Source organism: Platichthys flesus, chromosome 12 (assembly GCF_949316205.1).
Source record: "Platichthys flesus chromosome 12, fPlaFle2.1, whole genome shotgun sequence".
Taxonomy (NCBI): domain Eukaryota; kingdom Metazoa; phylum Chordata; class Actinopteri; order Pleuronectiformes; family Pleuronectidae; genus Platichthys; species Platichthys flesus.
Window position 1 is genome coordinate 10943169 of NC_084956.1, and position 142268 is coordinate 11085436.

Genomic DNA, 142268 nt, shown 5'->3' on the forward strand with positions numbered 1-142268 from the left:
ACCCAGACGTCTCCGTGCCAGCAGCCACTAAGTGAATACGATATTGTTTAATCAACAAGGCCCTTGAGAAAAAGATTCTTGTTACAATAGGCCCATCGGAAACTCATTGTGTAATTGCTGCCCAGGAGCCCTGAGAGAACGCTCTGTCAATAGATGTGTATCTTAAAAAGTGCAGCCAAGCGTGGGTTAGGTGAGGACTGTCATTCCTGTGTTGCTCGAAAGTAGCTCGGCCCCACCCTCGGCACATTCCTCCCAGCTGAGAAATCGGCAGCGACATAAAACACAAAAGCAAATTACATGTTACCAGTGCCGTTAATAAGTCCCTTTTAAATCTGCCATTTGAGGTCACGGAAGCTGTTGCCGATAATTGTTCAATGACGCAGACGAACATGTTCTCCTGCACGTCTGTCCTCCTCCTTTTTATTCTCTTATGAGCCCATTCATGGCGAGGCACATAAATAAAGCCCAACTCAAAGTGTTTACATACTTGAACTTTAGTATTTATACGTACAGTAATGCTCGATGGCTCCGAGGCCTACTGGCTGGAGCACATTCCTCACGAGAAGGCAGTTGAAGAAGTGGCACTGGCTGTGACCTCAGAGGGATTCAGTGATGATGGAGCAACGGATAGGGAATTCAGGTTTCACATTTTATGGTATGTTTCCATTGCTGAGATTGTTTTATCGATAACTGGAGCGAGACAATAACAACCAAGTTCCAACGTTGCTGAACTTAAAGCAGCAGGACAAAGTGGGTGTTTGAGTCACTGCCTGGTTCAATCACTCGTCACTGGAATGGAACCGGTGTTTTCTGGACACATGGGGCAAACATGTAAGCATGCTAACATGCTAATGTTAAGCTGGTGAATTGTCCATGTTGCTTTACTAATTTTGCTAAAGAGTTGTATGTTTTTCTATTTTTTCTATATACTGTATTTATACATTCTACTTATATTTCTTTAGTAGAATGTTTTCTTATTCTTCTACATTGGTCCACAGTCGATATTTTTTCTACATTCTATATTTTTCTATTTTTGGGGGGGGGGGGGTTTAAGGATTTATTAGCTTGGAGTTAAGTGTGACAGGGGAGAGAGTGCACCGGATTATGCTGATATGTTATGGCTGTTGAGACATGTTGAATTCATGAAGGCACAGTGAGAGCAGATCCTCAAAATATCCATCCAATAGATGTTGAGATATTTCCGTCTGGACTGAAGTGGTGGTGCCACGGGGCGGGGGGGGACGTGCTATAAAAAAGTCAGTTTTTACAACTTTGACCTGAGATACTTGATGACATGCATAAACAGTTTATCTAAGCTGTTAGCATTTTTTCTAACTTCTGTGATTGTTTGACTGCTCGTCTTTCGTCCCCATGAGCCTTTCTTGTGGCACTGTTACAACTGCAATTATGTTAATATGTAATAACATCAAAACAGATCTAATTTGTTATAAGTCAAAGGGCTGGTCTGGATGAAGTCTTTAAAGGCATCATGGTCATCCTGGGATTTGTCTCGGTCACCTTTCCTTTACATTCTTTTATTGGGAAACTGTGTGTGTTTGGCGCCACAGACGGGCTTCAGGCAAATAAGATACTCAACCGTTCACCAGCACAGTGTGTATACTCGGAGCTCATAGAAAGTGACCTACTTCACTGCCACATCTCTAACCTTTGTGTTGCAGAATCTCAGCTGAAAAGCAAATACACTGTGAAAACAAAAAGATAATTAGTTACCTAACTGTACCTTGCTGACTTAAAGTCAAAAAGAGAAGAGTGTTGTTTCTCATGCCCAGGAACCTGTTGGACACAGTGCCAACCACTTACAGTAGGGAGAGCTTGAAGTGGTGTTTTGATGCGAGAGATAGCCGAGGTTTGGGTCGGTGCCAGTGTTTGGTGCAGGGCGATCCTGTCCTGTGGCCCAAGGTAGCTTGTGGTGGGAACCGGGAAGTTGAAGCACCCATTTTAGATCTTATTTCTCCGGTGTCACAGCCTCTTGACTGAATTCATTTTTTATTTATAATATTTTCTGGACTTACAAAGACATACCTGCCTATCTGTCGACAAATACTTGCAAACATCTTGTACAAGATGACACAAAGGGATATCGCTTAACTTGTGGCACAAGTATACAATAGGTATTTTGTCTTGTGATTCCTGCCCACATTCGGAACGTCTTTTAAGTTCAGTCAAACCAACCTGACTGTCACGTGGAATCAGTTAAGAACTCCTCCAAAGAACTAGTCACGTTCATGTTTTTATTTTCACAGCAAGTGGCGCTATTGATTGTATCACTTTGGGATGAGGGTGCAGTCTTTTCAGTACGGATGATTAATGTGTGCTGTCTTGCGCAGCCCTGGACTCATGGTGCAACATCTCCACGGTCTATTGGCCCTCTATGAGTCATGCAGCACACAGGCCTATGCAGGACACACATAAAACACTTTTTTTTTTTTTACAATAACAAATGTTCTGCTTCTAAATATCATTTGGAGGAGCCAGTTACTTTTTTTATTATAAAACCAGTAAATGCCTAAATCAGTTTGCTGTTGTGTGCTTTTCTTCACATGCCACTGTTGGTATGACGTGTCCCTTTGCACCCGCACACATTTTGAAAGAGCGTACAGCGAGTTATTTTTTCATGCTGTCTCTGCACAACCTGTTGCTGCTTAATCTGTTGCTTTAGCATTGTGTGGAAAATAATTCACACACAGACGTTCTCTCCAGAATGGTCATAAACCTCCTGTAAAGAGAGTGTTCTCACAGGTGTTGCATTGAGACTAATGATCAATAAAGACGTCCCATAAATAACATGGATACCTACTAAAAATGTCACCGTGCTCGTCATACTTCTCACACTTCCAGAGAGGCTGCTTTCCCCTGTTGGGTTTGTATAAATTCAGGATTCCTTTCTGCTCGGTCTGGTCTCTTAAAATGGACTGTGACAGTGACGGAGGAGAAGGAAAGAGCAACTTACAGAATAGCTGATTTAAACGTGATCTGATTCACTGTATTTACTGATAAACTTTCTGAATAATTGAAATAGCATTTCAACTGTATTTCATTTCTATTTGGATTAATTGGGCTGCTGAATTCAAAGCATGATTTTGGTCAAGTGCATTTTAACTGTACGATATCATTTAGAATTTAATAATTATTCCCACTTCTCCTCGGAGTTCAATCTTTTATATTTTGTATTTTATTTAAAGCATTTCTGGGGGAATGCTACCATGAGTGTGAGGTGATCAAAACTCTGCTATACCAGCAATGTCTGGCTGCCCTACACTAAGTAGCAGAAAGACCTATGAAGCCTGGTCTTTGCCTTTCTGACACCCCCACAGGATCAGACAGAAAGAAAGCTGAAAGTTAAAACTCATGAAAACACTTAAATCTTGGTGTATCATTCAGAGATTTCCTCATGCAGATATGATCTAGTTGACAGTCTCAAGACAGCTGTGCTACTTGTCTTGTTCACAGCAGGGTAAAGTTTGCCATACGACCTTTGTTTTTAATGTCCAATAATAAAAACTTTTGTTCTCTCTCAGAATATCTGACTTTAAAGCCATGGTGAGAAACATTCTATAAATCCTGAACGCTTGACGAATATCTGTTTTTTTTTGTTAAAGAACATGGCTACAGGTATAGGAGAGGCGGTGGTCTAGTGGCAGAAACTTGGACCATGGGCAGAGAAGGTCTCTGGTTCGACTCCACGGAGAGACAACAAAAGATGAACCTGGATTGATCTGTCCAAAAATCCAGGAGTCTCCCTACCCTGTCTAGTGCCCCTGAGCAAGGCACCTACTCTACCTGTACCTATCTGCTCCCTGGGCCCCGTACATGGTCGCTCACTGCTCTGTGTGTCCTGCACCAGATGGGTCAAAAGCAGAGGTTACATTTCCCTACCTGCATGAGTGTGCCTTTGCATGTCTTGCATGTGTTTGGGACTAATAAATGCATCGTAATCTTAAGACATAAACATTATTCATGATCGGAAATCATTTATATTTCGGGGGAAAATCAATATTATTTGATCAAAAACCTCCGTAGTGTTGCACCCTGTATTAACTGAACAAAAAGCTGCCCACAGCTTCTAAAAAGTCAGAAGTCTTAGATTTGAAGCGATGCATGCTGAAGTCCAAAGTAAAGAACAAGCCTCAGATCATCATCCCCCTACAGGACATGCTGTTCATGCTCCAGGGCTGGCTGTAGTACTGCAGGTAGGGGTAGTACTGGTGGGCCTGGTACAGTGGCACAGTCACTGGGATGTGTACTCCATTCACATGGTGGTACTGGTTAAGATTGTCCCTCATCAGCACTTTCACAGCCACATTCTTTGGTGAGCTGCAAGCCGCCAGTTCGGCCGCCATCTGGCGCCGTTTGGTTTTATATCTCCGGTTCTGGAACCAGATTTTCACCTGGGTCTCAGTGAGTCTCAGAGCCGAAGCCAGGTCGCCCCGCTCGGGACCGGAGAGGTACCGCTGCGCGTTGAAGCGCCGCTCCAGCTCGTAAACCTGTGCGTGAGAGAAGGCCGCCCTGGAGCGCTTCTTTGTGCCGGGCCGGCACTGCCGCTCGTCGGATGAACTGCTGACCGTCACCTCGCTGTGGTGACATCCCTCCTCTTCTGCCTCCGCCTCTTCACTGCGCCGCTCCTCCAGGTCCACGGAGCAGGGCTGCTGGCGCGTAAAGCCTAGAAAAGATGACAAAAACATGTGACGACACAAAGGGTTTTGGCTCAGCCAAGGTCATCCGCTGCTGAAAGTCACTTCAACAAATGCAATAATTTCCTCGTTCATTCATTTCACTCGGGGGACAACGTGAATTAAACAAAAGAGCCGACGGTTAGAAACTTTAACAACAGTGACCATGACTTTAGTCTCTGATCAAAAAATGTTTCTAAATATTTTTAGATTTTTTCCCAAAGATTAAAATTACATATCCCTGTTAATACCTCTGAAAATATCTCATCATTTAGTTTGTCTTTTCTGGATTAAAACCAGATTAAATCTTTACAGTCCTATTCTGCCAAACGGAATAAAACTCCTCACCTTCTGTGAGCTCACTTTCCTCTCCCGTGGTCTCTTCCCTGTCGGTATCAGCTCGGAGGTTTCCAGAAGGCAGCCTGAGTTCAGGAGGAAGTCTCCCCGGCAGGATGCGGCTCTCCTCAGCGTCTTGGCGACACAGATCGGGGACTCTGGTGCCATTTGGCGCGCTGCAGATGTTGCGCTTTGCTCCGCACTGCTCCTCTGCGCTCCCGGTCCCGAGCGTTCCCCGAGAGTTACGTCCGCTGAGGATTGCTTTGATGGAGAAGGACGAAAAATCTAATGTCATGGTTGAAACAAGAGCACGGATAGTCCCTCACGCTCGGATGCGTTTTAAATGGAAGCATCAAGAGAACAGCCTCTGGAAAGCACGCTTCCTTACTGGTCTGATCTTTTCGCTGCTCTCTTTAATTCTAATTTAATTGTGGTGGACAAAGTTTTTGGTCTGCTAATGATCAGCCCACATCAGGACCTGTCAGGTCTATTACAATATTCTCAGCAGCAGCACCTCCAGTGTGCTCTTGATAGGCTGTTTTCTCTGCCTGGTCCCTCCTTCGCAACGCCCAGCTTCACCCTGTGATATGCGCTTCTAACTGAGGACGAGGGTCAGGGATTCGGTCGAAGCAGTTTTGTGTTTGACCTCAGAGAGCAGATTGTTTGTAGGAACAGAAGGAATTGTTTTTTAAAATGAGGTAATAGCTCAGTGCAGCTACACCTGTCAGAACTTGTTAGAAATATGGAGATGAGGCGTGTTAAGCAAAGCATAATACTGAGACTATTTTACTTGAATCGGGACCTACAGTGGAAGCTGTCAAGTCGTTTTGCTAAACTGAGCTGTTTGTGAAACTGTGTGTTTACCACATACCCGAGTGTAAACTGCTGTGAGAAAACCTTATGCACAAAGTTCCCAAACCGCGGGTAAAATTGGTGTTCTTTCAATTTTGGAATAACAAAGTACTAATTACATTAGTTAATTACTTTGATTTATGCTCAATTTGACTTCTACACTTCTCTGTGGAAACGCACTGACTTAAGATTTTCTTTACTTCTAATTCTTAAACGAATTTAACATGCCATCTATTCTTCTATTTTATGCGTAATATTATGCATGTTTGTGGCTTAAACGATTTTGGAGACCATGATGCCATAAAGTGTGTGAACAAAACTCACAGCAGAATTTTCACTGAATGATTAGACTAGAGTATTTTATTAAGGAAAGGTACCTCCAGCCTTGTTGCTGACATGACAGGAGAGTAGCGCCGCCGTGCGGTCATGATTTTGGTGCGTTAAGTAAAGAGACAAGACGATGACTATACACACACACATCCGCTCCTCTCTCACTCATACACCAGCCCGGGCATTACGCAATCAGCAGGCCTATCTCCGGAGAGGAGACGTGATGACAGACGCGATGATCTGCCTCCGCTGGGTTGTTTTGTTTTCTTCCTCTGACAAAACAGAGAAATCTCTCTGACTGCCACGGAGCTCAACGCAGCACACAGTGTAAGAACAATATGAAGCACGAGAGTTTGGCACATTTACACGACCTGACATTTTAGTTCTTTAAAATAACATACTCATAATAAATTCTGTTATTGTTGAATTAAGAAACCCTTCCTTCACCTCCATTAGATGCCTGAGTTATAATCTGAGAATAAAAAAAAATATTTCCACTATCCCTTTCTCTCCCGCGAGGTGGTTTCCTCCTGAACGCGCACGGGATCAGTTCGTCTCAACTTATCCTGACTCTGCATGTGCGTCCTCTAAGTCGCTACAGTCAGCAAATTACTAAAAATGTTTTCTACGGGACTGAAGTCATGCGCAAAGGGAAATGGTTTCTATTACGCACAAAAGAAAAAACTAGTTTCAATCTTGGTTTTGAGTTGTTCTCCGTCTGCAGAACTAAATGTATTTACTTCTAATCAGACAGCTCTCCTTCACTTAATTATTTTTTAATTCTTACTAGACCACATTTACATAACATTCTGATGTCATACTATTCAAGGTAACATTTTGGTATAAATGTAACTGCAGCTCTGCACAACTTTTTTAATTTCCATTGGATGGCATGTTGGCTGCCGGGACGTTCCTCGGAGGGCCACCACCGAGCTCCAGCTCCTCTGGCTTCTCAACACAGGTTTTCTTCTATATTTGGGCCCTGGCTCTTTTGTGGGCTACTTGAGTGGTTTCCCTTGGAGACTTTGTTTTGGGAGCTCCACGCCTCGCGCAGTGATGAGCCGAGCTGCTATCTTTGGAAGGATGCGAGATAGTGATCGCAGCGCCTGTCAGAGCAGCAGTGGCCAGGCCGCGCGTCCTCAGGCATCGCCGTCCTGTCGCCAGCTCTATTTACACTTGTGACTCTGCAGCACTTAGGGCTGACAACAGGTATGTCCTACCGGCAGCGCAGTAGCCAGGGGAAGTGGCCGGCGAGGCGACCAGAGGAGACAGACACTCGCCTTACGTTGCCATTCATCTCCATTAATAGTGTCTGCGTATTCGACCATGTCTGGGTGGCGAAGGTGTTTGATTACGTTCATCTCGCGTGTGTGTGTCTGTGTGTTTTTACGCGCACAGTAATATTACAATATAATTAAAGTTATCACATCCTGAGATTATACCGATTAAATTGTTATTTGATATATATATATAGTGGTAGTATTATTGTTATCATTGTTGTGTAGATGGTTATAATGTTATATATTTAGATATATAACAGATATATATTTAGAATTAGGGTTTATATATTTCCGGGGGCTACATCAGTCAAGAGAACATTTTCCAACAATATTTATCATCCAAATCTCTAAGTTTATTCGCTCTGTGGGTCCCGAGGATCTTGGCTGTCTGGTTAATGTCCGTCTGTGAATCCTGACCGGACATTAGGTCGCCTCCGAGTTTCTGGTTCTTGTCTCAGACCAAAGTCTATCTCAAGTTTTTCTCACAAGCAGAGAAAAAAAACACTTTCATGGCTTGACAAACAATTTGAGACGATGAGAAACTACATGCATTGGGAACTCAGCCGCTATTTATTTGAGTTTTCTATTCCCATGCACATGAATGTGGAACATTAACGTAACGTGCATCCTACAGTATCATATGCGTTCGGGAATGGGCACTTTATAAAAATGTGTACTGCATGGTTTTAAATACGACAATATAAGAGTGCTTGCACACACACACACACACACACACACACACGAAGCACACACACACACGAAGCACACGAAGCACAGTGCAAAACTGTCAATTGCATCATTTAATTTCATCATCATTGATCATTTTCAAAAAAGAAAAGCTGATTCAGACAAAAACAAAGGCTGCTGTTCAAACACTATCACACCGTCACAAATAGAAACATAATACTTTATACGACTGCATCGTTATGGTGCATGTTGATAATCCCGATGCATTTGGGGTTACAATTCAATGAGCCAGGCAGTCAATTCATAATGGGCTGATTATTGTGTGCATAATACATGTATGTTTTTTAAAAATTTCCAAACGGTCCATTTTCTGTTGCACGTTTTAAGCAACAGGACACATACGCACAGTCTTTGTTAAACGACTACATTCAATCATACAATCAAATATTCAACAGCAGGTTTAAAAACGTCTTGTATACTTTGTGGCTCAGAGAAAAAGGCGCATTTTCTGTCTCTCAGTCTGTGGGTCAGGGTTTCCTCACTATTTGTACTTTCTGTAGCGTGTGAAAGTTGTGGATTGTGCCATCCTTGCATCAGTTGATCCGATTTGTGTGCGTGAAGCCTGAAACATGCTTCTGCGTTTTCACGGGCCCGTAAGCGCAAGAGCCCTTCCGGGTCCCTTACGTGCTTATGTATCCCTCCTTACGTGCTGACGGGTGTCGACCCCCTTTTCTAAAATTTACGGCAAAGCTCCGCAAGCTCACTCAGCCCGCAAGGCTGTGATTGGTCTGCTCTACATCCCTTCTGGAGCTGCATTTCCGGTTTCATGCCCCATAATACCGGCAGAAATCACGGAAGATTTAGAAGAACGAATATGGACCAAATAGAAGAGCACTTGGCAGAAGATATCCGATAGTATGATCACTTGTATAACCTGTCACTGACTGGCGGATTTGTCCGCCAGAAAAAGGCTACGAGGAGCCGCAGTGGCTATGTAAATAAACAATCGACGAAGAAGAAAGAAGGCGTCTCTAAGGTCGTCTCGACAAAAAGCATTACTCCGCCTAGTGTTCTGGGCTGGGTTCAGGCTTAAAGCCTGAAACATGCTTCTGCGACTGCGTCTGCGTCTTTTCACGCCGCTGTGGCGCAAGACTCGTTTTCATTCATGCTTCCCCAACCGTTGCGCGTCTTACAAAGCAATTCCGCGCCAGAACACTAGGCGGAGTAATGCTTTTTGTCGAGACGACCTTAGAGACGCCTTCTTTCTTCTTCGTCGATTGTTTATTTACATAGCCACTGCGGCTCCTCGTAGCCTTTTTCTGGCGGACAAATCCGCCAGTCAGTGAGAGGTTATACAAGTGATCATACTATCGGATATATTCTAACAAGTGCTCTTCTATTTGGTCCATATTCGTTCTTCTAAATCTTCCGTGATTTCTGCCGGTATTATGGGGCATGAAACCGAAAATGCAGCTCCAGAAGGGATGTAGAGCAGACCAATCACAGCCTTGCGGGCTGAGTGAGCTTGCGGAGCTTTGCCGTAAATTTTAGAAAAGGGGGTCGACACCCGTCAGCACGTAAGGAGGGATACATAAGCACGTAAGGGACCCGGAAGGGCTCTTGCGCTTACGGGCCCGTGAAAACGCAGAAGCATGTTTCAGGCTTAAGTCCTATATTCAGCCATCCCGGAGGAGCCTGCCCCAGTCCTGATTGCGCACAGATACTGCGCTACCATGCCCGTATGCCCTGCAGAGTTCCTTGACAGGGTGTGACCACTGGCCCTTGGGGAGCCTGGCCTTGCGTCTGTGCGCCAAGGTTTCCCAAATTCATGTTCATGAAAGCATTGGCAGAGGTGGTACTGGGCGGCAGAGCAGGTAAACTGGAGTAAGTACAAGAGTAAGTGTTGGTGTACACCGAGCTGTTGTAGCTGTAGGCTGGGTAACTGTAGCTGTACGGGTTCGGAGCTCCCACTGTGTAGGACGAGTTATAGTTCTGGGATCCGCTGAGACAAGGCCTTCCGTCCCGGACCAGCACCGGCACAGCCACCCTCCTGGGCGGCGGTGGATGATGGTGGTGGTGGTGGTGGTGACCTGCCATCTCCAGAGTCTTGTCCTGCCGCTGCCTCTTGCATTTGTACCTCCGGTTCTGGAACCAGATCTTGACCTGGGTGGAGGTGAGCTTCAGGGAGCTGGCCAGGTGCTCTCTCTCCGGTGCGGACAGGTACCGCTGCTGCTTGAAGCGCCGCTCCAGCTCGAACACCTGAGCCTGGGAGAAGAGGACGCGCGGTTTCCTCCGGGTCCTCTGCTGCTTGGTGGCGGGTTTCTCGGAATCTGCATCCTCGCACTCGTCCCGCAACACACCGCAGCTGTCTGCATGGAGAATGGAAAAATGTATATTAATACCTGAACACCAAAATTTAACAACACATGGTAATTATTAAGTTATTTTAAATATTTATCCAACACTCAATTACTTCCTAATTTCCTTACACCGTGCTACATCAATTCATTTATATATTTCAAAATATATTTTTTTCTGAAATTGTTGAAGCATATAACTTATTTTGTAATGGGTATTTACAATATTCCCTAGTATCTGCAATATTTTCCCACACTATTGTTTATACAACATTATGTAGATATTTAAAGTATGTGGCCTGAGTAATTTGAAATATATAAACTGGAAACGTAGCACATGGGTTGCAAATTCTCTTACCAACATTTTTGCTCATATTTATTTGGAATTAAACCGACATCCATGACTTCACTGAAAGAATAAATTACTATTACATTTTCAAGTATTACCTGAAGGTAAACAAAACACAAATATTAACATGCGTATGTTAACATAAACATATTATATATTGAGATTTTATGTAAAATAAAATAATTAGTCTATCTTTGAATCTGTGATTAGAACTGATTTTTACTTCATATTTTTCTTGTTTCGATTATTTAAAGTACACTGATCAGTGTACACATATAAGCACTTAAAATAACCTCAAGGTCCATGTAAAGCAATTACATTTATTGATTCTAATGAACAGCATGAAAACCATTTTATGGGTTATTATTGCACAAGGTGTGGCACATGATATGTATATATATATATATATTTAAATATATTTGTATAACTATATATAAGGTGGTTTTAGTTGTCATTACAGAAAATAATAACCAATTAAACAGGGTTATTCAATTGAATATTAAATTCATTTAATATGAGCCTATTGATTAAAATCAGCTCAGATTTTTTATTCGACTTGTTTCTCCTCTGTTCATTTGGACCTCAGTTAAAACCACTTCTTTACCTTGTTATACAGTAAATCAACACATGGCCGCCATGTTGTCTATCAAAGTCAGTTTAAAAAACTGCCTGTAATTATTTAGCAAGAGAGATGATTACTTTTATGTCTGTGAACTTGTTGATCAGATTTGTATTCCTTTATTGGTAAATATGCAGTAACGACAACTTCATCCCCTCCTCGCTCGCTTGAGGATCACAGTGGGTTATAATACGCGTCTGTACTCACTGCTGTCTTGGTCCTCCTGCTCGGTCTCCAGCCGGAGCTCTGCAGAGTGGCTCTGCTCCGGAATGCCGAACATCTCGACGGGCAGACCGGATCCTACCAGCCGGTCCGGCACCGTCAGGGTGTTGAGGTACGACATCCTGTCCTCGCTCTCCGACAGGCCGGAGCTGATGGGGCTGGGACTGTCTCTGCCGGCCAGCATGCAGGAGGGCGGCGAGTGGGAGCGCAGGGGTTTGTTTGGGCCCAGCTGCTGTGACAGCGCACCAGGAAGACCGAAGCACGAGATCAACTGGAGCTGGTGCTGCTGGGTTTGTTGCTGCAACTCTAATTTGAGAATATCCTTCACAGAAAAAGGCGTGGTGGAAGAAGTTATGGCCGGACTGGGAAGCATTATCACCAGGAGCAGAGATATGACAGACAAACGGTCAGTAGTGGGTCCGAAATTGGACCAATTTGTCTACGGAGAGCGCGTAAAAGAAGAAAGTAGCCCGTGCGTAATGGTGAAGAATGGTCGCCCTGCGCTTGTTTGTCATGCAGACCGAGGAGGAGGACTGGCTTTCCTTCAGCTGTGACATCCCTCTCTTCTGGCTGATGTGTGTCTATGGCGAGAGAGGGAGGGAGAGAGAGAGAGCACGAGAGAGCGAGAGGTCGATCCTGTTTGGTTGGCTGAATTCAGACAGAGCTGTATCAGCAAAGACGCTGCCCTCTCCCTTTCAGTGACGTCCTGAAGCGAGGGAGGGATTGATTCTCTCTCTCTCTCTCTCTCTATCTCTCTCTCTCTCCCTCCCTCTCTCTCTCTCTCTCTCTCTCTCTCTCTCTCTCTCTCTCTCTCTCTTTCTCTCTCTTACTCTCTGGGAAATAATAAATACAATATATTAGAACCATTTACCCCCCCCCTCCATTTTAAAGTTATGTTATTTTTCACTGCAGAAAACAGAAGAAGCACCACTGAAGTCTTTGCATTTTCTATACGTCTTAATGTAATGCAGCGCTTTTTTTTATATATATGTATATATATTCGCTGAGTGGAAAAGCATTACATCCATTTTCCCCTTGTCTCTGCCGAATGGTCCCAAGACATAACAGCTCTTCCCATCATCACTGCGGTGGTTTTAAGATTACGCATATCTTCGTTTCCTGTCCTCGCATCCAATGGTTAAGATAATGTGCCAAGACTGTGGGAAATGAGATAAAATTGGCAACACACAAGAAGCCCGAAGAATATGAATGCAGTGTTTCTTTTGGTTATTTATGGTTCCCTGATTTGAGAAAGTTGTGCAGGATATTTTTCACAACCCAAATTTGGCCACTGCGATGTTTTCCCTTGACATTAGGTCAGTGTTGTGGAAAAAATGCCCTGAGTAAAATATTAAGAGAAGTGTGCTTAATTAAAATGATTAATGTGCGGCATGTAATAAAGTAATTATATAAAGTATCCTAATATTAATTAATAGTATAAGGAACAATATTTATGCGTACAAAACTAAAGAAGAGTAACGAGATGTTGAAATCCTCTGCAAAATATAGCAATAATGGTAATAATGATAACAATAACAATAACAATAATGCCTGCTCAGGAAATTTGACATCAACGATTATTATTAATTAAATCAGAAAACGTCCTTAACGTTTGGCGTAGGCCTGGGACATCACCAGAATAATTTATGTAGGTGTCCAATAAATAAAGGAAAAAAATATAAACATGTGAAACTGCTTTTTAATTTTACCTTCGCGCCAAAGGGCGAGTCTTGTGAAACGGGACACCTCTGCGATGGTCGCCAATCTGTGGCCAAGTGCAGGCGCCAGGGTCTAAAGGCCCATTGCGCGTAAACCGTGTGGAAAGAAAAGGAGAACATGCCGACATAATCTCATCCGCTCCCCATCAACATGGCGCTATTTAGATTAGGACAGAGACCCCCCCCCCCCCACACACACACACACATACACTACGGACACACACACATTACCACCTCCACCACCCACCCACCTCCTCTTTTAGATCTTGGTCTTTTAAAATTCTTCCCTTAAGTGGAGTGTGAAAGCATGGAGGAGGAATTAGGTCTGTGGAGAAAATGGGCATTTTTTCAACACAAAGACTTCAGCGATTCCAGAAAAAGTTAAACGGAGATTTTGCACCATGACACAACGCTGAAACAGCCCATTACTATAGTAGATCTTGATGGTTATTCAAAGGAAAAACTGCTATAGCTTTCTCACGGAAGAAGATTTTGCACAAGTTCTTTGCGTAAAAATGCAATAATCTGATCTATTCGTTTCCCCAAATATTTACAAAGCAATTTTTGTTTATTGAGTGCAGTGTTTCAAAACAAACAGTGATCAATACTAATGACTTTGGCACATTAAGTATTTAGGTCCAAATTGTTACAGATAAAAAGTGAAAAGTGGTTTAAAGTTTGTTTGGTTTATTTGAGGCTCTTTCTGTGTCCGTCTTGAAATCCGCTCCTTCCATTCATGTCAGTTCACGGGTCACAGACACAGCTCACTAATGGCACAATTAGCTCCTCAGCCCCAAAACGCGCACTCACGCGCGTGTGCAGCCTCCATTGACCATCATCGGTGGTCTTCGCGTGCCACCGGTGGCCCGAAGGTGGCCAGGCAGAGACTCGGTGTTTACGCAGCGGAAGAGTCTGTTTCCTGCCTGTAACAAAACCCAGACTCCCAGTCAGTGTCAAGGAGCTGCCCGGTGCTCAATGTGACTCGCTCAATACATCATCTCCCACGTTTTCAGAATCATCGCGATAAGCTGGGAGAGGTCAGGCCCACCACTCGGCTCTGGCTGCGGCGGCTCAGCCCTGCATGAATATGAGGGGTGGATATAGGGCGCATTCCTCTCCACTTCACTTTCTGGTGCATCTCTTTAAAGTTGGTGACTTGCCAGGGAGCGCTCAACATGTTTCTTCTTGTTTGTCTCCTTCTCTCTCTTCTTAGCTGTGGCAGGCTCACCTCCAAGCAGTGTCTCCTCTGCAGAGTGGCAGGTGTACAGTCACAGGCAGCAGTGGTTTCAGCAGAACCATGCACGCCTCCTGTGGGAAATGTTAAATGTTCCGGAGGTTTGATGACTTGGTAATGAGTTTTCCCCTGGGGTCTCTCATGCTTCCTTAAAGCCAAGAGTCGATTGGCATATGTGTGCACTCAAGCATCAATATCTCTTGTGTCTGTGGCTGCACTGTTCAGGCCTCATGTGTGTGTATGTGTGTGTTTGTGTGTGTGTTATGACATGACAAAGCTTTGTGGAGTAGCACTTAACATCTTGCTACAAAGCAGATGGTTGTTTACAGGTGCTACAGCCTGGACGTGTGATGAGGAACTGAAGTATGATGACCCATTTGTCCTACACAGCTCTGGGTAGACTGATAACAGCAATAGATTGTTTCAATGGGAAAATAGATCAGCTCAAGTGTGTCTGCACAATCTTTATTCCGTGTTGCAATGCGGAAGTGATGAGGCCCTAACGATTAGAAGACCTTTAAAATATAAAGCACAATCGCATGCAGAGTGTGTTTGCCGGACTTTCCTTCTTCCTCTTTATTTCACGGTCATCCGTTGGACCAAACTGTTGTGTGTGTCGGTAATGGCTCAATTCTTGGGTCCCGGAAGGTGAGTCTTATCAGCAGCGCATGCGACGGTGTCAGTAGCCAAGACCCAGACCCTGCTATTGTGCCGCTGCCTGAGCCGGAGTGACGGATGACAGCGTCTTCTCACTGGAGGAAGTGAGGAGGCCAGGGGCGAGCCCGGGGCCAGATTTTTTACCAAAAACCAGGCTCTCAGCCACTTACCTTCGGCTCCAAGAGTGCCAAATATTCCACGAAGGGCGGAGCCAAGGCGGTAGCTATAGTTGCATGTTGCAACAGCTCCCCAAAGGGCTCATTGGGTTGATGAGTTTACAGGAAAAAAAGATACTCTAATCAGGTAAGTTGTTTGAAAGATTGTGAGAGGGTGACGGCGTTTGAGAATCAGGCATCGACCGTGGAGACCATGAGAGGAGGAAGTGAGTTCAGGCCAGTCTGGGTCTCCTGCCCTTTGGCCTCCCCTGGGTCTCATAAATTAGCCCGCTGTAATTCTCCCCCAGACGGCCTTGCCCCAGCAGGTGTGTGTTTGTATACATGAGGGCTAACAGGGGATGTAAGGGCTGTAATGTCCATGATCTACGGTGTTGGGAATGTTGTTCAGGAGGAAACATGCAACCTAAATATGCTTATCCTCTCGGCTGCCACGCCGGCCGTGCAGATAAAGACTCTGTGGGGAGGCGGGCTCTCTCTGAGTAGGATGTGTGGGCCGTGGACGTTCCCTCTCGCTGACTCTATGTTGGCCGGAACGGGTGAACAAAATATTCATAATATCAAAAGGTTGAATCAAGTTCATCTTGCTTCTGCAGGGACTTGGTCGGACTCGCTCCGGCCATAATGACTCTCTTGGGGAAGACGATGTTGCTAAAGTAAAAGCATCCTGGCTTCAAGAGGTAAACATCCTTGAGAGTTAATGCTACAATCTCCCCGGTAGCCACAGCCGCGTCTTTATCACTGTGACAGTTTGTTTTGGCAAAACTTGTCCTCCTTATGAACTAAGTTTGATTTTTGTAAATAGTCGCTGTGTAAAATACCAAGCAATGCAGTTTCAGTGGCCTGCATTGCTGTTGTGTTGATAACAACAATGGCCGTTGCTAATGCTGCAGTTCAGATTGAACGTCCAAGACGACTTGGGTCCCAGCCCCAGTGTTTGCAGGCATCCGCTCTCATACAGATACTCAGCCCCACTGCTCTGTAGCTGACCTCTGACCTCTCTGTGACTAGAAGAAGTAAATCAGAAAACCTCCCTTTGTGGATTCATTCAATATCACAGGGCTCATGTCAGCTACCTATTTTGTGGCAGTTTGCTTTATGCAGACAAAAACAGACCAGTCAGCTATAGGGTGAACAAATTTCAGACTTGAGTGTTCCGCTTCCTGTCTTTGTTCTTCTGTTCGTTCTTAGCTTAAAGCTGTGGTCTGGAGAGTCGGCCAAAAGACGGCATCAATCAATTAGAATAGCTCCACTGTACAGACTCTGTGTTGGAGGTTCCACCCAGCCTCATGAGGTGAAGGACAAAACGTGGACTCTTTCATAGCCATCCTCTTTCATTGTCATCCTTCTCAAAAAGATGACCAAAGACAAGTCGTAGCAGTAATATCTGAAAGGAAACACACATTCTACTGTTTCTTTAATATTAATTTAACATGCGTTTTCCTCAGCTGTGCGTTTGTTTGTTTGTCAACAGAATTACACAGATAACTACGGCTTGTACTCACACGAAACTGGGTGAGAGGATGGGATACGGGCCGAACCAAGAGAGAACCAGGGAAATTATGGAACCAGACAGGTTCTTCAACAAGGTGTTGTATTTTCGGATAACAATTTCTGAGGGAATGAGTCACGGATCCTTGTGTACTTTGGTGCAGATCCAAATACAAATCAGTTTCTAGTGGATTTGTGTGGGGTTTGTTAAGAGGGAATGTTTTTTTAAGTTGTTGAAACAAACATGTATCTATCAATCATGTAGCTGAGATCATGTGGATTCAGAAGTGAATCAACAGTTCTTCTGTATCTCTAATAATCTCATAATTAGGTCTAAATGAACGTGACAGCTTTGGTGCCCCAAATTTTTATTGTTTAAGAAGCTATTGAGTAAAATGCCATCTGTGTGTCTGTAGGAAACAGAAAGTCTGGCTCAGTCCCAGGTGCAGAGCCACCAAGCAGCACGTCCAACACTGACTAATTATCACAGCACAGTGTTTTAAAGTTAACTTCTTGTATGGATTAAACAGATTAGTGAGTTTAAGAGATGCTGGTTAATTTAGTTGCATTCGGACAGAGCTACTGTCTGGTCTTTCTTTATCGTAATCTAACCAGCTAAGGTGTACAGTTCCATATTTATCGTACAGATGCGAGTGCAAACATGAGAGGGATGTCGATCATCTCAAAGTCAGAACACAAAGAAGCTCATTTGCCACAATGTTGAGCTGTTCCTTGATTCTCCATGAGCGACACGTGTGGTGACACTGACAGGATTCCTCTGACATCTGAAAAAACCTTTTCAGAACACGTGTTTTGACAAAGCATGAGTCTAGACAAACATACAGCGTTAGGCTTTTTCAACAATGGAAACAGTGTGGTTCCAACTGAGCACTCAGCACACTTTGCACATCTAAAATGCAAATAGCCAAGGGTGTTTTTCTAAATGGATTTCGGGGGAATTTGCATTTTCCAAAGAAAGTCTAAGTGTTCCCTGACAGGTTGAATTTGTGTTCCATTTGAACAGCCTAATCCAAACAACTTCTTAATCTCACATGTCGAGATATCATATTTACTCATGCAGATGATAAGGCTTTAGGTTTCCCTCTATGTGATGCAGTATAGACAGTAAACGATCCTGTTATAATATCCCTTGGCGCACACACAGGTACGTATACAGATTCACACTTGCAAAGGCATACAAGTACGAATACACTGGTCGGAATGCAGACAGACGCACACAGGGCCCGTGTGTGTTATTGAATGCATGCTCCATCAGTCATTGCACTACACAAGGAGCAACAGGGAGGTCCTGTAGCACACTGTTGTTGCTGTGTCTAGTCCCTTGTTAGAGAATTGATGACACTGTCTTTGGAAAACAAACACGGCGGGAAGCTAAAAAGGTGGTCACTCACCACAGCTCTCTGACCCAGAGAAACAGAGGCCATCGTAACATGTGAGCAACGCTGCAGCGTCCCCCTTGGAATGTGCTCCAGTGTGTGTGTGTGTGTGTGTGTGTGCGCACACGCTCTTGTTTGTGTTTCTGTGATACCACAGCTGGAATGTGACTGTCTTGTGCCTGAATATGTGCCTTTGTGTGTCTCGGTGTCAGCGTTCTGCAGCAGCAGTGAAAACCAGAATGCAATATGAAAACACTTTGATAATAGAAACCTTGTTGGCACAACCTTTTTTGTGGTGATATTTGCCTTCGACTGCTAGATGCCAAAATAAATGTTCAACATATCAACGTCAAGGAAATAAAGAGACAGTTCCTGTGAATGCTCTGTGAAGGTTTGGCTGAGTAATGCATTCATCTCCATGTGACATACTCTCCCTCTGGGCACTGTCTTGCCAAGGGCTACTGCTGTCAGTCCCCGCTCTGACTCACACTTCACATCACAGTGCAGACCGGGGCCCCCGGGGCATCCTGGTATCGAACACACCAAAACCCTCCTCTGGGCCCCCGAGCCTTGTTCTGGGAGCTCAAATCCCATAATTGCAGGGCCTGACAGTTATAGCTAACATACAAGAAACCCTCACCTGGTCGGAAAGAATGAAAACATCTACTGTCAAAGTGAAGCGATGAGATGAGGGGGGGTGGTACCCGCTGTGGGGAAAGTGAGTAACCTTTGGGACACAACAGAGAGAGAAAACAGTAACCTGATGTTCTGTGATAACTGGGTTTAGGATTAACTGTATCACCTTTGTGAAGTCAACTTTATATGGGATTAGTTGTAAATGATGCTTTAATAGTCGGTGTTGATTGATGGTTTATCTATCAGGCACAAGACAGTATAGTTTATAACAGATTTTTCCCATCCTAGATTTTTTACCTCAGTAACTTCCTGTATTATAAAGCATTAACTGATCATTTTAATGATTTATAGTTTATTCATGAATTCCGCTATCACTGAGTGTAAAGCAATACTTTTGTTCCAGTTGAGTCAGTGGAACTAGCTTTAAACACAACACTGGTTTATCTCTGTATGAACTGTAGTAACAGGTCCCTAGTGGTAAGACTTAATTAGTCTTACCACTACATAATTGTAGTGGTAAGACTAATTCAAGACAGTGACGTTGTAAAACCTGTAAAACTCTAAACCATAACCTGAAAGTCACCAGAAGACTCCATAAACTGCAGAGAACTGCAGCATTGGATGATTGATCACAATGAGACGTGACATGTTTCACATTGCATGACATTATTTGACTGACTGTGAGCAAGAAATATGAATTACTGTTTAAGTAACGTAACTAAACAAACTTGGTCGGGGTCATGCAATGGCCTTGTTTGACAGAAACAGTAGGAGCAATCACAGTCTTAAAATAGATACATAAACTACTAAAGAGCTCCTCGAGTCATGGTTTAAAACCCATAAAGATATTATGCTTGGAATAATCATTTGTGGCTGATACAGTTTTCCAGTTTATTTACCCAGTTATAAATCTAAAAACATATATTTTCTAAAGCCGGTGAAGATGTACATTCTGCCCGTTTTAGAGGTTTAACTGCTGGACACAATATGTCTCCTGTTGACTGGAGGCCGTGAACAAGACGTATGTGTACACGTGTAACACTGAGGTTTAACGGGAGAACAGAGAAACTTTGCCCCTTCACAAGATGAATGTGAAAAAAAGAAACCTTCCAGTGTCAAAGTGCACATTAATCATTCTGCTCAGTGAAAGTCAAACACACACAAACAAAAGAACACTGCAGGGATCCATTTATTTTTTTGAGGTGTCATTTTTAGTAAGTATTAAACATCATTAAAGGTGTTACCTACAACTCATAAATCCTATAATAAACATGCTTTCATTTATGAAATGAATAAGCTTTAATGCATTCCACCACATGTAAACCTTTAGATATTCAACAAAGTCAAAAATGCAACAGCTTCATTACTGATTAAGTCTAATTAAGAGTAAATAGTAACTTACTTTTAAAGAGAAAAACTGCCCATTTCATTTCATTTTATTTTTTATTTTAGATTAAAGAAGTTTATTGTTACTGCCTAATTAGTTTATAATACATATTTTACTGTTGTATCTAGATAAATTGCGATAATTGTAACTAATTTATACTCTGTTGCTGCAATGCATGTATTATAATGTGACCATATGTCTGTGCTTAAACTGTGACTCAGTAACTATTGCAAGAGTAACTACGGCTCCTAGATGTATGTGGTGCAGTGAAAGTTGCATTTTCGTGGAAAATGTAGTGGAGCTGCAAAGCTGCATAAAATGGAAAAATCCAAGTCAAGTACCTCAGAAGTATTATTAAGTAAATAAAGTACTGCACTGGGTAAATTTACTTGATCAAATGTTACCAGCTCCCTGAAAGCCAACGTTTATAAACCATTTTGATCCCTTATTAGAAGTTGAGACTGAGTTAATGTACCCCTCCATTTCTCTGTTTAACCACATGACTAGTTTGAGCCCTGCAACCGCCGCTTCTTCTTCACCAGACAGAAACATCCAGAGTGATCACTGAGGCCTCAAACACACTGAGCTCTGCCTCCAGTGCAGCTGAAAAGCTTTCTAACTAGCTCTAGCTCCTGGTGGATGGCGAGCAGGTTGAAGTGGCCTTCATTTATCAACTAGCCCTGCTCCTGCTGACAGCTGCAGGGGAAGGAACAGAGGAGCCGGAGGATTACAGATACGGCTCAGCCAAAGCCCTCCAAACAGAACAGATAAAGATCCTTGCATTAATTTATCCACATAGCTTTACACAGAGAGTTAGATAGTGTGGGGGCCAGGCTTAGTGACTGTTCAGGCAGTGTTCAAACATGGTCATACTTGGTGGGATGTGCAGCCACACCTTCTGAAACAGAGCTTCCACTGTTAAAGATGAAACCATGCCAGATGATCATTCTGTCTGTGAGTAACTTCACATCAATTATTTAACATAAATGATTATTCATATTGTTTTATATAAACAATTGTTTATATATAATGTAATGTAAGTACAACGTAATATAGTACAATGTAGTATCAAGTCATATGATGTTATATAGTAAAAAAACTAATGTAATGCAATATAATATAGTGTTATATAATATAAAGTAATACAATGTTATATAGTCATATAATGTAATATAGTATCATATAGTTTAGTTGATACAGTAAAATGTAATATAATATAATATAAATCAAAATCAAATCGAAATCAAATCAACCCAAATTGTTTATTGTCACATGCACCAAATAACTTATTTCTTATGACCTGACAGGAAACATCTACGCAGTAGACGGGCAATACAAGATAAAAAAAACATAGCATATAACATAAACATTTAACATATAACATATAACATTGTACAACAATTTAAATTTAAATGAAGGGCTAGCAGCAGTTTACAGTGTGAAGGAGTGAGGCATATTAAATTAAATAATATGCATATATGTGTGATGAATTATATTATATAAAATAATATAATTCAGTATAATTTAACATATTGTAATAAAGTATGATGTAGTATAATGTTATGTTATATAATGAATTAAAATAATATAAATTAATGAGATGTAATTCGACGTTTGGAAGACAGAAAACTAAAGAAACTTCGTTAGCAGGGTTGGGGCACCATCTTGTGGCAAAACATTTTATTGCACTGAAATCCCCACCCACCGGCTTTTATTCGTGAGACTGTCAGTCAAGCTCTTCGTGACGTCATTGGTCGAACGCTCCTGCACGTGCGTTTTTTTTTTTTTACTTTGGCCTGACCGGGAGCAGCCCGGTGATTGGCCGAATACACAAATCTGCATCTCTATTGGTGGATCCGCTCACGCCCAGTTTACCTCCTCTCAAACCCTCCCTGGAGGAGCAGCTCCTCTCATCCCGTCCTCTGTCCCGGTCACTGCTCCTCCTCTGTCCCGGTCACTGCTCCTCTTCTGTCCGCTGTCCCGTCCACAGCCTCCAGTGAAACCAGCTCCAGTCATGTCGGTGTTCGGCGAGGTTCCTCAAGCCGCCCCCGTGGCCGTGTTCAAGCTTTCGCAGGATTTCAACAACGACCAGAGTCCGGACAAGGTGAACCTGGGAGTGGGAGGTGAGTGTGTGAACTCGGTCCACAGTCAGAGAACTTGAAGGGGGACCAACTTCAGTGTAACACCTCTAACGGAGCATTTCCCATATTGTGGATAAGAAGAGTGTAAAATGTTTTCTATGTATCACTTGCAGTCGCACACATGTTATTAACTGACAGGGGAGATTGTGACCTGAACCATTAACTAGTTCATCAGACCCTATCGATTGTTAATCAAATGGATCTGCCCATTTAAACCAGACCATTGACTTGTTGTTAATGTTTGATTGTTATGTAACAGTGTAATACACCCAGTGCACTCCTCTCTGATCCTCGCTGGTTTCCTCTCTCTCCCCCCTCTGCACTGTAATGACCTGTTCTGTGTGGACCAGGGAGTCGATTGGATTACTGCTCCCTCACTGGAGCCAGAACGAGCTTCTGACAGGAGTTTAAATATGTGTGGATTAGTCCTGCTTCCCTTCCAAAGCAGGCAAATGACATATTTCAGACCTCAGATTGACACATTGCTCTGTTAGTCTCATTGGAAGAGGTAATCCCTGTTGCTTACATTGCAAAGGAACAGCCAGGCAGGACGAGGCTACCTGAGTCCCATGATTAGTTTGGTAGGCTGAAGCCTGCTAATCCCCTTCTCACTGTACAGTACTCTGCACTGCAGATGGTCGGCGGCTCAGGGGAAACTGGGAAATGTAGGCCGCTCAATATCTAGAGCTACATCTGTCATATATGCTGAAGTGGTGGCTCACCATTAAATAACAAAGGCAGGAAAAGTCCTATCTAGAGTTTAAATCGCCTTTTACCGATAATTAGGTTTATCGAAAATTAATCAGATCTTATTTAGCTGCTTTGCTAATTGTGGAAATACTTTAAATGTACTTCTAATAATCCTTTTAGGTTTTATCAGGATTTTTCGCTTTTAATTTCCCTTTTATACATAACAGTGGATTGGTAAATACTTGAGGACATGAGGATTTATAATATTGTGATCTGTACAATAGATGACAAATAAAGTCACTGTGCCTGGGATCCATTGGTGAGGTGGTCTTTGTTCTTAGGGTATAAAGGTTATTGAGCTCGACAGTCATTATCTGGTGTTGACTAGAGTTCAACTGGTTAACACATACAGGTGAAAATTCATGTGTGTTACGATATCAGTACCAGGCTCAGAGTTACACATGTGAGAGGCCTCTTAAAATGTAAAAAGAGCACTGATGGCTACACTGCTTAAAATATACAGTATATGCATCTTAAATATGAACCTTCATTTTTCCTTCAGCCTACCGGACCGATGAGTGCAAGCCATGGGTTTTACCAGTGGTGAAAAAAGTGGAAAACATCATAGTGCAGGATGCAAACCTGAACCACGAGTACCTCCCCATCTTGGGCCTCCCTGAGTTCAGATCTGCAGCCTCCAAGATTGCACTGGGAGACGACAGTCCTGCCATCCAGGAGAACAGGGTTAGTGTGCTGAGAGACCATAAGATGTTATAGATTTTGATATATATTCACATTGAAACTGACTGTCTGTGTCCGTCACTGCCAGGTGGGAGCTGTCCAGTGTCTGGGCGGCACAGGTGCCCTGAAAATGGGTGCTGAGTTTCTCAGGCGTTTCCACAATGGAAACAACAACACCAAAACACCCGTCTACGTGTCGGCACCTACCTGGGGTACAACCGCGCAAACACAAACACACACTGATTCAAGGACTTTGATCTTTAAACTCAGACTTTAGATTTAACGTGTCAGCTATCAAACCAGATTTAGTTTGATAGTGGACATGGATTTTTTAATCAGTTCAGATGTCAGAAACACTAACAAAACAATCTTCAGCCTTGTATTCAGAGCAAATATAAACAGACAAGTGAGAACGTTGTGATCATTGTTTCAGAAAATCATAATGCTGTGTTTGCCAACGCCGGCTTTGAGGACATCCGTCCGTACAAGTACTGGGATGCAGAGAAGAGGGGCCTGGATTTGTCCGGTTTCCTCGGAGACTTAGAGGTAAGAGGAGTGTGATAAGGACTCATGTAATTCTCTGCGGTCGAAAGGAGTTCACAGCACCTCTTCATTTTGTCTGTCTCCTGCAGAGTTGTCCACAGCACTCTGTCTTTGTCCTGCATGCCTGTGCCCATAATCCAACTGGCACAGACCCCACACAGGAGCAGTGGATGCAGATCGCTGAAGTTATGATGGTACAGCACACACACACACACACACACACACACACACACACACACAAACAATGTCTGCGCTCTTGTCTCACTACTCACTCAAGTGTCAGTTTAAGCACACTCAGTGCTGATCACAGGCAGATGATCGATTAATCTTTCATCGTGTTATTTTTTTTCCAGAGGAGGAAGCTGTTTGTGTTCTTTGACTCAGCCTATCAGGGATTCGCCTCCGGCAGCCTGGAGAAAGATGCCTGGGCGATTCGCTACTTCGTCTCCATGGGCTTTGAAATGTTCTGCGCTCAGTCGTTCTCCAAGAACTTTGGCCTCTACAGTGAGTGACCCGTGTTGACCTGTGTTGTGCATCACGTGCTTGTAAAAGTTTGATCAAGAGTGACATTCATTTTAGCGTTGTTAAACAGAATGACAGCAATGAAGTGCTTTATATAGCTTCATTTTAACATCAGGATAAAGGATACACCTGGAATTCAGATTGTGGTGCAAAGAAAATACCAGAAAACTACCGTTTAGATGTTATTTCATGGTTGACCTTGAGCACAGATGCCACAAGATAATGCTTGTTTGGCCAACAGAAATAATTTACAGAGAAGGAATCTTTGAATTTCAGATTTAAAAGTTGTGGATTGTCCAGAGGGGGCGCTGTTCAGTCACTGCAGTTTTACACAGGTAAAGTACGTGCTACACCATTGTTTTAAATGTGATGTGTTTGTCCCATCAGATGAGCGCGTGGGCAACCTGACCATCGTGGCTCACGATGCAGACAACCTGAAGCGAGTTCTGTCCCAGATGGAGAAGATCGTCAGGACCACGTGGTCCAACCCACCGTCTCAGGGAGCACGCATCGTGGCTGTCACATTAAACTCACCTGAGCTCTTCACTGAATGGTCAGCACAATGTATCACTAAAGAAATAACAAGTGTTAATGTAAAGTGTTTTCTGACTGGCACTGACTGGTTTCTGTGCCTTTGACTCCAGGAAGGACAATGTGAAGACCATGGCCGACAGGGTCTTGTTGATGAGGGCTCAGCTGAAAGCTAAGCTCCAGGCTCTGGGGACACCAGGGACGTGGGACCACATCACAGAGCAGATTGGCATGTTCAGCTTCACAGGCCTCAACAGTGAGTGCAAAGACCATTAAGACAGAAAATGTTTTTTTCTCTCACGCAAAATCGGCATGCACGCACACACACACACACACACACACACACACAAACACACACCTCGGCTGCAGCCCTTTTGGGAAAAAGTCTAGTCCCTATAAATGTTGTTTAACTGTCAGTGGATGTGAAAAGGTTATAAACGAATAACCCACATATTGTACATCTCAGAATTTGTATAGATTCATTTTGCACTTGCAGGAATTTTAGTATTAGTTCATAATGCAACACAAGATATTTTATACACACAGAGATCTCAAAAGGGTCTGTAAACTATCCCATTAATTATTTTTTTAAATCTGGGTTTATAAATCTGTTTCTTTATGTTTTTCCCTGCAGCCAAACAAGTGGAATATATGGTGAAGGAGAGACACGTGTACTTAATGGCCAGCGGTCGCATCAACATGTGTGGTTTGACCAGCAAGAACATCAACTACGTGGCCGAGTCCATCCACAAGGCCGTCACTAAGGTCCAGTAGAAGACCAACACTTCCCACATTCCCCAGCATTCGGTCCCGAGCCGTCCTGATGCCAGGGACTGTGTTTGTGTCTGGCAGATTTCCTGCAGCAAACATCTCATTTGCACAAATATACAGACAGCTCATTGGCTCCGTAGCCCTCTTCGCTTCATCGTTTGTGCTAAGCTAGGCTAAACACACCCGGGACCTATGTCTCTGCTGAAAACAGAGAAGGTGGTTTAAATATTGATCCTCTCATCTATAAAAATATGGGAACTATTCCTTTAAATGATTATGTTCATAATTGCCCCCCCAGTTTCCTATGTGTGTGTGCTTGTCACTTACTCACAGTGTGTGTTTTTTTTGTCCAGCCTGCTCGGTTAGCGATGTGTCATTACTAGGACCTTCTGGAGGGTCAGTACGTCTGTGGCTGTGTTATGATTATATCAGTGCTGACTCACCTGTCTAAAAATGTTGAATGTCATACTGTTGATTCATCCATTCCAAGTGTTTACCACACGTTTCAAATCAGCATGCACAAATACCGTGCTCAAGTATAATAGTATAATAGCCATGAGCTGTTGGCATGACCAAACTGACACGATGTAGCTGTGATCAGGAAGCGTTTACCGACTCTGTCAGGAATGAAGTAGCTGTAGTACGTTTGTTGCTCGATGAAATGTGAATAAGAGATGCTCAGGAAGATATTTTAACTTGAACTATGCCATTTATTAATTATACTGTCCTCGACCCAAAGGGACAACGCTAATTACCTCACTTCCAATCGTTAAATAATGCAGTGTTTGTATTCAGTGAACCGCAGTGAACCGCCCTGAAAGTCATCTCAGTGTCTTCTGCTGCCGGTTGAACGTTGAGTCGTTGTTAGTTTGCACAGTGATCGTCTGAACTCTTGCGTAAGACTCAGGGCAATCGCACAAACACACTAATGATCAACCTGTTTGCTATTATAGCACTGTGCACAGTGCACAATCTGCAGCAGTCAGTCTGTTTAGAAAGTGACCTGAATCATTTGCCATTTTAACTACTCTAATAAAAACTGTTAATAGCGTCTGTGTTGTTCTCATATATTTTGGAGTTGACGTGAATTCAAGGATATGGTTTGTATTCATGCAGCAGCTCCCACAAGCCTCTGAACAAATAATGTGAGTGACCCTAAAAATAGACAAATATAAACAACAGTAACAAAAGGGACACAAACAGTAGTTAATTTAATTTATTAATAATTAATTTGTCCCTTGTGCCGGGCATATACTCTCCCTCTTCATATCTTTAGGCGACTTATATAATTTTTATATTACAAAATGTGACATTGACGGTTTATCCTGTACAAACAGTCCTTGCAGCTATGAATATAAATCTGTGTAAACCAACCCAAAAAAATCTGTGAAAGCTGCGACCGTTTCTAAATCACACAAATCCTCCTGGCTCTGAGTCAGTGGTCACATCAGAGGACCTCCGCCTGTGTGTTCAGTGTATACAGACAGATCAATGTGAATAGCTTAGCAGTGCAGTCTCCTTTGTACTTCCACAGGCAGAATGAATTATATCGCTGAATGTCCCCAAACACCGCCCCTGTGCGTGTGTGTGTGTGTTTGAAAAGAGGTGGTGGCTTGACGTCAGCGTGCGTCATATTGCTTTCCTCTTTCAAACATACTTCTGTCGGCTCCCTGGAGCAGAGAACCTGCCAAGGTTTCACAACGCAGATAAGCACAGTCCAACCTGTGCCTGTACACTCCCCCGGCTAGAAACAATCAAGTTATCTCTTCATTATAAAAGATCTAACCAATCAGATTATTATTGCACTAGTTCTTTTCTATTAGAATGGCTTTAAAGTTTCCCTCAGTGAACAGCGTTCATGGCCTCCTCCGCCCTCCTCAGTTCGGACGGTACCTTTCACCTCACTTCCCTCTAAAAACCCATAGCATGGACTGTATATAGAGATAGAAGGGATGACCGCTCCCCAAAGTGAAGCCAGAGTCTGCAGAGTCGGTAGTATAGGTCAAAACCCCCTGCCTCCTCCGTGTTAGTGGATGGGACATGGACCTGATGAAGAAGTCCAAGTACAGGTCAAATACATTTTTCTCATTGTGTAAGATTTCACTATGTCACACACTGCACCTCTGTGGGGAGACGTCAATGCAGATCGGTATCATCCTATTCATGCATCCTCTTACGTAAGCATGCACAAGGGAAAATATGGCTTTCTACAGGGAGAATATCCTAAGGTAAGAAGCAGCAGTAAAAAACATGCAAGTATAGCAACTACTCTTCCACATTGTTTTGCACCCAAGTCCCAACTACCCCCCCCCAAAAAAAACCCCTAGCTTATTTTTAATAGTGTACACAGCTCAATAACTGACCCTGTGAGAGACGAACTGTACACAGAAAAGTGGCTAATGCGTTAGCTAGTGGTAAGAAATTAAATTCTCTATCGGTGTGATGATGTGCCATTAAAAGAGAGGCTAAGGATTTCTTTGAATTGTGGTAAGATAGAGAAAATGGTGGAGACGTGAACACTGAGGCTGTGTCTATGAAGCTACATCTGAAGAGAGAAAGGTGAGTTTTAAAGTGACGACAGCCAGAAAAAAGAAAGTAAATAATAAAGCATGCAGTAAAGTTAAGAGAGATTCGTGTTAGTCGTGATCTGTCTCTACAGGGACTTCTAAAGTGATTCTTTGGACTTTCAGACTAACCCTTATTATTTCCTGTTTCATTTTGATTTCTTTTGTCTTGTGTGATAATTGGGTGTTTAACTTCCTGTCTTTGTCTATTTTCTCTCTCTTCAGATCCTCAGCCCCACCTGTGCCCAATTACCCCGTCCTCCCCCGTGGGTTTGAGCCTCAGCGCTCCGAGTCCTCGTTGTCAGTTTGTCTTTTCCGTTTTCCCCGGTGTTCCCTTGTGCTCCTCTTGTGCTCCTGTTGGACCAGCTCCCTGCTCTGAGTTATTTTAGTCTATTCCAGCCCTTGTTGTCTTCCAGGCGTCTCATCTGTGTGCAAGAGTGTCTGCAGTTGGGTCCTGAAAACGTTAGTATGTGGTATTGCGGTGATGAGTTCAAGCATTTTAAAGTCTACATTGACTTATATTATTTATATATATATATATATTGCTATCTGAAATATTACTTTTAGTAATTCTGGCACTTGTATAAGAAATCAATTAAGAAATTGTTTTTGTTTCAGGATTGTGCATTCCTCTCAACACTTGGTCAGTGCACAACAAGGAAGTCTTTCAAGATTAATTAATTTATGGCTTTTTAAGAATAACTGTGTTCTTTTAATTGGGTGTAAAAAATTGTGCTCTTGTCGGGAGGCTGATGTGTTTTTCGGGCTGTGTTGGCAGTGGCAGCCTCGTGGCAGCGTTGGAACAGTTCCCTGTGCAAACAACATTTTCAGTATTTGGGAACCTCCCTGCAGTGACACATTATTAATACTTGTCAATTCATTGTTCAAGTAAAATCTTTAAACCCCATGATGAGCTCGATCTCCTTAAATTAAATTGCCATATATGAATCAGTTTCAGGAACACATGGGTCTTGACAGGAGATGATTGAATGTGAACGTAATGAACAGAACAACCATTGAAAAGGTAACATGGACACTGTTTGCCCCAATCAACTACAAAACATTGGAGTAAAACCTGCTAGGATGCGTGCAGTCCAGAGTAAGGCTGGATAAATCCAGGGTGAGACGTCAGGCAGAGGTGGGACAGGGCGTGGGTCGGTGGGGACCTGAGAATTATCGGTGTCTACAGCAGGGAGGATAAGGATGGCTCAGTCTCCTGAGAGTCGCGGAGGGAGTCTCGGGAGGAGCGGTTATTTACTGAGGTGGACGACGAGGAGGAAGATGTGGCCTTTGTCCCTCTTCCTCTGTGCCGCTGTGCTAGCTCGTCACCGGCGGTTTCTCCAAGCCCTCCTCCAAACTATAATCTCCTTCCCGAGACTTTTTCCTCCTTTTGTTACCTAGAAACGGAGAACAAGCTGTAATTCAGGTCAGGCACAGGTTCAAATAGCTGCATGAAACGAAAGCCAATCAGTTTTCTTCTCTTTATATTTGCTCCACTCTGAACTAAAGCCACTTTTTCCAAACTACTAGTCCGCTGCACTAAATCTCCTCAGACGAATGAATAGAAACACATTAGTCACACCGTCTCTGAGCCAGCAAGGACAGATGCTTCTGGAGAATCAGCTCTGCAGGCCGAGGGACGCGACACATAACCGGTTGCCAAGATACACCTGCTGCTGTTGCTATGCCTGACAGAAAAGTTTGGGCACATCTGACGGCATGTGTGTGTGTGTGTGTGTGGGCGGCAGCAGCGCGCCGGCAGTGCGTCAGCGTTGCGACAAATGCCTCACTCACTGAGTTTACGCAAGAGTTTCTTTCCGATCGTCTCCTCGGAGCTGGACAGAGACAGAGAGCTGATGACAGGAGAGGTGGACTGCTGAGACTCAGTGGGGACATCTGAAAAGAGATGAGACCTATAGTGAAGTAGGTATACATTTCACTGCAGGTGAGAAGTTGTCACAGCAATATTTATACTAAAAAAAATATTGGATTACTTATTAGTATTCTAATATATTTTCTGTCTTTTGTCTTTTTTTCAATGTCGGGACTCAGCACTCACCATCCTCTCCATAACTTTCTGGTCTGTCCTCGTGAATGTATGGAATCTCGTCCATGCGGAAGAACACGGAATCGTTGGGACTCTTCTGCCCGTCAGATTTACTGCCTGTGAAGAGAGAATAAGACCAAATCTGCTGTAATCCAGCTGCAGAAGCAACAAAACAACAGCCGGTTTGTAGCTCTGCCTGAAGAGGGAGGTAGAGAGCTGACTGTTTATCAGTCCGTGTGAAATATTTCAGTGGTGAACACTGATGGGTTAAAAATACAAGGTTTAACATCCAATTAACGCTGGACTACAACCAATGGAGGAGGCTCAGCAGGTCAATTGGGAAAAGGAAGCCCCTTGAAGCCCCTTGAAGCCCCTTGAAGCCCCCAGAAGCCCCTTGTCAACCCCTTTTCAGATTTGATGCACCCTGATTCATTGCACTGCACCTCACATGTCACAGACACACCAGGTCACGTTTTTATGAATCTCTGTTTTTGCTTTTTCCCGATGATTCTCTGAAAGTATCCAATATTTTTCGGTTGTAGACTTTTCCAATGTTTTAATGGACAACGGGGGAAGAACACAACCTTTCTGATGATCCTCTTTCTAACTCTGACTTGACTCTGTATGTAGATGGGTCCTCTTCACGTGACCCTGTCTCTGGTACTAACTGTGTTGGTTTTACTGTTTGTTCAGATAACGGTGGTCTCCTCTCGAGTTCTCTTCGTCATCACCTCACAGTCAGCATGGAGGTTTGCAAATTGGCTACTGGTAAAACATTCAGTCTACACTAACTCCAGATATGCATTCGCAAATTTCAACGACAATAACCTGACACGTTTCCATCAACAACCAACAGAGACATCTGTCCAATGATTGTCCTTAATGTCCCTAACACAAACGTAAACAAAGTGGGTTGCATGTTACAAACAGTGTAAGACAGATTGTGTGTAGGAAATCCATTAAGCCTCGAAACCAGTACTGATCGGTTGATGCCACATTTGCACCAGTATTGTGTGAGTGAGCCATCGACTGTGTTCAAGTTATAGATTCTTCCTTAAATTTAAGCAGAAATCTTAAATATAGTTTAAAAACTATGAAACTGCTATTTGTCTTCGGCTATTTTTAACTTCTGTGCTATTTGTTATCCTATTTAATTATGTATACAAGAGCTAATCTTTGAACAGTGACCTGAGGGACATCAACGTGTGTGAACTTTGATTAATTATTCAACATCTTCTTTTATTTACTCATGATTTTAATCTTCTGTTTTGAAAAGGTTGGTATAAGTCCTTGGTTCGTTGGCCCTGAGAGCTCAAAGCACTGCAACTCAAGAAAACACAAACAAAACAAAACACTTCACTTCTAATATGAGTATTTGGCAGTGTTGTTAGTATTTGGTAGTAATGTAAGTATTTGACTGTTTTGCGAGCATTCACAAGGGTTGTGTTTGTTTTGCTGGTATTTGCTTGTGTTGTGAATGTTTGGTTGTATATTGAGTATTTGGCTGTGTTGACAGTTTTGTGTATATTTTGGTTGGTGTGTTGCGGTATTTGCATTTTCCTTATGTCTCTAATTTTTTGACAAATTGAAGATGTTTTCTCCATTCGCCCTAATTTGAGCTCTCAGGGCCACCTAACTCTGGTGTACAGTTTTTTTCTTAAACTTTTACGTTATTTGGCGATCTTACAATAAGTGCATGGACACACTACACCAGCTATTGGACACACTACGGCATGCAGATGGGGAAGACTGAGGATCGAGCCGCCGAACTTCTAGTTGGAGGACGACCACTCTACCCCTCAGCCAGTCCGCTGCCCAACTTGTCATCAGATCATAATTGTTCATGTTGGTGCAGAGTATCATATCTTTAGATCAATCATGTATTGGTCCTTTCAGACAGGTTCTTGGCCAATGAATCTCTCCAATCAGTGTGTTTGATTCTTTGAGCTACCTTTCTTCCTCTTCAAAACAAAACCTCTACCAGCTTGAATCCTAAAATTCTAATTGAGCCTCATGGAGCTGGATTATCATCTACATTTCGGGGAGCTTGCAGGTTAAGTGCTGTACTGTTCCATAACCAAAGGGCTTATGGAAATATGGAAAGAATATTTTGAAGGATGATGCCTCCGGCTGTTGATGAGCATTATTTTGTGTCAGTTTCTATCAGTAATTATTAAATCCTACTAAGAGAAAACAGTTGACATTTCCATGGCGTAGTTTATACCAATCACCACACTGTTATTAAGCTTCTCTACTTACGCACGATACGGTTTCTCTCATTGAGCCGGGACGTGTTGCACAGGGTGCCGTGGGGATGGAGATGTGCCAGGCGAGCCAGCCCCATCCGAGTGTGCGTGTTTGTGAGGGGGAGGGCGATGCTGTGCGAGCGAGCCTCTGGGCCCGGGGGCCTCCCTTTGGCATCAGGATCCAATGGGTCCGGTGTCTGAGGGGAGCCGTCCATCCTGGAGGCCATCAGGGCGTTCTGGTAGTGGGTCCTGGTGATCTGTGGCGACACAGAAAGCAAATCTTCATCATCAGCATCTGATCTGCACGTGCACGGCTGAACCACAGTACACAATCGCAGTGGGCGTGGACGAGGAGGAAACCTGGACTCTAATAGTGAGAGGGGAGGCGATGTGAAGAGAGAGGGCACATCCGTCATTTGAGGCTAGAATATTCATGGTTCAAATGGAGCACAATTACCCGCAGTGATTAGAGGAAAGAGGGAGAGTGGAGGGAGAGAGAGAGAGAGAGAGAGAGACAGGATGTCTGCGTTCAGTCAGAAACTGCGATTGAGACATTTCAAAGGGAAACGCTGCAGCAGAGGAAGAGTTAGCATTCAGGGGATTTTTGAAGATTCAACTGTGAGAGCTGCAATTGTTTTTATTTGTGCTCTCAAATGTTCCCTTCAGCAAGCAGGAAATGATGCATTTAATTGTAGTGAGATTACCTCCACCAAGGTGGTCATGTAATAATATGCATTAAGGGTTTGGTTTAGTTGTTTGTTTGTTTGCAGGATTACGCAAAAATTACAATTACATTTATGATATTTATGAGTGTGTGCAATTTGGTGCAGATCCAAATAAGAACCCTGATCCAGGGAATTGAAATGTGGTTTCATGTGGAGACTGTTGGGCCTCGGTGGAGACAACCACTGTACTGAGCGTCATTACAGTTATATACACAATGGCATGAAGCCTTATCTGTGTGTGACCTTGATGATCTGCAGGTCTGTGAGCTGTCGAACGGAGTAGTCTGGTAAATAGATCCCTCCTCCTGTAGTGAGCTGACCCACGCTGCTTCCACTCAGTAATGAATCTGATTGGTTCAGACCACTGCAGCGGGAACTGTACCTGTGACCTGGACAGAGCAGAAGAAGACACGAGTCAGTAGTTTGCAGTTTGGTCATTCATGCATCATCACTAATGCAACATGCTCTTCAATTTTCTTTTTTTAGTTACATTTTTCAGCTTACTATTAAAAAAACTCAAAGGCATATTTCACATCTCGAGATACGTTTCCACCACAGTATAGAAAGTATCTTTCTCTCTACTTTCCCTTTTGATTCACACTAAAATGTCCTATTTCAACACCAGCCGCTTATTGACAGACCCTCTCTCACATTGTTCACAATATAATCTTTCTGTATAGAATGGTGCTTTTAGATGGCGGAGGGAAAACTCTCAAATTCAGAGGCAACTATAGATTTCCAGCGAACATACGTACAATTATTATCGACTAAGTTGAGTGATGATGTTAGACACACAGGACTTTCCATTCACCGAGCACCAGCAGCTTATTGGGAAGCCACGACTCAGAGAGAGAGATTTTTTTTAAAACAGTACGAAATGCTGCTGAGGAGTAAATTCAGTATCCTGTAATGACACATCAAGGGATATTTAATGGGGTCTTCCAAAAGCTTTATGTTCCCCCTCCCCCCCGAACATCACACATGAGTTGCGGAGAGAGAGAGAGAGAGAGAGAGAGAGAGAGAGAGAGAGAGAGAGAGAGAGAGAGAGAGAGAGAGAGAGAGAGAGACTTTCTGCTTGCGCTGCAGTCTTAGCTGGATTTCATGTAATCCTGTGCAGGTCATGTCCTTCCACTGGGAAATCACTTCTTTTAATTACTTACTTCCCACGGCTGCTGCTGCAGAGTGATGCTGCACAAACACAGGCTGGGATTCAGACTGTAAAAACACGTGCAGCACCTGCCCTGCGTTCGCTCTATGAGCAGATCTCTCCCTGTTACTGTCGTCATCATCACCACCATGCTCAATGTGAGTGCCCCAGAGTGATTGAGTCATATTGCTTCATGTGCACGCTGACTTACCGAGAGGCAGTGGGATGAGTGCTGGCATGCCGTAATATGAAAAAACTCCATTTTCAAAGCGGAGGGCCTCCTTTCCGATCTCCACCTCCACCCGCCCCTGCAACATTGACAAGGCCGTTTACACATGAAGGTCTGGGCCTCATGGTGTGAGTTCTGAATTGATTTCTCGTCCAGTGGACACATAATAATTATAACAATGCCAAACACAGCTTCACACCCTTTTTGTCGGTTTACCTGCAGGATGAGGACGAAGTAGTCGACGGGTTTGTTTCTCTGGAAGAGGTAGTGTTGAGGAGCGTGCTTGTTCTTGGGGTCGAACTTGAGCTCCTGCACAACGCTGGGATGTTTAATGAGACGCAGCAAGATCTTCTCTGACAGGTGACACGGCCTAAAGGGCTCCACCTCTGCAGGACGGATTCAAGTAGACACACGAGTGCACACGCTCAAAAACAAGAGTCAGAGAAAGAACACTGAGGTCCCTGTTATGGCTCCTTATCCCTGTTCTATCCTGTGATCCAATGTTCACAAATAATCTGAACACAATACACACACACACGCGCATGAACACACACATGAAATTACCTGTGGCCAAGAAGCGGTGGGTTGCGAGCAGCAGCTGCGGCGAGACCTTCACCTTCAGCTCATTTTCTGCCAGTTTGAAGATGGAGAAATCCTGTGGTTTCCTCTCCTGGGTGGACACTCGTCTCTTGTTCCGATTATCAGCTGTGAACACACAAACAGCCGACTGAGGGAGAAGTGCTTCTCTTTCATTCATTCGCTTTGTGAGATAATCCAGATAAATCCAGTACCTCTCATGCACTACAAGGATTGAGCGTTGACTTTGACGTCTCACTGACCTTATTAGCTGATGCAGCGTTTTATGCGTCATGCTAACTGACACCACAGATGGGAAAGGATTTCTCTCGGTAATTTGATTTACGGATACAGATCGCGTGAGATTATCCTGCTCACTGCAAACACACCTCTCATTGATAAACAGACTTATTCTCCACAGATGAAAAGCATTAATACATGATATTAAATGCATCAACGCTGCAGCCGGAACAGCTGGTGCTTTAAATGCCTGAAGTGCAAAGTCTGGAGAGATGAGCTCCCACTTTGCTCTAAATACATATATACACGCACATAATTATGCACGTGCAGACACACACACACACACACAATAGAAGGGTTTGTGCAACCACACACCTGCATGTATGACAGAGGCCGCTCCGCACCATCTGCATGTAATTAAGACTACACAATAGAACTATACGTCCCTTTCCTCTGGGAGCAGGTTTTATTTTAGAAGCATATAACTCAAAGTTAATAAAAAGCATATTATAGAAGTTTTTTCCCACAATGTAAATAGTGAAACTCAAAGTGTGGAGCAGATGTGAAATGATATTGGCATTTGAGTTCCGCCCTGTGGAGGCAGAGCCTTTCCTGCCAGCCAATTAAAGATGAGCGGATTATGGTGATTATCTGTGAGGCCGGGACATTTATTCCCATGATTTAATTATGCATTCGGAAGGAACAGCAGGGGTGGGATGGAGGGATCAATAGTTTAATTAAGAACAGAAGAGAAGAAAGACTTTAAACTCCAATGTACTAATTCTACTCTAACGTCCCTTATAATGACCCTGTAAATATTCTGTTGAATTGAACGTTTCCCCCGTGACGTTTGGGACCCAGCGCTGAACAAACTCAATCAGCGGCTGTGACGAACCCAGGGGAAATCCATTCAGCATGGGAGCTGGAAAAAAAATAAATTGATTCATGGCTAATGCAACGGTGGCTTCTAAAAACCCCAGAGCTTCACGATCAGCATGTTTACACTTTGTTACGTACTGTACAGGTCCGTCTCGTCCACGATCTCAGACTTGATGATCTCCTCGATGACGTCCTCCAGCGTGACGATGCCGATCATCTCGTAGAAGGGGTCGCCCTCGCCCTCGCTGTTCACCCTCTGCACCACGGCCAGGTGGGATTTACCTGCGGGACAAAGCAGAGAGGGGTGAGCTCGAGTGCTTTCAAAATGCCAGCCCGGTGCTACTCACCGGGTGGAGACGCAGAGGGGACGTCAGAGGATTAATACAAAATAATACGACTCAACAGCCTCCAACCGGAACTGAAGATGAAAATCAGCATTAATACTCCAACAGGAGCTGACGAGCTGAAAACACAGGAGAGGTCTGTCTCTGGGCTTGAATATGTCATTATTTTCCATGTGTGTGTGTGTGTGTGTTTGTGAGAGACTCAGACGAAAAAGTAAGTGGACATTGGGGGATTAGTCTGGAGACACTTTGACAGTTTGGGAGTCTTGGCCCATTATGTAAATGCTGCGATTACACAATCAGTCTGGGGGATGCCTGCATCTGCTGACTACACTGCCCGGGCTGCTGCCGGCTCCGCAACGACACACACTGTACACACATGCCACACAAACACACGCACACCGCCCTCTACACATCCATGAGCTGACCCTGTTCCCACTCAAGTCAGCGTTAGGGGGGAGCATGACGAGCCTGCCAGCTGCGGTGACACACAACTCGCCAGCAGCGTCGGTGGAACGAGACGATAAAGCAGTTGTGACAGGAAATCAACGACGCCACCAAACACCGCAGGAAAACCGGGACAATGGCCGAAACCTTTTCACTCTCTGACGCCGGAACTGGCTGCGTTGCATATAGAGGTTTTTATTTTCAGCCCATAGAATTTTTTTTTGGCAATTCTATTTTGCATTGAGATATGTTCGATTAAACTCTTGCTTTGTTATCATAGCGCGGCTTTCCTTTGCGTCACTACCTCCACGACCAAATAAGTTATCTAACCAAATGTATGACGTCACCAGGACGCAGACTTCAACAGAAACACATAAACCGTCTCTGTCCGTCGCACAAAGTCAGCGGCTCACATGAGATCGCCCGATTTAGGGTGGGGGGGGGATCACTGCCAAGGGATAAAATGGATCAAATGCTTTAATCCACTGCAACAAGGGGAGGGGGTAGGGGTGGGGGGGGATCCTGATTGACTGACCGAAAGGCAGCCGTCTCCAAACATGAGAGTGTGGCTGTGGGAGAGGGGCTGAGCTGGACCAGGCTTTTCCTCGGGTCAGCTTGTCTGAAGAGCTCAGGTGAGTCAGAGGTGGACCTGCCCTCAGCTGCCACTGTGCCCGGGCACTGCATTACATCATTTGTATGTTACATAACACTCTTCCAGAAGAGGACACACACACACGCACTCACACACACACACACACACAACGGACTCAGACACAGACACACGCACACTCACTTAACACGACTCACACATGCAGACACACAGGCCCGGGGCGAAAGTGGGTCGGCCATGGATGTTCCTTTTTCAAATGTCTCCGCTCCCCCACTTTCCCAGGGTCCTCCAGTGCATGTTTGAGCTCCATGTGTTGGTTTTAGATCAGTCACAATATACGTGCATATGATTGTGTTTATTTGCCGTCTGAGTTTTCTGCTATGTGCAGCCACATCGTACATACAGTACCCTGCACTGGACTCATGCATTGTTTATATCACTGCAGCAGCTCTCTTCATGCACATATTAAGTCTGTAAAATGATAATAGCTGTAACATATGATGTGTATAAAAGTATTGGATTTGTGTATTTCTCAATGCACCAATTTTTTTTAAGCAGAGTTGTATGTTTTGAGGTTATGAGAGATACTTCTTTTACTTTTTCACCAGTTTCTGGGAGAATAGTTCATGGATCCTGATGCTATACTTAGGGCGATGATATCTATATGTGTTAGCATGTGTGTGTAATTGAAGGGGATTGTCGGCCCAGGGCAGAGGTATGTGCTGAAGAGCCATTCCAGTGTTTTCATGGGCGTTTTGTTTGTTAGTTAGCTGGACTATGCAAAAACCACTCAACTGATTTCCATGAAACTTTGTGCAGGGTTGGGGTTTGAACCAAGAAAGAACTCCAGGCTACTTTTTTTCCACTTTCTTTAAGATCGTGAGATTGGGTGCTGGCTTTTGTTTGCTGGTTGGTTTGTTTCTTTGGTAGTTAGCAGGATTACACAAAAGCTACTGGACGATTTTCCACAAAACCGGATGGCAGGAAGTGTTATGGATAAGAAAAGAGCCCATGTCACTTTGGTGTGTTTCTGGATCAAGGGGGCGGACGCAGGAAGTGTGTTTTATCACTTTGGGTTATCAGTTTGTCTAATTTGGTGCAGATTGATTGAATTTAACACAACTTTGGGGTGTTGGTGGACGTGAGTCATTCTAGTAAATAATTCTTCAAATAAATTTAACCAAGCTTGACTTTTACTTGTATTGGAGTGTATTTGTAGTGGTGTATTACTTTAACCACTTTAACTTATAAAATTATGGAATGTCTAAAATTTGGCACCAGATTTAATTTACTCATAAAACATCAAAGCATAAGTGCATAAATTAGAGCGCATAGCTTGCCATATTGATTTCCCCTCTGCACAGCATGTTCACAGTTACTGGTGACATTCTCCTCCTCTGCTCTTACACTGACCTCACCCCTGGCCCTCAGCCTTCTCAGTGAGGCATCCTCACAGCTTCCAGCCATGGCTTCCTGGGCAGCAGGAGCCTGTAATCCATGAGAGCCAAGTGGAGAGCAAGGGAAAAAGGTCGGAGCTGAATTTTTTATGGATCTCTCTGCAGGCTTGGATGGCAGCGACCCACAGAGAGGGGGGATGTTCAAAGTTCCCGCAGGGTGACAATTAGGTGCCCACAAATAATCTAAAGGTGAAGGCGGACGCGACCTTTCACCCCTTTATTTTCAAAACCTGAGCTCATGGACCGCAGAGCTATCAGTCACAATGCTGGACAATTTGATGAGCTGTGAGTGGTAATCCAACTCAGGATCCAGCCTCATGTGTGCCACCCCCCACTCTGCCTGGAGAAAACGCGGAAATGTATCAGGCCTCCTTTGTCAATGAAACAGATTTACATCTTAATCCCCCACAGCATCGACCAACGTCAATGAAATCTTTACGTGACCTTTGATCCAGCAGCTTCAGCGTGTCTCCACTTTACCACATGGAGCCGTCAGAGGAGCAGTTTGAGCTGTTGGCTTCATACAGAGCACGAATTCAGAATCCCACTCAATGTTATCATGCCCGACTGAATGCAGTCCCTGGAGAGAGCGACACACTTTCTGCTCAGTAGTGAACAGATGCTATCATGGGTATGAGAGACACTTATCAGCAGCGATGCTTATCACAGTAAAGCAGTGGTGTTCTCCGACTGCTGAAGGCAAACTCAGCCGGTGGAATGAGGAAAGGGGTGATGGGGGTGAGATGAAGTTCACAGAGTTGTTGTCCTGGGAAAATTACTTTCACTACATAAATTCTTGAGCTGGCCTAACCCCATCCTGCTCCTTGGCAGCCTCTAACCTCGGCTTGAACCACGCTCACTGTGTGACACTATATCAGATTTCACACATGGTTCTCAGAGGTTTAGGCCCGCTGTGTGTCAATGGAGGGATGGCTTCTCCCCTGAAGTCTTCAATAGACTATGAGGAGGAAACTTTGGGCCTGTGCGGTATCCCGTGACACCTCATTGACTCGGTTTATCAGAGGTCAAGAATGGAAAGGGACTCACCTCTTTTGAATTCCTCCAGCATCACATCCAGCTTGGTGTCGTTGAACACGCAGTGCATGGGGTGCTTGTAGAACTGGTTGATGGTTTTCAGAGGGGTGCAGTCGTCGGGGTCCACGAAGGCCAAGTCTTTCACAAACAGGATGTCCACGATGTTGGACCTGTCGTTCTCGTAGACCGGGATCCGCGTGAAGCCGCTCTGCATCACGTCCGACATGGTGCAGAAGTCCAGCACGGCGTCCGAAGACAGCATGTAGCAGTCGGACAGCGGCGTCAGCACGTCCTCCACCGTCTTGGTCCTCAGCTCAAGCGCTCCCTGGATGATGTTGAGCTCCTCCTTGACCAGGTCGTGGTACGGGTCCGTGACGCGCAGCATGGCCACCAGCTTCTCCCTGGTGTAGAAGCTGCTGATCTCTTGGTGCAGCATGATGTCCAGGAGCTTGGAGACCGGGTAGGCGATGGGGAAGAACAGCAGCATCAGCAGACGCGTCGCGCAGAGGGTCTTGGAGGCGATGGCGAGGCTGTGCCTGGACGCTAAGGAGTGAGGTAAAATCTCACCAATGAAGAAGATCCCCAAAGTGCAGAAGGTAGTTGAGAGAACAGTCATTCCTAAAATCTGGCACATCCACACCACAAAGCACGTGTTTGTGAGCACGTTGCCCAGCACCACAGTGCAAAGGATGTAGTTACCATGTTTACGCACTGACTCTATTTTCCGCGCGTATTTCTGCTCCTTCTCTGTGCCACTGTTCTGCAGGACCCGCAGCTCCACGGGGTCCAGAGCCAGCATGCTGATGTTCAGACCGCTGCAGAGTGCCGACAGCGCCAACAGGAGCACCGACACACCCGCCTGGAGCCAAACATCTGCATCTGGAGGTCTCTCCACCACCGCCAACCAGAAGTCTCTGGTCCTGAAATGTTCCCATTTCACTCCATCGAAGGCGCACATGGAGTAGTATTTGATCACCTCGCCTCTGCGCAGGTCTTTCGCGAGCAGCTCCACCAAAACTGAGTTGTGACTTGATGTGGATCTGAAGGAACCCAGCAGCTCGATATCCGAGCTCCGGGCATTCTCCTCCACACACGGGTTCCCCCTGGGGCGAAGCTTCCCCTCCGCGTCCGCGCTGCTGTCCCCGCCTGGCTCCTCGATAAACGCGATCCACGGAGCGGATGGTGCGCGGTCGGGTCTGCCGGTGAGGTTCAGGCTGTTGGGATGCTCCGCGGATGCTGCAGAGTAGTAAACCCTCAGCATGAAGCGGGTGCCCTCGGTCGCCCTCAGCATCCCGTCCTGCACGGACAGCGCTCCGATCTGGGTGTCCTCCGGCCGGACGCCGAGCAGCGCTTGCGTCGGGGCCGGCGCAGAGGACAGGGTGACGGCGAGGAAGAAGATGGAGAGACGGCGCGGATGCAGGATGCGGCGGAGAGCATCCGCAGCATCCGCAGCCATCATGCTGAATGAACCAGTGAAGGACGCGGGAGAAGTGGGTCACGTGGTCTGCGGATGGGATAGATGGAGCAGCTGGGTGGCCATATCCATGAAGAAGAGTGGGTAAGATACAGAGAGAGATAGAGATAGAGAGAGAGAGAGAGAGAGAGAGAGAGAGAGAGAGAGAGAGAGAGAGAGAGAGAGAGAGAGAGAGAGAGAGACAGAGAGTGAGAAGAGAGGGTGGGGGGTATCAGAGTCTTTAAAAAAAACATTAGTGACGTAGCTCTCTTGTTTGCTTTATGCCACTCTCTAAAAATAGAAAGCAGGAAATGCAATCATAAATGATTAATGTGATACATCCGGGATTAAACCCTCAACAACTATAGACAACTCGTAAACTCATGGTTCTCAAAAATCTAAACTAATAATTAGGCAACAACAACAGCAATAATACAAATATGCACATTTAGAGCTTTAGCACAAACATAACATGAAATTTCGAGGCTTAAAACTACGAGTGTGATTAAAATGATGAGTGAGTGATGTTTGGGGATCTGGAATAGCACACAGATACTAGTTCAATGGCTCCACTAGATGGCAGTACTCTCCCCTGCTTCACTTCTGGCTGCACTGTAGAAACTTATCGTGGTACAAACTTCAGACTTTTATTAAATAACACACGGGCTTATGTGTGCAAGGTTTATTTTACTTTCAAGTATAAAACTAGAAGAAAAAACAACTCCAGCTGCTTCTGAATACACGTCCCTGGATAGATAAAAGATTTGTAATATCAAATTATATTTTTAGAAGAACAAAGGTTCATCCCGCAGCTTTGGAAAGGAAAAGACTGTCACATAAAACCTGTATATCTCATGGAATGTATTACACAAGTTCCAGCTATTAATAGGGCAAATACAGATGAAGGGCAAATGTTAATAATACAAACGAAATATTTATTATGTGCAGAAAGGTCAGAAAAACATGACTACTACTAGTAATACTACTACTACTAGTACAATTTATAATACAACTACTACTAATAATAATAATGATAATAATGATAATAATGATCACAATGATAATAATAATGATAATAATAGTTACTTATTATTTCCTTGAACCACACTGTGATGGTTTGTCACGAGGTGTGAAACTGAAGTGCTGTCGTGCCAAGTGTTAACCAGTGAAAGCCGCTCTCTGCTTCCCATCAGCCACACATCCGCAATAAAACTGAGAGAAAAAGACTTTGCGCACAAACACAAAAAACCATCCGGATCAGTGCCTCACTGCGCCATCACATCCGGTTTTTATAAAACAAATAAAAGTCACACAGGCTGTTTTCGACTGGAAAAGTTTTTGCCTAAAAATAAAGGCAACTTTTCTGCTTAAAACCCCCTCACTTGTATCATAATGTAAATACTATATGTGGGTGGTATAATAAGTGACCAATTAACACATAAGAACTTAAGTCAATAGTTCAAACTGGGGCTTAATGTAAATCGAATTAAAGTTGTAAAACGAGGCTTACCTCCGTTGGGCAGTAGGTGGTGCTATCACCAGATCTGTGCTTTGCAACAGACTGGTGTCAGTGGTAATAGATTCCGTGACATCAAAGCAAACCGACAACAACAATTTTTTGCTTAATGAATCCTATGAAGTGCTCTTTATAAAGCCTGGCTGTAGTTAAGTAGTCTTAAACAAGTGTTATTCATTCAGCTTAACCCAGCTCAGTTTGTATTTTCTGCATCTTTGCAGTGAATGATTTCATCATTCATGTTTTTCAGGTAATCCCAATTAACTAATTTCTATTCCTTATCCAAAATGTTCTTTTGTTAGTTTTTGAATAAAAATCAGGTTTGTATCACAACCTTTCTAATGCACGACATGGGTCGTATATGACCCGTATTCATTTCCTGTGTTATTTCATGCATGAGTGTTTCTTTGCTATATATTTTTAAATAAATGAATTTGGTCATTTAATATTCTAAGTATTCATTAAATATTTGGTTTTTGATTACCACAAATATTTGTTTCCCCTTTTTCCTTCCTTACGTAATAAACAAAGGTAGATTTTGTATTTCTACATCACTTTTACACACATGGGTCAAAAATGACCAATACTTTATGTATTCACTATGGAACACCTACCAATCATTTCACACACCTGCTTTCGCACATCTGATGCATGTAAGTCTTTTATTACAATCCATTACTAGTGAGTAAGAGAAATATGTACAATACTAAGCTGTTAGCTAGCTAGCTTCTTTTCAAGCTAGCTAACCATAGATAGATCAACAAAATAAAACTCGAAATATAACAGTCACTGTATAGACTGATTGATATCTATTCGAAATATGATGTGATATATTTTTGATTTACTTTATCCAGAGTGTTAGTATGGCTGGTCCAATCATTTCAGACTTATACTCAACAGTGCAGTAAATGAGTGAACTGAGGGCAAAAGAGAATGAAGAGAAGAGCAGACAAGTACTGCAGAAGATCTTGTACAATGACTATCAGGAGCCCAGTGAGTAAGTGGTGACAATGACAATTTAATGAAAGGTGGCAGATGACACTATAATTCTAGAGGCACATGGGGGGGAATCAGAACTCAGTCAGGAGAAAGAGAATCGGCTGAATCCAAATCTGGAGCTCTTAGATTTGCTGGTGCAGGAGAAGAGTTTCTGTTCTGACCTCAATATCCAGCTCTGCAAAAAAAAGAAGACTGAGTTTACAGACGGACTGGAGAAAACCTCAGGAGAGATACAAAGAGGTCAAAGCAAAGCTGAAGGCTTGAACATATTGAAAACTCTCCAGACTTCGGAGGCTCATCAGGCATGGGGAAAATCTATGGATTCTGGAATAATTGGAAATGGTTGTGGCAAAATGACTCAACAGAGCCCCTACAATGCAGCAATTCTTCCTAGTTTAACCGATCTTCATGGAATTTGGTACACGCATGTATCATGATTGTAAGGACTGTTTGATTAACCCAAAAGGAAGTTGGCCATTTTGGATTTAGTGGCCATTTCGGCCATTATGCACTAGCGGTGTGCTTCTACACTAGCCTCAGGACAGGATTATGATTCAGCAGTCAACGATTTGATTCACGATGCATTTAAATTTATCACATCCATAATTTTTCACATCCAGTATTTTTAGTATGCTTTTTCATCCATTAATAAAATCAGTCAGACAAACATGACTCGGTTTTTATTTCAAAAGTGCTTTAATTGGTTCCTCCTCTATTGTCAATCACTGAGTGAGGTCCTCCATATGAAGCTTCTGCATCTTTCACAGTAAACGATACTGTATATATAGAGTAAAGTACAACAGTTGATAGAAACGCTCTAAACCACCATAATCACACAGGTAAACATTTAATTTCCTCGTGAAATAGTATAGAGTTACACTTGTGTTTTGTTTGGGTAAAGTTTCTTTTTACTTTGCTGAGAAAAACATCCCCAATAATTATACCTATGACGAGCTAATGTCCCACAACACAGATTAACATTTAGGAGCTAATTCCACATTAAGCCTTTAGATACTTAAATAACTTTCTACTGAAAACAAGAAGTTTGCCTCCATTGAAACCACATGTTAATTATGATGTCGAGGGTGGATGTTTGGTTTTCTGCGGATCAACTGTATAGGCCTCTGCAGGATATAAAGGACTATAATAAAATAAAGTTAATTATGCAATGCTTGTTAAAGTTAATGCACGATTCCAAGACACTATACGTATCGGCTACATCTTTGTACGACACTCAAGAGTGACCTGATCTCCCGAACTCTTTATGTGCAGAAGGATTTTCACAGATGGGGCATTATCAGTACATCCTGCTGGATTATGTCAAAGCTTTTAATGGAAATCCTCCGTGCTTAAATGCGCGTAATGTTCACACCCTGGAAAATTGTTGCGGTTTGACGTAAACTCCTGAGCTGTTTCTTTACCCTGTAGGTCGGAACGGAAAATTTAAACCGGGCTTTACACTTTGTACATTTTCTTCACATGTCGTGTATACGACTCATCTGTGAGGCAGCAGTGACCTTGAACGACCACAACCTCAGCCACATCAAGGAGACTTGGAGTTTAAACTTTAAATACAAATAACAACACACTACTTTTTGTTTGGTACGTTTCTTTCTCGACTGAGCCCCGAGAGCATCTGGAGCGAAAGGTCATAAATAGTTTAGGTGAGTTCCATGTGTGGGGGCTTAAAATCCACAATTGGTTTTCAACGCTTTAAAATTTCAAAATGTCACCGGTCTTAAGAATATTGTGAAATAAATTTGTACTTTGTCCAAAAACTGCATTAAAAATTCAGTTGACAACTGTCTTTTCCTATTTTCAAGCAGTTCTTCGAACTGTGTAGCCTTTGGATTGCTGTGGACCCTGAAATACACATTTTCTGTTGAAACACTTGATTCAGAATGTCCAGAGTTGAAAGTGTTAAAAATGTGCCACGGTTACCGTCAGTCAGTGATCTAAGTATCATGTGGATTTTAGCTTATGCCGTCAAAATGAACCTATAATGGTAAAAGCTTTTCCAAAGCAAGTTTAACCCTATAACACCATTCCCGGACAGGCCTTTACGCAGCGTTTAAACGCAGCACAGACATATCCACGAGTTCGTTTTTTTACTGTTAAGGTTTTGTAATTTTACATAGAATCATGTTTTTCATCTTATATAAGATTATATTTGCATTATTTATAGATGATTCTTTTTTTTAAATGAATAACGTGTGTGTCAGCCACTTGGCGATCAAACTTTTTAAGCCAGAAATCATATTTTCACCACCATAACGACGTCCTAAAAATAGGTAAATACGTAAACTCATGTGTTTATTCAGGGTTCACTTTGTTAATGGGAATCATTTGAGCTTTTGTACAATTTATATTTTTATTATTGTACCATTTCACCATGTTTTTAAGAAAAATATCAGGAATTATTTAACCAGAAATCACTACTAAAATTACATTTGTTCCAAGACATCACAGCCTCATCACCTAAGATGTTTGGACTCATACCTCAGAGAACCTTGGAGGGGCGGTGCTGCCTCCTCTCCTCCTGCCAGCTTCTGGCTCTCACAGCCGGGAAGGCTGGTTCGGGGCGTGCGCTCTTGTGAGCAGCTCCCAAAAAATACAAAGAGGGGGCGGGGGGCAGAGAGAGGGTGAGACAAGCAGACAGGAAGACATGAGAAGATCGATGAGACCGAGGTAAAGATCCATCGTCAAACTTTACGGCACCGAGATTTGTTTAGTTGGGATTTTTCAATCTTCTCCTCGTGATTAAACGTCATTACGCACAGTGATCCTCGTACTCTCCAACCCCAAAAGATGCCCAAATCCCCACCGTGCGCGTTCTCCTGGTCCTCCATGTGGCTGGCATCTTTGGCTACTTTGATGGTGCAGTCGGTGCTCTCGTCCTCCTACTCTTCATCATCCTCCTCCTCCTCCACGTATCAGAGATCTGCAGCCGGCGGGAAGCGGCCGGGCTTCATGGAGAGGACGCTGGTTCTCCTGGATGTCAACACCCGCAGTCCGCTCCGAGTCCTCAACGAGAACTTCCTCTCTCTGCAGCTGGACCCCTCGATCATCAAGGACGGCTGGCTGGACTTCCTGAGGTACCAAACAGCGTCAGTTTACCAAAAGCCAGATTTGTATCGCTGTCTACAAAGTGTTGCGGTGGTTTTATCCATTACGCACGAAGCCACGTTGTGTAATTATTATGGAGTGAGCCAGCACGTTCCCCCCTCACTTCAATGATCCACATTACTGAATTAATTATATCGAGACTGATATAATCCAGACCTTTCAGATGATTGAATATAACGGCACTGCAAGTGAAGGTTTGGTTAATAAGATATTCTCGGATTATGACTGTAACAGTTGTTCCAGTGCGCCTGGTAACACTGGACTGAACCGTGGGCCCCACAGCCGTTCACTCTGCTGAGTGTCTGTGTCACAAGTTATTAAATCTGGTTTTGAGGTTTTCATTTGTTTTTCTTAAAACCACAGAAAAATACCTCGAGTCCACCGCCAGCCATGTTGCCTCAATGTTTTTATAAATTGCATGGTAAGTTTTTTAACTCTCATTTATTTTTGCGACTTTTCACTCAAGAGCATTTCAAAGATTTCAGCTGAGACGCAGCGCAGACTATAACTCGCACACGTTTTCACCATATGAAACATGACATTTAGAAATTTAAAACCTGGCAAAATAACTCCATAAATTCCGGACTTGTTCTAATGTTTAACTGTAGATCAGGGCAGTGTGTAGACTGATGGCTCGCCAGGTGCTGGATGTAGATTTAACAGCGTTGTGAACATTGTTTAGTTCAGCTTCTAAATCACGTACGAGTCTTTGTCAGACAGGATCTACTATCGATGATCTATGGAGCAAAGAATTACACCATATTCTCCAGCACATTTCATAAACTGGAACCTTGTGGGTAAAAGAGCGATCAGATTACTCTTGCTCCATTCTTCCCCTGATACTATTGTAAAATAAAGACACATCACACTTCTCAATCCGACAAAACATAATTTACAGCTTTTACTTGACTTATTTCTTTATTATTCCATCTTTTATTCATTCATTTACTTCACTTTATACAAACAAACATGTGACTTCATCAGCTTCCATTCGATTTATAGTTGATAAAGCCGAAATTACCTGCACAGCTTTTACTGTATAAATATCTACAGGCCTGCTGGCTGTGACTTTTTAAAATGTATTATTATTATTATTATTATTATTATTATTATTATTATTATTAGTATTATTAGTATATATACTGGAGCTGATGGTCACAGTTTATCCCAGTTTTTCCCCGGTGGTTTAGAACAAAACAAAAGTTTTCCAACTTGTTTTTCGATTTTGGAAACACTTCATATGAACTATATGAACCATTTTGTACGTGGCTTTTCAGCTTATAAAGTAAAACAATAAGCCTATTCGTTTTAAATAATGTATTTTTTCTTGTGACAATTATCACAATACTAGTGGAAAGTTTTAGAAAAGACAACATTTTCCAATGAATTAACAGAAAAAGTAAAAAAAAAAGTACAAGATAAAATGACGTGAAATTAGTTTAATGTAAACAGGCCTTATAGAGCAGGAAGTAAAAAAAAAATCATCAAGTCAATGCAAACTTCAAGTGCAACACATACAACTCCTGCAACCGAGTTGAGACGGACTTTACAGACACTGTACAGAAACCCGGCGTGATCAGCTGCTGAATGAGGTAAAAACAGATTTAATATTGAAAGCATCAGGACTTAACTTTTGTTTTAAATTGTGTTATGCTTTAATTTGAGTTTATATACTGAGATTACATAATGTGAAACGAGAAAAAAATGTGGTCTCAAACTTTTCATTAAAGTCACCAAAAAGGAAAATACAAAATAAGTGGACTATGGCAAGAAAAAAAACACACTAAATAACTCGCCCTTGCATCACCAAATTAATAAATACTCCTTCATTCCACGTCCATATAAATCTTCAACTTGTTCCTGTTTAAATTCGTGCCGGGTAAACCATTAGTGTGCTTGTGTGTTGTTGTAATCCTTTGTTCCCTGAGGTAGCTGCTCTTACCTGCTGTGGCTGCTTCCTGATGCCTTTTCCACCGGGTGACAGATGTTGAAGTCTCCGCTGATGTCAAGGAGAAAAACAGTGCAGATGTTTAACGACCATGCCCGTGGAGCTGGAGGACTTATTTGTAGATGTCTCCTTGAGGCCCTTTTTTTATATTTGGATTTCAAGGAAAGGAAACGGGGAAATATTCGTTTTCACGTTTTCGGCTCCTGTGGAATATTTCTAAACTGAGGCAACAGATAACTTTTGGTGTGTGTGTTTCTTGGTCTCTGACTCTTTGTCTCTGTGTGTCTCCAGCTCCAAGCGGCTGGTGACCCTGGCGCGCGGCCTGTCGCCAGCCTTCCTGCGCTTTGGAGGGAAACGCACCGACTTCCTGCAGTTTAACAACCAGAAGAACCTCGCTAAGTTCAGAGGGCCGGGACCGGACTATTACCTGAAGAACTACGAGGACGGTGATTACGCACGACGCTCTTTTTTTTTTTTTTTTTGCTGCCTCTTGTGTTTACGCACAAGAGGCGTCTGATCCTCGTTTGTCCGTGACGCACAGAGTGAACTTTATATTCCTGCTGAGGGTTGCGTCGTTGGGACGGTTTGTTTTACGCAGCGTCCTTTACCTTGCAACACATGCAGTGGCCAGTTTATTAGGGACACCGAGCCAAAACTATAACGCCTGTGTATGGACTCTGCATTGAACCACACTCTTGTGGATGGTATAATGTTCGGATTCGGATAAAGTGTTGCAGAGAGGTGCTTCTAACATATTGTCAACTCAGGAAATGACGTGGACTCAATATTCGAAACATTTCTCCATAATAAATCTCAAAAAGGAGGTGAATCAACATTTAAAACGGTTACAAAATTCATGAAGAACTTTGGACTGCATGTGTTTTATGTAGGCGTACCTAATAAAACGCCATCTGATTGTTTACAGGACACTATGGATATTGAATTTTCTAACAGGGTGTACATCATAGTATGTACATTTATATCAGTTTAAAGCTGCATAAAAATAGTTTGATGACAACTCATATTCTGGAGTTCGAAAAGCAACAAATGTTTCAAAAAAGCCAGCAGCTTTCACCAGGTAGTCAAGTTCAAAACAAAGTGAACAAACAACACTCTTTAACTTTTGATGCACATTTATTTAAGGAAGAAATTTGAACAAAAGTAATAACGTTGTTTTTGTTTCTTCCCCTCTGCAGATATAGTGCGCAGTGACATTGCACTGGACCAACAGAAGGGCTGCAAACTGGCCAGTCATCCTGACATCATGCTGGAGCTGCAGAGGGAGAAGGCCGCCACCACACAGTTCGTCCTGCTGAAAGAGCAACTGTCCAACATCTACAGCAACATCACAATAACAGGTAGGAGATCAAACACACACACACACACACACACATATGTCAATTTTTTTTTTGTCTTTGACACATGCTCACATCCTAAGAGACACATTGTCCGTGCTCAAATAGCATAGTTTGGACTTTGTGTCATGCACATGCAGATGTGCACGTATGCGCGCGTGCACTCACACGAGGTTCAAAGCATGCCAATGTAAACCATCAGCTTTCAGAATGACAAATGTAATTTGTAAAGGAGGAATGTGGGGATGGATCGAGGGGTGCAGCAGCAGAGGCCAGTAAACAGAGCACTGACGTTTTCACTGGTAACAGTTAACTCAACCTGACCGCAGAAGGAACTCTGGAGTCCTGGTTTTGGGTGGGCTACGTCTCTTATCTGTTGCCGTGATTGACTGCGATGGAAACAAGGAACTGTTTGTTAAAGTCGCAACAGTTTTGGGATGTGTCCACAGACCTGGAGTTGGCAGTGAGTGGACTAAAAACGCTGAGTTTTCGGAATAGAGCTTGGAATTAAAAGTTAGAAGTTGATCGAATGAGGAAATAGAGAAAATGATCTGAAGCTTGATTACAAAACAAGCAGACGAGTAGAAAAAGTGCAGATATTTAACCTTTTGCTGACCCCTGACTATAACTAAATGGAGCAACGGCAGTGAGACAACTATTTAACAATATTTATTACGACAATAATACTCTGGATGTATCTCATACAGAAACACATTCATCATCTTGAGAAGACAGTTGTTGGGACTGGGAGCGCTAACATCCCAGTCCTGATCGTCAGAGAACCTCTAGAAAAAAAATTCTGAACTGGGACATTGACCAGCAACCCAGACAACAAATTCATTTCTTTTGTTATGTATTTAAATAGTAAAAAGTGTAGAGGTAGTATTGGTCACAATCCATGGAATATTTGGCCATGAGCTTTGAAAAGATATCAATAAGTTTGATAAAACTCAGAATCTACCTCGAGTTGTCCCAGTTCAATGTCTTAATAAAAGGTTTGATCATTATATACAGCACCTTGTATTAGTGTGTCTGCATTGTGTGTCTGTGTGTTGCAGTCTGAGCCATAGAGGCAAATACATAAAAGAAGAATTTCAAGCTGTTTGTGTGAGGAGTCAGTTCACGAGTTCAGGTAGGGGGTCACATGGTAACACACATAAATTTTGTGTTACAAGACAGTGAGACACATGTACCCTTTCATTTTGACACCACAGTAATTCAGGTTGTTCCACACGGGCCAAGCATGTTGAAATGTCAACATTAGACTTTGTGGTAGTTTTCGTCAGTAAAATATATATATTTAAATCGAACATACCCATAGTAATTATAGAGTTTTTTGGGTGGTGGGCTTCTAGCAGATTGTTTTACATAAGCTTAACAGTAAAACTCCTGAGTGTGTGGGTGTGATGGTCACACAGTTAGAGTAACACTGATTATTTCCTTAGGCAGGAGCAATCTTAAAAGTATTATGTGACGATCAAACTACATATTGTACTGCAAAAGCCAGTACAATAGTCTCCTAAAATAATAATGTGACAACATTTAGTTTAATAATGGTAAAATAGTGTTGTAGGGCTGGGCAATTAAACAATATAAATAATTATGGCAATATAATTTTCATCAATGGCAATATAACAAAAGCCCAACATCGAAATAATATTTGTGATTCTCTGGCTGTTAGAAAGAACACACAACCACAATCTTTACTCAGGAGCAAATGTGTGTTTTCCAACTTAAATAATAAGGTGACATTTATTGCATAACTATATTTTTTTGCATTTGTGGTGACTCATATTATGTTGTTGTTAAAAGTTTTCATCTGATAACAGACAACGTAAATAATATTAACATATGGGAAATATACTTGCAAAATATTTGATAATCCTCTTCAAAATAAAAAATATTAAAAAAATAAGAAAGTGCATTTTCTCTTTTTGCTAAAGTAAATCTGAAATCTTCTCTGTACTCGTTATTTGAAATGCAAATTATCTGAATTGTTGAATCTTAGTATCAAGTATAAGTGTAAACTAATAAAACCACGGTTGAGAAATGAAGCCTCTGTCTCACACATGTGGTGTCGTGCTTATGTCTCTCAAAATTGAGACCACATTTCCCATAAACCCCAGTGCTTCCTGTCACAAAGAGGATGTTACCACTTGCTCACTCTGCTGTGCTGCAGCGTGGAGGTCGTCCAGTCTCCTCTGTGGAGTAAAAATAAAAGCGATGATGATTTACCGATGACAAAACATTGCATTGCTCCTTTAAGCTACTGTTCTGTAGAATGTTCGGTGGAAAAACGTAAACATTAAAACTCACTTGACAGGTGTGAAAACAATGTGAGAGCATTGATGCAGTAAAAGTTATGGCGATAATGAATCACCGCATGAATGTTATTTTCTCACATAGTCGAGGTTTTTGCATAATTGAATTGATTGATTAGAGCCATATGGACGATTTTATCTGTTTAACTCCTGCTGTAATGGTTCTTATTAAAAGCCAGTTTATAACTCTGCGTGGAATTGGCGGCGTAGCTGCGGTGTAGCGTGAGTGCAACTGTCATTGGTCGGTTTGGTAGCGACTCCTCCATTTCCTTCAGTGGCAAAAGTAGCTATTGATCCGCTCAGTTTGAGTCAGTGGCATAGAAACCACAATGCCACCCGGTGTTTGGACAGAGACCACCATTGGCATAAGCATCGGCATAAGTTCTGTGCCCATCCCCCACAGGAATACTATAAAGGTTTGAGAGGTACAAATGAATTCGAGAGGCAAAGGGAGGCGCAGTGCTGTTTCTGAGCAGGTGCCACGGCTGTCAGACCCGTTGATGTAGAGGAGAGGAGAGGAGAGGAGAGGAGAGGAGAGGAGAGAAAGGGCAGTGAAGCCAAGCAGAAGGACTTTATTTACCCAAGGCTGATTTACTGTGAAGTGTTCTCACAGAAACTCTCCTTCTTCCAAAGCGCACACGCGAGCTGAAGGTCGGCCCCGGGGGGAAGGTTTTTCAGAAGTCTGAGGTGTGTTTTTCAAAGATAGTGAAGGTGGAGCTGCTACATTCTTATTTATTGTACAAAGGCTTGTCGGTGGGTTTTAGGGGGGGGGGAAGTATAACTCAGCAAAATGAGCGGTGATGGCGCTGAAGAAGCTGTGAAAGGGCCAACGTGTCGGTGTTATGTTCTCATTATCACACTCAAGCATGTTGTGTAAACTACAATCCTTTCAAGGACCTCCCGTGTCTGAGGTGGAGAGTTACAGGGATACAGATGCAATAGGTATTTGTTTAAATACTGTCTGGTAACAATCAGTGTGTGTGTGTGTGTGTGTGTGTGTGTGTGTTTTTCTATGTGTGTGTGTGTGTAGGCAGGTGATGTTTAAAAGACCTTTAACAGTCTTGCTCCATCCTTTTACACTCACCACTGTCTGACCTTTGACCCACCCTTGTTAGAGCCATCCATAATGGGGCCATTCCAAGCTTTCTCTCTCTCTCTCTCTCTCTCTCTCTCTCTCTCTCTCTCTCTCTCTCTCTCTCACACACACACACTACAGGAATTATTTTGATAAAATACCCTGAGCTCAGACAAGGTCATGGTCAGCATCATTTCATGTCTCTGTGCAGGAACATATCCCTCCATCAGGGATCTCTTCTTCAAATTCTCTCTTCTATTCCCTTTCTTTCATCTGTTCCTTCTCCTCCACCTCTCCCCGGTCTCTCTGTCATGTTTACTCTCAGTTTAGCTGTGTATATTGTGACTTTGTGCCAAAGTCCTTATGTTTATTTGATACTTCGCCGAATGAGGCGGACGTTCTGTTAAACTTGTGACCCCCTTGTCTGTGTGTTTTAAGGCTCTAAGAATAAACATGGCTCAATTCAGGAATCAACCAAGCTATACATGTGAACAAGGACAAGAATCTAGTGAAGCAAGATTCAAAGAAGGGATGTTATCAGTTTTAAGGTGTGCAGCTGCTCTTGAGAGAGTGAGGCGGGAACTAATTCTGTTCCTTGTCAAGGATTTATCTTCAGAGGTTATGTTTTCACCTTGTTTGTGTGTGTGCAAGATAACACAAAAACAACTGAACTGATTATCACAAAACCCTGTAGAAGGATGTGGTAGGGGTCAGGGAAGAAGCCATTTCATTTTGGTGTGGATCAGGATCAGGGTGCAATTCCAGGTTTCCTTTCTTTAACTTTACAAGAGATGCCGTTTTTAACATTTTCTTTTCATGGAAATAGTTGATAAAGGACAGAACATCTATAGCAACCTCATAAATAAAGAAAAAAGTAAGAAATACTTTGGGGAAAACGGGTGTTGAATCACATGATGTTGTATATTTTTGGACACCGGTGGTGGAGAGGAGGAAGAGGAGTGGTGTGGATCAGACCGAGGGACTAAGTCACAAGTAGGACATCTCCTCAGGAAGGAGCGGCACTAACCTAGTTTTTAAAATGGGACGGGGTCAGATTCCCAGTGAAGAATAACCTACATTAGTCTAATCTAGACACCAATTTTCATTCATAACAAATTCGAATTCCTACTCACAAAAGGAATCATGTATCTGAGAGTAGATGGAAAATTAGAGGAGCCAGCTGCAAGGAGACTACTCAGTCATATGAAACAAAGCAGGAGGCTGGATCGGCCCTACTCTGAAATCCGTGAGGTCATACTTTTATTAATATAATCATTAATTGTGGTAAGGCTAAAAGGAATCGGATTAAAGAGCATAATCTTAACGCTAGATGAGTCAAAGGTTGGCGCCCTGATCAGGTGGATGGTATCAAACCTCCTCTCTTTCTTAGTCTGATCTCACGTGCGTCCTATCAAGTGACACGACTGTTTACAATGTCTAATCAGTTGTTAGGTTTAAGTAAACATCGCAGAAGGTACATCACACACTAAAAATGGGAGCCCCTCTCTTTGAACTGACACCGAGGTGCCGCAGTCACGGCCAGGAGCCTCTCATCCAGAGCTGCAGGCCTCCACTAAACATGAAACACGAGAAGAGGGACGACATAGAGGAGACATACCATCAGAAGTGTGAAGCAGTGCTCATGTGACCCAGGTGCAGCAGAGAGGGGGCATTGTTTTCCACTGAGGCAGTGACTACACATGACGGAAGAGCTGCAAATTCCAGACGTCAGGTTCTCCACCGGATTTTGCATCCAAAGATGAATTGAAATTGAACATAGACCTCCAGCGTGTGCATTTTGGCAGTGACAGGAGGTAGTGCAGCCATGTTGGACGAAACCGCAGCTCATATTGGACGAGCGGGTACATTGTGGCAGACCTGCAGTACATTTAACCTTTTTATCAATAAGTAACACACTCTTTGGCTGCGACTCTGGCCAATTGCCACATGAGCAATCTCGTGAAGCATTTGATGAACATCAAGTTTTTTTTTTAGAGGGTTTATCCTGAGCCAGGCCGTACCACAATGATATCCCCACCTCTATACAGGGCTAGTTACATATTTAATACATTATATAAGTTATTTTTTTGAATGCACTGGTCTCCAATATACAAAGGCCAGATATTGGAATCAGTATAGGGGAAAAAAAATGAAATCAGATCATCTATACAACATTCTATAATTGCTCAGTTATAACAAAAAGGATTTTAATGTGCAAAATTATGAGAAAGAACCTGAAGCTCATGTTCCTGACGAGAAGCTTTGTGCGGTTCGGAATCTGTAAAGACAAACATCAGGAGCAGACACAGAAAGGGGAATTCACTAAACAAGTTTAATGGCTAGAAAATGTTTTCATCAAAACAACCGGGCACAGCTGACAGAGAGCCTCTAGATATAACTCTCTGTTTTAACTCATTTGAAAATCAAACCATATTTTGTTGTAACAGTTCCATCCCTCCTCCCCGCCCCTCTCCTTAATCTCATCTTTAAATCTTTTTTTCTGAGGAGGAAAGGAATTGTTTTTGCATCATCTGCCTTATATTTTCATTTCAATTTCCACCACTGAATGCACATACACACACACACACACACACACACACAAGCAACACACACACACACACACACCAACACACACACACACACACACACACACCGTGTTGCAGCTGCTTAAGTACCCGCTCCAATCTCCAGCTCATTGCTGAATGCAGATTTATGAGTTTCTGCTGCCAAGTTTCACACTGTAACACTGAAGTTCAGCCAGTTTTCATGACGGCAGGAGAATTAGAATAACCCGCTTTAATTTGTTGATATATATAATGATATTAATGGATGTGAGCAGTCGCTGTGGATCTTGGAACGGTCCACAGGTGAGACAAAGAACATTACAAACCTAGTGTGTTTGTTTTTACATATCACTGATTGCTCAACTTACTGTTTGCTTTATGGTTCTGTTAAAAGAGAAGGACCTGGCAGCCTGCTGGGCTTCACTGCCAACAACGAGGCGGTCGAAAAACTAAATTCTGCTGTAGGTCCATTATGCTGCGCTTTTATCCAAATGCATTAAGCTTTGAAACGTCATCAGATGAACATATTGATCATGAACAGTGCTTCCAAACGTTCTGTGGATTCAAGCAGAACTCGAACGCGAGCAGAGACTCAGGAGTTGCAGAGAAATAAATGTTTCTTCTCTAAAAAGAGGGATTCTTGCCTCCTAATGAATTTCAGTTTTTGTATTTATTTCTTATCTCACAAATTAGCATAATGAAGCGGAACTGTTGAAATAACTCTTTTGTTTGTATTAATGAAGTAAATACTTTTCAAATTCCTTAAATACAAGGAGGCTTCTGCCTTTTACACTTGAGATGCAAAAATCATGTAGAATGTTTACGGTTTTTGCCACATTTCTTCCCCTGATACAACTTTAAAGAAAAGGGCACTCGTGAGTTCATACATCTGTCAAGGTCCAGCACTTCCCTTTTGAAACCACAGTTAAATTCACTAAATCTGGATCTGCATCAAAGTACAACCACTCATATATATCAGCCCCCTAAATATGTCAGATATTGTTTTATCAAGATCCATGAATTACGCCTCGAGAAATCAACTTAAATGTTGAAAAACAACTTATCTCACAAAATGACAAAGAGAGATGTTCCCCACGTGAGAGCGATAAGAGGAGGAGACGCACGTGATGGAGCAGAAATTACTTTAAATCCAAACAATATCCCGGAAAATTCTTTAAATTTCAATTTGCTTTTTAATCACAGATTCCTAAGACGTGTCTTAAAAAAGGATCTTTAATCGAGCAAATTATGTGTGGCACTGGATTGAGTGATACCGACTGTCAACACACTGATGATGATGTATTAGATCCAGACCAAGGTGTTCTGAGAAAACTGCCAACAATGCTGCTGGCGTGAACTCGGGACAGAAAATTGAAATGTTGGCTCGAGGTGGTTGCGTAGAACAAAGCCAATATGTCCTAAAGAGCCAAACCCGTCTGGCAGCCATTGAAAAAAACAAAACACTTCAGTAGAAAGAAAGAAGTTGGATCTTTAAATCTTCATCTTCTGCACAGGTGAGCAAATTTACTGCATAACATCGACCTCAAGATATATGACTCATATCTGTCTGCACGGATCAAAGCATGCTCATTTGTTCTGTGGTTGATTCCAAACTCTCTCTGCATTGAAGTTTTAGGGACGTGCATCTGTGGTTTCCCGAGGATTTAGTCAGCTGCCTTCGGACTCTCGGCCAGCATGTGCATCTTTTTCAGCAGGGTTGTGTTTAATTTCTAAGTCTCTAATAAGAAACATTCTTGAAATACATCGTGTGATTAGACTGGTCATGCTCATGTACACAGCGAAAAGCTCTGGACCAGGAATCGAGCCCTGCAGCACAACTTTGAACCACCAGAGTTTCACACATGGAGGTTTTTTTACAGTATGACAGGGAGCCTTCAGACTGAGGCATGAACTTCTGATGTGTTTGGCTGAATTTATTACATGCCACTATGAATGCTAACCTGTCAGTTAACAATTATAAACTGGGATGTAAGTCCAGCGTGACAAACCCTTGATTGCCGTATTGCCGTCTTTTTTTCTTCCGCTCACTCTTTCCACATGGTCTGCACGGATCCAGAAATGTCTGTTTTTTCTTGATCGGGAGAATACCTAGAGTGTTTAAATCATGGATGGACATAACATGCAACTCCATGTGTTTGCAATATGCCCTGAGAAAAGTGCCAGCAACCTGCAAACGAATGTCATTTTAATAGCCTGATGCATGGGAAATGTTTGAAAGCAGTCTTTCCTTTCCTATGATTGTTTGGCATGACATCCAACCTCCAGATTTCTCCTCAGAACTCTAGAAAACATACGTTTTGGGTCAAATTTCATATCATGGCACCGCGCTCGCTGCTGCTCTGAGCCCTTTCGCAGCAAGGGGATGGATCTGTTCAATGCTCATAGCCCTTGTGCATGTGTGTGTGTGTGCGTGTGTGCGAGTGTTCGTCTCTGTGTGTGTGTCAGCTCTGTATTCGTGCAGGTGAAGCTGTTATCCTGAGGGGAAACATGCTAACTTCATTACCAGTGAGACACATTTTATTGCCTTAATTTGACTCTCAGGCTGTCATCCATTATTTAAAAGAGTGTGTGTGTGTCCATGTGTATTTACGTCTGTGAAGTTTGAACTCGAAGTAGGGGCTAGTAAGCTGTAACCACTGTTGGAGCTGGGAATTTGACCTGGTGTTTGAGAAAGCTATTCTGATGCTTCTCCTTTCAACGCTGAAATTTAAAACACACATTAGTGTCACATCAATGTTTGCAGCGTTTCTACCGCGTGAGAGTGTGTGAATCCATAGAAAGCATCTACGTTTCCTCTTAGAGAGAAAACCGTGTAACCGAGAGTCATCATCTGTACTGATCGGAGGAGCTCGGCCCATTTCATGAATACCAGTCCCCTGTCTTGTATATCTCTCACATAACCTGCCCTTTCTTTTCTCTGACTCAATGCGGCTGTTGGAATTAAAACAAGGTTTTCTTCTGGCTTTGTTTGTTATCAAGGTTACGCAAAAACTACTCAACTGATTTCCATGACAATTTGTGGACTGGGAGGGAATGACCCAGGGGAGTATTGGTTTAATATTGGTACGGATTCAGATTATTGCAAGATAAGGGTTTTTCAACATTTTCATTGATTTAACAGAGAATAATTCAAGAATCTTGAGAGAGAAAAAAAACATGTTGACATGTTGAATATGAATGCGTGTATAGATCGAAATAAAAAAATCCAGAGTTAGTGAATATTGAAGGTAGTTTCACCTGGGGCCTGTTGGGCCTTGATCTCTACTGAGGGACATTGTAGTTATAAATGCACTAATTATTTTGTAACTGTCTGAGCTGTAGATGGTGTTTACATAATATTCTTTTGAATATTGATTTTCCAAACATTTAAAGTGACAAGATTAGGTTTCTTGTGAAATGTGCTATTAGAATGAATGTCTCTGCAAAGTTACAAAATCTGAATTCAAGTTCACCCTTATTGTCATGTGTACACACACTTCCGCTGATTGGAATGCATCATGGTAACTTAAGTCACGTTTTCTAACCTAGTGTGAAGCACAATGCTAATCAGGAGAGTGCAAACCTCTGACAAGGCCCAATTTTACAATCTCATAAATTTCAGTTCCCTGAACGTGCCTGATTTTCCTCGAGATCCACGACTTGCCCTCTGTGAAATAAAGGAAAAGACAACAGAAACACAATCTCGCAAGTTTAAAGAAAGTCATAAAAATTCCTATATCCGCCATTGATCTGGATCTGCCCCAAAATGTAATGGGTTCTTTCCTGACCCACACCACATCCTTCCACTAAGGTTTGTGGTTATCCAACCAGTAGTTGTTGTGTAATCTTGCTTACAAACACACTAACAAACAAAGGGACATGTGTGAATACACAACCTGCTTGGAGGAGTAATTCTTCTTTTTGATAAAGTGCTTCACTTCTCGCCTTCTTTTTTCTTGATGAATTTCCCTTAAGTTAATTCTCACGGTGCCAATGTTCCCTGTTTTTCAGCGTGTTTTTCCTCTGGCCACTTGCGAATCCTCTTTAATTCTCCTCTCTCCTTTCCACTGGGAGCATATGGCTGGTTGGATTGTGTTGGACCTTGTCAGAGGCCATCTATCACTCCATGGTGTCCTGCTGAGCTGGAGATTCACAGCGCAGCCTCAGCCCTCGAAATGAGAAAACAAGAGCAAGAGGGAACAAAGATAGATTAAGAGCGAGGGGAGAGAGGGAAGGGGAGGGGAGGGAAGGAGTGAAAAATGAAATAACAGCTACAGACAGATGGTGAAATAGAAGATGGGGAAAATGGTAAAGGAACATTTAAAGATTAATAAAAGTTAAAAGTTTTCTTCGCATGAGACCAATGACGGTGTATTTAGTTTTTCTCCGAACTTTTTACTTTTTGTACCATCCCAGCCGGCTCTGGCAGTTCAGAGATGCTCTTAGCCAAAGGCCCCGTCGACACCTGTGGTGCAAAACTCTGCCTTTTAGGTGGAACACACCTGTAAGTGCTCAGGGTTCAGTAGCTTCACACTTGTTAGACTCCAAAACAGCCCCAGAGCACAAATGATATCGTCACGGCTCTCTCAAGAAAATATATTTAATAAAATGGGTGTTTCCAAAACCTTTCACAAGCTATCGACTTGGAAATCTGCGTCAATTTCTGATGGAAAACAGAGCTGTGCATGTTTCATATTATTTCCCCTGCATCAAGAAGTGCATATTTTTTACATCTGCATGGCTTTTCTATACATTATATGCAATAAAACAATTCTTGGTTGCATCAAGGTCAAACCCACAATCAGATTTTGTGCGTAAACCTGTACTAAATAAGTTTCACATTGTTCTATGAGAGAAATTCACCAGAGAGAAAAAGAGAGTAATTGAGAAAACGTGTCCCAACGAACGGGACTGAAGCTCGACCTGCTCCAGAGGCACGGCTGCTGGCTGTGTCTGTCCTCTGACCCTGTGACCCCCACACATGAAACCACAACACGCATGTGCCTCAGAGGGACATGTGAAGAAGCTACTTCCGAACTGATAAAGTCGTTTCTCTGCTTCAGATCTACTTCTCTTATTTCGGTTTATTCTCTTTCATATGTAATCTGTACCACGTTATTCAGTGGGCCTCCCTTCTCCTGTAAGGCTCTGCACATGTGGCAGGGTCAGACTGAATATCCAAAGTCCACTACTTGTCTGTAGCTTAATATGTGTCCCATTATCATCAACAGGAACCACAGCAACCGAGGTAAAACAATAGTTCAGTGCAGACGTTCACCACATTTTGAGGGAATCTGCCCTGTAGTCTTTGTTGCACAAGTGGTAACAAACAAACGCACAGGGGTAGAGGAGGTTTTAACTCAATGATGTAAACAACACGAAACGGGTGAAATGCAAATGCTGAAAAGGAAACTGTCCTCACAGCAGAAGCACTGAGTAGAGCACAGACCTCGGCCAAGGCCCAACAGTCGCCTCATAATCAATCAAGCTGCACCAAATGGCAAATACACACACACACACACCATAGAGATCAGGCCACTAAATATGGCTGATTGATTTCTTCAAGACCCCACGAGTTATTCCCTGAGAAATTGGTTAAAATGTCCAAAAATGTGCAACGTTAACGACAAAAAATCCTGGGTCCGCCTCTTTGTATGGATCCACACCGAAATGTAATGACTTCTCTCATCCTTCCACCAGGTTTCATGGAAATCTGTTTAAGTAGTTTTTGCATAATCATGCTGACAAACCAAGAAAGTCTGATTCAAGGACACATAGTTGCTGTGTGAGTTAGAACCCATGTCACGCACGTGGAAGCCAGTTCATGCACCGCTCACCCACTTTTACACCCACAACCGATAGCGATTTGGCAACGTCTAAAGATCAGTCACCTCCGAAAAGTTTATTGGCTCATTAGAAGGATAAAGTAAGCTTAATGTTGGATGTGTGACCAAATTGTTTTCTCTCTCCTTCGCCAAAGTTTCTCTTTGTCTCTATTTTTGTTAATTGGCTTAAGTATCCAGTAATCTGTGCCTCTGGTTTTTTTATTTGGGGGTTTTATTAGATGCCGGCTGATGTATGGTTACAAGATGACAGGGGAAATATGTAAACTGCTTTATGGCCTTTCATCACTTGAACCGTGCCACATATTTAAAACAGAGTTAATCTCTGTTTTTACTGTGGCTATTTATGCGTTGTTCAGAAATAAAAAAGGAAGAGGAGAAAGAAAAAGGATGGAATAGGGAAAGAAAGAACTGGACGGGACTCTTTGACAGGATCATGGCTGGTTGCCCTCCAACCTCTCTCACTCTGAAGCCGTTTGATTCTGGAGGAACTCTGGTCTGTGGTACCCTGCGCCGGGTTATTGGAGGAATTTTATGAGTCCATAAGTGTGTAATGAAATTTGCCACGGTCAGAGGAGTGAAGCACGGAAAGGAAAAGTGGAATTGAATTTTCTGTGGTATTTTCCTCAGACCTGCGTTCCCTCAGGGAGCGTACGGGACTGTTTGCAGTGGCCCGGGCAAGGAGAGGCCAAACGAAACCTTTTCCCTGAGGTTTTGAACCTCTGCTGTGAATGGCAGCAGCCAACACCTCTAACCAGGAGCAGATGTTTGGCAGGCTCGGCTTGGCCTGGTGCTGTGCCTGGCAGAGGGGGAAACCTGGGGTCTGATGCAACCAGCGTGCCCCGCTAATGCACTAACAGCGTGGCCTCTACACTGTGGGTGCAGAGAAGACACGGGAATGGAGCCAGGCCAAGGAGAGCTCCCACACACTCACATCAACTCTGTCTTCTTAACACTGACACTGTAATCATGACACCTCATTTGTTAATATATCTTCACATTTACCATAATTGTCTTCTTTTCCCGAGTCTACTATTCTGTTGTGTAGCTTTCCGTTGTAATTACCTCCACTAAGGATATTGTGTTTTCCTCGTCTGTGAGCAGGATCACACAAAAACTACTCAAGCGATTTCATTGAAACATGGTGTAAGGATATGGTTCGGGCCAAGGAAGCTTTTAGAGCAGATTCGATTAAGGCAGATCAGTGCATTTTTTGCATTTTATTTTCACTTTGAAAAAATTCATCGATCTTGATGGAATAATCTGGCATATTTACAGGACTGATGTGTGTTCAATTTTATGAACCTTGTTTAAATGCAAGGGGACTGTACAGTCTTTTTTTCCCCCAAGGACTTTCAGAATAAGAGGCAGATACTAGCAAAAGTGGTCAGTTGCCATTATAGTTATTACGCAGATAATATATTACTCTTACAAGTTTTGGCATTGGAAAATATGAGTGAATACAAATGCAAAGCAAGTAAAACATCTGTGCAATAGATATGTTTTATTGCTTTTAGACATTGGTCAAAGGTGAAGTTGATGCTTATTTAATCTACATTTAACAAAAAAATAGCAAAACTCAAATCAAATCAAATTTTGCACAGGTTTAACGTTGTTATTTGATGTCACTTGGTTAACTTTGGTTATCTTTTATCGATAGGTTAATGTTTATATTGTGCAGCCCGATAGAGAAATAAGCACCAAATGTCAGTGTATTTTTTGATGAATGCAATTTTCTGAAAAAATCGGTGTGTGATTGATTTCCATGCTTTTGGCAAGCGCGCGTCAAAGCACTAAAGAAGAATGTCACTTTCCAAACCCCGGGAATCTAAATGGATTAGTTAAATGAAACAAAATGATAAGTCAACATCTCACTGCTGTGCAAACGTCTGTCAACGATTCTTAGCCGGAGTGGCTGGAATGAACAAATGGGGAAAACAAATATGTTCTCAAGTGTGGTAATGGGCTTAGACTTTTCATAATGTGTCTTTAGCTGCTCGACAGAAACGATTAGGAGGGAAGACTGATGAAAAGACAGATATTTCAGGTGAACCGTTGGGAAAAAGGCGAATTCCCTTCCTCCACGAACATCTGGCAGGAATATCCATCAGAGAGAAGAGACTAGTCCCAGCGTTGTCATAACCGTTTTTTGCAGAAACTCAAATGGGACTTAAAAGTGAAGAGTTATGGGAAGAGAGTCGGTCCCACTGGCTGAGGCAGGTGCCCCCCGCAGTGTCAGTCCAACACCCGCCAGCATTTTGAGGAGGAGCCGTGATGGTTTTTTTCCCCCTTTGTGTTATATGAGCTGAATCGTTGTAGCGCCACGTCATTAGTATCACTTAAAGTTCACTCAGTTTAAAGAATGAAAGTTTCTCCTTCGATTATCGTAAACTAATAGTAGATCACATTGGATTATATTTTTATTTAGCACAGACACATAAACACCAAAAAACCAACATACAATAATACACAGTGCAGTGGGAGGCACGAAAACCCAGAGGGCTTATTTTAAGGGCTCAACGTAAATATAAAGTAATACAGTTCACAAAATTAGGTAATGCTAAATTAACAATCACAAAATAATATAAATAAAGGAGTCAGCAATTTAACACACGTGCAGGCCAATGAAAATAATAATTGTATCAAAATAATTACAATTAAAAAAAGGAAATCTGGCTCTTATGGAGGCAGTGTTTCTAAAAACAATGTTCTTGGCTTAAACTCATCGGAAACAATTGGCCACGTATTTACAGGTATAATCGGAAAATTTATAATGATTCAATAAATTTGTTAAATATTATTCTTGTTCACTGAAATTATATTTAATTGGTTTAATTATCCGTTATTATATTCAAATCACTAAATAAAACAGTGCGGCAAATTCACGCCATGTTAGCGTCCTGAGGAAAACATTTTCCCAGCATCTGATTTTACAAATGTATAATTGCCTGTAGAGCAGTGGAGACGCAGGCTGGTGACTGTGCGCCTGTTGAATCTGGCTCTGCTCGCTCAGCTGGAGACGGAACCTCCAGTTTAACTGAACCATAAGTAATGTGTGTGGATATAGTTTGAGAGTGGAAGATGATTGCTGTGATTATGGTGATTATTCTCACAGGGGAAGGGGGTTCTGGGATCCCGTGTGTTTGCTTTGCTGCCCTGCTCGGGATCTGGTCTGCACAACCCTCATCCATCACACGGCCCGGGATCAAAGTTACCCGTCTTACGCTGGGAATGTAGAAAAAAAGTCTTAAATACACAGAAAGAAATGTTTTTGTTTGCCCTCGGTTTGTGCCCGTCCTTTTAGATATATATATATTGATGACATAATGAATTTCAATGTGGTAAAAGAGGCATTTGTTAGGAAGTTGAAAACATTCCTGCTGTTGATGAGTGATCTGCGGGGGTTCCAGCCCATAAGCAGGTGTTTCGTGGGAAGGGCCACAGACATTAAGTCCAAACTCTTTGATGGTCGAGGGGCAGTAAAGCCCAGGGCCGGTCCACCCTCTCCTTTCAGTGGATCTGCCCAGAGGAGTCTTGTGTCTCTGCAATTACAGAGCAATCACATCTCAATTACAGCATCAGCAGAGGTGTGTGACGAGATGGCTGAGCGGATAAGAGGTGGAAGCTTTACGACCAGCCTCTTCCGAGGTGACAGTGTTACTAATCTCTGGTGGTAAAAATGTCAGGTGTGGCTCTCACGCCCCTTCCTGTCACAGCCTCTGCCTGCAGGGACAAAAACCAAAAGTCATTGTCTTACACAGAATTCCGATTTGATGATTTGTGTCTTCAGATGCTTCACAGAACTACTGGCAATATGTTTCCCCTTAAAGGCTTGGGCTGTAGTTATAGTTCTGTGCTTTTGCTTTAAAGATGAAAAACTGTTTGCAAAAGTGAGAGCTAATAATATTAGTGTGAATTTTGTCACAATGTCATTGTGTGCTTATTGCAAAATCGATTTGTCATCATTTAGTTATTGGCGGACAGTGACACAGCAGATAGTGATGAAACACAACGTGTGACAAGACTAGACTTAGCTTGTTGAAGAAGATACAAACAAACAATCCAACACACAAAGGGATATGGGTGACCACACAAACTCCTTGGTCAGATGTAGCCCAGTGAAAAGCTTAAAAGCCGCACAAGTAAAACCTGAAGTTATTTCTATGGCTCTTCGTCAATTGGATTAACTAACTAGTTGAAAGCACAACATTTAAATCCACTTGAGATACTTGTGTGTTATCCCAGTTACACATTCAGCAGATGCATCATCAGCATGTAGCCGTGTTTCTGGCCATGTGACATGTGAATCCCTGAGGAAGAACCTAAACTTCACCTGTTGAAAGATTCCTCCAGTCATTCATTTAGTCTGTGTGCTGATTGGTGCAGAGCGGGTTCTACACTGGCCTTTAAGAGCAGGTAACAGCTGCCGGCCACAGCTGGAAGTGACACTGATGAGAGCAGTGAGAGTGAACAGAAGGAGTTGTGCTGTGGACCGAGAGGAAGGCGGAGGCAGCCGGACAATTAGGGTATTCCAGACATCCTTTTCCCGCGCTGTATCCAGAGGCGTTCCCAGGCCAGATGGGTTGTGTAGTCCCGCCAGCGAGTCCTGGAGTCGACACCTGGGTCTCCTTCCGGTTGGGCGTGTCCAGTAAACCTCCAATCAGGAGGCGTACTGATTAATGCCCGAACCACCTCAACTGTCCCTGTACGACATGAGGGAACTGAGCCCCCCCGATGGAGAACACTTATCTAGTCAGTTTGTATTTCCAATCTTTTGGTCACTACCCAGGGCTCAAGGGTGAGTGTTGGGATGTGGATGGACTGGTAAATCGGAAAGCCCTGCCTTATGGCTCACCACTATGGTGCAAGGATGATGCCACACCGACCTGCCTGTCCATCCGTCGTCCATCGTCCCCTCACTCGTGAACAAGACCTTGAGATATTTAAACTTGTGTCCTCCACTCGGGGCAGCAATGCAGTGACGTATAGGTAATAGGCTAAGTAGTAACACAGGAGAAGTCTGTAAGTCTGCTTCAAACGGTAAATCATTCAGGCCTTATTCTTCAACACCACCGCTCACAAACGCTGCCCGTCCTTGGCTTGTAAGCTGTTACACAAGTTTGTTTACATTCTATCTCTGCAGCTCAGAGACGACTGGGAGTATTTCTAAATAATCTAAAAAGACTGCTCTTTGTTTAACTTGCTTTCAGTAATAAGGTACTAACGCTACTTTTCAACATTTTGGGGGTTTATATGGGGGTTTGTATGTGGTTAGTACGTGGGTCTCACTAAAACATCTCCGAATGAATTTGTTTCCTTAGACTGAAGCTTCATTTAGATTAAGGACGGACTAAACAGCCAGTCCGTTTATAATAAGTGGGATGATGTGTAAACAGCTCCGGCTCATGGTGGCGGATGTTGAATTCCTCATCCGCTGGTTGTGGTTTGCTGGAAGCTGCACGGTGCAGACGTCGAGAGGAGACGTCTCTCTGCTTAGAAACCCACTTCCTCACACCTTGATTCCTACAAGCCGAACCCAGTCAGCTTATTATTATGTAAAAAGTTCATTTAAGGGAGTGATAGACAGTGACCATTGCCAAACAGATGTGCAAACCACTCACACCCCATACGCATTTCCCTCAACAAGTGGTTTGAGTTACATGGCCCAAAGGCAGTGAAAGGCAGTTGATGTTATTTTGTCCACTTCTCTGTCTTTGATTTGTGGTTAACTGCAGCCTGTTGCCGAGGCTGGAGCGCACACACACACACACACACACACACACACACACACACACACACACCCACACACACACACACACACGCACTTTACATTGAGGGCAGCGTATGTTAACATACCACTCATCTTACTCACCAGCTCCATCGACTGGCTCTGTGTCGAGCTTACACCGGCTACACAGAGCAGGGCCACACACACGAGTCCAGAGTCACAGCAAATTCACACTTGGAGGTAATCTCTCTCTCACACTCTTGTTTCCGCACACACAAACACACACACACATACACACACATAAGCACACACAAACACAAACACACACTGGTCACCCTCTACTTACAGAATTGAAAACAGGTGCCCACCACATATCTTGCATTCTTCCAAAATACAAAAGTGGTTTGACCTGAACGGTTCTACTGGAGCGGAGCCACCCCGTATGAAAGAAGAGTCCATGTGGAGATGTGTGTGTGTGTAAACACGGAGGCGTTCGGTTCTGTGCAGCATGCTAGTGGAGCAGCACAGACTCGCACTATATTGGAACCACATTTCTCTCCTCCCCCCCGCTCAACCCGTACACGCAGTGTCAAGTTAACATCAGGATAAATTGCAGTTACACCATGCGAACATAGCAAATTACCGCATTTAATAGCTTTCGATACAGCGACCGTAACTGTATCCTGGTCTGGCTCTGACCGACGCGGGTGAACGATCAAACTGCACCGATAGCCGCTCCTAAACTTGTGACCATCTCTTTGGAGAAATGGTGAATTGGAAACGTCAGCCGTGAGATGACCTTGATGCAGTCACAGTGTCTTTCTCGGCGGCCACAGGATCTGGTTAGCGGAGGAACCGGTCCAATGAGAAACAGAAGGCAGAGAGCTGCCAGACGAATCAGATTCCAGCCCTGTCAGAGGAGCTGCTGATAAACGCAACGCGCTTTGGTTTATCTTAGATATTTTAGCAGCATTCTAACCAATGCGTTTCATGACTGGTCAGAGTCTGTTTGTGTGTCTGCATTCACGTGGTGTGTGTTAAGTTAAAATGTTAAATTACTCTTAAGGCCATCTGGTAAAACCTTAAATACTGTCATCAGCAATTTTCTCCAGCCTTTCAAAACAATTTGATGGATGCGCTGTCTGAGAGTAGCAGATTCCACCATGTTTTCCCCTGTGAGTTCACAATGGCAGTACCGTGTGTGTGTGTGTGTGTGTGTGTGTGTGTGTGTGTGTTTCACTGCCTAATTCGAGCTGATGTAATGTGAGTTGTTACAGCTGACGGAGAGAATTACAGTCGTCTCTGCTCTTACATGTGGGAACATGATGCAACTTCGTGCATCTGTTTATTTGCCTCAGAATCGAGGATTTTCTTCCACAAAGCTTGAAGATATGTATAAAAATCCAAGCTCTATTTTGAGATTGGGATAATGTTAGCAGTGTTGACACTTGAGATGAATTCTTTAAGCGCCTCCGAAAACTCGAGCGCAACATGTGCATCTTAAGATATTGGAAAACACATTGGATCCATAAACAGGGAAAAAAGGCTCAGAATCGATTTCTCTAAATGGCCTTTTCTCTTGTCTGCACATGTCTCCTGAGGATTTGGTTTTGATTTGGCTTTTGAGGGAACTCTGCTCCAGTCTCTTTGTGTGTGTATTTGCTTGTATTCTCGACTTTGATGGGACTAAATGTCCAAATTCAACATTTGTAAGGGCAGTACGCTGTGTAGTCTGGCAGTAAGTCAATATTTTTCTCTGGTGAACGTAACTAGAGACATGAAAAGCTTTTTTTTTTTCTGTGCTCTATTGTCTTTCCCAAGGCGTAAATAATGGAGAATGTAGAAAATAAATGTATCAGCATTTTTCTGAACCGAAATCTTGAAGTCTAAGACCAGATTTGTTTTCACAAATGATCTGAATTTGTGTGGAGAAGACGCTGTTTGTTCTTTCTACTAACTGTGGATTGTGTTCACTTTCCTCTCACTACACACAGGGATGAAGCTTGAATGGATGCCAGTCACATTATTAATGCGACTACCAGCCAAACTGGAAGCTTGTACTACAGATCAGGGGGTTAGAGAGGTAACTTTTTCAATAATGGTTCACTTCTTACAGGGTTAAATCGCCACATTTTACAGACCTTACTGAGCAGGTAAGGACTGTAAAATCGGGCCCTTGAGCTGTTGATCCTCTGACGTTAGACCGCCCTGTGCTCCAGAGCGGTGTAACGTCAGAGGATCAACAGCTCAAGGGCCCGGTCACACATACGATGCAAATCACAGTGTATGTTTTGCGTGGAGTTTAACTTTGGTCAACTTTGACGCGTTTTTGCTCTCAAATACTTTAGCTCTATATGCCCAAACTACTGATCAATCAGATAACTAGAATTCCAATTGACAAATAATGTTAGAGTGTTACTTTCCATGTGTCTGCTCTGGTTTTAAAACAGACTAAATGAATCCATCCTTTTCTTTTTATGCTTCTACTTTAATCTTGACAGCATTGATGCTTTTACTCTCTTATTCTATCACTGCAGCTCAGAACAACATGAGGAGACTCTGAGTGGAATCAAAAATAAAAACTAATCTCTCTGATGTCTTTTGTTAAAAATGATTATTTCCCATGAGTGTAAATGATCACTTCAGTCACAGTTGACCTCATTCGACTTATTTCCTTTCCTCTCTGGCAGCAGTCTGACATGATTTTACATCATATAATAAGAAAAGTTTGTTCATTATCAAACAAAGGAAAAATAATCGCTCAGTAATACTTAATAAGAATCATGTGCTTATTTACAATACATCTTTAACCTGATTTAGAAAAATGGAATATAATATCATTATTGGCTCTATAATTGAGTTAACCTGCGGGTATCATTGTTATTTTTTATATGATATTAATATATTATATAAGAACTTTATTCATAGATCTGATGGACTCACTGAAGCCAGAAAAGCTTGGCTTGACTTGTTTCCTCACATAACATATTTAATATGTTAATATCGATTTAAATGTGTTTGCTTTTAATTTAGTTATCTCTTTATTTTAAATATATTTATTTCTCATAAATAAATACAGGATGTACACTAATACGGTCAAATCCATGACATTAGATCAAGGAGAAGCCACAGAGGATTCATTTTATGATGAGGTTAATAATAATCCCTGAGAAAAATGAGATCGCTTTGAATTTTAGACATAAATTTCTACATCAATGGCCTGCCTCCTTTTTCTGGCTTCATTGTGACAAGTGGATTACCGGGTTAGATCCCTAGCCTTTTTATTTTTCGATATCCACCTGCCTTCTTTCCTTCTAGCGGGCATATTTATAACACAACATTAGTTTTCTGTCTATAAGACTTTTGAAATATTTCGTTTTTGCTTGGCAATGTGATTTTCATAACTTTTCAAAGGTCCCTAAGGCAGCTGTGTGTCATGGTTAGAAACAGCACTTCATATTTCTCTATTTAATGAGGTTATATGTCAAACGTTAAATGATTCTTGCAGCTTTGAAGTAAAACAAATGGCATGTTAAAGCTGCGCCGGCAGGTAACTGTCATGTAAAAGCAGCACCTGCCCTGTCGTTTGACAGTAACTCACGAATGTGATTTCATAGGGAAATTTCAGATGTGTGTCTGGTTCATGTGGGTGGTATAAAAACCAACATACAGTGGACACGGTCGTGTGCGTACCTCTGTGTTTGAGGGAATATGCAGAGCTGCAGAAATGAGGCATAGCGCTGACTGATGCTGCCGGCCTCTCTGCTCCACTGCGCTGGCCTTTGTAGCCGATAGACAGCTCGACAATATCCAGACCCCCGCTCTTTCCGCTACATACAAACACACAAAGGCACACCAACACACGCATGCACACAGGCACGTATACACACTAATGCGTGCACGTACAGCTCTCTGGGGCCGCTCTGGCTCTCTCCGGCTGCACTGTTTGTAAGATAAAAGCGAAGTTTGCAGCCGAGTCCGACCCTTCAGACAGGCCTTCACTGTTTTACGTGTAATCGAGAATTCTGAGACCCACTTTAAAACCATATTTACAACATGAGAAACGGTCGTTCTCACAGAAACAGAAAGCCGATCGGCGATGTTGACTTCGAGAGATCACTCAGTGTCACTGGGACGTCGGCCATTTGTTCCTGGCTTGATGCGTCTAACAGGAGTAAAAGGCAGTTTGACAGTTGCTTGATGGATCCTCTATGTCTGTGTTTGTGCAGCAGTCAATCATCTATATTGTTTCCATTTGGGAGAGTAATTGTCCAATAACAACAAGTGACGCTGCTCCACACTAGAATCACCATCGATCTCCATTTTTCATTGAATCCTACTGCATTGCTCCACATCGGGGTTTCACAGATGTGATATTGAGCTGCAGCGCCTCACGTATACAAACACACATTCCACACGAGTGCCTGTGCATAGACACACATGTTCACAGTGTCTTGGTAATGTCATTACTCTGGTCTAACTGAGATCACAGATTTGAACCTTCAGGGCTTTCGAGTATCTGCGGAGGAGCTCTTTCATGTTTGATCTTCAGATTTCCTGACACCAGGAGGGCTGATTCTCCCGGCATCCTTTTCTCTTTGGGGGGAAAACATGAGATGTCCTCGCTCTTGTCAGTCGATAAACAAGAGCTTGGCTGTGCTATGTGGTAACGCTATACTCGGTGCTCGAGGGCTGCTTGTCTGGTCGTATCCGCTAAAGACCAGTTCACAATAGGTGAGTTTGGTCCGATTTTCCAGTCGCCAGCAAAGGCAGAGATCTGAGCCTGATCGTTGCTGGGTGGCGCAGGATGGGGTGAAGGTGAAGGTACATGTAGTGGTGAGGTGCCCCTTGACTTCTCCACATTGCTTTTATGCTATCTACTATAAACAAATATTTTATTGTAGGCTAATTTTGAACATCGGATGAATGATTCCTATGTCTGATGATGTCAGAGCGATCGTTGACAGCCCAATGTCAAACGCTTCTGACTTGTTTCCCCCTAATATATTCAATATTTGTTATTAGGATGACTGTTATTTGAAGTAGTAGCAGGAGCCTGTATGTAGCTGTGGTGAGTTGAAACAGAATTTGTCATCAACTCTTCACCTGTAAAATTCGCCACAGTCAAATTCCCCAGGAACCACACGGACACATAAACACTTGGTGGTTGCGTGTGATGTATTTGATCCTACACGCTGGCTGTGAGACCTGCCAGCAGGGAAACAGCGCTTGTAGCAGCTTGACGCAGCTCGCGGTGAGCCGCTCGCCTCCTGCTCAGATCTCAGGTGAGGAAAGGCCTGGAATCACTCATGCTGACAGCCACATCTGGCGCTACTTTTCGCTCTCCTGTTGCCCTCCACTCTGCTCCTGCAAACAGACACCACTTACAGAGCACGGAGGGAAGGACGTATGATGATAGCAGTTATGATAATGACGTTATTGCTGGTTATTAATGAGATGGAGAACAGACAGGTCACTCGCTCGGTGCAATAAAACCATTGTTGCCGCTTGCGTTTTTTTTTTTTCTTTCCAGACTTTATTCTGCTGTTGCTGGAAACTGAATTAATTCCAGGTGCAGCAGGCAATCTTTTTGTTCTCTCTATTTGCTCTGTGGATTACACATAACCACTGCGTTATTGGAAGTAAAGGCTTTCAGTAAACGCTGAATAAAAAAAACACACTAGAGCTCAAGCGTGACTTATAAATGATAAGCAAATGTGTTGTGATTCAAACTTAAAGCCAGTGATTTCATATCTCTCACATGAATCTATGGATTATTAGGAAAGCTTGCACCTTTTGAACAGTTGGACACGTGTCCAGTAGAATAACCTCACACGCACCCTGGTCCTCTCCGCTCTGCTGTGGTTTCCACACTGGAACCAGCCATCGGTTGGCGAAGCTCAGCTGCTGCCAAACCTACAGCTGAGGGCAAATTTGAGCAGGGTCCAGACTGCCACTCGCTCTTCATCTGTTTCCTGTTTACCCTCGGAAGTAAGGGTCAGAGTTCAGGGTAATATTTATGTTAATAGAATGACTCCAAACAGATTCAATTTCAAAACAAGAGCCCGAGGTGTCCGGGAGCCGCCTCCAGTCACACATTAAGACATAAACAAACACTTTTGGCACTCTCGCCATTTGCCAACATCTGTAGCCGTCCTCTACGGCACAGTGAGAAGAATGCACTTTGATGGAGTCAGCTGCACACCAGCAACAAAACAAACGCTGATGCTCGCTGATTTTAAAGAGTGCATCGCCACAGGAATCCATGATGGAAAACTTCAGTACCTGTAGCAGTTTATCCGAAACAATGTAGACGCTCACTTTCCAGTCACACTGCAGCAGAGAGATGTGACATTCCTGTATTGATTTAATGTCACGGGTCACTGAGGCTGGAGAATTTTGAAGATGACTCCCCTTTTTTAAAGAGTCACATGGGAAAGAGCTCGTTTGTGTAAATGGACAAACTCAATGTTTTTCCAATGACTCTTTCATTTAGTGTTTTCTAAAAACTATTCTTACCATTTCTCAGCATTTAAAACTTGTGGAGTTCCATATGACACAATATGGTCAATGTTGTCTTTTATCCAGACATGTTGCACATGCACTTAATGACCACATTGATCCAGATGCAGTTTTATCCTTCTCTTAAGGTTTAAAAATACAGCTGTTATTTTGTACTTAGACGTGACAACAGCAGTTTACCATATGTGTTTGTATTTGATTTATGAAATTATAAGAGAACTGAGAAAGCTGTGAATACATGTGGTTACGGTACAGATAATAAACATAATAAGACGGATGAAACATCTCCACTTCCTCCTATTGAACAAAGCAAATCTAAACTTTCAAGGATCCAGGGGCTGGCATGTTGTGTTTCAATGTTATTCTGAGCCAGAGTCCCAGCAGGAAAGGTTTGTGTTGCGGGGGTGCGGTATCACAGTCCCACTGGTTCACACGCCAGACCAATCACGACTCAGTCTCAGCTGTCAATCATGTCGATTAGCCCTGTTTCTATTGCATCAAATAACTAATTAAAACCAAAAACATGAACAAACATCAGTGTGATAAAAACTGCCTAAGATGACAGGAACCATCTTTGAGAGAAAACATGACTTCTTACTTTGGTCCATGTCCCATCCAATAACATGGAGGAGACAGGGTTTATGACCTATACTGCAACCAGCCACCAGGTGGCAAACGAGAAGTTTGGGCTTCACTTTTGGAAATCGTCTATCTTTACTCTATGATAGTAAAACTGATTTGCAGATATGGTTGCAGAGTAATAGAAGAGTTTCCTTCAGAACATGCACATGAGAATCAGTAGGTCTGTGATTTTCTCCCTCCCTCCTTAGTGTTCACACATTCATACACTCACATGACTCCAGGTGCGTGGAAGAATCAAAGTTACAACTGCTTTGTGGGTTTCTCCCAGCCAGGTCTTTAGACAAACTGTACAACTTTGCCGACTGTGCTGGACTGCACCTGATCCTGGGGCTGAACGCGCTGCACAGGAACCCAGACAACTCCTGGAACACCTCGTCTACCCTGAGCCTCCTCAAGTACGGCGCTGGAAAGAAGTACAATATCTCCTGGGAGCTGGGCAACGGTCAGTGCAGCATCACTCCACATGTTACCTTCTAAAAACATATTATAGTACATATGCATGCTGCTGATATTGATGTACAGTTTTGAGGTGCCACTGCTTACGATGGTTGAACTTTCCTACTTAACCAAAATAAAAGTCATAACTTTTTCATAAACCTTGGTTAATCGGATTTTGAAGAATAGTTTGCATAAATATTAATGAGAATTTAAATCAGGAAAATGCAAAAGGAAGGGAAAATAGCTAGTAGCAAGTCTGGCACGCCCCCTAACAAAGCCAGGTAAGGCGACAGCAGAGGAAGACATCTCCTAAACATGCTGGAAGCTGCTGACCAATCACAACAGAGTGAGCCCTCTGGCAAATCAGAGCGGACTGGGGTTCAGTGGGAGGGGCCTTAAAGAGACAGGAGATTATTTCAAACAGAGGCTGTAAAGCGAGGCAGCAGCAGGAATACACAGTCTGAGGAAAGTGATACGTTTTCTGAACATTAGAGCATGAAAACAAGTAATAACCCAATTATGAATAAATTAGTAAAATATGTATCTTTTGAAACTCCAGTCAAAGAAAACTATAATTCAAGCTAGAAGCAGAAACGCAACAATCTTAGATGAGCTGCTTTTGAATAAATCTACTAACGAAAACTTCTTCACCAACTAAAACGGTTTGACACTGTCTTTAGCTTTCTCATTCCTGCCAATCATAGCACTATTCCATAATTTAGAGGACACAGGATGCAAGTTTGGTCTCTTTTGAAATGATGCGATGTCAAATCAGTCACATATTTTGTTCAAACAACATTAACTGGTCAGAGGAACATTATTTAGAGAACAACCAGTCACAGTGTGCTGAGCAGATTGAGGGTGAAGGCAAGGTGTTCATTCAGGGATGAAAGGAACTGCTAGTCCTCATGTCATCCCAACCATCTGTGTTTCTTGGGAGCTGCAGTGCACAGAGCCCCATGTTTTGCCTGTTGCGCATCACTTCATATTTTCTTTTCATTTCTTCTGTAATAAAGCCCACAAAAGAAACTTGTATTTCAGCCGAAGCCTGAAAGTACCATGAATAATCCATTGATTGCACCATGTGAAAATTTGACGAAGGGCTTGAACCGTGCCGAAAGCAACAATTTCAAATAAATCATCCAGATGGTTCAGACATACAGTAAATTTGGGGCTGATTGAAAAGGTTATCCTTCGAAATCTGTCAGTGATATTCAGGGAATACAGCACAGATACAGACAACTTTTATTTTACAGCTCAGGCACAAACTGGTACAGAGATAAACACAATGTTCTTCAGTCGAGAACTCTTCTTTTAAATAATAACATTATTAATAATAAATATATAATACACAAATGTCAGATTGAGATGCTCTGTAGTTTCTGCTGAGTCTCTCTCGCTCTCTCTCTCTCTCTCTCTGTCTCTCTCTGGTATTACATGTATATTAACAGTATTTTATTAATCACATAATCTGCAATGTACGTGATGTTCTGGTCAGTACCTGAACAAGGACGTTGTGTAGTATTTATATACTAGATACATATAATACACAAAAATACAATGAAAAGATTTGATACAAAAAAATGCAAAAGCCCTAAAAAGTCATAAAGATGTCTGATGCTAGTAAATTACACAACTACATAAAAGCTGCGAGTCTAAAAGAGATTGAAGGTTTTAAGGGTCTGTCTGAAGCTTTTCTAGAGAATCAGATGATCTGATGTTTAGTTTTCCTCCTCCAGGGAAACTCGCTTCCTCACTATCTTTGTGTTACTGATTCTACAAGGCCACCCTGTGTGCTTGGACCGTTCCCCCCGGCACTGAATCACCTGTACGTTCTGCTGCAAGTAGCCCGATCCTCCCGTTTTCTACTGGGATAATCTCTAGGAGAGCCAGATCAGACTACAGCAACAACAATATTCCCCGCCACCTCCCCGATGCTGCCTGTGTAAACCTTATCTCACTGGCTCACACTACGCCGTCTCCTCTTTCCAGAGCCTAATGCGTACCGCAGCCTGGTGGGCCGTGCGGTCAACAGCACCCAGCTGGCTCAGGACTACACCAAGCTGCGGACCCTGCTGCAGTCGGTACGCTACTACCACCGCGCTCACCTCTACGGCCCCAACGCGGGGCGACCCCGGAAGAACGCCATCGCGCTGCTGGACGGGTGAGTCGGCAAGTAAAACATTGACTGGACGGGATTCCACTCCTTGTTAGGCTATCCTGCTGGGATAGTGGAAAGTATGCTGCAGCCGTTTGGGACTTTTACTGGGCTTTAATCTGTTTAATGCACCCGCACGTCCACACACATTGTCCGTAGTGTTCAGTGTTTATGGATTTCCACTCGGCCGGTTTCAGGTTCTCCGCTCCAGTTAGATCATGTCATCCTAAATAAAGTGTCATCTGACTGATGACGTGGCGGCACAATGTTCCACCTGCTGGATTCACCACGAAGCTCCACCAGCTCCGGTCGGACAATAACATCTCGCTGTCAGCTGCAGCTTGTGACCTATTAATGTCAAACTTCCAATTCAAAAAACTGTTAGTTTTAGATTCTGCATATTAACTGCAAGCCTTTATTCTCTGAAGCAAACACATGAACATGTATATGAACGCATTAGATGGACTTTTATCTTTAAATCAGCCACTGGTTCCGTTCAGGTCCAAATGAAAAATTCACACTGAAGTGACGAAGCGACATTATGGCCTTTTTGTTGTTCATTCTTTCAAAACAATTGAGATGAGTCTTAACTCGACCCTGAGCACATTGGCTTTATCCAAAGAGCCCACACACACTGATGTATGTAGACAGGCTGTTTCTTCCTGTCATAGTTTGTTGAAATATTGTCTCTCTTCTATTCACCAAACAGATGACACTTTTTCTCAAACATATTCACCACTTCATAAAACAAGTTAAGCCTTTCCAAGCTTTTCTGTCTGTTGAAATGGAAACAGGTTTTTCCTCCCCAAATGGATGCCCCAGTGGCCGTGAACAACAAACACAGAGTGGAAATCAAACGTTGCTGTATAGACATACACAACTGCGACAAAGTGGGACAATCCAAACAAAGCGTGGGTGAAGCACGGAGCTCACGGGGAGATGTTTTCTCTTTCTCGACTGATTCAATTAAACTTAATTCAATTTTATCTGTGTAGCGCCAAATCACAGCACCGCACAGGGTGAGGTTGAGACCTCACGATCTCATAGAGAGAGACCCGACAGTTCCCACAGTAAGAAAACAATGAAAGATCCTTATCTAACAGGACGACATGGGTTCCCATCTTCAACCCCCTTTGTCAACCAGCAGAATGTAAACATACATTCTTTATAAAACATGAGCTGTTGGCAGGTAGATAAGCATTAGTTGTGCATTTTTTTTTAAACCTTAAGTCCTCCTGTGGACACTCATGAATGGAGATCAGTGTCTAAACAGATACTCAATGATAAATGTAGTAAATAATATTGTAAAATTCCGTTAGTAATATAAATTATGTTGAATTATTGACATTTTACCACAATATACATTATTTATATGTATATATATATATATATTTGACATAGATATTGGAAAATACACTACATGTCCCTATATCTGCATTAAACTAATTTACAATGTTATAAAAAAATATGTATGTTACATACATAAAAGCAAAGACATGTTCCATTGCATAAAAAACAAATTAAAAGATTTAAAAGGTTATTCAGATATTCAGTATGAAATATCCATTATTCATCCATTATCTATACTGTTTACCCTTTGGGGCTTGTGAGGGGGCTGGAGCCAATCCCAGCGGACACTGGGTGAGGGGCCGGGTACATCCTGGACAGGTGGTCATTCCATCACAGGGCCGACATACAGCAACAAATAATCATACACGCTCACATTTACACCTCCAGTGAACCTAAGATGCTCATCTCTGGACTGTGGGAGGAGTGGGAGAGAGACCATGCACGGAAAGGCCATGGTCGGCCGACAGGTTCCAAACCCAAGAACCTTCTTTGGAGTTAAACATCAACATTAAAGATGTACTTTCTCCTCCGGCTGAATGGAAGCTAAACTAATCTATCAACAGGATTTTTTTTTTACTGGTGTAATATATAACACTTGATTTAACTGACAATGTTGAATAAACAGGAAACAGAATTCCTTTTAACATAACTAGAGTCCAAAAAGCTCCATTTTGCAATCTAATGTCTCCGACCCAGTGCGTGTCCAGCTTCCCGCTGCAGCCGCACACATTTTGACAGCGAGTTGGAAGACGGAGGAGAAAGAATAATTGGGTATGGATCTCCCTCTTCCAGAGAGCTCCTCACACCGATGAAACCATTACAAACCGCTGTTTACACTGACAGCTAGAATTTACTCCTAAATAAATGCTGTGTGTTTGCGTGCAGCAGTGTGCACATCTACGTATTTATACAGTCCAGCCTGACGGATGAGCTTCGGACTCGGAGGAAAGGGAGGGGGTAGGCGATGAGCGGTGGGAAAAAAGGAGGAGGAGGACACTGAGGTGGATGAAGAGGAGAGGGCAGGAGTATCCACAAGTCACTGGTGTCACATTAAACACGGGGGTGATGCTTGTGTGTTTGACACTGTTACGAGGAGGGGGGGGGGGGGGGGGGCTCTTGTGTTTGACAGCGAGACTACTCTGCGGCTCTCAGGAAATAAGACGAATTAGACACTGAGCTGCTCAACAGTCCAAATATCAGAGCTGCCCAGACTAAACAAGCCCCGAGCGGTGAAAGTCGTGTTTCTGTGACACGGTGTGTAGAGACACACTTCTGAACATGTCTGACAAGCTGTTCCCCCCTCCGAATATGGAGCGATTTGGCTCAGGTACACACAAACACAAAAAAAACACACACATGGGCCCTCAAACAAAATTCAAAAGCTCGGAGGAAGCTAGTCAGACAACAGGAGGGACCGCATGTGGGTAGAGTTTGAGCACAGGGTGAGACCGGTAAAAGGGGAACACGGGGTTCTCAACCGTTTGCGTGTCCTCAAGAAACATTTGCATTTAACTAAGTGAAATCAAACACCGCCGGCTGCGCAAACGGCTCCAGAAAACCCTTAATTTGGGGCTTTAAACTGATCTCCCCCCCCCCCCCCCCCCCCCCCCCCCCCCACATGAGTTTATGGTTTTCAGTTTTTCCATATTACCTCAAATCCGTGTAGTGGTAATGGAAAACGAAGGTAAACGATTCTTGAATTAATAACAGATATATTGCTGGAAGGAAACCGGTTCTCGGCTCTGCGAAGCGACGCCGGGGAAAGTAGCCGTCAGGTAAAGACGCCTCTGTTTTGTGTCTCGTTTCCAGGTTCATGAAGAATGCCGGCCCGGTCGTGGATGCAGTTACGTGGCAACAGTAGGTATTTTACCCTTTTTATTTCTCTTTTGAATCGACCTGCAAAAGACAGTACACCATGCTCCCCTGACTAATCACGGATGTAACGCCGCGGGCCAATGTGTTCCTTTGCACCACCATTATTTCCTCACTGTGTATATACAGTAGCCAGTAATAACCATTATTAACACTGTTAGTTAGAGGCTGATGCATAATGTGGAGAAATTGTGTTTATCCTGCCAGCGGAACAACAGGAAAAGGAGCCCGAGAGAGTTAAATTACTAACACCTGCCATTTGTCTATTGCGTTCACTGGAGGAATGCATGCAGACGTATCGGCGGTTTGATTCCCCCCCCCCCCCCCCCCCTCCAATGTTTTATCGTTTTTTCCTGACACACACATGTAAACTGTTCAAATGAGTGTACAAAAAAAAGACACTCATGCACACGCGCGCACACACACACACACACACACACACATCCTCGTAGAAGCTCAGATAGAAACCCTGTGTGGCTGAGTGAGCGAGTGGTCGTGAAGGTGAAGGTCGGGTCTAATTAGGAGAAATTAGATGAAACGGAAGGAGGAAGGGCCGTCACTGGGGCTTATGAAAACACCACCCACACTGTTAAAATCAAACCACATGCCCTGGCTCATTCCCCCTGTCAATTAGCCCATTTTACACTAGAGGTGCAGATTCCAGTCTAACCAGCCTGCGTGACAGAGAGTCTGACCTCAACAGAACAAGCCCAGCCAGTAAAAGAGGAGGCCACTCATTAACACGTCTACGACACAGGTTTTACTCTTCCGCAGCTGGTGAGGGTTTTTTTGGTGAATTAAGGGCGGCGGGGTGGGAAACGCAGCGTCGGTTGTGATGTGGTGCGGAGCGTCACGTGGCCCGGTCAGAGACGGGGGTCCGTCTGTGGCCTTCGGTCAGAGGTGCCCCGCCGGAGCTCGCGGTGATGAAACGTGTCGACAGTGAAAACGTGTGCGTCCGCCTCCGGGTCACGACACGCTGATGTGTGGTTCTCATTATGTTGTGACGTCTTTTCCACAACATTTTAGTTTCAAATTTGCAGCATCTTGTCTGAGTTAGAGCCGTATCCATTTTTTGGATTCACCGGCAAAACTTGATCGGAATGTTTATTCATTCTAATCTTTCTGCCTCTCTTTCGCTTTTCTGCTTTTCCATCTGTTCTGCGATATCCAATTTTTTTTTTTTTTTTTTACAACATGCTCACCTGGATGTCTTGATGCACAGTTATTTGGTTTTCTTTTCAGGTCGCGTTACTCGGAAATGTCTTAAGTTAAAGTTTAGAGGTCGAGTCACTCCAACAATGAAAAAATAAAACATTTCTCTCTTACCTAAGTATCCATGCAGACTGTTTTTGTTTTGCTCAGCTTTTTATTTTGAGGTATTGATTTCGGCCTCATTGCTCATAGAATACCTTTTTTTCTTGCTCCACAGTAAATAATCTGCAAAGGAAATCTCTCTTTACCGAAAGTGCCCTTGTTATTTTCCTGTCAATCTCTCTGTCTAGATTTTCTCCATTATTTTCTCAATAGATCAACTTCACACTCGTGCAGTGTTGACAGTGACAGTTTGGTTGAATACCACACAGCAGTCGGTCAGGGCTGGGGTGATGCACACACGTTACCAACGCCATGATGTAAACACCAGCGTGTCGCAAAGACGGCTGTGCCAGATCAAGATATTCATTTAGTTTGTGGATTTAGTGACAGCAGGTCATTTTGTTCAAACTAACAATCAGATGCCGGGTTGGATATCACGTGGACAGGTCGCCGGTGTACCGCAGGGTCGACCTACAGAGACAAACAATATTCAAGCTCATGTTCACACCTATGGTCAATCTAGAGTCTTCTAACCGAACCACCAGTCTAAATGTTTGGACTGTAGGTGGAAGCCTAAAATTTATGTCCATGCATTCTTTTGAGCACAAGCACTTTCTTTATTTTGGCTTCAGATAAGTCACTATAAGATATTTCATTAAGATATTTCAACTAAGTAAAAGATCTACTTCCTTGTTAACATAAATTAACTGCAGCATTTATGTTGAAAGGTTAGATGGGATTAATCACAGCAGGGAGACAAGAGCAGCGTCACCTAACCTGAGACCACCCACACAAACGGTGATTATAAAACCCCAACATTATTTAACCATTGACTCTAATTTGATCCGATAGTTACTCAACCGTCGAGGACACTGAGATCCGAGCACATTCGGAGGTTGCCTGTGTCGCATGTGGTCACATTCTTTTCGTAGCGTGAGTGCGAAAGTGTCCCGGGCCACAGTGAAAGACCGCCTACCCAACTTGTCCCAGCAGGCGGTGCTGGTAGGGTCAGTGGGAGGCAAGTGAGCAAAAACCTCCCGATAACGATTTCATGAAAACGAGTCACGAGCCTCGTACTCGTTTGCTCCCTGCGGCTGAATGGTCACAATTTCAACTGGGGGGGGGGGGGGGGGGGGGGGGGCAGACGACACGTTATACCCACATCTCTCTTGTTCCTCGTCGGGATGACAGTGGTACTGAGTGCCAGAGAGCCTGGTGTGCTGCTTATTTATAGCCGGGGGGGGGGGGGGGGGGGGGGGGAGATGTTAAAGATGTTCAGACACAGGGGGACGATAAATTCACTGATGGCATTCCTGAGGGGAAGCAACATATCCTTTCGCTGCTATGTGATGATTGATCTAATAGTAACCTGCTGGACAGCATCAAGGAACACATCCTCTTCTTGCTCCGCTACTCCTCCGCTCGCTGCTAATCTCCACATCGCCGCGCCAGATGGCCGTTCCTTGACACTTAAAAGTGCAGTTATACAAGTCAACTTTTATAGACTACCTTTGTGCTTTGCTTGAATATTTCCATTTCACCCCGCTGCAGCGTTAGTGGCAAGCGTTTTTGGTTTCGCAGGATAAGGGTTTAAGAGATGGGATCAGGGATCTATATATTTAATTACAATTTAAGGTTCAATATCAGTTGAGTATTTTTTTAGGGTATTGATGCTCTTTCACCTCTGATTCCATCTGTTCCTGTCTGATTTGTATCGCATGCATTGCCTTCATCTGTGCTCTATTTCTGTGTCACGGCGCTGTGAGTCTTTGATGTGGTGCCGGACTCACTGAGGCCTGTGTAAAACAAGCTGAGCAAGTGGATCTTTGTCTGCAAACACTTGGACACAGTGTTATTGTTGCTTTTTATTGGGCTCAGGCTCAGTCTGGCATCAAAAGTCATGGATGAACAAAGGACGAGTTCCTGGTTGGGTTTTAGGAGATTAGATTTAAGCAATTTTCGGGAATAAGAAGCATTGATCCCCCTAAATCCTGCAGGGTGAAAACACTCCAACAGCTTTTCTACATGTTCCTTTTTCCGGTGCAGTGGCCGATCTGAACATGCCTGCTTGGAATGAGCTGTTTGCTCGGCCTGTGGTGATGTTGCAGCTCTTCTTTCAGAAACCGTAAAAGGGACCTGCAGTAATTTGGCCGCTGCAAGTGAAGACCCGGCTTGCAGGACTCAGTCTGCAGAACCAAGAGGCTGCGACACCGCTGCTGCACAAAGAGCTGTTCACCTGTTCAGTGAAGCCCGACTCAGTCTGCAGAACCCAGAAGGAATGGTTGTTGCCGTCGTTGTGAACACGCTGTCGTTGTGGTCCACAATGTCACTTGCATCGATGAATTCCAGTCGCTGTGGCTGTGGAGTACTGATCGTCTGTTTATTTAGATTTAATTAATATTCAACATATCACACCAAATAAAACACTGCATTTCCCTGGGCCCTTAACAATACACATGTGAAGCTGATAAGAAGAGATATCTGAGCCACAGGCAGATGGGATTTCTGTTATCATTAGATAAGTTGTGTGGTTTCTGCTCTGATGAACAAACCAAACATGCAAAGTTTAGTGACGAAAACTGATCTTTCCTTGTTACCTGATGCTTTTATTAAAAACTAATTCCCACCATTATACTAACACAGGACTGACTTAATGCAATATACTGCACTGATTTGTCTCTTCTGTTCCCATATATGAACTGGAATGTCTTTTGCTGGGATCTGGACTGAAGAATTATGGTGTGATCTCTGGAAAAGACATGAAAACCAAATAATTTGTGTAAGGCTGTGACTTAATCCCTGCTCTGTTTACAGCCTGAAGCCTGGAACTTGGGAGTTTTCCAACACTGCGACTAAAACTTACACTCAGATTGCGACACTGGTTGAACCCCACGTGAAACGAAAGTTCAGCTTCATTTTCAGCAGTTCAGTTCACACATCTGTCAACGGGCTCCACCGAGGTTTGACGTGTGTTTTGAAATCTACTCGACTTAATATATTACTCGCAACTTACTGTAATTCTTCCTTGGCGATGTCCCTCCATGTGCTTTGTTGAACTTTTGACAAAATGTGCTGCCGAGTACAACGGCTAACCTGATTTCCTCAGTTGTAAATTGCCGATCAGAGCTTTCTTGGGACGTTCTCGGTTTCCAGGAAAGAAAGAAAAAAGAAAAAGTCAAATTTGCTCAAAACATTTGCAGCTTTAAGAAAAACTGAACCGAGCCGCTCTGGTTTGTTATTAATAACATTCGTTGCTCGAAAGGAATCGGAAGAGAAATCAGCTCAGCAATGAGTCAGATATGTCGAATCCCTTATTAACTGGTGTGACATCTGTTTCCGTTGCTGCTTTTTATTATGTCATGGTATTTTAAATGTTTTGCTGATGAATGCAAATAGATGGAAGGATTAAGAGATTACCTCTTTTCATTTCACTTCCTCTAAATATTTGGTGGGTTATGTGAGAAACAATGCCTCATCGTGAGTCACTGTGCAGCTTATGGAACTTCCTCTGTTGCTTATGTGCAGCAGCTAATTAGTAAAATTGTATAAATTAATTTAAACCACAGGTAGGGGGCTATTGAATTAGTAAATGTTGCCATTCTTTCCAGACAGGGCAAAGCAAAACATCATCCAATGTGTCTTTCTATTCAGGTTGTGATTGTTAAATTCATACATTTAGTATTCACACCCAGAAAGTTAGCATTTGAATCTTGCTGCCATGTGGCACAGATGTGGCGAAGGGGGTCGGGCAAAAAGCTGAACCTCAACTTACCGTGATAGAAAAAGCATTGTGTATAGAACAGTGTACTAATGTGTGTATGATTAGGTGAAGTGCTTTGAGTGGAAAAATATGATATACATACAGTTCATTTCACATTCTGCCAATAGGTAATTGATACATATTAAGGGAGGCAGGTGTGACAGATCAGAACATCAAAGTCTTACAGCCAGGGAAGATATAAATTAGACATTTTGCCTTTTTCCTGTAATGTGTTACATATGTTTTCATATGTTAAAGTTTTGCAAAGTTAAAAAGCCTGAAGTCAGCAGTAAAGGGAGCTTTAAAAAAACAGACAGGAGTTAAAACCATGTGAAAAGAGGAATTCACACAGTTTGAGGAAAGTGATGTGTTTTCTGAACATTAGAGCATAAAAGTAACAACACAAATTAAAATGTATAACCTGAAGTGCAATAGGTCTCCTTTAAAAGTGTACAATCTTTGAATGAGAGGATGAAAAGAAGAAGAAGCCTGCAAGTTCTGATTTATGAACACTAGCACTGTCTAACTAACTAAACCAGGAAATCTACTTTATAATTAGCTATAAACAATATCAACAGTGTTGGGTGATGAATGTTGTTGATTGGTTGTCCTTCTCGCCATATTGGTTGCTGTTTGCAACGTATATAATGGCACCTGGATTGTGAACTGTAGTGTGTGGTGGTTACTCTCTTGTTTTCTCCTCCTCCTGAGGATCCTGGAGAGGCGTTCTCTCCGTCCATAGGGGGACGTTCCTCGAGATTTTGGCTCGGACTATCGATAAATTCTTCTCTCACCGTGGTCACTTAACATTGTCTCCTATTATCATCTGTGTTCTGGTCTTTATCGCTCAAACACAGGAACCAAGCAGATGAATGTCTGCATTGTTCTGTCAGAAATAATGTCAGAGCTTCCAGTTTCTCTCTTGTGCAATCCCACGCTTTGACACAGAATTGGGTTTTTGCTCCACTTTTGTAATTGAATATGGAAGCTTGTCCATCAGAGCTGTTTTTGTGAAAAGATGATGAAATCCATTTTCTGTAATTTCTGTATTTTCCACCAGCAGTCTGTAAAGAGCTCTTCTAACAGACAGTGGTGGAGAATCCAGGTGTGTTTTTCTAAAGATGTTTCACCTTCTTGTCAATGTTTCACGTTCAATTTACCAACCTGGAAATGTTATTATATTATGTACCTAATTGATTAAGGTAGATGATACTGGGATTGTCCCTATGAAAATGAACATTTTTGAATAACGTTTCTTAATAAAAGGAAGCCAACTTAAAACATTTAGTTGGCGAATAGATAGTAAATGCTCATATGTATAGTATAAAAAATAAAATACATCGTTTTCATATCTTATTGCATTCATTTTCAAAAGTAAAACCAGGAAGGGAGGATGGAAAGAAAGCCAAAATGAAATCTATACATTCTTTTTTTCGACATGTGCTCTAATGAAATTCATATGTGAGTTGCTCTCATTTTACAGTTTGTTTCTCTCACAGCCTTCAACCTACATTTACTCCACAGTTATTACATGGACGGCAGAGTGAGCAAAGCGGAGGACTTTCTAAAGACTCGTCTGTTGGACACTCTGACGGAGCAGATAACTAAAGTGACCAAGGTATAACACGCTTGCCTCAAAGTAACTTCCACAACAAATAATCTCAGTTTATCTGTAGACTGTATATACACTGTTTGCCTAAGCCTAAACACGATCCTGTACATTGTCAGCCCCCAGACTTCAATAGCAGAAGTATGATTTTATCTCTATTTGAGCTTCTCTTCTCTGGCCGCCTGTGGGTTTTACAACGGATTTTCAAATATTGCTCTTGACTTTTAAGGCCCTGCTTGATTTGGCACCGAGCATCTTGGCTGAGTTTCAAAATCCATCCTCACCAGCCTGTAGTCTGAGATCAGCTGATAAGAGCCTGTCAGCTATTCCTGAGTTGAGGCTGATGACCAATGGTGACAGGGCCTGGGCTGTCTGGGCCATGAACCAAATAGTTGACAAACTGTTTTTTAATCTCAGTTTTACCAAATTTATTTTTCAGACTGTTTTTATCTGTCCCTTTTATGTCTCTTTTAAAGTTACTTTGAAGTGATTTACATGCTATTTCCCTTGTCTTTCTATTTGTTGTCTTTGATATTGGTAGTGTAATTGAATCCTTCATTTGTCCTCTTTGTGGATACGGACAGATAGATTGATAGATGGATAGATAGATAGATAGATATATAGATAGATAGATAGATAGATAGATAGATAGATAGATAGATAGATAGATAGATAGATAGATAGATAGATAGATGTAGTATCCACATCAACACATTTGATTCTGAAGTTGTCTGGAGTCAAATCTCTACTGTAGATTTAACAGTAGGTTAATATTTGGTTTATATTTCAGTTGCCCGAAGACTATTTAGTCTTTCAGACAGACCTGAGGGATGATCTGAAGAAATAACTGTTTTAATCTTGAGGTTGATTTGATTTGAGCTCAGTTATTAAACATCCAGACCTCAGCTAAGTTCTTGTGATGATAGAGCCACACACACACTGACTGAAGAGCGAAACATCTTAATAAAAGGGTTGTGTAAACATGGGGCTGTTGTTTTAAATTTGTGAGAGATGAACAGAGCTGAAGTGTTTGAGCTGAACTTCAAACATACAATGAAATGTAACAGGAGTGGGGTTCATCTGTGCCAAACCAAAGTCAGCTGTATTTCAGGTTTTTCGTATATATGCACCTTATATATTTTTATATGTAAAGGTCACTCTCAGAAATAAATCCAGCACAACAAAATGATGATTCTAGGTCACTGTGACGATTTACATGGATTATTGAAAATGTGAAAATCTTCATGAAAACGATGCCTCGATTGCAAAACACCGAAGTGAGATCCAAATGGAGCTTGGATTTCTTAGCAGCATGGATTTAGTTGATTCTCATGTGTTCCCATCACTCACTGCAGGTTGTGAACGCACACACTCCCGGTAAGAAGGTGTGGCTGGGTGGACTGGGGCCGGCGTGGACCGGAGGCATCAGTAATCTCTCTGACACATACGCTGCTGGCTTTCTGTAAGTACCGGGGCCATCCACCGACCATTGTTTTGTCTTTTGTAATCATTAACGAGCAAGATGACTATTTATTTATCCACTCAAAATCCTCTGTAACATTGCTCATAGTTTTTCTCTGTTCATGTTCCAGGTGGGTGAACACGTTGGGCATGGCCTCCGTGCAGGGGATCGATGTTGTGCTGCGTCACTCGTTCTTTGACTACGGATACACACACCTTGTGGATCAGAACTTTAACCCTTTACCTGTAAGTCTCTCACTGTCAGCTCAGCATGAATCAGGAATGCTTTCCACTGTCGAGGCCTTGATTAATACGTCTCCACCGTAATAACAAGGATCTGATCCGAGCGGTCCCGCTGGTGCCCCGGACCTCTGTCCGGATCAGACCCAGTGCCTGGATGGCACCTCTCGCTCTTTCCCGTGGGAGCTATTAGCTGAGATGAAAGCCGTTTAGTGGCGATGAGTGGATAGACGCGGGGGCGAAATGCCATGTAACCTTAGCCCTTTGTCAGTGGCTCGGGACAGTGTCACTGCTCCCCTCATCCTCCCTCACATCATGTGTGCTTCTCTGTGCGGGACCGTCGGCCGGTGAGAGATCTGTAACCTGAGAGGCCGACGCACAGACATGTTAGTAAAATAGCCTGCAACGCTGTGTGAAGTAGAACTGCACAGTCCCAGGTTCCCCCAGAGAAACCAGCTCTGTCCAAAACACATTTTAAAATGCGCCGTTCTTTTTATTTAGTTGAGCATGATGGGTGTGAAATTAAACAACACAGACATGGACACACACACACACGTTTCAGGTCGTAATGTTTCTTTATTGAACATTAAATGTTCCACAGTAATTTGTTTCTTATAAAATAAGAGCTTTTCTGTCTTAGCCTTCAACTGATCTCATTTAGCTGCATGGGAAAAACTTTTATTTGCATTGTGAAGAAGTGATTAATCACCAGCATGAGCCAAGTGCATAAAAACACTTATACTAAAAAGGATTTATATTAAGCTGAGGCTTAATATATTATGTTCCTTTAATAAAAGAGAAAGGAATGATGGAATCAAGGTATTTATCACACATTTATTGTTATTCAAGATTCAAGATTCTTTGTTCTCCCCTTTCTCAGAAATAGCTGCTAGAATAAGTATTGGCAATCCTTATTTACTGCTAATGTTATTGGGCTCATGAGAGCCCAACATCATCAACTTTTATTAAAACCCTCTTTCGTCCTTTTCTAGAGGGTGTGGACTTTTTTTTATTTTCTTGCCTCTTTTAAAACACAAGAGATTAAACGATCAATGTGTCTAGTTTTATTTATTCCCTCTTCGTCTCCTTTATTTTTCTGGGAAAGACGGAGTGCTGCTCGGCTCCCAATGCTGTACCATGGCTGGGTGTCTGAAGGCAGCAGCAGCCTACCTGCTGAGAGAACTCAATGCAGGGCCAACCCGTCCTCTGTGTGGGAAATGTATAACCTTGCCTCTTCCCCTATAATCCAAGCCTGAGGTCCAACGAATGACTCAACCACTTAACTTTAACTTTACCTTTACCCACCCTGCTCCAACCATTCTCTCGCTCCATGGTTTCTTTTTTTTTATACTCCACATAGGCTTCTTGTATCCCTTAAGTTGAGCAAACGAGATGTCAGTAAACAGTGTGTGGCAGGTGAAATCATATTGCTCTTATCTGAAAAATATCTTCAAATGTCCCCCCTTATATGTGTGGACGTCACAGTCTCCATTTCCAGATACAGTGCAAAGGCTGCAGTTTAGAGTGTCACAACATACCAGCTTGCAAACCTAACGACTCTGAATACTGTTGGAGATATTTCAGCTTTTTACTTCCACCAAGGAGGTTTTGTTTTTCGTCTGTTTTCTTCTTGGTTTGTTGTTTGTTTAGCAGGATTACGCAGAAACTATTGAACAGATTTCCACGAAACTTTCTGGAAGGATCTAACATCCATTTTATTTCTGGGCGGATCTCTACATTGCCTTGTGAGATGAAATATCCACTAATCTCCCAGGGAAAAATTCATGCGGCTTAATGAAAAGAATTAAAAACAGGTATATTTATAGGACTGATTTCTATGAGTGTGTGGAATTAGTTGCGGCTTGAGGGATTTTAAGAGAACTGAACGCCACCCTAGTTCTGGATATGTTCTTAATTTTGAACAGCCTCTTGGTATTTAATCGGAAAGCTAATAAGATTAGAATCTAATCAAATCAAAAAAACACTGAACTTCCTGGATTAGGAGAGATTAACCAGTTGTCGAGCAGCCGACCAGACTTTCATTTGACCTATTTAGCCGAACACTAAAATTGTTGTTCTCTCTGTTACCGTCTTCCTTTCCTTTCACCGTGCAGCTGAGGTTTGATTGCTCTCTGTTGTATTGTTTAACTTTGTGGAGTCCTTGACATGTTTCTGGTTTACTTGTCTTCCTTCTCCGTTTCTTGGCAGACACGGCATTCTGATTAGATGTAGATGTGAAGGCTGTTCCTCCAATTGATGTCTGTCTGTCTGTCTGTCTGTCTGTCTGTCTGTCTGTCTGTCTGTCTGTCTGTCTGTCTGTCTGTCTGTCTGTCTGTCTGTCTGTCTGTCTGTCTGTCTGTCTGTCTGCCTGTCTGTCTGTCTGTCTGTCTGTCTGTCTGTCTGTCTGTCTGCCTGTCGGTCTGTCAAGATAAGAAGAGCTGCGGGCAACAAAGACAGGGAGACAGACAAGCAATTAGACAGGAAAACAATTTAGACAATTTGGGGCCTCAGCTAAACGCCCCCCCCCCCCAAAAAAAAAAAAAGAAAAAGGAAACAAAAGAATCAGCATAATGCCCAACTAACTCATCTTCTGCTTGGGGATTTCAAAACAGCCCTAGTTTCAAATATTTACATTTATGATGGTTTCCTTTACTTGTGTTTTTGTGATTTCATCCCAAATCATGCATTTAGCACCTCTCCGCCCGTTTCACACAATTAAAACCCCCGACTCGTGTAACTTTGTTTTATACACTATGTAATAATCACAGATCCCAGCTCTAGACCATACATTCATCCATCCATCCCTGTGCCTGTGGCCCGCGCTATACAGTTCCATACTGTGCTCTGCTTCTTCGATGCCTTGGCAGCAAATTAAGTTAAAGCCTGCATGGAAAAAAAGAAGCCCTTAAATGTTGCCATATGCAGGATTGCATGGGAACTTCCTGAGGAACACATGTTGTTCTGGGTCTCTCGGAAGAGGTGTTGAGTCTGTGTAGTCTATAGAGTGGGACGCGGTGCGGCGGAACCCCTCAGCAATGATAACAGAAGGCAGCAATTCATGCTCGAGCATAATATTTTGTCAAAATGTCACATTTAAGACCTGTCAATCCTGAGCGGGTCGGCGGCTGGCGTATACAACGTGGCAGGTTGCACGTGACGCTCAGCCCCAGCTCAATGTCAAAGTGTCAACGTGTCAAAGCGCTGACGTGTCAGACATTTTCTCGGAATGTATCTTTTTCATTTCTTTTTTATTTCACTCCTTTACTGACAGGCTGATTTGCTGGCACATTATTAATTCTCACAGTTTGGGAAATTGAATCTGTTTGTACAATCACCGGGACATTTCATGGCTGAATATACAATATGCAATGTTCCCTTTCAGGGGGATCCCAGATCAGGAGACTGTTGTAATAAATGGTCTCTTTCAATAAAAGTCCTGATGCACGTAACCACAGTGGAGGTGGGAACGATTATAAAGTGTTTTCCTGCCGTCAGTCAGTTCTGCTCTTTAAAAAACCTCCTTTCCACACCTGCCTGCTTTGGCTTTATACCTTTACACAACAACCAGGTGAATCCTGTCCTGAGCTGAGGATGATGGAATCAACCCCGTCATGTCATAAAAGTAACATGTGTGCGTGTTCCCTGGTGTTTTTCCCACAGGACTACTGGTTTTCTCTGGTCTTCAAGCGTCTGGTAGGTCCGAGAGTCTTGGCGGTGCGGGTGGCTGGACTGCAGAGGAAGCCGCAACCGGGACGAGTCATAAGAGACAAGCTGCGCATCTACGCCCACTGCACCAGCTACTACAAGTACGTGCAACTGGCTCAACCCCCCCCCCGGAGCGGTTTGTGACCTGCACCTTAACACGCCGAACATGAACACTGTCATCTTACACCCTGATTTGGGAAAATGTTTTTCTTTTTGAGGCCGACAGATGACACAGACACACATGCTCCTCGGTGATGTGTAGTAATGCTCCGGGAATGTCCTGGAAGATTTGGATGGAAAAACAGGCGGCTGCGGTTTGGGATCTCTCTCTGTGCCCCCGAGTCCTCCTTCAAACACCTGTGGCCCGGTGTCTAGTGAGGAGGAACAAAACCCCCAGCTGGCCCATTCGGCTTCTCATAAATAAGCAGACCGCAGGCACCCGCTCATTCCCAGCTCCGAGCCTATAAAAGTGAACGGGTATCACTTATCAGGTGTGTGGGTTCTGTCTCGCTGCCGTCAAAGAGCCGCTGAAAGGTGTGCGAGGCCTTTATCCCAAGTCGGGATTGGCTGGAGGGGGGGGTATTGCGAGGGGAAGGGGGAGGGACAATACGGCGGTCTGTGCCGGGAGGAGATGAAGAGTGCCACCGTGGCCGGTTCAAGGTTATCATTTAACCCAGGCCGGTGGCTGTCAGCACCAGGCTAGACTTACGGCCTGACCCTAGACAGGGTCTCGTTTACAGGTGGAGCATCTTTTTAGAGAAGTAGCGGAGCACGACACAGACAGACGGCCCATAAATGGCGTTGCATAACTAGCACGCAAATAGTTGAAATTGTTCTCAGCGAGCGCTCACTCCCTCGGCCGCCTGGTGAAGTTGAAAGCCGAGAGACGTCGATGACATGTGGTCGGCTCAGTTTAATGCAACTTTCAGCGCCGGGCTCATGCGATGTGACAGTGAGGGACTCGGGATGTGCCTCTCAAATCCAAAAGGCACTTCAGTTGCCATAATCTCTGCCACTTTGTGGTTTGAGTCAGCCCTCAAGTGGACGAGCCATTGTAGTCTCGGTGGTTTGACTGTGCTGTGTTAGACAGCGCGGTGGTATATGTGCTCAGGCACTCAGCGGTTTGAAGAGTCCTTGCAGATTAGATATTTGACTTTCACCGCCCTTTTACCCCCTTTAGCGGTTTGCACTGCAGTTTTCTTCTTTCACTTTCCCAGAGAAGCTCCGACATCAAACGGCATCAACGTGTTCATGTTCCCGCTTTGGATCCGCGAGAACCTCATCGTTTGAAAAGGCTTTTAGAGGTCATTACTTCTCCTTCCATCTGAGCATCTGATCTGTCACCCCCGGAGCCACGGTCCACGATTCTCAGTCACACAAGCAGACATGTTCCCGTGTTCTCCACTTTTATCTCTCTTGGTAAATACGTTGAATATTAGCCGTCTTGCAACGTTAATGGCATAAAATTACTAGAACTGTGGCCGAAAGAACAAAGACTAACCTCAAACGTGAAAAACCAAGCTTTACTGAAATGAGATTTTGAGGATGGTAGGAGAAGTGTCTACGAGTCTGTTAAGCCGATGACCACCAAGGGTGACATGTGGTATTCACTACAGCTGTGTTGTCTTTGTCCTCATATCTGGGCCCTTATTAGATTATATTATGGTGGTCTTATCTGTCTGACTTAGTTATTTACCTTTGGCCCGTATCCCTATCAACTGGTGTCCCCAGTGCTTAGCTCTCAGGAGAGACACCCGCTCTGTTGTCTGTGTAACTCAAGAGGTGTTGTCGTTCACACCCTCCATCCCCGCGGAATACCCCAGTGACACGTTTTTAATACCGGGTACTGTACGAGAGCGGCACGCTGTTGCATCACAGAGACTTTGTGAGCATGACACAGGCTTTGAAAATGAAATATGGTTTATCATCGGTCATGCTAAATATAGAGGATGATAAAGGACAACGTGACGGATCTTCCATCTTGAGCTTGCTTTATCTTTATTATTTTTCTGCAGGCCCTTTTGATCTCGATTAGATCAAGGAGCAGCGGTTTGATTCCATTACTATATGTAATAAAAATATCAAAGACTTTCCCCTCTTTGTAGTCATCTTTAATTATAGAGAATTTTATTCAACATGGCAACATAATATATAATGAATCCCCATTAGCAGATGTGGAGAGGAGCAGTTCTTTTTTTCTTTTTTTTTTACTCTTTCGTCCGGAATATTCTTTCTGAAGCTGAAGGGAAATTATCATGTTTTTCTTTGTGCAATCAGCCATAACTACGTGAGAGGCTCCATAACCATCTACATCATCAACCTGCATCGGTCGCGGAAGAAAATCAAGTTAGCGGGAACGTTACGGAACAAGACGGTGCATCAGTACCTGCTGCAGCCCCACGGCGCTGACGGACTCGGAGCCAAGTGAGTAACACTCTCTCAACGCAAATATACAAATACACACAAGCTGGCATTTAGTTATTGTTGTCTGTGCCGACAACACTGGGGTCTTCTTCTTCCGACTGGTTCCATTCATCATTCACACAAATGCACTGGTCTGGAGACACGCACGAGTCTTCAAGTTCTGTTGTTGCTTTTATAAAATAAAGGAAAATAAGTCAAAACAATAATTACGATTTGAAAACCGTTGAGATGAGGGAAAGGTGATAATGAGTTTTCATAACAGCTTCATGGGTGTTAAGCTATTTTATTTTGCACCACTAAACATTCATCCATAGCTGCAGTGAATGGATTTCTAGAAATGGGTCTTGAGCTGTATAAATCCCATCGAGTCGTGTTGCGAATACGCACTACAAAACATGTTAACACCCCATCAAGATGTATTTATCTACATTGTAGTCGCATTAAGTCCTAAAAGTGTTATTGAACCATTTAAGTGTTACATTGATTTTTCCTTTATCGGTGAAGAACTGTTAAGGGTAGCTATTAATTCACATAGTAATAACATATTGCACTGCTATACCAAAACTCACCAACTAAGTTATCAAAGCTCCTGCCACAGAGAGACTGTGGGAAACGCTGGGCGCTTTAACCGTTTGGCTGCCAGAGTTCTCCCTGTCCTGTTATTCTGACTTCTCTTTAAGCCTCAAATCCTGGAATAACAGGACTGTGTGTGTGTGTGTGTGTGTGTGTGTGTGTGTGTGTGTGTGTCTCTCGGTTCGTCTTTGTGTTATACGATACCTACAAACGGCCTTAATAGAGGCTCAGCCATGATCCTTCAATAACAGCGTAATGATGGAGGATGTTTTAGGAATTACAACAGGATCGTGAGGCAATTAATAAGAGAGTAAGTTAACGACGGACCTTTTTCAGGCCTTAAGTGCTTCCTGTTGCCACACGCAGCGCAGGGACACTTTTATGAAAAATTTAGCAAGTCCAGATGTCTATAAATTTGAGTAGTAGGTTCTTTCTTTATATCGCTGGCCAAGTTTGCAGGTCTTTGAATGTCGATAGCAAGTCTTGTGTAATGCAGTTTGATTCATAACTTTTTGTATTGAGAGGAGCTTTATTCGAGTTGCTTTACTGAATTTCAGGCTCACGTCAAAATATCCTGACGTTTGGCCTCAATCCTCAACTTTATGATATAATAAAAAAGGTTACTAATAACAAGCCCTGCTTCAAGTTCAAAAGCTGGAAATTTAAGGAGACACTAGTGCATAAATACTGTTTAAGTTAATAGGTTAAATTTATAACGTAATCATGAACCCCAAAATACGGTACTTAAACACCATGTTTTATGTATATAGGTAAACGATGGATTTTGAAATGGGTAAAATAAATCAAGCAAAATGATTTGTTATATTTTGCTACTGACTTTTTTCCCTGTATTAATTACAGTTCTGTCTTTTTGTGATAATTGTCTTTATATTTCGCTGACGATGGATTTATGTGCCCAGTTCACTACAACTTACAGCAACTGGACGCAACCACTCTGCGGCCATAATTCTTATGTTTTGTGTTTTTGCTATGGTAAAATTATTAATGAATATTAGTGAAACTTTCATGAATCAAAAGAATACAAGCCCTGCAGCATCTCACTCTGTTCCCCGTGTAAGAAAGAAAGAAGAGAAGGTTTTCCATTTAACCGAGCAAGGCTGAATATGAGTATTTCACAGTCACTCTACATCACTCTACATTTAGTTTGTGCTGAAATCGACCCTGAAGGAAAATAAAGCAATAACTTTGTGAAATCAAGTTGTTGAATACACAGTATTATAGCAACAATCAATTTAAAAAAACATGATAAATTAGAATATGTGAAATAATAATTTAAACAATTTGTACCTTGCTCCAAAGAGGTTACGTTTTCATTTGGGTTTGTTTGTTTTCTGTCCGCCTGATAGTTATTATGATCACACTAAAACTACCTGACAGATTTCAATGAGAGTTGGTGTAAGATTGCAGTATTGGTCGGGAAAGAATCCAGTCAATTTTGGTGAGGATCCAGATCAGGGGCAGAGATCTAGGATATTTCTTTTCTTTCTTAAACATTGTAAGATAAGGCCTTTTTCACCATTTTCATTGATTCTCAGAGAATAATTCATGGATCTTGATGACCTATCAGGGATGTTTTATTTAATTATGAGTGTGTGAAATGCAGGTGCAGATTGGAGTAAAAATCCAGCTTGTAAAGACTTTGTAGTTCAAACACGGCAAATAAATAATTTGCCTTAAAATTGACTATTTCCGTGCAGTTGGCTCCAAGAAACGGGTGTTGACAAATACATTAGCTGTCTCTCATTGATGCAGATTCCCCCCTCACAAATTCAGGTTTTGCCTCCATGCAGTTGTGATTTAGCAGTTTTGTAGCGGCAGCACCCCCTAGTGACAACTGACAAAACCATTACCCTGACACAGTGAAGCCAAATCTCCATCCACCTCCCGGCCTAATCTTTCCATCAGACATGTTTTACTCTGACTGAGCTAACGCAGTCCGTGTTTCCCGTCTCCTCCTCTTTGCAGACACGTCCAGCTGAATGGGGAGAAGCTGCTCATGTTGGACAACGAGACGTTCCCGGAGCTCAAGCCCAAGACGCTGAGGGCTGGACGGACCATCGCCATGCCCCCCATGACCATAGGCTTCTACGTAATCAAAAACATTAACGCGTACGCCTGTCGCAGATAACACAGACCCCCTTCGCTGCTGAGATACGGACTCAAACCATCAACCCTCTGTCAGCTTGACTAACAGCTTCAAAAACAGTGTGGCTCATTTGTCCAGGAAAACCGAATTAGGACTCAGGACTTTAGGACTCTTCAGTAGAGTGGACACATGGCTTGAGTACAGCTGAATCCTCAGCTTTAACAACAGCCTCTTCAACATTTATTTCAACGGTTATATCTTTACCATCCAAATTAAAATAAACTCAGCCCTTCCCTCCTCGTTCCCTCCTCCAGCAAAGACAGATTAGCCCACGACACACACACACACACTGGGCCGCACTGAACACTCATCAGTTCTTTTCACAGGCAGTTCCTCATATGCTATAAGATTTATATATGTATAGACAATGGTTGTTCTATGTCTGCGTATGAAGTTTATGTTTTGAAGTTAAACAAAAGGTTGACATTCTTGGACTTGTTTAAGCAATGTTTTTTTGTTGCCTCCGCCACGGAACTTGTGTTTTTTAACCCTTCACCATTTGTTGGTTGGTTGGTTTGTGTGTTTGTATGTTTATTTGTATGTGAGCAAGACTACACAAAAACAACACCACGGATTTCCACGAAGCTTGGGGAAAGGATCCGGTGTGGGTAAGGGATGGAACCATTCGATTTTGGTGCGGATCTGGAACAGGGAGCAGATCCAGGATCTTTTTTTCCCCTTTCTATGAGTGTGTGTTTAAGGGGACTGTTGGGCCTTGGCGGAGGTATGCGCTCTACTGATTACAACTCAAATTATCTCTGTGTCTGCTACAAGCTTTTTCTAATCTTCCATTGACAGAAAGAGAAAACTTTGTGCCGGCAGCGTCTCTGAGGCACACACACACACACACACACACACATACGTCACATTTAGTTTGAGTTGATGCTTTCCACAAAGACAAAACGCCGAGGTATGTAGGTGGTCAGTCCTGGACTAACCGAGTGTTGTGTGTGTCTGTGTAAGTGTGTGTGTGGGTCTATGCATGTGTTAAATTGATAAAAGCTACTGATGTGTCTGTCCAGTCGGAAGGTATACATTTCTTTCCCTCGCTCCATCACAGTGGCTCAAAGGGAAATCTGTTTCTTTCAAAGGCTGTGTTTTTTGTTCTTTTTGCTTGTTTTTGTGCGTTGTTGCTTTTCTGCTGCAGGTTTCAATTTAAATCCAGAGTAATGTGCCGCTGGTGCTGCTTTGCATCAGATCCGCAGCCGAAGGACAACGTGAACCCGTCTACAGCATCTGTCCCCACGTAGCCCACGTTGTTGCTTCAGATACGAAAATCCAGTTTTTCAGGTTTAGTTGAACGTATCTCACTATCTCTCCAGTGTGATCTCACCGTTTATAATCCTCTCATGCTGCTAGTTTTTGAAAATATACGTTATATATTTTACATAATTGTGTACAGATTTTCTGTTATATATTATTAGAAAATGTTTTGTACATACAAAAAGACTATTGGAAATAAGGGATTTAAGCTTCATATGTTTATTTACAAACAGTATAATTTATATGAATAAATACATTGTCTTTTAATTCTTTATTTTTAGGACTCGGTTGTGTTAATATGCCCCAACTATAAAGCAACATTTAAAAATAGTTTGAAGGGTTAGGGTTAGAGTAATTTGCAAATGTCACAGTCACAGGCGTTTTATGTAATTCCATTAGAATGATCCATAACCCAAATTTCACCTCTGCATTTATTTGCATTTTATATCATAATTTTTTGACCATTTTATAATGAGCGTGTTATTCTCTGAACCACAGAATGAGTAAAAACAGGACCATGATATAATATTTGCAGATGTACATGGAGGAAGACAAAGCAGGAGCCTGAACATGTTAAATAAAAATAACATTTGTTCTCTGAATGTGTTATAGTTAATGTAGAGATGTTTATATTTCTGTTGGAGAGCATTATTTTAATATGTAAAGAGTTTACATTGATAATAAACACCTACAAATACCTGAAAGGTTGTATAATTCTTAAAAAACTATATTAAACTCACTGTGCTGCAAGTTCTACTTGTGTGTGAGCAGTTGAGGCCCATCACGTGAATTAACGTTGAGTAATGCAGCCAGACTGGACATTAGACAGGAATCTGCAGAGGCACATGGTGACAAGAAGAAGAAGAAAGAGACGTGAAGGAGGTGATTGGTAGAAAAGCTGAAATTCCCTTGTGCAGAAAGAAGCTACAAATGAAATCCGTCTCATTCTAGAAACGTTCTCAAACAAAGGTAGTGGAGGGATGGCGTTAGCATTGTTCGCTCGCTCTTACACGCACATGCACACACTGTGGAAGCGACCAGAGCGAGTCTTTGTAGTGGGAAGAGAGCTGTCTTGTCACTGCACGAGGAAGCTGCTGATGGGAAACATGAAGCCGGGGTGGGGTAAACCTCCAGACCTCAGCTTTGGTCCGGATAGACTAAAACCTGGGCCAGATCTGGCTCGGTGTCTGCTGATGCATCTGCTCGCTGGGATCATGCAGGGAGAAAGATGAAGGACTACTTAGATCTTGTGCTCTGCCCCGATAATGATAAAACGCTCGCTGCTCGAGAGCCTTCACTTCCTCCCAAGGCAAGCAATGGCGCGCGGAGAGAACTGCACGGCGAAAAACCGCACCGCAAAAACTGCAGGGTGCAGATTGTTCCCCCGAAAGCAAGGCGGGCTCGAGCTTCATCCGAAGTTTCACGACTGTGAGTCATTAACACTGGCGACCCTTCAAGAGCTGTGATCCAAAGCATGTACCTTTAATTATATTTTTGTTTTAAGTTCCACTCGTGGAAAATTGGCTCTCTGTTTTTACGTCAGCGACAGAAATGTCTGAACTCCTCCGTTCACATGTGGTTCATTTTAAGCTGGGTCGACATTGTTGACATGTAAGAATCAAACCAGGCTCATTAACACCTGGTCCTCTGAATCGGTTTAAGCACTTTTAGATGAATGTGCCGACATGCTTTATTTGTAAAGTGCGTACGAACCTGGAGGAGACATGTTCACGTACAGAACCTTGAATCGAGCTGGACTTTCTCAAGAAAGTTGCTTGAAATCAGTCGTCAGGGTGAGTTTGAAAAACTCTCCGATCAGCTACGTTTGATACGGATGATAGAAACTGCGGTTCTATGCGAGAGCAAAAAGTAAACTACATTATAACAGGTTCGAAAAAACTGTAGCTGGTTTGTTCCCTGAGTGAATTGAGCACGTCCGACCTGCAGAGTAAAGGGTTAAGAATCACTGACCTGGGTAATAACGAGGCCTCTGTGAACCTCCCGACGTTCGGCTCAGGATCTTATCAACTCAATCTATGGAAAATGGTTTGGATCACACAAACCTGGTTCGTATAAACCCTGAACCCTGCGATAACAACCGACCGGCGTCACTTCCTCTGACAGAAATCGAATTGTCTGCTGATGCAGGAGGACGCGACGTGTCTGGTGTCTGGCCACGTCTGCGTGACAGTGCCTCCTTAGCGGAGGTAACTGTTACCCAGGCCTGCCCAGCACTGTTTACACTCAGTGATTCATTTTGAGACATGCAAGGTCCCCATGCCGTTTTAGCAAACACTGAGGAGTCCGTGATGTTTACTCTGTATATACAGGAGTCAGCTTAAATAAGGCTTCCACGAACGCTGGATCCCTGAAAACTGATGGACTTGATTAGACTCTGGCCCAGGACGACGTACAACTCTTGGCATTTTGGACCATTTTGACCCATGAAAGGTTAATAAAACATAAATATTTATGTTGCTATGGGGTTCCATGCTCCGCTCAGAAGTCGAGCACACAACCAGTGCAGAATATTATGATACAACACAGATATGTTGAAGCCATCGAAACAGTCCCTGAGAAACAGCCTGGTGTTTGGTGAGTGTGTATTTGGGAATGTTGCATATGCAGCATGTGTATGTCTCGTACAAGGTGTTCCCTTCTCTCCAGCATTCACAAAGGATCTGTCCAATGTCTTAATGATGCAGGGAAACATGTTTCAACTATCCATTTTATTATGGGCTGCATAATGCTCTGTTCAATAAGATAAAAGAAGATTGATCTTACAAATCTGGATGTTGTACAAAGACTGAGTTGGATATTTGGAGAAAGACCAAAAAGAGAAACAGTTCTTTCAGAGTTTCAGTGGCTTTCAAAAAGTCCTTAAACCATAATGAATTAAATTTAGGTGCAACAGATATGAAGGAGTCTCAGAATTATTTACACTTCTCCATTATTAAAGATAAGGTGATGTGGCCAAGTGGAGAATAGACCTAGAAACCCCATGTTATCTCACAAACTGCAGACAGACAGTACACCCATAGTCTTTACAACACGCCACCAAAACAGTTAGCTTAAAAAACTCACACATTACGTTATATTTAAACATATCAAAGACTTATTAAGGTCTTAAATACAAATAATTAAATTGTCGAATTTTTAAGACCTTGCAGAAAAACTTTCTTTTGAATCCATTTATAGATATGTAATAGTTGTGTGAGTTCATCTGGAATTTGTAGTGATTTTTCTTTCTGTGTGTGTGTGTCTTCACTTTTTTTTTCTTTTTTCCACATGTTTACTTTATGTTATACAGAAAGAAGACATGTTTGTACATTATGTATGTATGCTTAAATGTTTGTATGTATGTATGTATGTATGTATGTATGTATTTATGTATGTATGTATGTATGCCTATGGGAACAAATAACTGACGCAACAGTGAGTTGGAAGTGTACTGAGAATTTCTAATATAACATCAATCCCTGTTATGTTTTTTTTATCATTTTCTTTAACATTCTAGCTAGTTTCATGTGTTTTCATGAAACTAGCTAAAATATAGTTAAGTGGGTCGTATTTAGTGGTGAAGTGGCACGTTGCAGCTGAGAACCCTCACCTCACACTTCCCTTCCAAACATAAAGGAGAACTTGTGGAAGCCTTAGGTTGTCATAAAAACTCAAAAGATGTTTAGTTTGTCCAATCTGGGCTACTGTAAAAAAAAAAAAACATGGCAGCCTCCATAGAGAGAACCCGCTCCTGATGTAAATAAAGTATTTAAATATAAAGGGCCCATTCTAGGGTTAACAAAACAACAATTCTTACAATTTAGATGAACCACACTAGTGAAAACCTCACTAGGATATTTCATGCGTTATGGGAATGAAATTAAATATGATTCATAACTTTTAACCTTTTTGATGAGAATTTTATTTGGTATTTAAAGATCGTCCGGCCCACAAGCCTCAGTCTGTGTATTACAATGACCTACATGTTGTAAACTATGTCTATAGTTCCTCTGAGAATTAAATGATTGTGCAAACTAACTGGAACAAAGCACACACACGTCTAATCTCAGGTCTCTGCCCTGGTAGCTGCATTCCTCAAATACCAGTGTGTTGTGTTGTCCACCTCACAGCCCCTCGCTCTCTCTGGCTGTGTGTGTTTGTGTGTGTGTGTGTGTGTGTCATGTGGCCCACTTCAGGCTGCAGCACATGACTTCTTCTTGCCTCAGTGATCATCGGGCTCCTGTGGGGAGGGGGGGCAGTGAGAGGAGCAGTCGCTTCCTGCAGAGTCCTCGCCCTGCAGCCCTGTGACATCCCTACACACCGACGATCTGCTGCTGCTGCTGTCACATGACCACGTGTTGTGCCGAAAGAAGGAAGCGGATTGACACACACACCCACACGCACACAAACAAACACTGAGACACAGAGAGAAGTTGAAAACCTCCTCGGTCTGCAGGAAGCAGTGATTGGACGACGCCTGGAGAAGACGCAGGATTCTGGGATCGTCCCCACGGTGAGTCCTCCTGAGATTGTGTACGTGTTGTCGAAGTGTCGTGTTTGTGGAGTGTGTGTGTGTGTGTGTGTGTGTGCGGCAGTGAAAGGTTCAGTAGTGGGGAAGTGAGCTGAGGCTTGAGGTAAAACACGGGGTGTAACTGACGGATCGGGTCAGATGATTAAAACACTTACAAACAGTAAATGTGGAAGATCAGTGATAAGACATCACTACATGCTGGGTCACAGCCCTTTAACAGGATCGGATGTGTTGTTTCTTTGTTTGGGACAGTGTTCAGTAATCAACACACAATACTGTGAATAAAATATAATGGCCTTTCCTTTATAATTACAAATACATATGGATATAATACATGTGAAGTATAAAACAAACTAACTGTACAACAAACCCAAGATCAGAACACTATGATAAAAGAAACAAGAAACAATACAATGCAACGCTCAAATTCAATATGAAGCCACAAATAGGCACATAAACTACATCACATAAGCTAATGTTGAATGTTTACACATGAAGATGTATAAGCTCATTTAATCGCTGGATGTGTTCATGTTTTTATAGCGTCCAATATCTAGTTCAAACAAAAATTACTAGATAAATGAAACTTGAACAAACATCAGTGTGATCGGGACGAACTTAAATGTCGGAAACCATCTTTGCAAACAGATGTATCTGATGTGTAGTGTTACTTTATAGTTTCATCCCTTTTCCATCAACTAACATGGAGGAGGCTGGATTTATGAAGGTATACATGTGGACTGTGGACTCTTCTTTTGGTCTCACAGTTGACATTTGACACTGACCAGAGGTTGTCAGTGATAAAATATCATCTGCCAGAGACTGTGGATTTAAGGTCGAAAGGTCACAGAGTTCGGCCCCAGTGGCTCCAGTGTATTCTTAACTAGGCCTGTGAGAAAAGTATTTGTTCCAGTGATTCAGTGACAGCGAATGGATGGTTACATTTTAGTATGTACCGACACCCATGGCTTCGGCCATCTTTATTCCCAGAAAAATGTGCGGTTCAGTATCCAATCTGAAAAAAATGTCAATAAAAAACAAGTGTCTGGCTGTGAAATGGCTGGAGTATCAGACTGTTGTTTATATCTTTGAACTGCGCGGCCTGATCGATGATGACGTTCAGATGATTTCTGGTCCCACATCAAACGGTTCGATGTCTTTAAAGTGTTTAACCGAGCTGCGTTTCACCATTTCAAATTAAAATCCTTACTTCCTGACAACTCTCTCAGTGCAGCATTGTCAGAAATGAGAGACAGATGTGTTTTCAAAAGAGCAGAAGTTTGTCACATTAAAAAGTTCACAGTAAGACATCGTGGTCTTTCAAAAAGAAAAAAGTGTCCAGGATCATTTAGATATTAAGTGCTATTTCAACATTTAATCACTAATCCTATTTTCTTTTTGCCACAAGATGATAGCACCCTCTTCTTTTTGGACTAGATCCAGCTGTGAATAGCAACATGTCAGGACTCTGAATCCTCCCACAACCACCCCCCCCCCCCCAGGCTCTGGTATGTCGTTTGCCTCAATACTTTAAACCTTTTCTTTTATAGCACGATGCATGTGGAGCTCATGGAGTAAATAGGACACCCCAGTGAAGCAGGACAGGAGTGCATCTGTGGTCCAGATGAAGTGCCTGCTGATAGCCAGTGAAAGCGCCGAGGTCCTCTTCCACTGGACTGACCCCGAGTTTCAGCAGAACATCCAGCGGCAGTATGGGGAGTCTCAAGAGGAGGGCCAGGGGGTGAGACAGAGGAAAATAGTGTTTAGCAGATGATGTAGGGTTGTAGTTTTTTTAACCGGCTTCTCATAGCTGTTTGAATAACTCTTCATTTTTCCCCGCCCTCCGTTGTCATTTCAGCTTCCTGCCTTTGAGGACAGCATGAGCACTCTGTTCGCTCCCATCATCATCTCCTGCAGCACCATGGTGGACAGGCTCGGTGACAACTACACCTCCTTCACCACGGAAAACAACCACATCTACGTCCTCCACCAGGTAGCAGCTGCCCTTCAAAATAAAAGCCCTCCTCGCCCCTGCACAAATCCCCAGATTAGCTCTGCTTCATGTGACATATCCATTAAGAAATAAAAAGGAATGTGATGTTTTATGACACCTTAGGAAACACCACAATCTTTAAAGCAGATTCCTGCCTTAACAAATCTCCACTCATCGACACGAGTAGCACTGTGATGTCAATGCAGGCTCCTCTCTTACTGGGCAGCGTCATGTTTGTCATGTGATTCTTGTTAGGGAATCAAACCAGGCTTTGTCCACCTGCAGTGCATGATGCATCGGTTTCAGAATCAACACAAATCAGTTAAATACAGACATCTTCGCCTTATTTTCCATTTTATTCAAGTTCTTGGCTAATCAGGTCGTTTTGTCTGCAGTTCGACGAGTGTCTCTACATTGCTGTGAATGGAGACGGCGAGGAGGGAGAGGACATTCTGAGGAGGAAGATCTATGTGATGAAGAAAATGGTCGAGGTCATGTTCGGCATGGTCACCCTCAGCAGCCAGCTCCTCAGAAGAGAGTAAGACTTTTAGTATGAAACCTACTAAGAAGTTGAAATGCAGCGGCCGGTCTGATGTGTGAACTTTGCTGTTTGTCCCCAGACTGCGACCTCAGGACACGGAGCAGAGAGCGAGGCTGTGGAAGCATCTCCAGAGTCTGCTGGAGACCTACAGTCACCTCCGAGAGAACGACCAGAGCTTCTTGGTGGAGGTGCAGTGCGAGGCTCCTTTTATACAGCAGAGGTTTCAGCTTAACTCTGAGCACTTTTCTCTTTTTATGTGGACAGTTTGGCCTTAGATTTTCCAATATCTTTTTATAAAAGACACAGCTCTATGATGGAGATTTAAGCCAATCTCTTTATCCCCAAAGGATTTCTTTCTCTTTATTCTCTGCAACTATTTGTCACTCGGGGGAACCCAGACCTCGTAAAGCAGTCCCCTGAAGTTAAATCAAGCTGCTTCAATTTTCACACTTGCTTTTTTAAATCATGAACCTGTGAAAATGGCAAAAAAAAAGGCCCTTTTTTTTAAATCATGAACCTGTGAAAATGGCAAAAAAAAAGGCCCTTTCTCGCCAGATTCCTGGATCTGCCCCCCCAAAAACTGAATATGTTCCTCCCTGATCCAGACCACATCTTTGCCACTGTGCAAAATAAATATCTTTTAGATGATGTGCATGTATGCAATCATTCTGTGCTAAGACATAACCCAAATGTACATGATTTTCAGTTGGATTTCCCTATGACTGGTATAACTTACAGTATAACATCATCCACTTCAATCATAGCATGTGTCTTTGAAATATTATTGGATTTATTATATATAGTTTCCCCTCTTACATTTTTGAGCATTTGAATGTTTCTTTCTTTTAGAACTAAAACCCTGTCTGTCTTTGGTTTATTGTTACATCAGGTATATGATATAAACATGTCACCACTAGATGGCAGAAGCAGCTGGAAGCCAACATTTTCTTACTCTTGAAAATATTTTTTGTGTTTATATTATTTTGTCTATTGCGTATATCTTTATTTATTTTTTCTGTGAAGTACTAACAACTTGACATTGAAATGTTTTTCCATCAAATTTAGAAATTATCATATTTTTCTAGAGGCAGATTAGATAAGTCTAATCAGAAAACCTGACATTTCCCTCAAAATAAAATGACTAGGTGGAATTTCTCCTTTAGGTTAATCATTTCAGAATTTGTGTCAAGTCACTTTTAAGTTAAATAAAAAATGCTCGACCCAGAATAAGAACCAGAGTTAAAATCCTTGTGATCACTTTCCATCTCATTTCTTCTCCTCCTCCTCTCAGGCGGTGGAGAGGCTGATCCACCCCACGCTGTGCGAGCAGTGCATCGAGTTCCTGGAGCGGCGTTTAGTTCAGCAGCTCAACAGCAGCGCAGAGCGAGCGGGAGAGGAGGTGCTGCACGCCTTCATCTTAGTTCACACTAAACTGCTGGCCTTCTACTCCAGGTCTGTTTCCACAAACTCTCCACATGTATTCCAAAGTGCACGGTAATTCATATTATATAAGAGATAAAACCCTCTTCCACTGTTACTAGCCGCAATGCGAGCACACTGGCCACCTCCGACCTCCTGGCCATCATCATCATGGCACAGAATATGTATCCTAGCAACGAAGACCTGGATGACCCGAGTCCTGAGGTAGGAAAATGAAAAGACGCTCTAACAGCAGCACCACAACGTGTTGCTCACCTTGTCTTTGATTCTTTATCATCTGTGTGTGTTGTGTGTCTGTGAAGGATGTGGAGAGTACGTCGGGTTCTGGTCATGAGAGCTTTTACACCCCCGAGCCGTCGCCTACAGACAGAGACTCCAGCAGCTCAGGTGGGTTGTGTAGAACAAGGACGGGTCTGGAGACACCCAGGGCCCCTCACAAAGAGGGGAATCTGTCTTTTTCACTATAACTTCATCTATTATTAACACACAAATGCAAAGAATCTCTTCAAATGGGGGTCGGTGGTCTGATGTGTATCAGTGATGGGTCCTTGACGTGCAATAGCTTGAGAACCACTGGTGTAGCAGAGTCTACATAATTGTATTATACCAGTTTTTTATTTCTCTACATGTCCTTGTTGAAAATACAATATTGTCGCCCCAGAGGGAGTTCTCTTTTTACAGCCGGACATATACCACACAGGAACACACTGATATACATAAAAAAGAAATATACACCTTGCCACATCTATGCATTTACATTCATGTCCTTGCCTACATCCCAGCCCATATACATGCAACATTATGCACACAAACATATTAGGCTATGTAATAATTATTATAGCTGTATATCACCGAATAATCAGTCTTTCTTAAGAACAGTTTGTTGTGTAACCTTTTCTCTAGACAAGGCAGAGAGAGAAAGTCTCCCTATGTTTGAGTTCATGGACCCAGACGTCCAGGTGAGACAATATGTTCCCAATAGTTTGTCCTGATGTCCAATATTCCGTTTAAACCATAAATTGATCATTATTTGGAATGAGACCTCCCAGTTGGATGAAATGATAATCCTCCTCAGATGGCTGAGGACAGCTTGCAGGCTCTGGAGGTTCCTCCTCCCGACCCTTCAAGCCCTCGCAGGGTCTTTCTAGAGATCTCAGGCAAAGATGGTCTATATCCCATGATGCCTCACTCCATGTACTGTCTACCCCTGTGGCCCGGCATCACGCTAGTGCTGCTAACGAAGGTTTGTAGATGACAACTCACATAAGTATTAGTATTATTGTTATATTTGCTTATGCGTACACAAGCTTATTTAAGAAACTACAATTTTATACATTTTTATTACCTTGTTGAAGAACTCCTAAGCATCTGTATTTGTCCATGACAGATTCCCACGAATGCAGTGGCCATGTCGGTGTATAAGTTTCTGGAGGCTTTCGCCAAACTGGAGAAGTGTTTACATGAAGGACCAGAAGGTTCCGCTGCAACTCGAGGACAACTGGCGATAAATGACATCCGCAGCAAACTGGATAAGTTCATTAAGGCCCTGGGACCCAGTGAGTTACAGGTACGGGCTTTTAATTTTATCTATATCAAGTATCTCTGTAAAATGATTTAAAGCTGACTTTTCATGGGTAACACGAAATTTACAATTTTTTTCTTTAAAATATTCTATATGTATTTTTCTAACACAACCTGTAATGAAAGTAAACTGTCAACCTTTCTTCAGTGATCATTTGTTGATTTAATGTTGTTTCTTAAAAAAAAAGGAAAGTTTATAAATGAATAAGGTGTATGTTGTAAAAGAAAAAAGTACAATTAAGTTGCCTGAAGGGTTTCTTTTCCCTCAGTGCATTATAATACATTATAATATAAATTGTTGGTGTGTTAAAACTCTTTTTTGTTATCGTCACCTCATCTAAATTTGAATTAATCTGTTGATAATCTAGTAAAGGACAAGCAGTTTATAGAAAAGTCCCGTTAGCCGAAATAAACAGTTTATTCATTGGAAAATACATTTACTAGTTATAGTTTTAGAACCTGTAAAAAACAAATTACCCTCTCTTCTTCCTCTGTTTTCCATCCAGTCTGCTCAGTTACTAAATGTCTGGACGGAGTTCAAGAATCGAGCCTATGCCAGAGGAGGACCTGGGTTCAACAAAGAGTAAGTCTGCTGCCGCCCTCTGCTGGCCAAAATGCATCATAGCTCCACTGCTGGACGCTCCTCGTGAATGTTTACATTCATGCTTTCTTTTTCAGTCTCATCCCGTGGTGTAAGAACATGAAGACGCAGCTCTGTGGTATATACCGACAGTGTTTCCTCATCGACCCAGGACCAGGCGACATTCCTCAGCGTCTCTCCCAGGGTCTGCAGGAGCGAGCGCAGACCATGGCACAGTGAGTTTTAGTCCGGATTTTAGTTTTTCATATCTCAATCAATTAAGAATGTGCAGTTTTTAGAAAACATGTTCCTAAAGACAGTCATTGTTGATTCATTTTCCTCTCTTCCAGAGAGAAGCTCATGGACTGGAAGGACTTTCTGTTGGTGAAAAGCAAGAGGAACATCACCATGGTTTCATATCCTTTCAGCAAAACTAATCCTGCTCCCTGTGATGCCGATGATTTGTCAGATCTCTTCACCAAACCACATTTATACTTTTTTTTAAATGATGTGCTTATTTCTTGAACCGAAGGCGTTCTCCTGTAAAACCTTTTTTTGAAACCTAACACACTTTTATCCTGAGCGTATTGATCTTGACCCAGTTCTTCTCACTTACCTGGAGGATTTCCCCGGCCTCATCCATTTTATCTGCGTGGACCGATCCACCGGGCAAATGATCGCACCGTCACTCAGCATCACAGAACGCACCACGTCGGAGCTGGGGAAGGGGCCGGTGGCTCGGTTCATTAAAAACAAGGTCAAGCATATTTGAAGTGCACATTTTTAATTAGAGTAGAGCTAATTAGGGTTAAATCGCGTATTGGCAGATAAGGAGCACGCCAGGACCTGTGAACACTTCCAGTCTCTGTGCTGAGCCAAGCCAACTGTCTGTAGCTGTAGAATCAGCATATTTACCCCTGCCAAGGAGGTTGTTTGTCAGCAGGATTATGAATAAAACTACTCAGTTGATTTCCATGAAATTATGTGGAGGGGTGGGGCGTGACCCAAGGAAGAAGCCTCGTAAATTTGGAGTGGATGAAAGGGCGAATACGGGATGTTTATTCATTGGGAGAAAAAATGTCTTAGATTGTTCCGTGAATAATTCATGGCATCTTGATGAAACAATAAGACATTTTAAAGGGACAGATATCTCTTTATTTATTTAGTGTGTTTTTATTTTGGTGCGAATCCAAATCCAAATCTGGATCAAGTGAATTTGAATTTGGTTTCATAAAGCGACTGTTGAGCCTTGGCCTCTGCTCCGGGCCATTGTAGTTTAAACTGTTATTATGTCAAATGCGTATTAAATGATTCTGACTTAAATGAATCTCTCTGGACTGATGTCTCCTGAAGGTTTGGAACCTGGTCAGCACGACGCGCCGCTTTCTCCGGAAGGGTTACTCCACCGTCACGTTGCGCGATGGAGACTTCTACTTCTGCTACTTCCTCTGGTTTGAAAATGAAACGGTAAATCATTGGCCTGTATTTGTTTCCAGTTCGTAAAACTAAGTGTATTTAGTATCGTGAAATAGGTAAAAACAATAAAGACACAGCATGTCTTTAAGGTGAATACCCGTTCAAACAGGGCTACAAGTTAGAGGCCGGGGACACACCCATCCTACCAGATGACTCTGCCCCAATCGGGATGCTGGCCTGGGACTACTACAGGTAAGCAACCGCATTGTGGCCGAAACGGATGTGATCGATCCAGACGAGAGTGCCACTGACCATAGGATGTGTTGTGTCCTGCAGGAAGCTGCTGCGGTACTACAGCAAGAATCACCAGGGTGAGGTGGTGCGGTGCTACGAGCTGCTGACCGTCCACCTGGGGGTCATCCCCACCGAGATCATCCTCCAGCACTGCCGACAGCTGGCGAGCAAACTGTGGGAGCCTTCACGCAACCCCTTGCTGTAGACACACCCACGCACACTTGAATCACAGTAGCTGAGATAGACATCACTGCGTTACTACTGCCAAGGACCAAAAATACTTCTCTCACACTCTATATATACTGCGTCCTATATCTGTATAAGGTTATAAGGACGTTATATAGGGTTAGACTAATTTATTTTGTGCACTTACGTTTATTATCAGCAAACACAAATGTGCACTATTTTGTATCTTGTATTAAATAAATCGAGAATATCATTCCTTCAATTTTTGTAGATTGACGTGCTTTACTACTGAAGTTGTTTTTTTTCTAACTGTAATAAATTTGCAGCTGAAGGATTTGTATAAATGTCGAAACTCTCCAGTCTTCACTACTTCTACTTTCATAATTTGTATGAATGAACATGCAGTTGTATTTATGTACAATATGGATTCATACACAGATTATTGTTATGGAAACAATAAATGTCAGTAGTTTCTTATTCACTTCTTATTGTGTCATTGTAAACATCATGTCAATAGCACAGTGTGGAACATGGATCATTGTATTTTCCTGACGTGTGATTACACAGTATTCACCCGTATAATAATAACTACAATTGTAACTCTTGGTAAATAGTTCATTGATTTTCACACAACATATATATATATAGTTTTATCTCTACAATCGTTGATTCTAAGGCATCCGGAGACTGTGGGCGCTTTAAAGGTCAGTCCATGCTGTGCAAGCCTCTTATGGAGGACGCTATACATGCTCACAGCGAGAGGGAGGAGTGCACGTGGAGTTCACTCTATGATTGGTCTCCCCGCTGCTGGCTCCCAACGCGCCTGTGAGGTCGGTCACAGCTCGCGCGGTCACCAGGTCCCTCAAGAAGAGTTTCTCAGCACTCACGTCATGCACCACCTGGATGATGAGGATAATGAAAATAACATAAATAAATCGGTAGGAGCGATAGAGAAAAGTGTGAGCCGCTGTTTGGTAATGGATCTAAACTTACTTGAGCCTGCATGGCGTCCATGCGTATTGTCTCATAGTAGTGGAGCCTGGCCTCTGGGTGCTGCATGTCATAGCCGAACCCTGCCAGGCTCACCTGGTCACACAGCTGCAAAGCCAACACCACCGCGCTGGCACCTAGTGTCGGCAACATCTACTAGAGAAGAGGAAAACCACTCTATGAAATGTAGAACCGGCTTTTCATTTGATTAGATATCCTCCAGAGCTGCACTGTTTTACATGGCAGCAGATAACTAGGATGATACCTCTGCCACGGCCCAGCTGTCCCCTTGAACCAACCTAGCAGCACTAAATGGCACACACTCATAGATAACACTCCCTTAAACATATTGGAGTTCTTTCATCAGGATCTATTTATTATTTCCTGGGAAACTGGTAAGAATGCTTCACAAAATCTTGCAATGTTGAAAGCGATGAAAAAGATTCCTGGATCTGCCCCCTGATCCAGGGCCAGTCAAAGAAATGTACCACATTACAATTCACTAGCTCCAGATTTTAGGCATAACTATGTATTATTCAGTTCAGGTTAGGTTTCTCACACCAGGCATTGTCTTCTATGCCTCTTCTTTGCAGTTTGCATGTAGTGTTGATGGCATGTGAAGCATGAGCAGAGGGTGAGTGTCTTGCCAAAAGGGAGTTAAATATAGAACATGCACATGAACTCACTTTTCCATGTTTCACTGCATATTTCTGTAACACTTGTCCCGTCTTGCGAATAATCTCCGGATGCAGGATCCTGAAGGTCTCTGGTCTTAGAGGGATCACCTCCACCACCTCCCTCCAGAACCACATTTTGGACCAGAAGCTCTATTAGACAAAAATCAGCGTAGCAGATGTTGAGCATGTGAGTGTGACGATGTGACAGCAGTGTCGCTGTGCCGCTCACAGCTTATGCAATATGGCATTACTGTGTGCAATGGTTCACGTGATGAGGGCTTTACCAGAGGCTGTTCGGTGATGACAGAAGTGAGCCAGTCCAGGTCCAGGCTCTTGAAGACCACCAGTGCGACCATGGAGGTATTTTTGTACTCTTCTGCAGAGAGAGGCGCTCCCTCTGGGTAAACCAAGCGGATGGTGGTGCTGGAACCAGCATCTCTCTCAAAGCCACGCACTGGAGCGTTATTCAACCTCGTGAAAGATGAAATACATTTTTTTTTTTTAAATCAAAATTGTATCTAGCTTTACTTCAACTTTTGAGTGCCTAACGCTGGCAAACATACCTGATAATGATGTCATACTGATCTATATGGGATCCAAGATGGCTCCCGTGCAGAACCCCGCCATTGCCCACCACCATACATCGCCTGCAGCTGCCGTCTCTCCTCAGTGACGGAGGCAGGTTATGCTCAGGCAGAGACGCAAGAGCCAGGGTCAGAGGCTCTTCGCTGCCCTGGAGCCCCAGAGGAGGGGGCAGATCCCAGGTCACGGGCCTGTCCTGCTGCACAAACACTGGGATGTCCACGAGGCCTGCAGAGCAGGACAGATGCTTGAGGTGGTTCAGACCCCAGTGAGGCTGACAGGGGCCCGACAGCAGCGCGGCTGAGCGGTTTAATAAGACCTGAAGAGAGGGGAAGACAGGGAGAAGTTTGGTAATGGTGAAAAAGAATGGACCAAAGTCACTTTAATGACTGTGGGGGTGACGGTGGATGGATGTATCCATACCAGATCTTTAGGATGTTGGAAGTCATTGCCCAGTGTTGACACCTGATCGGTGGGGAAATAGGCAGGAATCAGAACAGCTGAGTAGCATCCTATCAACAGCACCAGACTCAAGGCAAGGTTCTCACCCCTGGACAGCAGAGAGAGGGGAAAAAATACTCTATATTAACAACTCCACAAATAAGTCAATATGTTCCTGCTAATGAGTGTACCTGGTGAGGAACAAATCCCTAGAGTCGCTATTTGTCACCACGAGTTGCCTGTGACAGACAGGTGTTGGCGTTGAAGCCTCAGGCAACAGCAGGGAGTTGTCATCAGTGTCTTCTACACTCAAGTGATCCAGCGTCACCATGGTACCTGCACCCCCCCACAGCAAAACACACACATTTCTGAATTCACAGAGTAGATTTTGATTCTAAATCATTTTATGACATATTATCAAACTGATCTAGCTTATATCAGCAGTAAAGGTATCATATCAGTTTTTGTAGGGCTCAGTTGTAAGCATGTTATTTGTCAATGTCATCAAACACTGTCCATTCAAATGGTTTCTACTCACTAAAGCATCAAGAGGAACATCATTTTGAACAATATAACTCACACTCCGCCGGGTAGAGACATTAACCGAGAGTTAACCGTCGGCTTCCCTCTGCTCCATGGCTGATGGGAAAGCAGCAAGACGCATGTCCCGTGGAGCTAAAATGGCTGCTGCAGGGTCCTACCCCGCTGAACTTTGCCACTTCCCTTTAATAACACATGGTTAACCATTAACACGTCACCTTACGGCAGGAATGCGTGTAAATAAGTCTGTGACCAACTGTCCATTTAAAAGCAAATTATAAGAGAAGTCTCCAGGAAAGACGAGCAGTGGGAGAAAAATATAAAGAAAGATGTTTGGACACCATAAAGGCTTTATGCACTATAAAGTAGATTTCATTAATTCATCTACTGTGTGTATGTGTGTGTGATACTCAGTGTTGTGCAAGTTCACACCTCTCATGAACTAGTTCAAAGTTCAGTTCACGCAAGTAAACATGAATAGTTCACGTTCATAGTTCACCATTTAAATTCTGAATTAGTTCATAGTTCAGTTCATTTCATAGTTTTAAGGTGGAAAGTGAGAATGAAAGACTTGTTAAAGAAAACCTTATCCATCACTACCCCTTGCCTTTACTGTCGGATTGTTTTTCAGACAGTGTGTAAAAATCCCTCAGATAATAATAAGGTGCATCGGATCTCGGATGTAGTTGCTGAGTCTGCGTCTCTACTTTCTCTTGCCATCTGTATATGAGACCGAGAGCTGTTGTGTCGCAGGTATGGCCTGTGCCTTTAAGGAACGTTGTAGTGTGTGACGTAGTGGACCAGGGTATTATGGGAAAATACGCTAAAAGTGTGTGGAGAAGTCATGATCATCTAGAGGTGATGCGAGTGTTGCTCCTGCTGTATATCCGAGAAATAAAGTGGCCGCATTCCAAGTAAAGAAACATCTCCTCCTCCTTCTTCACGGAGCGGTCCGGACGGCTGGTTACCAGCCAGACAGCGAGCCAAGATAACCAGTGACTGTTGACCGGCTCCTGGTACAGGCGACACAGGAGACTGATTTATCATGACGTGACACATGCAATGAAAAACAATACATTAACGCCACACCATCATCCTCTAACCCCGGGGATAGACCGGAGGTAGAAGCGCTGCGAAAAGCGGTCTGCCTCCTTTCCTCGCCCATGTTAAATACTTGGGCTGTTCGCATCGGCAGCGTAGTGCCGGAGAAGAACCAGGAAGTGCCGTGACACAGGCACATTATCTCCTGTGGGGGGGTGGCTGCTACAGGCTTGCGTAGGTCAGTCACCTGTGAAGACCAGCATCATTTACCCCTGAACCAGCGCGTAGAAATAATGGTGATGAAATGTAATATAACAAATGTAAATATAAAATTAAATATAAAAAAATGTAATTAAATAAAATATATATTTTTTTTAATTAAATGAAATGGGGGGGGAAAAAACTGCGCGCGCACATCCTGCGCAGAAGCCCATTGCGCACATTCTGGGCAGAGGCCCACTGCGCACATTCTGCGCAGAAGCCCATTGCGCAGTTTTTTTTTTTTTTTTATTAAATTTTCGCTGTTTTTATATATAATTAATTTAAATTAACATAGTGTAAGATATTTTGCAATTAATAGGAGAAGTCCTGCCAAAATTAAGAGTTTAACATATTGCCAACTTGGAAATGGGAAGGAGTGGCATTCAAACCCAGGTCACCCCTTTTAGAGACCGACACTTTGGCAACTAGGCCACTTCAGCTGATGGCTGACAATTTGAACTAAGCACATAAAGAGGATGGACAAATTATCGTGTGTGTGTTGGTGTCATCTTTGCTGCTTTTGATAAACACTTCAGAGAAAATATTTTCTACTTTACTACATATATTTGACAGCCTTACTTAAAAGTTACTTTTATATTTTGGCTTTTAGATACTGGATGAAACCGATTGTTGAGAATAGCCCAGTGGGGGGGGGGGGGGATAATTTTTTAGAGCAGATTCGAGATTCATTCACTATACGGCTCAACAGATCTCGGATCCTTGAAGCTTCCTTCTATCAAGCTGTGTGGTTTGGAGCCGAGACACTGGCCAGAGAAGAAAACACTTGGAATACGTAGCTTGTTTGGTCTGCATATGTGTGCCATGAGTGATGGGTACGTAGTGCGAAGTCTAGTTAGTTGGTTTCGGTTAGGCTAAATCGCGGACGGTTTACGGGCACTGAGCAACGACATGGTGAAAGCATTCGATTTAGACAGCGTCTCTCCTGAGGAGAAAGTAATTGAAATGTCCTGAGGGTCAGTGAACAGGTAGGGGTGTGGCACGTGACAGTTCTAGGCCAATGGCTGTAGGGTTTTGTGGGATGCCAGGCTCTCATTGGCTGATGAGTTGGCGTATCAAGGGTGAATGAGGAAGGGGAGTGAAGAATACAGTGGTGGATGATAGGAGTTTAGAGTTACGAACAAGAAGTGTGTCGTGTTCGCTGGACTTTAATAAAGTTACACATACAGAGAGGTTTCCTGTTGTCTATACGCGAGGACACTACAATATGAACGTGTTCACCGTTCAAATTCATTATTTGGCATTGAGATGCGTTCATTTCATCGTTCTCATAAAAGTGAACGTGCTCAATGAGCGCGTTCTTTGCGTTCGTTCATGCACAACACTGGTCTAACTTATAAAATGGTTTGGTTGAATGAAAGAATGACCCCAGCTGAAGCTGCACAGTGATTGGTTGTCGTCGTGCTGGTCAAACAGATATTTACGAGGTATCAGTGGAGGATAATGAAACTTCTATAAATAACAAAACCTCCCAAAACAGTGTGTGTAAAAAGACGTGTGTAGGACAAGTTCCCTCAGCTCATGACCCCGGGCTTCATGCCTGAAGGTTAGAGATAGGTTGTAATGTGTGTGTGTGTGCGTGTGTGTGTGTGTGTGTGTGCGTGTGCGTGTGCGTGTGTGTGTGTGTGTGTGTGTGTGTGTGTGTGTGTGTGTGTGTGCGTGCGTGTGACTGCGTGCGTGTGTGTGTATGCATAACACAAAGCCGAAGAGAGAGGGAGTGGAGCTGGCAGGAACTCACAAATACAGAACATGCTTCCACACACCACAGTGCACACACACCTGTTTGTTGGTGTAACACAGTGTCCCACAGTGAACCCTGCAAGTCTGCCAGGAAGCCACCGGACTGGCAGAGCAGAGCTTTTCATCTGCCGCTGCTTTTCCTTAAATTATCCTTTAACACAGTTGTTAATGTCAGAACGATTTTAGCTGTTTGAAATTTCTTTATTAATTGTGTTTTACCTTGTACCTTGAAATGGAAGCGGTAGAGCATTGAGCATTCGGTGATGATGGACCATAAAACAGAAGTCGAGACGAAAATTTGGGTAGGTGAAATACTTGGGACTCATGTGATGGTATTCTATTTATAGTGTCTTACATTAAATATGGCTTCTATAGTGATAATTATTAATCACTCACCACCCGGGAGATGTATGAGGCATCGGGTTGATATATACTCAACTGTCAGCATCACAGGAGCTATTGTGAAGGGATGGGCATCACTCAAGAAAACATGTCAACGTAGTAGACGTGACGAGAAAAAATGTCTGACAGTCTTGTTGAAAATCCATTTGTGGATAGAAAATAAATGCAAACCAAGGTACAGTGTGTGATGTTGTAGTAGTTGAAGCTTTGTTTGTTGTTTACCCTGAAATTAATTTAGCTTATGAGATCCAGTGAAACCTGTCAATGACTTTTAATTTGAAGTTTAAAGGCTCCTATTCATGTTTTGCTATTAATACACATCCATGATATATGTCCCATATGTGCATGGAACTCAGAACTTTATGGAATAATATTATTTATAATTGTGTAACGAAAATTGGATTGTCAAATAATTACTGCTGACTTTAAATCAAATGGAATTACTTAAGAGTTATCTTCTACTGTAATTTAAATACATTTTAATTAAATTAAAGGTTGTTTTTTTGCTACTCACAATAGAAATATACCTATAAAATATATACAATCAAGAATCCGCCAAAAACAACTTGTCATCAATAGAATAAATAACAACGTTATTCAGTCACATTAATAGAGTATACACTAATACATGGTACTTGTACTCATTCATTGATTGATGATGTGAAAACATATTAACAGCACAGGAGTCGAGTTTATTTGGAACATTACATTTGTAAAAAGCCAAAAATAGCTCACACTATGTTATGAATTTACTTGGACATTAACACAGTACATCATTCCTGACTCTCAGCAGACCTTGGCCTACTTGGCTCCCCTCCTATAATACTTCTCTCCCAGAGCTTATCTACTACTGTTTTTTTTTTTTTTTTACTTTATAATTGCTCCTGACGTTTTTTAGGCAGAGGAGCGAGTGAGGAGGGTTTCTTCAGACCAACGCTGTGAGATTTTGGAGCTGAGTGGAGGGGGAAATGTCAGGGAGCTGTGCAAAGAGAAAAGGATGATCAAGAAGAAAACCAACTCGCCCAGGTTGTCTGCGGAAATCCCCGTGGTGAGCTGCTGTTTTGAAACCTTATCTTCATGTGCACAAAGAGATATCAAATTGGATCCGTAACTCGTCTGTGCCTATTCTCTCTCTCTCTCTCTCTCGCTCTCTCTCTCTCTCTCTCTCTCTCTCTCTCTCTCTCTCTCTCTCTCTCTCTCTCTCTGTGTGTGTGTGCGTGTGTGTGTTTGCATTGAAAGATAGGACACGTTGATACTGCAGAATTCATGAATGCAGCCACTCAAGGCAAACTGAATGTGATAGACAAGTATCTGGCAGACGGTGGGGATCCTAATATCCACGATGAGGTATGTTTCAGGCACAGATATATGTACAGCATACCGCAATAAATAACACATACAATAGTAAATTTTCCTTTTCCAGTTGAAGAGGACTGGGCTGCATCGTGCCGCTCTGGAAGGACACGCCGCAGTCGTCAACAGTCTTTTAGAAGGAGGAGCTGACATCAACTTCAAAGATCAGGTAAGACATGTGCAGGCACATTGCTCCTTTGTAAAGACGATGATGAGATTGAAGATTAGATTCTTCCCGTTGCCTGAAGTCAGTGCAGCTTACATGATGGGTCCCTGCTGCTGTATTCCAGCTGGGCTCTGGGGCCATACACTGGGCCTGCAGAGGGGGGAGCCTGGAAGTTGTGGAAATCCTGAAGAGTCACGGTGCCAACCTGAACATGGGAGATAAGGTGAACGGGCATTTTAATTGAGCTGGGACAAATGCTTCTGTGTCTGTGAACATTTACTGAAATGCAGTTGTGCGTTTGCATGTGGATTTGCATACAAATAACAGTCACTGTGTTGTTGTCACACTGCAGCTGAACAGCACTCCTCTGCATGTGGCCACGAGAACAGGCCAGAGCACCATTGTGGAGTACCTGCTGTCCTGTGGTGCCAAAATCCACTGCAGGGACAGGGTATACATGAAGCAGCTAAGCACTCTTTCTCTGCAGTTATCATCAACTCTATAATTTCGTTCTTTCAATAATCCATGTTTACTTCTCTCAGGAAGGAGACACAGCCCTGCATGATGCTGTACGTCTCAACAGATACACGATAGTGAAACTGCTCCTGGATGCAGGAGCTGACGGCAGAATAAAGAATCTTGTGAGTTTATCTTGCTGTTGTTTACGTCTAGTTTAGCTTGCAGGGGATTTCCAAGGAACCATTTTTTTTATTAGCTTTTTCCCCTAAGGAGTTACGTCTTTACGTATATGATGCTACAGCCAGTCAACACTGTGGGTAAGCTCAGCATAAAGCATAAAAACAGGATGGGATGAATTAAGTAATAACATGTTATACCTCCCTTTTAAACCATACAAAAGCCAAAATATAAAAAAGACAATTCACTGTTTCACACAGGGATATGTTCCAGATCATTTTTTGGCAGCTCAGTCTCTGCTGCTGCTCTTCTGGTCCAAGTCCCAAATACGTTTTGCCACATTTGTAACAGATTTCATATCAGCAATTTAGTCCTAATCAACACTTTACACTTCAAACACCGTACATACATACAGTATGACCCCGTGCTGACAAACTGACAGGATGAACTGTGTTCCAGGAGGGAGTGACGGCCATGCAGCAGGTCAAACAGTGGCAGTCCGACATCATGGAGACGCTGCAGAGGCTGGAGATGATGAAGGAGGTGGGACAGAGGCCCCCTGATACGCCTCAAGAGAGGAGGGAATAATGCAGAGTGAAAGATGAAAATCTACTCATCCAGTATAATGTCGCTTATCTGTCAAAATACATTCTATCAATCCACTGCACATCTGTTTATGTCGTATTTGAGTAGATGCATTAACTTATCGGCCATATGGTGAGAGCGCTAACCTCTGAGATTAGTCCAAACACCAGTGTAGAAAATATTTGCCTGGATTCGAAACGATCTTCTCCTGCTAAGCTTTGGCTTTGGTTTTCAATTCGGAAGAGCTTTGTGATCTTAGGAGCACTCTCGTGTTTAATACCTGATTTGTGATGCTTTTGGAGGTTGAATATTACAAACAGACCATAATCCAAGAAAAGTCGAATGTAGGGCCATCCATCCAATTGGTGGTGAACATAGAGTTATCCCTGTGACACCGAGGTGACGATGTGCCACTAAGAGGAGCACAAATACCGGAGGGATGCTCTTCAAGCTTGTGGCCAGCCCTCGCCCAAGACAGAAATTGGTGCATCCTAAAGTCTGCACATCGAGAACAGCATTCTAGTGTGTGAGGTCCAATGCGGTGAGTAATGCACGTACATATATAGGTGAGACCATCTAAATTCACAAGATCTGGATTTTTATTTGGATCTGCACCAAATTGCACGCCCTCGTAAATATCAGCCCCCTAAACATGTCTGGTTTTTATCATCAAGACCCGTTTAATAGTCTCTAGGAAATCAAGGAAAATGTGGAAAACCGCCATGTCTTGCAATTTTAAACAATGTGGAGAACCATTCCTGGCTCAGCACCCAAATTTAATGGGTTATTTCCTGACCCATACCCCGTTTCTACACAAGGTTTGATAGTAACCAGTAACCACCCAGTTTTTGTGTGTAATCCTGCTAACTCACAGACCTACGGCACACAGATGAAAACCGGAGGGCCAGAATACAAAGAACTGTACATATTAGAAATAGAGATGATGGTTTGAAAGAAGGGAGAGGGACCGTCTTCAGCTACAAAGCAGAGAAACCCCTTCGCAACAGAACTATGACACCACCACAACACCACATACACATACACATACACTGCTGTGCCTTCACCGCCCTGCATGAGATGTAACAACCATTCACACTTGCAAAAATGGAATCTCACTGCCCTTGTTCTCAGGTGACTCCCATGACTGGTTAGAACAGCCAGGAGCACAAACCAACCGAGTAACATCAGTGAAGCCACAGAGGTCCTGTCAGAGCTGAAGCAACTGCTCTGATGAGATATGAAACATCTCCAAGTATCTATAGCCGAGTTCAGTTGCCCTGGAGTCCTGTTTTCTGTCAGAACCTTGACCTGAATGACTGAGAGTCTTCACAGGCTTTGCCAGATGGCGTTGAAGCTGAATATGAATATACATCAGAAGGTGCCTTTTTTTATAGAGGCGACAGACACGGCCAGAGCTCAGAGCAGGACTGCGTTGGAGACGTCAGCTGTCGGGAGCGGAGATGGCTGCCAGTCAGGGGTTCAGCGGGAGCTCAGTGGACATATTTTCCTCATATCATCAGTGGCTCAAATGTTCCTGAGGGAGGTTTGTCACTCACACTGCGGAAACAAACCTCCTGTTTAGTATGTGGTTGTGTGGTTGGTCATTATACATACAGCCATTCATTGTTTTGCTGTTCATTTCATCTAGGTTCCGATCCAAGGACATAAAACCCCACAGAAACAAGAGAGGGGGATGGATAGATAGATAAATGGATAGATAGAGGGATTGGTGGAAGGAGAGATAGTTGATCCCAGTCTGGGAAATCCCATTAAGGTAAAAGAAAGATTTTAATAATAGATACAAATAATACAAAACAGTAATGTGTATTATAATGACATAACATTTTTTGTATATACGATAATTTAGTATAGTGCTGCTGCTGTATTTTTTTATCCATTGAGGATATGTTTAACAGATTTCCACGAAACCTATCAGATGTTGGGGTTCTGGATCAGAGAATGGTTCTGGATCTTTATATAAAATCAAAAAGATCTGGCATATTTTGAGTGTTTGATGCAGCTTGATTGGATGTAAGGAGACTGAAGGGCCTCGTTGGGGTTTAGATGCTCTCTACTGCCGTTCCACTTCACAATGTGAACGGGAAACTGCTGTTTTGAAAAAAGGTTCAGTTGCAGCCTTCTGTTGAATACCAATGTGTTCAGCATAGACAACCCATCAGATACAGTATCAGACGCACGCACTGTTTCCTGTTCCAGTCAAGGCTGTGTTAACTGTTCAGGACGTCATGCGTCACAACACAAGGTCGCACACTTACTCTGCCAATGCGACCCAACAGGGATGCAACTGTGAATTGTCAATGTAATGCAGTGAGCAAGAAAATGTCTCTTAAACATGTTGGACTCATACATGTTTCACAGCTTTAGTTAGATGTCATTTTTGATTCCATGTGAACTATAGCCACGTGCTGTTTTTCTGTGATGTTGCAGCGGGCTGGAGTGAGAATGAGACTAAGAAGGGGGATGGGGGGGGGGGGAACTGGAGGCTCATGCTTTGTGCTGTGTTGCAGCCAAAAACCAGAGGAACCTGTTTATTCATGAAATGGTTAAACTTCCCTGTGCAGGTGCAGCCGTCCCTCATTCCAGTATCTGAACTGTTTACGTCTCTAAATGTACGAATCCAACCCAAAGACAAACATGTTTCTTTTTCCACACGAGGCTTTATTTCACACGTCAAGCGTTTACTACCTTGTTGATACACACGACCTATTCCGGTAGAAAATGACAGGATACCGTGCAGTATTTTTCTCCGAGAGCTCTCAAAGCAACATTATACTGTTACTGGAAAAAGAAAAAGGTAACCATGGCAATGATATTTTTCCAGGCAGGTGAAAGTCTGGACAGGCACAGGCTTTTAAAGCACCATTTGTTTGTAGTAGGAAAATGGATGTGGTATTCCATTGTGTTCAGCTCCACTCAGGAGTGTGTAGGCAAAGACGGCTCGAGCAGGCTTCGCTTCCAACACAGAGGAAAGTCCAATTGCTTCTACGTGATTGAAATGCAGCATAATACACACTTTGCACATTCAACAAACATGACAATATTGTGTGTTTGTAGATAGCGGCACTAATGCTTGCACTGCTCTGCTTTTCAGCTACCTTTCAGAATAAACTGAAGCAAGCAACCATATGGGCTCATAATAGAGTATTGATATATTTTGTTCCCCCTTGTAAAATATAGCAAAGAAAATAAGTAACCGCAACAAAACAATCCAGAATGGAGACTTAAGGAATATTTACAACACAATCCAAATATCTGTTTAATCTTTTCTCCTTTTGTTCCCCTTGCGCGCTGCAGCCCCCAGGGGGATTTGTCCCCATCGATTTGTCTCTGTTGTTCGGCTGTAAGAAATAACACATATTCCAGGCTTCCCTACCTTTAATATCACTTGATTGTCTTTGGTGGAAGTGCTATGTAAGCAACCCTAGACAAACCACATCTACAAATGCTTTGTAAGGCCTACAACGATTCAAGTACACTGAATTAAACTGCAGTCATAGAATACCTTTGATTGGATATAATGGTTCACAAATTCTCAATATTTCAAAATACTCAACCACACTTAGTCTTAAATAACTCGGCAACACCATTCTCTACAAGAACGATCAAAGAATGAGCTCATCATTCCATTGAAAGGTCAAAACAAACAATCAATAAATATCTATACATTTTACAGAAAAATCACATACATTTGAATCACATACCCTTAAATATGTCTGCTGTATAAAGTCTTGATCATTCAGCTGCCTCAGTTAAGCCCCGAGTTTAATGCATTTAATAATGATTATTTATCAACTTTGAGGATTTCCAGTCGTCCAGGTGTTGAGGTTACACAGGGGAAAACAGGGGGGAATTATCCAAATGAGTTAAATATCCTCTCCAAAGATTTCCACTGGGAGTGGGAGGTTTATCGGATGGAGGGCAGAAGCAGGACTTGATGGGAGATGGAAGTCAGCACCAGCTTAGTGACAGTCTTCAGGCAGACCTCAAAAGCATCAGGCTGACAGACACTGTAGGGGAAATGATGCAGAGGAGAGGGGAAGGTGAGGGTGATGGGCCTCATCTGATTTTCAGACGGACGGCCTTGAACTATTCCACTAGACCAAAACCTTTTTTTAAGGCAAATGTGATTACTGATCTTCTAAAAAAAGAGAACACCAGTGATTAAATGCATTTCTTGAATGATAGATTTTGCAGCAGCACTATGGATGGAGATTTTAAAGGTGCCCCGTCAGGTCTATTTGTAAACAGACAAAAGTGACATTTACATTCACTGTGTATCTTTGAGGTTGGAAAAAAATCATTTGGAATCATTTTACTTACAATTCAAATATTGGTATAGCCAATTTTGTTGAATATTTTGAATCCTGCGTTGTTCATATCCACAACAATGACTGTACACAAAGATGGACGACTTGTGTGTCTACTTCCTGCCAAAGTAGAAAAAATGAAGACAGAATGTCCCGCACTGAAACACTTGAACATACATCAGGCTTCACTTTTGAGATCTGTCATGTCGTCCACCTTTATATACAGTCAATAGTCCATGTTTGCAACCTTTGTGGATGAATTGCAATGCATCTTTGTTCAAACGTCCAAGAGTGTGAAAACATTATATAAAAAAACAAAATGGGGACCTAGTGGTCAAATCTTTACGTTGTCTGACGTTATCTACAGTTCACACCTTAATCCAATAGAAAACTCTTTAAATATCAGGTGTGTAATAACATGATAATAAAAGGTATTCCATATTCAGTCATCTGAACTATGAAAGCTAACTGTCGTGAAACACTAAGACACTTTAGACTCAAACGTGTGCTTCATGGTGTTATGCATTTCAAGTCAGTCATACAGGAAGCCATTGTTTGGTCTGATTGCATGTGCTTCCCGAGCTGCTGTGAGGGGGAAGCGAGGAAGATGCAGAAAATTAAAGTGATGGTGAAAAAAAGAGAGAAAGACACAGAGAGAAGAGCTGGAGGGGAGTATACTAGTACACATCCCTGAGGCTCCCCTGGAAGGTTCTGTAGCCCTGACCCCGGTGTCTCTGTCGCGGTCCACGGCGGTCAAAGTGCCAGACTGCGAGCACTGGAGGCTGAGGCCTGGGCACGCTGCACCACTCCTGGACACTTCTCTCTCTTCTGCAGCTTGTGGTTCTGAAACAAGCCCTCGTTTCGTGGGACTCCATGAGCTCCATCCGGGAAAGTCAATAGCCCTGGAGGCACAGACACAGAACACTATGACCAGCCGCACAGAGATAATATCCACATCCGGATGGAAAAAATTGTTCCAGTGGTGTAACAGACTTACCACGTCCCTCGACACGTCCGTCTTTGAATTCTCCTTCAAACTTCATGCCATCGTATCGACTAAAGACTCCTGCCCCTTGAAACTTTCCGTGAGCGAATTCTCCTTCGTACCTGATGTGGTGGTGAGAAGAGACCGTGAGACATTTGTGACCTTTGACAGAGGACAAAACTGTCTCACGATTGCTCACACACCTGGATCCATCCGTGAAGAGCAGCACGCCGGAGCCGTGGAAGAGTCCGTTCTCAAACTGGCCGGTGTAGCAGGTTCCATCCTGAAACTTGAGCTGACCAACGCCGTGCCTCCGACCTGGAAAGTTGCACACCATCAATCAGTCGTCGCTCAGACTACAACCACGTCATGGAAACTCTGAAAATCCCGTCAAGTCAAACAGCCTTGAGAGGAGATTGTGATACCGTTGAATTTCAAATTTTATCTACACGGGTGCCATCATGCCTTATCTAACCACTTAGCTTCGTATAGATAACTCTTTAGTAATAGCGTGTAGTAACACACTGTAAGAGACTACTAACTGACATTTGAACTTGCAATGCGGCTCAGGGTTTAATATTCCCTCGGTTTTGTAGAACCACTAGATATGTCACATGAGTCAGTACGTGCTCGGATTTAAGCACTCCCCCTCCACCACCACCACTACCACCCTCACCCTCTGTCAGCTAAAGGTTTACTACTGAATTAGGAGTCCCATCTGCCTCCTGTGCAGTGGGAATTACAGCAGTCTAATCCATCAGATTTTTTAGCAGGGATTTCTACTTTAGGATCCAGACTGTGAAAACAGTCAAGGAATGTACATGCAGTGCCTTCCTAGTAGCCTCTGATCCACTGCTGAGGCGTAAACAGAGGATGCACCTACAAGTTTCTGGACAAGTACCTCACACCTGCAATTCCTTGATGGAAAAATATGCAGAGTGGTCTTTGAGGGGTTAAGGAAAGCCCCCTTGGTAGAATTGACCCAAAAGCAGCCAAACTGAATAAAAACCATTGGATGAGTCTCGCTCCTCGTGTTTCCATTGCTTTGGTTTCTTTACAGCAGCTGACAGAGGACCCTGTGAGATTTCCCAAACGGTTCCAAAGTCTAATCCAGAAGATTTGACAAAGCCAGAGCTGGTAAATCTGGCTCTGTTCGTCATGAGTTGCCAATGCTAGCTAATTGGGATTTGACTAAATAGCTTGAGCTGGCATGTCACTAGCATCACGGTAAGCATGTGTGTGTGAGAGAGAGAGAGAGAGAGAGAGACAGTAAAAGCAGTGAAAGCATCTTAATAATTTTGCCACTGGGGACAATTTTGACAGGATACTTTCTCCTGTGGGTAGACAGGACAAGAAAACACAACATTCTGTATTATCTGCTATTGATATCCTGTACTACTAGAATTAAATATAATTTACTCCAGTTGTGGATAAATATCACCTATAACGGTTAACAGATTGTCTTACCCTGGAATGTTTCCATTGTTGTTTGTTTGTTTGATTGTTTGTCTGCCTAACTCTCAGCAAGATAACTGAAAAACTGAAAAACTAATTTCCATAAAGGTTTGTGCACATTAGGCAATGAGTCAAGGAAGAACATAGGAGGATATATGGATGGACCACAATCTTCAACATGGTGAGGGAGGTCATTCACCTCTCTACCTACTCTCTCTAGTAGCTTAATGGAATATGGTTGAGTTGAGCTGAATAAATGTACTGGTACACATGGAAAAGATTATTGTATTAGTGTGTGCTGCACGGCACCATGCCAAAAACAGTGTTCACTAGCAACTAGTAATATAAATACTTTGGTGGAATAAATGTTACGTATTTTATTTTTGCAACTTAAACAGTTTAAATCCAACTTTATATGACAAGCACGGAATGCATTGTCAGGACTCTGTGTCACACTGTTCCCTCTTTCTCGACTGATAAGAGAACAGGGTTATAAGGACTAGATGTACTATGCAGTATGGTGCAAGGGAAAGTCTGTCTTATCTCTGCACGAACTGACTGCACGAATGCCTTGCCTTCTTTCCACTCGCCCTGGTACTCCTCCCCACTGGCATAGGTGAAGGATCCCCTGGTCAGAGTCATGGTATCCCTGTTTTCAAAACACACAAAAACACACATTATAGGCTCACCACCGTTCAGCCTCATGTTAAAAACATTGGATTTCTTTAGCTACAGTACCAGACAACATGAATTAATGAGTGCAAGGATTATCTTTCAGGACGTGTAGCTGAGTAGGGTTTCAAGTCTTCAGATGTTGAAATAGGGTTGAATTTATTTTCAAAGTTGTGCAGGGGAAAAGCTGCTGCAATAGAAGAAGAAATTGGGGACGGATCAATCGATAAATAACAATATCTAATCTATATTAGTGGTGGTGATGCTTGTGTAAACCCAGTGCAGAAGCATAAGCCATCTGTAAAGAGAGACTGTGAAACCTCACTGCAGACCCAAACTAAAAGCTGGTGACCATTTTAAAATGATTGTTTGCTTTGAAACAAATGACAGTATGTTGCAGAATGGCAATTAGGTGTAATTTTGCACACGCTGTCGCCATTAATATATAATAATTCACCAGCTCACACCAACACTGACACGTTATTGTAAAAATCCAACTTGTGCTGCCAACGTGGTGGGATGCTGTGCAGCCTTTTGCATGCATGTTGTTGAACAGACTCTATCTTCTATATATACACGCCTGTAGTGTGAATAGACTGAGTCCAGTGGCAACACAACAACGAGTGGAAAAGCGACAACACCTACAAATGCCATCGTTTACCTGCACGCTACGTTAGTCGTCTCTGAAGCATGGAAAGCACCGCACAGCACCGGAGGGCGTAGAATTCTCAAAACACCGGCTGGGAGACGTATGTCGTGTTCAGGTGCTGCCCGTGAGATCCGGAATATGATAATCAGATTATTTATAACGTATTTATTTTAAGATTGGATTGCACTATCTTGGCCACAGATGATAATAAATGATGTGTATTTTTTATTTGATAAATGTATGCATGTAATGCATTTGTTTGTTGTTTTTGTTTTTGCACGCTCCAGCTCAGGATTGCAGTTACTCCGATGACACTTGAAGGCAGCATTACAACAGCGTCTTGCAGGCTGCTTCTTCACATGCTGATTTCTCAAATTAAAACTTTCTCTGATTGGTCTGCTACAGTTTACAGAGAGTGGCAGATACATTTGAAATAGGGGGGATAATCTGAATCTTCTTTAAAGCGTTCAACATTACAGCTGACAGTGAGTCTATCCATTTAATTGGTCTGTAGTCTGGGGAAATATATTAGTCTTTGCAATGTGTTAAGCATAGAGTGTTACCTATAATTAAAGGCGATTGTCTATCTAATATGAAATATATATGTGATACAATATTTAAATTTTAAATTTTTGGCTAGTTGGTAATATACTAGCTTAAGTCAGACATAATGTCTTTAATAGCATCTAAATTGAATTGATAGTATTTATTTTACTTGTGCGTAAGTGTAAGCAGATCCCTATAGATAGTTTTCTTACCTAAATTCAAAATACCTCATAATAGTTTTTATCCTTAGAATTTACCATGTTCTCCACTTAGTTAGCACAAAAAACTAAATAAAGCTGAGGGTGAATTATTTGGTCGTATTTGTTCATTAACCAAATCATGAGAAACATACAAATTTGGAACTGACTGCAGTGAAAGTTGAAACAATTACTGACCAGGCACCAGTGGTATACAATAAATCCTTAATCCAGATATTTCGGCAAACCGTCAAACAATTGTTAAGACATTTCACTCAAAATCACAAATGTCAACCTCATGATGGAACAAGACGAAAAGTCGGCAGCTCACCAAAGCTTCATCGAATGGTTCATGTCAAAAGCATTTTTTACAAATTCAGGCTGAGGCCTAACCTGCTTTTTATAGCCGGCCATGGAGGTTATATTTACATTAGTGTTTGTGAGATAGTTAGTTGTATAATGCTAAAACTACTGCATGATTTCCATGAAACTTGGTGCAGTGATGTGGTTCGAGTCAGGTAAGAATCCGTTAAATCTTAGCGGAGATCTGGATCACTGGGCGGATGTATGATTTTTTGGTTTAAGATTTCTTTTCACCTTCATAGTGATAGTTTTTTTTTTTTCAACATTTGCGTTGAAATCTGAGAAAATAATTCATCAGCTTCTGGCTCATATTTATGAGATTGTGCAATACGACATCCAGGCTAGCAATACGGTGAAGATCCAAATACAAATCGGTGAATATAAAATGTAGTTTAATAAGGGGACTGGGTTCACTGAGGCATATACTGAGTGCCATGTTGGTTTATTTCAAATTCTTGTTTAATGTATTCTCACGGTAAACATGCCCCAAGGTCAGGGTCTTTGGGGCAGTTGCTCGCTTTACCTGGCTGCTGATTGGGTGAAACCCAGTAACTGACCTTTTAGGTGAAAACAAATACATCAGCCAAATTTGTTTGGATATAAACTACAAAAGGTTTAACCCCAACCCCCCACATTGTGTCCCATTGAAGGGAAACACCATTGTTGTCGATGTTTGAACATAATACATCGTTTATTTATTTTACTGATGTATTGTGTGTTTGGCAGAGACCCCCCCCCCCACCCCCCTCCCTCCCCCTTCCTCCTCCCCCCTCCTCCGCCCCCTCCTCCTCCTCTGGAGCAGCTTCCTCCCCGACCACAGTGGCGCGCGCGTTCACGAGGCCCGAGCGCTTCCTTCTTCCCGTGCTGGTGCCCGCCAGACAAGAACGATAGAAAATGGCGAGTCAGTGCAAAAGGCAGCAATGCACAATCGACAGGCGCGGCTTTCGGCAGGAACTTGACTCGTGGCGACACAAACTCATTCACTGTGTAGGTAAGGACAAAGCCTGCGACGCACTACGCCGATTTTCGGGTTGAAATCCGGCTTTGCGGGGCCGTCATCGGGGTAAATAACCAGCGATTGCCGGACCCACTTGGTTCATCTCCGAGCGACTTTTTGTCCTCCGCTGTTTCCTTCCCCCGGCAGCTCGGCTCAGTCCGCTGCGGTGCACTTTGTGACAGTGTGGCGCTACTTCTCGTGCGTGTGTTGTTTTGTGTTGTTTTGTGAATACGGCGATGTGCTGGCGTTAGTTAGTTTAAAGGGCAGCGTACTTGTTTTAAAGGGAGTGTCACCGGGCGCCGCGTCGGCCGATGGATTCAGCAGAAATGCGCGCCCCCGTGTGATGATACTGTATTTTGGATGGGGGGAGGGCGACTTATGTCCGCGATGCGTGTTTTCACTTAACATGGAGATGACTTGTTTTCTCACATCACCTCCTGTGGGCGCGCATTGCTGCATCGAGGAAGTGGCTGAGACCCTACCGCTGTGGGAGTTACCATTTCCGACGACTGACTATAAACTTCCCTAAGTGTGTGTTTGTTTGTGTGTGTCCTCTCAAACACATGATTACAAGGACAGGTGATGGTCAAAGGTCCTTGTATGTGTGTGGATCTGCAGGGGGAAGCTAAGTTGTGTGGTTGTATACACAGATCTCATCGGAACAGGTATAAGCTCACTGTCAGGGCTCTGGGCTGCAACATGCTTTAGCCATGCAGGCTAATTACTGTCAGTTTCTGCAGATTGAAATACCTTTTTTAATTTAGCATTAATTCACTGGTCAAATGTTCTGTTAACATGTGAAATACATCAGCATCTGGATTTTAACATTTCAGTACATACATTCATGGTTCCCAGATGATGCATCACTCTGACCTTGGTAAATCCTCTGACTTTATTGCGACCATGACCATGAGGGTAACACTTAGTGTTTTATTGAACGGTTTCTGACTGGATGGCACTGGAATTTGGAATGTCTTCGTGGTCCTTAAAGGATGAACTTGAAATATGTTGATACCATGACCGTGAGCTTTTTTATTTTCTAAATGTAAAACTAACATTCCCATTTCTCCCTGCTGGACTTTGTGTTTAATGCAATTTTATAAAACGTAACTAAGAGGAAGGCCTCCTCACCCAAGACGATACTCGGGGGGGTTTTTAGACTTGATTTGCACCTTCCGACTGGAGGTCGCTCGGTGCCGATTATCTGCCCAAATAGTCCTGAAGTGTTCAGGGTTTACAAAGTAATCTTAATGCTGTTGCCTGCTCGTACAGCTATAGCTAAAAACAAAAATACTTTTCCAACTTACCTCCAGCCTGCGCTTAAAATTATATTTGCCTCCTCAGCCATGACCACATCCATAGTTTTTTATTTTTCTCGCTGCAAAACTCCATATATGTTCCTCTTTTAAAGTCACGTTTAATTACGCAACGGGTCCACACTCCAGTTCAGAATGTGGCAGAAATGCTGCTAAAAGTTGTTTACCAACCGCCATTTAAAAAAAAAACTGAAGCCTGAACATGCTGATCTAAGAAAGTGACCAGGGTAACCATAAGACCTGCTTCACATGTTAGCATGCTCATGTAAAGCAGGTATAAATGCTCCACTGTGTACAAGTGCAACTTCAGAAAGCTGATAGCATGGCTGTAGACTCTTAAGTGCTCTGGTTAGAAAATTCAAAGTACATAAAATATGCAAATCAATTTAACCACATCTCAAGTTTATCCTCTCTGGTCTTTGGTGCAGTATATGTGCAAATTATATCCAGCGACTGAACAACATAATGTGGTGTTACTCCTCATGGATGGCTACTAGACACAACCTGCAGTCTTGGTTTTTACTTGCTATTACTCTTTACTGCTTAAAGTAAAGTGGATGAAAACAAATTGGCAATGCTGCTTTTTAACTGTAGCAGTTTTTTTTTTTAATATGGCTTTTCTAACGCTTATTATAACATAACCCTCCTTTTGGCCATGTGGAGTTCTCTGTGATAAATTCTATACTGTTGCATATACCTGTAAATGTAAGCCATTCATATTAGTAGTTATACAGTGTATGTGATGGAAGTGCTTGAAGAAGATTGAGTGGCCATTTTTAAACCTAAGCCTTGTCAACCTCCTCCTTGAGATTTGGTAACATAGCAACAGCAACTGTGGACGCTTGGCATTTATCGCACACAGATTGATCATTCAAATGAGGAGCAGAGAGTTATGAAACCAATTCATTGAAATGTGTTTTTTTAATGTTAAATATTTATAGTTTAACTGGATTCCATATTCTGGTTATTTTCCCTTTTATCAGTCTCATTGGCAACAAAGTGTTTCCGGTATTTGCTAATTAAGGAACGCAGCCTGCTTCATTAAGAAACGAGTTCCACATTATACCGAATTCCATGTGTTTGGCAGTATATGAAACAACATGCGAACCGGAATCATGATCACTAAATTATTTCTCAATTGACAATTTTAAGCCCTAAACATGTATTTATCCTTTCTTTTTTTTGGGCTGAATGTAAAACTCGACTTGAAACTGGATTTAACATGCAGGACACTAAAGTACCTTTTAAAGCCAGAATATTGCTTGTGACGCTGCTGATCTCAAAATGTCACATTAAATCAATCTCAGTGCTAGCGGCTGCCATGTAGAGTCTTATTGAATGTGTGATGTACAGTATGTGCAAGGCACGGGCTATGTGTTCGTACAGCGCTCTCCTCAACAGTTAAGGCGTTTTGTCTCCGAAAGCAGCTACAGTAAATGAAACAGTTATGTATTTTTAGTTTCCCCATAATTTAAACATTTTGTGGTTGTTGTAGTGCGGTTGCTGTTAAAAAATGTCTGCACTTTTCTCTTTTTTTAGGGGGGGGGGGGCAGGATACATGCCGACTTATTAATTACAAAATATATTTTACACTGACCAGGTTTTCAGCCTAATAGTTAGTCAGAACAGTTTAAACAGAGTCCAGTTTTATGTTTGATTCTTTGTTGTTAAAGTGTGGGTTTAACTGTACAGGTGAATGTTTGCACTTGATACCACCGGTTTTACATTGACCCTCAGTGAGGACGGTCAGTTTAAATAGTGATGTATGTTAGCAATATGTATGTATGGATGGATCCAGAGCTTATTCTATCTAACAGGCTACGCTACTAGGTGGGCTGTGTGCTCATCATTGAAAAGTAAATAATAGCTTTCTGACTCCTCACTAGTTTCAGTCCCAGGACTGTTCACTTATTCAGTTTCCCCATTATGATTCACAAATGTCCCTTGTGTTTGGGATATAATTGTAAGGCTGCAGAGTACATGACAACAGCATTAGTCTGCTGCCTGCAGAATGGTATTCTGTCCATGACAACAAGGACATACTTTTGTTTGGCTTTTTGGTGGAGAGGGCTGTACGCCACCACCACCCTGCTGACGCTGAAATGGACATTTTGTCTTTGTGTATTTAGCAGTAAAACTGCTTGGCAGAGACAAGGGCAATTGTCCCATAGAACAGCAGCAACAATTGTCTGTATGTTTGCCTATACATGTGTTCATGCTCCATCAGCCTCCAGATGCAAACTGTGTGGCTCAAATGTGTGTTCTGTCTGGGATTTGGGGAAATCGGGACTGAAAAGGCACCAGCTGACATTTGAAACGCGGTGAATGTCAGTTATTCATACTTGCATTTGACATATGGACGAGGGGGACCGAGGGTTTGCTCAAACAAATAACAAGCAAATATTGACACTAGGCCGACTGTGTTCTTCATAATTTAAACTTTAGCGTGGCCCAGTTTCTGCTCCATCACTGTGATGTGCTTTTGCCCTACATTTTCCTCATTAGCAAAAAAAGTGCTGGTTGAGGTTTGTTGACACTTTGCAAAACATGACCAACAGCTGTTCCTTATCTAATGCACCGTGTTTGTGTGTTTGTGTATGTGTGTTTTGCGTGTACCTTTTTTCCACATCTTCCTTAATCCATGGTGGTCTCCTATTTGTTATTCAAAGTTATGCTTTGTGCAGCATTACACCATTCGACTGTCAGTTTGCATCATATCACATTAAGTATTCATGGAGTGTTTTTTCCACCACTGTAGATGTTGCTCAAAGCTGCTACGTCACAGCCTGCTGATCCAACTACTGTATGCTTGAAATGAGCACAGTGAGTAGGAGCCAAATTACATTGCAAAGCACTGCTTCGCTCAAGCCCATGTAATGTCTAAGCTTGACTGTTGACCTGTAGCAAATTCCTTTTTGTTGTAGCACAGAAGGCCACAGTAAATGGTTTTTAGATGGTTGGGCAGTGAGTCTTGATCTCCCCGTAATGAGATAAGGATGAATTCAGTCATGTACTGTAGCACGACTAATTTGTGCAACTTTGTCATCTCTGCACTCATCCTCAGTCTTCAGCCCCCAGCACCCTCTTGCATCTTTATAGAGCATTGCTCAGGGATACTAGTGACTCCCATTATACAAAATTACACTCACAATCTGAGCATCGATTTTTTTTAAAAGCATGATTCAATTTCAAAAGATTAAATCATTTCTCAATGATCAAACCCTCTTCTGTATCTAAATCTGTAGCCAAGAAATTCGGATTCAGTGATGTTATTTTGGCTAGAAATACATTTTTAAGCTCAGGGTAGATTCTGCTCGGTGAGCTTGTGGTCACTCCCTCAGAGATCCTCTGTGTACAGTAGTTACAGTGGGGGATGGGTTGAGTGGGGGTTGATGCTGCACTGTACACCCTCAGCACCAGAGCGGCAGAGGGAAGAGTAGCTCATCCAGGAGAAAAGGCTCTGCAGTCCCATAATGAGGCCAAATGTTAGCGTTATATCATCATTTTGTGATTATGTAAACCATGCATTAACATTGTTGAAATTTTAAATTGGGTGACAACAGAAGACATATCGGAGGAACCTTTTTCCAAGCCCACCACACTTACACTAGTATTTAGAATTTCCTTGACTCCCTGCTGTCCAACATGGAGAGAGTTAAATCATATATTTGTATTAAGCTGGCATGAGCAAATTACGTGTCTTTCGTCAGGTAAAAACCTTTAACCACATTTATGGATGTTATTTCGACATGTTATGTGCAACATGAAAAGCAGAGAAGTGGGCGAGGTTGTTGAAGTAAAATATGCTACATGGCTTGCTGTTTGAGCTTTATAGAACATAACATTTTTGGGGTTAGATATGCATTGATGGAACATAAATCTAGAGCATTATGAACATTCATTTTATGTGTGCCGCTATTGGAATACAGGAGGGTTTGAGCGCTGTAGAGCTTGTTGAATACATTAAGGAGCATTAATCAATTCACTTCTATTTTCAAACTATCTATGATTTAGTGGTTTGCTGCTGAAAGAGCACTGTGAATTTGATCATTTGGGGATTCTGGTTGGCGTCTTTCAGCGACCGCCAATTAGTCTACTGCCTACTGCAATATAGTGTCACATAAAGCTTTATTTAATTAAAGACATTTTAATGAGTATGCACTGTGCTATAAAATTTTACTGCTTCGCTGCAAAAATGATAAAGGGTTACTCATTGCCCAGTGATGGTGTGCAGGGTTTGATAAGAGAAAATGTGAGTTTTGTCTATACTACCAACCAATAAAGTTCAAGATCTCAGCAGTAAGCAGAAAAGAGGTTTATTTCATGCATAATGTTCAGTTTACAGCAGAGTACAGCGTAGGTTAATGTTAGGATTTACGAAGGTTAAGCTGTGGGATTTCTTTGGAAGGATGTCACACTATCCAAACATTCCCTCTCTTCCAGTCTCCTACTCTACTCTCATTGGCCAGGGATGTAGGTCAGAGGAAGGCTAAGGCAGATTGGGAAGAGCAGTTGTTCTCCGTGCACATACATGAAATGACCTGAAAAAATGTTCATGGTCAAGGTTCGTGGCTGATGCTTAACTTGAATAATTTATTGAGGTACAGGCCCAAATGTCGACGAGCACATCACTTATAAATGTTTAGAAAGGAAGTGCTGAAATTTGTCGAACATTGCAGCCCCAGTGGACACGATTCTAAACCATATGTGCTTATAAACACTAGTGAAGACCCAATAAAGTACTGAAATGTTAATCTCTCCTCAAATCTAATTGAATTATCCTGAATTTATAAGGTGTTATTTTAATTGACTTACCGTTGGACTTCATTCTTTTAATGATGTTTAAAGCAGAATATTAGGTTTTGATGAGCTATAACTTGAACCAAAACTAAATATTATTAAGATTTAAACTGTGATAGTTAATATGAATACTTCCTTGTCCAAGAGGAGTTCCTCCCCTGTTAGGTTTCCTACATGAAAAACCTTGACTGCATGGATAATCACATAGCCCTCTCTGTTAGTTCACCCATGGCCAAGCCCACATCAGACCGCAAAAGAGAATTGAACACAATTATTAATGCTGCATTTGATAAAAGAAGTATTGGCTTTGAATTTCATATTTGATATCGGCCCAAAGCAATGAAAATGTATGTGATTTGATTTTATTCATTTCAGCAAAGCTGGAGATGTTATTTTTCATTTCATACCTCTGTTCGAATTAGGCTTCAACTGTAAACTACCTGAAGGCAAGTCACAATATGTATTTGGAGTAAAAAAAAAAAAAGACAGCAAGGGATGGAAATAGAAATGTTCTTGAATCATCGTTCCCTAATAAAGACTTGGATGATTGACATGCTAAGTGACTAACTCTCTCTGTCAAAGAGTAAAGCTAAGAAAAAAAGAAATCTACAACAATTCTGGATAAAGGACTAAATATTCTAATGAGGCTCAGTGTCATGTTGTCAATGCAGTTTGGCCTGTAGGCGTTCATTCGCCCCATGTTTGCAATGGCTGATTTCCAGCCTCATTAACCTGATAATCTTTGTCCTGAATTTCTTTGCATTTGTCTACGATAAGCCCGATGGCACAAAGTACTGTTCTCCTCCTTTTCTTTGTCTTTTCCCATTCTCAATTTATACCTCTATATCCTGCGCTTATTATTGTATCTGGGGGCTATCTGATCACTGCATATCAAACCAGATATGTGTAGCAGCAGCTCAGTGGTGGCCTAATTCCCTCTTCAGCATAACTAATTGGTAAAAGTTGCATTTAATTGGAAATAGACCTGTAACACCGCTGTGTTATTTCTGCATCTAAAGTGCACGACAGATGGGATCTGTAGTTAAGTGTGGGGCTTGAAATGTAGTTACTTGTGGGTATTTTTTTTTTTATTCCATTTATCATGCATTTTAACTGTGGCCATTCAATCTTTTTATAAACTCATTTATTTTGTAGAGCTTGCATGACAGCTACGCACACTATTAATATTTCATCCGTAGCACATGCATGCAGCTTGCTCCTCTGAATTTAAGTTGCCTCTCCTAAAACGAGGCTCGTGCAGAGAGGCTCTTTTCATCAGCCTCTGCAGCACACTGTGCTATGTCAGTTGGTATGCCAAGTGTTAATATTGCCTCAAAGTCATGGTTTACAGTATGACACATTTTAAATGCCCTAAACAGAATTCCTGAAGAGTAGTTTGATGTCATGCCGCTGCTCTGTCAAACGAAAGTGGATGACCTACTTTTCTCCCCCTGCCTCTGAAATATTTCAGAAATGGGATTGGATAGCTTCAGCTGAAGTCCTGTGCACTAACCCAGAAACAGACTCGCAGTGCAGCTATAGGCAAGGCTGTGTTTCACCACTTTGCCCCCTCGCCTTTATGTTTGGCTGTTGAAAAGTGGGTGGGAATTTGTGGGGAAGCAGAGCGAGGGCATTTGAACAGATGACAGCCTCTATATGAATTCACTGCGAGTTTAGGAAGAAGACGTGCTGTAAGTAGGCCTTCACTATAATTTGTAGATAACCAATTCAGTGCATTGGCTAATTCAATTTGTGATATTCATTTTTGTTAAGACTTTTATAATTTTCAATGCTACTTATTCACGTGTTTGACATAGCTTTTTGACAGACCTCTCTCTCTGTGGTATGTTTATTCATGGGTGGTTTGATCCAGGATTTTTCCTGTCTTTTATAAGTTAGTAGAAATATACATTCGGGATATTGTTCCCTCTCTCATGTATGATCCAGTTCAGTAGACAGATGTTACCTCTGACCTCTTTAGCGCTTCATTTAATGCATGTCGTTATTTTGGATTGGTTATTTTGACCCTGCGGCAGTAAGCAGACATTGCATATTGTTGGGTTAATGCATGTTTAACGAAGCCCTATGCAGCGCACCACACTATCTTTCAAACAGCTGTGACTATAGGATGCCACCCTTTCATCAGCAGTGCATATCAGATTGTCCTCAGCCTTGTATACGTGATATAGGATGTTTTGGTATTGAGTTGACTTGCTAATCTGTGAAACATTACTTAGTGGAGTGTGATTTGCTTTTGCTTGAATTCCAGATCCATGATATTCTATAGGTACTTTGACACTGTCAAATACCAGCCTTGACTGGCTGTTTCTTTTTAATGTTAAAACATGCAGTCACTCCCAACTCTGTAGGTGCTTTAGTTGCTTGGCAACAGGAGGATGGAGTGCATGTATTTACTGTCGAAGTAAAAACCTGCGGTGAAAGCTGATCATGTGTGTTTTAGCAGCACAGGGTTGCTTGCAGCCAAGCGTTGTTAAGATGAAGTAGAACTGCAAAGACAAGCCAGAGTGTATGGATAAGACACAATCGTATGAAATGCCAGGTTCTTTCCAAATGTTTTTGCTTCAGTATAACAAATTAATTTGGGCCCTTGGGCACTTGTGATAGCTTGTGTTGTAAATCATTTAAGTTTCTGTGATGCTGCTGCCGGGTTTAGCACCAAACCTTGATTCGGACTAAAATAAAAAATATATGAAGCTCAAAATGGGTATGTTCCGTTTGCTTTTGTTTAAATGACAACAGCACATTTAATTTATTTTCATTTCTTACCTCAGGGTTCGAGAGCATTCTTGATGGTCTTTTCGGTCCAGAGCTGGTAGAAGACCTAAAATTATTTAAGGGTAAGTATCTCCGACCACTAATATTCATCATGCCATGAACATACAAATGTATGAATGCCAAGAATGAGACATTTGTGAGTGCAATGTGGTATGTGTTCATTTTGACAATGCTGCTGCATTGTACCATCTGGTACCCCTCTACATCGACATTACAAGACAGCCCCTCTGGCTGCAGAAGAGAAGATGTCTTGTGTTCTCACAAAGTTGGTGTTTTAGATGGCGTGGGGCCAGTGTTAAAGTCTACAATGCATGATGTTAATGAGACAATAGTGGGCATTATTTACTTTTTTTCAATACATTTCAGTAAGAGGGCTGTCAAAGTCTGACCTTATACAGTAGATGGTTAGGCAGTGTACTGAAAACACTTAAGTAAAAGTCTTGCTCATTCTGTCAGTTTCTTTTAAACAAATTTAAAAAAAACATTACGGTCTGCTCATTAATTCCATTCATGTATTTCTCCTATTAATTTGGTCTTGAAGAATATTAGATTCAAACTGAATATCGGACCCTGCATGTTTTTATGAGCTATATTCGTAGCTTTACAGTGTGGTTGTACGGTATGGAAGGGGAGGGTATTTTTAAAGAAAATAATATATAGTATATCCACGTCAGTGCCTTGGAAGAATGTTATACACATCACAAACTAATAAAAGATGTCAATCATGTGTTTTGTTTCTACAGACTTGGAGCCAGTAGCAGTATCTGACTGGTCGTTTGATGAAAATTGTGCGTTCTGCTGTTTGAGACGAGACAAAGTAAAGGTAAGATTTCTTTTTTTCTT

The 142268-nt window shown here is 42.6% G+C and overlaps 10 protein-coding genes and 1 long non-coding RNA gene across 13 annotated transcripts in view; 6 read left to right on the forward strand and 5 right to left on the reverse strand.

The window, feature by feature from the left end:
• Window positions 1-2062: 2062 nt before the first annotated feature.
• Window positions 2063-5506, reverse strand: nkx3.3 (NK3 homeobox 3). The gene is made up of 2 exons (XM_062400495.1): window positions 5040-5506; window positions 2063-4681 (listed from the first exon to the last, which is right to left on the reverse strand). Exons 1-2 carry the CDS (start codon window positions 5320-5322, stop codon window positions 4149-4151), a joined length of 816 nt encoding a protein of 271 aa, XP_062256479.1. The 5' UTR covers window positions 5323-5506; the 3' UTR covers window positions 2063-4148.
• Window positions 5507-9843: 4337 nt separating this feature from the next.
• Window positions 9844-12353, reverse strand: nkx2.3 (NK2 homeobox 3). The gene is made up of 2 exons (XM_062400518.1): window positions 11709-12353; window positions 9844-10545 (listed from the first exon to the last, which is right to left on the reverse strand). The coding sequence occupies exons 1-2, from the start codon at window positions 12094-12096 to the stop codon at window positions 9905-9907; spliced, it is 1029 nt and encodes a 342-aa protein (XP_062256502.1). The 5' UTR covers window positions 12097-12353; the 3' UTR covers window positions 9844-9904.
• A 9962-nt stretch (window positions 12354-22315) lies between these two features.
• On the forward strand, window positions 22316-27406 carry got1 (glutamic-oxaloacetic transaminase 1, soluble). Its single transcript, XM_062400639.1, has 9 exons — window positions 22316-22539; window positions 23810-23991; window positions 24077-24200; window positions 24422-24534; window positions 24621-24725; window positions 24885-25035; window positions 25441-25606; window positions 25698-25840; window positions 26219-27406. The coding sequence occupies exons 1-9, from the start codon at window positions 22431-22433 to the stop codon at window positions 26356-26358; spliced, it is 1233 nt and encodes a 410-aa protein (XP_062256623.1). The 5' UTR covers window positions 22316-22430; the 3' UTR covers window positions 26359-27406.
• Window positions 27407-27553: 147 nt separating this feature from the next.
• LOC133965990 (metal transporter CNNM1) lies at window positions 27554-42372 on the reverse strand. Of its 2 annotated transcripts, XR_009923909.1 has the most exons (11): window positions 40914-42357; window positions 37147-37290; window positions 35878-36018; window positions 35530-35699; window positions 35296-35392; window positions 34181-34326; window positions 33226-33469; window positions 30979-31083; window positions 30714-30815; window positions 30178-30316; window positions 27554-28401 (listed from the first exon to the last, which is right to left on the reverse strand). XR_009923909.1 is itself a non-coding variant. In XM_062400638.1 (10 exons), exons 1-10 carry the CDS (start codon window positions 42358-42360, stop codon window positions 30237-30239), a joined length of 2676 nt encoding a protein of 891 aa, XP_062256622.1. In that variant the 5' UTR covers window positions 42361-42372; the 3' UTR covers window positions 29794-30236. The 2 variants fall into 2 exon arrangements, 1 of the variants encoding a protein (XP_062256622.1); XM_062400638.1 differs by lacking the exon at window positions 27554-28401 and having other exon boundaries at window positions 29794-30316; window positions 40914-42372.
• On the forward strand, window positions 30729-33167 carry LOC133965992 (uncharacterized). The gene is made up of 2 exons (XR_009923910.1): window positions 30729-30864; window positions 30972-33167. It is a non-coding gene; the product is annotated as an uncharacterized LOC133965992 (long non-coding RNA).
• Window positions 42373-47677: 5305 nt separating the features above from the next.
• On the forward strand, window positions 47678-100142 carry hpse2 (heparanase 2). Its single transcript, XM_062401288.1, has 12 exons — window positions 47678-47964; window positions 50235-50389; window positions 51140-51301; window positions 76262-76435; window positions 78424-78595; window positions 81749-81796; window positions 88410-88503; window positions 89850-89956; window positions 90087-90201; window positions 93856-94001; window positions 96178-96324; window positions 98884-100142. The coding sequence occupies exons 1-12, from the start codon at window positions 47678-47680 to the stop codon at window positions 99044-99046; spliced, it is 1770 nt and encodes a 589-aa protein (XP_062257272.1). The 3' UTR covers window positions 99047-100142.
• Window positions 100143-104629: 4487 nt separating this feature from the next.
• hps1 (HPS1 biogenesis of lysosomal organelles complex 3 subunit 1) lies at window positions 104630-113366 on the forward strand. The gene is made up of 18 exons (XM_062400828.1): window positions 104630-104840; window positions 106409-106599; window positions 106717-106851; window positions 107247-107389; window positions 107472-107580; window positions 108684-108844; window positions 108934-109036; window positions 109135-109219; window positions 109736-109791; window positions 109908-110075; window positions 110220-110399; window positions 110920-110996; window positions 111092-111229; window positions 111344-111408; window positions 111605-111750; window positions 112347-112460; window positions 112579-112661; window positions 112746-113366. The coding sequence occupies exons 2-18, from the start codon at window positions 106483-106485 to the stop codon at window positions 112906-112908; spliced, it is 2043 nt and encodes a 680-aa protein (XP_062256812.1). The 5' UTR covers window positions 104630-104840; window positions 106409-106482; the 3' UTR covers window positions 112909-113366.
• Window positions 113367-113490: 124 nt separating this feature from the next.
• Window positions 113491-116290, reverse strand: st3gal7 (ST3 beta-galactoside alpha-2,3-sialyltransferase 7). Its single transcript, XM_062400829.1, has 8 exons — window positions 116160-116290; window positions 115771-115915; window positions 115562-115688; window positions 115120-115457; window positions 114841-115027; window positions 114566-114706; window positions 113883-114032; window positions 113491-113788 (listed from the first exon to the last, which is right to left on the reverse strand). Exons 2-8 carry the CDS (start codon window positions 115908-115910, stop codon window positions 113630-113632), a joined length of 1242 nt encoding a protein of 413 aa, XP_062256813.1. The 5' UTR covers window positions 115911-115915; window positions 116160-116290; the 3' UTR covers window positions 113491-113629.
• A 2945-nt stretch (window positions 116291-119235) lies between these two features.
• Window positions 119236-122403, forward strand: ankrd2 (ankyrin repeat domain 2 (stretch responsive muscle)). The gene is made up of 8 exons (XM_062401241.1): window positions 119236-119481; window positions 120480-120629; window positions 120821-120928; window positions 121005-121103; window positions 121225-121323; window positions 121453-121551; window positions 121643-121741; window positions 122196-122403. Exons 1-8 carry the CDS (start codon window positions 119443-119445, stop codon window positions 122322-122324), a joined length of 822 nt encoding a protein of 273 aa, XP_062257225.1. The 5' UTR covers window positions 119236-119442; the 3' UTR covers window positions 122325-122403.
• Window positions 122404-124993: 2590 nt separating this feature from the next.
• morn4 (MORN repeat containing 4) lies at window positions 124994-130500 on the reverse strand. The gene is made up of 5 exons (XM_062400487.1): window positions 130423-130500; window positions 129665-129738; window positions 127838-127952; window positions 127647-127756; window positions 124994-127551 (listed from the first exon to the last, which is right to left on the reverse strand). Exons 2-5 carry the CDS (start codon window positions 129729-129731, stop codon window positions 127403-127405), a joined length of 441 nt encoding a protein of 146 aa, XP_062256471.1. The 5' UTR covers window positions 129732-129738; window positions 130423-130500; the 3' UTR covers window positions 124994-127402.
• A 1884-nt stretch (window positions 130501-132384) lies between these two features.
• Window positions 132385-142268, forward strand: part of wu:fc17b08 (ligand-dependent corepressor) — a 25315-nt gene continuing 15431 nt past the window's right edge. For both annotated transcript variants that reach the window (XM_062400825.1, XM_062400826.1), the window contains exons 1-3: window positions 132385-132507; window positions 141422-141487; window positions 142169-142248. In XM_062400825.1, coding sequence (XP_062256809.1) covers window positions 132411-132507; window positions 141422-141487; window positions 142169-142248 — 243 coding nt within the window. In that variant the 5' untranslated portion in view covers window positions 132385-132410. The remainder of the gene's footprint in view (window positions 132508-141421; window positions 141488-142168; window positions 142249-142268) is intronic.

Bases quoted from the DNA above. Each gene is read 5' to 3' on its own strand.
- morn4 (XM_062400487.1), bottom strand. From the start codon at position 129,731: ATGACTCTGACCAGGGGATCCTTCACCTATGCCAGTGGGGAGGAGTAC. The intron at 127,757-127,837 runs GTGTGTGAGCAA...CCACCACATCAG, and splicing joins CTCTTCACGGATGGATCCAG to GTACGAAGGAGAATTCGCTC. The intron at 127,552-127,646 runs GTAAGTCTGTTA...CTGTGCCTCCAG, and splicing joins CGGACGTGTCGAGGGACGTG to GGCTATTGACTTTCCCGGAT.
- ankrd2 (XM_062401241.1), top strand. From the start codon at position 119,443: ATGATGGACCATAAAACAGAAGTCGAGACGAAAATTTGG. The intron at 121,324-121,452 runs GTGAACGGGCAT...GTCACACTGCAG, and splicing joins ACCTGAACATGGGAGATAAG to CTGAACAGCACTCCTCTGCA. The intron at 121,742-122,195 runs GTGAGTTTATCT...ACTGTGTTCCAG, and splicing joins ACGGCAGAATAAAGAATCTT to GAGGGAGTGACGGCCATGCA.
- st3gal7 (XM_062400829.1), bottom strand. From the start codon at position 115,910: ATGGTGACGCTGGATCACTTGAGTGTAGAAGACACTGATGACAACTCC. The intron at 115,028-115,119 runs GTATGTTTGCCA...ATCTTTCACGAG, and splicing joins CAGTATGACATCATTATCAG to GTTGAATAACGCTCCAGTGC. The intron at 114,033-114,565 runs GTGAGTTCATGT...CTTCTCTAGTAG, and splicing joins ATGCAGTGAAACATGGAAAA to ATGTTGCCGACACTAGGTGC.
- nkx3.3 (XM_062400495.1), bottom strand. From the start codon at position 5,322: ATGACATTAGATTTTTCGTCCTTCTCCATCAAAGCAATCCTCAGCGGA. The intron at 4,682-5,039 runs GTGAGGAGTTTT...CATCTTTTCTAG, and splicing joins GGAAAGTGAGCTCACAGAAG to GCTTTACGCGCCAGCAGCCC.
- nkx2.3 (XM_062400518.1), bottom strand. From the start codon at position 12,096: ATGCTTCCCAGTCCGGCCATAACTTCTTCCACCACGCCTTTTTCTGTG. The intron at 10,546-11,708 runs GTGAGTACAGAC...TTCTCCATGCAG, and splicing joins GCAGGAGGACCAAGACAGCA to ACAGCTGCGGTGTGTTGCGG.
- hpse2 (XM_062401288.1), top strand. From the start codon at position 47,678: ATGCCCAAATCCCCACCGTGCGCGTTCTCCTGGTCCTCCATGTGGCTG. The intron at 50,390-51,139 runs GTGATTACGCAC...TCCCCTCTGCAG, and splicing joins CCTGAAGAACTACGAGGACG to ATATAGTGCGCAGTGACATT. The intron at 88,504-89,849 runs GTATAACACGCT...CACTCACTGCAG, and splicing joins AGATAACTAAAGTGACCAAG to GTTGTGAACGCACACACTCC.
- LOC133965990 (XM_062400638.1), bottom strand. From the start codon at position 42,360: ATGATGGCTGCGGATGCTGCGGATGCTCTCCGCCGCATCCTGCATCCG. The intron at 35,393-35,529 runs GTAAACCGACAA...TCAATGTTGCAG, and splicing joins ACTTCGTCCTCATCCTGCAG to GGGCGGGTGGAGGTGGAGAT. The intron at 33,470-34,180 runs GTCACACACAGA...GTGTCGCCACAG, and splicing joins CAGACCTGCAGATCATCAAG to ATCACCAGGACCCACTACCA.
- hps1 (XM_062400828.1), top strand. From the start codon at position 106,483: ATGAAGTGCCTGCTGATAGCCAGTGAAAGCGCCGAGGTCCTCTTCCAC. The intron at 107,581-108,683 runs GTGCAGTGCGAG...TCCTCCTCTCAG, and splicing joins ACCAGAGCTTCTTGGTGGAG to GCGGTGGAGAGGCTGATCCA. The intron at 109,792-109,907 runs GTGAGACAATAT...AATCCTCCTCAG, and splicing joins TCATGGACCCAGACGTCCAG to ATGGCTGAGGACAGCTTGCA.
- got1 (XM_062400639.1), top strand. From the start codon at position 22,431: ATGTCGGTGTTCGGCGAGGTTCCTCAAGCCGCCCCCGTGGCCGTGTTC. The intron at 22,540-23,809 runs GTGAGTGTGTGA...TTTTTCCTTCAG, and splicing joins GGTGAACCTGGGAGTGGGAG to CCTACCGGACCGATGAGTGC. The intron at 24,201-24,421 runs GTACAACCGCGC...TCATTGTTTCAG, and splicing joins CGTGTCGGCACCTACCTGGG to AAAATCATAATGCTGTGTTT.